Genomic DNA, 105,488 nt, shown 5'->3' with positions numbered 1-105,488 from the left:
TTCACTTTGTCTCTCAGTTTGTTTAGATTTGATCACATGAAATGATCTTTCCTGCCTATGTATGAATTATCTATAAACACAACATCTTGATTATCATAAATGTCACTTAAAAATGGGATACAGAGCTAAACAATAAATTCTCAACTGAGAAACATTGAATGGCCAAGAAGCACCTGAAGAAATATTCAACATCTTTAGTCATCAGGGAAATGCAAATCAAAACAATCCTGAGATTCCACCTTATGTCAGTCAGAATGGCTAAGATCAAACACTCAGGTGACAACCGATGCTGGTGAAAATGTGGAGAAAGAAATTGTGGTATATTAATACAATGGAATACTACTCAGCTTAAAAAATATGACTTCATGAAATTTTTAGAGAAATTGATGGAACTACAAAATATCACTCTGAGTGAGGTAACCCAATCACAAAAGAACACACATAGTATGTACTCCCTGATAAATTGATATTAGCCCAAAATTTTGGAATACCTAAGATTTAATTCACAGACCATCTGAAGCTAAAGAAGAAGGAAGACCAAAATGTGGATGCTTCAGTCCTTCTTAGAAGGGGGAGCAAAATATTCATAGGAGATAGAGAATGGGAGGGACTTGCGGGGAGAAAAGGGCAGACAGGATCAGGTATGGGAAGAGACAGAAATAATATACGCAGGGTCAGGAACTTGAAAAGAGATGTGTAGCAATCAGGAATGGGGAACTGGGAGTAGCCATCAGCAAGTCCCAGATGCCAGGAAAGCAAGAGGCTCCCAGGACCGAAGAGGGATGAGATTAGGTGAAATGCGCAATAAAGGGGAGAACCTGTAGAGATCATATCCAGAGGTTAGGCAAGCCCACGCCCCCCAGGTTTGGGGATGGGCCCTCCACTCATCTCCAAATTTTTAACCCAGAATTGCTCCTGTCTAAAGGAAATACAGAAACAAATTGTGGAGCAGATACTGAAGGAAAGACCATCCAGAGACTGCCCTACCTGGGGATCCATCTCATATATAGACACCAAACCCAGACACTATTGCAGATGCCTAGAAGTTGTTGCTGACAGGAGCCTGTTATATCTGTCTCCTGAGAGGCTCTACCAAAGCCTGACAAATAAGATGTGGATGCTCGCAGCCAACCATTGGATTGAGAATGGGGTCCCTAATGGAGGAGTTAGAGAAAGGACTGAAGGAGCTGAAGAGGTTTGCAACCCCATAGGAAGAACAATAATATCAAACAACCAGACCCTGCCCACCAGGGATCCCAGGGACTAAATCAAGAACCAAAGAGTACACCTGGAGGGACCCATGGCTCCAGCTGCATATGTAGCTGAGAATGGTCCTGTCTGGCATCAATTGGAGGAGAGGCCCTTGGTTCTGGGAATGCTCAATGCCCCAACGTAGGGAAAAGGCAGGGCAGGAAGGCAGCAATGGGTGGGTGGGTGGTGGGAGCACCCAAATAGAAGCAAGGGGAGGGGTTTCCTGAGGGGAAACCTGGAAAGAGGATAACATTTGAAATGTAAAATACACAATAAAAACATTGAAAAATGAATGTTACATTCTTATTATTAATATTAATTTTTCTGAAATATCAATAAAATCCTCACCTTTGATTAGTAGAATGAAGCACGTTTGGCATGAATATGTTTTTACTGAATTGTATGTGAATTACATAAGTCACTGTGATCATCTTTCCCCAGTACATATTGTATGACTTGCTCCTAGTAGACTACAGTTCTCTCCCAAGATAACTGGCTTATAGCTTCCCTTTTATTTATGCTACATTTCTATTCACCAACCTTAACTTTTAGTGCTATCTTTTCTGAGATTCTTCTTCTTATTGGTTCAAGACAGTTTAAGTGATTTTATTAAAATATTTGAGGAGTAAAATGACTTGCCACTGCCTAAGTGGTCAGATACTATTGTTTCCACGTCAGATCAGAAGAGTGTATATATCATTCTTTGAGAATTGTCTGGTCTTCCACAGGAGGAGCTTGACTTGTGACTATACCTTATAAAAAAACTCTCTTCTCCTAGCAGTTATCAATTACCAATACCTCCTTGCAAACTTTGCCCTCGTGTTAAAATTATGTCTAATTTGAACTTACACAAGTGTTGTGTGTATTGCTAAAAACTGTGTGCATCCATATGTGTAATTTCCTGGTTGTGGCCAGAAATTATTGTTTGGTTGTGGTAATCCACTGCTTCTGGCTCTCATTGTCTTTATGCCAGTCCTTTGACTATATTTCTGAAGCCTTTAGAGAAATAGTGTGAAGCAAATGTCCCATGCAGGAATAAAGATTCCATGGTCCAACTTGAGCAGTTGTGGAAATCTGTGTTAATCTATATTTACTGTAAAAAGAAGCTTCTTTAATGAGTTTTGAGAGATGCCCTAATTTAGAAGTATAGTGATGAGCTAAGATAAAAAGTGACACAAATGCTGATGTGGATTTGGTAAAAAAAAAAAAAAAAAAAGAGAACACTTATTCATAACAAGTAGGATTATAAACTCATGCAGCAACTGGAGAAATTGGTTTGACGATTCCTTAAAAAGTAGAAATGGATCTCTCACAGGATGCAGCTACATCACTCGTCAGCATATACCCGAAAGGCTCTGCATCCTGCTGCAGATGTGCTTGCTCGTCAGTATTCAAGTTTACTCTATTTCAAACAACTTAGACGCCCATGAATAAATGAGTAGATAATAAAAAATTTGGTGCATTTACAAAACAGAATATTATTCAGTCATTAAACAAAACAAAATCATTAATTTTACAGCTAAATATATGGAGCTAGACTCATTATGAGTTAGGTAACTTCAATTCAGAAGTACAGATATATGTTTTCTCTCATATATGGATGTTAGATTTGAATATGTAGACATATGTGTTTCATTTGGAAAATCCCCAGAGGTTAGGAAACTAGTAAAAAGCCATAATGGCAAGATTCAAGGGAAGAAAGATAGAACACTTTATTGTGATATAAAGTGGTAATGGTGGATAATGGAACAGGAAATGGAATTGGAGATGGGAGGGCAGAGTGCAGGAGAGAAAATGGAGAGGAATAAATATCACTGAGAGCTTTCTGAAATGGTCATATAAAAAACTTCCATGCAGAAATGTCCTAAACTATAAACCCTATACATATACAAAATGAGTCAAACTGGAATTACTCCAAAATAGGGCCACAATGTTACAACAGCTCACTGAAAGTAAGCCCAATGCTAGCAATTGGTAACCTCTCCTGGAGTTGTTGGCCAGTGGTCCCTATAGATCCCCAAATACTGTTGGCTATTGCAATTGCTCATGATGACTATCCAGAACTGATTGTAAGATCCTATTGTTGAAAATATCACAAACCTGCATCATAGATAATGCTTTCATTGCTGCTGGCTAGTTTTCACAGTGCGGGATTGTGCCATTCACACTTTCAGAGGAGAAAAGGAATCATCATTCAGATTCATCTGTAAATACCATGAGCATCAATAGTGACTGCCCTGGCAAGATACATCTACTGGTGCAATTGTGACATGGATGTTAAGAGAATTGAACATCTTTTGACTGGATGTGAGGCCCTCTCCTCAAGATGAAACCCATATCTTGCACCATCATAGAGGCCAAGATCCTGTTGTTAGATTGTTTATGTGCCTAGGATTAAATCAACTGCCTATATCATTTTTTGCTTTAATCAGAATGTGCCTAAATTCTGCACACTAAACAAACTGATGTTCATATTACAAAACTTTCCTTAAAACATTTGTTTTCAAAGATGAATATTCTAAGAGGGTATCATGAAACATTGGCTTAATACATTCTATTTTTATCTAAAAAGTGGTTTTAAATGTTTCAAAATGGCCAATGCCTTGGACCAGATATAGTACATGCTTGTAATCCCAGCATTTGGGAAGGAGAAGCAGGAAGATCTTTGGGAGCCTGATCCAGATTGGTTTACGTAGCCTGTTCCATAACAGCCAAAGCTACAGTAAGACTTTGTTTAACACTTTAGACCATGACTTAAAAATACATAAAAATACCCAAACAAATTAGAAACAAAACAAGCATTCCTAAAGGTAGTGGACTCTTTAACTGCTACAGCAAAACTCAGCTGGTTGTCAGGGGAATCCATTGTGTCTAAATCTACTTATGTTCTGCTTTCTTGCCTTATTTGTTACAAGTTGCAAAATGAGGTTAAATTTGACATTTTCTGTCTAACTTTCACTGATTCACATACATGGATATGTAGGCAACCAAAGTCAAAGTTCAGCTTTTGGCAATTTCCATTCTGTCCTATCACAATTCTCTCTGAGCCTAACTCATGTAATTTGGCAGCATTCACTCTGAGCCTAACTCATGTAACTTGCAGCATTCATTTCTATTCCTCTCACTCATCTGCCATTCTGTCCTATTTCATAGGATCAAGGTGGCATATGTTTGATTACATTACTTTAGCCTCAGTAGAAATCATATTACATCATTTAGTTTTCTTTGTTGAACTGCTAAAAAATCCCTAATGCCTTGAATCTCAGTATACCACAAGAAAAATTCTATTGCATTTTTGTCTCAATCTGTTTCATGTTTTAATTTTGTTTTCGTGTTTATTCTTGAATTTATGTGTTTACATAATTGAGAGAGTTTTATTTTAGACTCACACCACCTAACTAAACTTTGTTTTATTTTATCTATTATTTTTCTGTTTGTGGTGTTAGGAATAAAACCTAGTATCTTGTGTACATCAGCTAAGCACTCTCAACACTAAAATACATCTTCTGTCTTTTTAGAGTTTATGATTTGTTTCATTGATATTATTATCATTTTGGTGAACTGTGGGTTGAACTTAGGCTTGACTAGGTTAAACATAGATTTTATCACCATGCCAAATCTCACAAGACTTATTTATTTATCTACTTACTTACTTCTTTTCTTTCTTTCTTTCTTTCTTTCTTTCTTTCTTTCTTTCTTTCTTTCTTTCTTTCTTCCTTCCTTCCTTCCTTCCTTCCTTCCTTCCTTTCTTTCTTTCTTTCTTTCTTTCTTTCTTTCTTTCTTTCTTTCTTTCGACCTGTTAGCTATTAAAGCAAGGACTTGTACACACTATGCAGACACCCTACTTCTGAATTGCTAATTTATGTTTTGAACTTTTATAATTTTACATATGTTGTTTTAGAGCAAATATTTCTTATATTTCTGATTTCAAAATTCAAGTATTTCAGTTTGGCTTTAATTCAGAAGATATTTGAAAATATTTTGTTAGTATAGGTTTAGGAACATAATAAAGGAATTCTGCAGTTTTTAGATATATTTTTAAAAAACAGTAATCCTGAGAAGCTCTGCCAGTACCTGACTAATACAGATGCACCCAACCATCAGATTGAACCTGGGGACCCCAATGGGAGAGTTAGAGGAAGGAATGAAGGGCAGTGCAACCTGGTGGGAAGAAAACAATATCAATTTACTGGACCCTCTGGAACTCCCAGGGATTAAACTACTAAGCAAAGAATGTGTACTGGAGAGATCCATGGCTCCAACTACATTTGCAGCAGAGGATTACCTTATCTGGAATCAATGGAAGGGTTGGCCCTTGGGCCTATGGAGCCATAATACTCCAGAGTAGGAGGATGTTAAAGGGGTGAGGCTGGAGTGGGTGTGTGGGTAGAGGATCACCAGCACAGAGGCAAAAGGAAGGGGATATGGGATGGAGGGTTTGAGAAGGGGAAATCAGGAAGGGGACAACATTTGAAATGTAAATAAAATAAAATAAAATAAACAGTAATCCAAAGTAAAACTTTCTTTTTTTTAACGAGGTAACTAGACTGGTAGACTTGTATAATAGTAATAGTTACAGAAGGGGCTTGACCATCTGCAAAGAATTGGAAAATGATTCCCATAATATAATTATCAATGAATGAAGATGGATGAGGTGATTACAGTAACTGAAAGGAACATTGGGTGAATTATTCTATTCATTTCTGTAATAATGAGTGAAACCTGGAGGGACAAACTTCTGAGGCAAACAAATCTTTCATAACAGAACTTAGGAACTTAGTGAAGACAGACAGGCTTTAAAATTTGAGGACATCTCTCTATTCTCATTTTATGGCTTATTTTCTTGACTTACCTGAGTAAACTTACTAAGGTTTTGTTGTTGTTGTTGCTGTTATTGTTGTTGTTGTTTTCATTTTGCACAGACTCAGTACACACAAGCCTTTTGGACTTGACACAGTTTTAATGGTTGCATAAAATTTATCACTGGATTTATTCTTGAGAGTGAATGCTGTGGCAACCACAAAGCTACAAAAAGAGTCTAGATGAACTTCTGGGAACGCACACAAAAGACTTGAACATAGGATCTCACATAGATATTTACACAACCATGTTCATGGCAGATTTAGTCATGATAGCTAAAACATAGAAGGAATCCACATATCCTTCAATGGATGGGTGGGTAATGATGTATTGTATGTATGACCCCCTTCGCACACACACATAAGCATAAGACACAGAACAACATGATATGATTCCACTTTTAAGATGTATTTATAATGTTCAAAAAGCCCTTTTGCAGAAAGTATAAGAGTAACTGACTGGTCTTGAGGAAAGAAAGACATGTCTTACTGTTTGATGGGTATAAATTTCAACTGTGGAAGTAGAATTTTTCCAGAGACAGGTTGAAGCAATGACTACCCACACCAAAACTATCTGCAATAACAATGAAATATTAAATTATACACTTAAAATGGTTAAGATGGGGTATTACATGCATCAAATGTTTTTGTACACATTTTTATATGTCCATATTGGGAGGTAGAGGAAATGTTCAAGAGGATGTCCCACTGCCATGACCATTCACCTCTCAGATTCTAGAACTTTCATCACTGGGATTTATAGAGGCTAGCTATGAATTATTGTGACACTATTTATTGAGTACATCATGTTTGGTAGCTTCATTTAGAAAATAAGGTTATGATGATCTTGACAGTAAATTGTGAATTTATATTATTTTCTTTTTACATTCTACTAATTCACTGAGGTAAGTTCAGTATCATCAATGTTGCTGAAGTGGACATGTAGTCTTCTTATATGTGTTCTTTTGTTAATCTTTTGATTAATGTATCTAAAGCACTGCTTAATTTTATATGCTTTTCTTTGAAGGCTATGTGGTTTTATACATTGGTCTGGAGTCTGTTCTTTAGTGTTCTCAAACAAATTTGCACATATTTTGGATTTTCTACTAATAATATTGAGTTATCCTATACTGAAGAATCTCATAGTAGCAAATCAGGTATGGCAATATACAGGTATATAAAGTGATATATTTCAGCAAATGTATTTTTAAAGATATGATGTAAACATAAAGAACTGTTTTTTTTCTCTGAAAGCTATGTGAAGAGAGGAGTTACCATCAACAAATCAGTAAAAGACACAGTTGCAGAATTGTAGTATTTGAAAGATATCAGGGTTGTGTGGAAAATGAGACCAAGGTAAGTGGCGGCAATGGGTGACACCAAGGAGGAGGGCAAGCATGTAGGAGTAGGACTAAGCTAGAACCATGAGGAGGCATGCAGATGTGTGAAGACTTGTGGTTACAAGGATACCATGTAGTTCAGTTGACTGAAACATAAAATTTTGCAGCAAAGACTGAAAATTAAGTTGAAACCAGCCAAGACTAAATAGATTCAGCATGCCATGCCATTCCTAGAGTGGATACTGGCCTTTTGATAGGTACCTTGCTCTCTTACTGCACTGGGAACTCTTGTTGGCTTTTGGACCTACCATTCTGAGTTATAAAACTGAGTCAGCCTCTGGAAAGTGTGATGAGAATAAATGAGTAAATTGCACATAGGTAACAATGGGGGAAAAGGCAACAGCAAATTTAAGTGGCTGGCTTTGCCCAGTTTCTTTGAAGCTTAATTATAACTGTCAGAGGAAGCCTCTTAAATGCTTGCTAAGACACAGCAATGTGAGGAGACTTTTGCCAAAAGTTTTAATAGTCTGTGGGAAGCAGTACTTCCCATGTCAGGTGATTTAGTTCAAACAACTCATTGTGAGGTTTGCCTTTTTCTCAGAAATAATAATAATACTGTAGAACTTTTATATGCAAGATTTTTAAAATCCCATTATATTTTCACACAAATATTGTCTGAAGCCTATCAACATTGGTCCAGCCCAGCTACCCCAGGGCACAGTTGATGGGATGCCTCTTTACAGCTTAGCAGAGCACAGTGAAGCTAATGAATTTCAGCTTGAGAAGTTCAGAAGGCTTCTCTGACCCTGCACACTTTGGGCCCAGCCTCAACCGTTGTTTGCCTCCAAACACAGTGACTCAAATAAGGATTTTTCTTATTATCAATTCTTGCCCATTTATATTTTTGTTCATCTGAAGTACATTCTACAATCTTAGTGAGATTCTGACTCAGTTTCCTGAGTACTCTAAAGCAATGAGTATTCCAAAAGGAGCCCTACAATTAAACACTGGGAGGGAAAGGGAATCAACAACCTTTTTTGACTTAAACCAAGTTACATGTCAGAGAATGGAAGTTCTTAGATGAAGAGCTTCAGGCAATCCATGGCCCTAGAAGAGCGAGAATCAGGTCCCCCACCATCAGGAATGAACTCCCTAATAGGTTATTCAGCTCCAAGTAGTCAGTCCTAAACACGTGTACGTATGAACAACATTAAATGGACTCAGTAGATTTTACATATATGAATGGATGTTCAAGGGTGAACTCAGTAGGTTTTAATGTATATCCAAATAATAAATAAAATATAATATAAGTATATGAAAATTATAATTAAAGACAAGACCATGAATCTGTGAGGGAGCAGAAGACATGGGAGGAATTTGAACAGGAAGGAGATGGATTTGAAATGGTGTAATTTCGTACAATATTCCTGTGGGAAATTCTCAGAAACAAAAATATTAAATAACAATATAATAAAGTAATTTAGAGTTTTTAGCATGTAAGTCAGTATTAGCAAGTAGAACTAAACTGTGGGCAGAGTTAAGAAGGTTTTGAGAAAACCTTTAGTAGAATACCTAGCAATTTCAATATGATTATTTGTGAGAAATTAAATAAAAAGGTGACAATAGCTCAGGAATCTAGGGGGAAAGCTGCTCTTTTCAAATTAACAGGTGGGATAAACAGTTCTCTGCACCCAAATCCCGTGGGAGGGAGAGCTAAACCTTCAGAGAGGCAGATAAGTCAAATTAACAGGTGAAACATTTGACAGCACTGATATTCTTCCATAATTTAGAAAATAAGGACATTATAAACACTGGAATGGCAGATCTTGGTTATGACATATCTTTGTGAAATGTTGAAAGTATCACCTGATTGTCTCATAATCAGACTCTAGAGCAGTGATTCTCAACCTTCCTAATGCTGTGATCCTTTACTACAGTTCCTTATGTTGTAGTGACCCCCAGCCACACAATTATTTCATTGCTGCTTTATAACTGTAACTTTGTATTCTGAATCGTAATATAAATGTATGTTACGTAGTGTATCTGGTATATGATCTCCCAAAGGGAGTCTTGACCCACAGGTTGAAAATTCCCCATGCTCTAAGGGAAATATGGTGGACCTGTATTTCTGGGATTGAAAGCATAGTCATTTCACAACCTTGGTTTGACCCATACCAATTAGATTGCTTTCAGGAAAGTAAGGAAAATTTCATGTATAGACCTACAATCTTTGTTTAAACTTTAGACAGGTTTAATATGCTCCCTCAAAGACCTGTAGGACTAGACAGAAAATCATCTAAGCATTCTGAAGGAAAGTACCCTGTATACACTTTCTATCTTCAGTACTGGACATTCTATACCATGGTACCTATTGTGTTTTATTTTTTTAAAATGATAAAAATATTCATGTAAGCTACTCAAAGCCCAGAAGAAACCGTGGAATGGAGTCTGTATAAAAGTATAATTTCAATAACATTACTGTGATAAAATTGATCTGTGACAACATATCTATAATTCAAATATACAATTTGAAAATTCAAAACTTTATATACCTTTTAAAACAACAGCAACCAATTAATATATCCATTTTCTTAAAAGTTTCTTTTTATGCTCTGTAAGCTTCACACAACCATTAATTTATTTTACATGACTATAAGTTTGAGTTTTTAAGAATGTATGTAAGTAGAATTACAAGAATGTAATCTTGTCCAACTTCTTTCACATAGGAAAATAATTTTGAGAGTCAGTCATGTAAATTTCAGGAACCTGCCATGCATATATAATATCTAGGTGAAGCATCTATTCAAAACTGTTGTACATTTATAGTCAGTTAACAGTGTTTTCTTCTTAGCCTTTGAGAGACTATGTATAAGCCAAATCAAAGTTCTGTTTTATATTTGTACTAAAATGTTATAGTTTTAAAATTTAGTTGTTCATTTAAATTAACAACTCATTGTTTAAGTCTATATGAATATAATTTTTCCAACATTTATAGAAGATTGACTTTACTTCACTGAATTACTTTTGCAAAGAGATGTGCATAGGTCTGTTATTAGACTGTCTCTTTGATCCACTTATTTATCTTGATTCTAGATCCACATCTTCTCAATTACCATGAATTTGTAGTTATTAAAATTGACAAATAATTAAAAACTTTCTTCTTTTCTCAGTGTTTAGACTACTGTAGAACCTTTATATGCCCACATGAGTATTTCAACAGATTGTTAACTTCTAAAAACAACAGTCCTGAGGTATCACTTCAGAGAACACTAAATGCATACAGTAAATTGGAGAATTGATATATTAGTACACAAATAAAAAATTCTCATTTAATGATATTACTAACCTCACCAAAACTTTTCAATTGTCAGACATGTGCAGTGTTCAACAGATATGTCCCTGACAGTTTATATTTTTAATGTTTTTAAGAAATGTAAATGCTTTACATAAACTGCTGATCATTTGCTATTACTGAATAGATATTTAACTTTGAGAAGACAATAAATGGTATATCCAGTAGTCTGGGAAAGGAGGGGATATGTAATTAAAAAAAAAAGCTAAACTGCGCCAACCTGAATAGGTGTAGTTAAAATGGAGATATAGTATTCAGTGACAAATCTCAGCATGGTAAACATAATACATAATCAGATAATTTATATTTCAAATTTCCTGGAAAATTAGCTTACAAGTATTTCTCATTTCTTATAAATGAGAAAATACAACATCTATTCCTCAGGCTCAGGAAACATTGCAAAAGAGGGTTGGAAAGATGGTAAGAGCCAAGGAACCAAAGAGTCTGCCACAAGATATTGTCTTTTATATACAATAGAGAGCTGTGCCTGAACAACATGGCTGCCTAGTTAAGACATGAACAATGACAACAGCAGCTGACAAACCAGCCTGTATGATGAAACTCTCATGAGACCTCGTGTGTCAACAAAGAGTTGTAGGTTCCATAATGATGCAGAATCAGAATTCTCCAGGAATAAGGCCTTGACTGATAGTCTATGTCAGGTGGTCAAACTTAAACACATAGTACCCACACTTAGTAGATTCAGTAGGTTTTATTAGTACATACTTGTGTGTATGTGTGTGTGTGTGCACATGTATGTGTGTATGTGTATGTGTATGTGTGTGTGCATGTGTGTGTGTGGTATATATGTGTGTATGTGTGTATATGCATGTGTGTTGTGGGTGTCTGTGTGTGTACGTCTGTGTGTGTCTGTGGGTCTGTGTGTGTATGTGTGTGTCTGTGTGTGTGTGGGGTGTGTGTGTGTGTGTGTGTGTGTGTGTTAGAAGAAGATGTAAATAATTTTGGAAGTAGTCATTGGAAGCGTTAAAGAGGGAGAAACTGGGATGAGAATGATGTAAACACAGTACTCATGCACAGAATTCTCAAAAATAAAACAACCATTCAAAACAAACAAATCAACTAAGGAGCAAAACCTTGTCATCAAAAAGGAAAAGAAACTTCACATTTTAAAAATAGCATCAACCTAGTATCTTGGTCACCTCTCCTACTAAATTTCTTTGTCTTCAGTGTAAGCATGTTTTAGGTAAGATTAGGTTATGATTTTAAATACATGCCTTTTTAGTCCTCAAATTGAACACATAGCTCCTAATGACATAAAAGCTATCAGCTGGTTTTTTATTAAATATTTGATTTATTTATATTTCATATGCTATCCCCTTTCCCGATTTCCCCTCCACAAGCCCTATCCCCTTCTCCTGCTCTATGAGGTGATCCTCCACCCACAAACCCACTCACATCTCACAGCCCTGGCATTGTCAACTGATTTTTTTTAAAAAGAAAATACACAATGGAATACTACTTAGCTATTAAGAATGAGGACATCATCAGTTTTGCAGGCAAATGGATGGAACTAGAAAATATCATCTTGAGTGAGGTAAAAACTCAGACCCAAAAGGATATGCATGGTATGTATTCACTAATAAGTGGATATTAGCCAAGAAGATACAAAATACCCAGGATACAATCCACAGAACTAGAAAAGTTTATCAAACAAAAGGGCCCAAATGAGGATGCATCAATTGCACTGAGGAGGAAGACAAAATCAAAGGAAACAGAAGGTGAGAGGGACCTGGATGGGAGAGGACACAGTAAGGGAAAAGGGACATGATCAGGTACTGGGGGGATGAAACAGGATTGAAGCCCTGAGAGCCAGCAGAAAGAATGGTAACAGGCAACCTCAGGAGGTGGGAGGTAGGGAGACCCTCTAGAATGTACCAGAGACCTGGGAGGTGAGAGACTCTCAGGACTCAAAGGGAAGAACCTTAGATGAAATGCCTAACATTGGGGAGAGGGAACTTGCAGTTTCCACTTTCAGTAGAAAGGCAGAGCATCAAGTGGAGGAATGGGGTTGCCATCCCACAGTCAAAAAGTCTGAGCCAGAATTGTTCCTGTCTCAAAGAACTGCAGGGACAAAAATGGAGAAGGGACTGAGGGAAAGGAGGTTTAGCAACCAGCCTAAATTGGGATCCAGATCAAAAGGAGACCCCAAGGCCTGACACTATTACAGATGCTATGGTGTGCTTACAGATAGGAGCTAAAAACAGCTCACAGAGATAGAAGCCTGATCATTGGACTGAAGTCAGGAACCCCTGTGATTGAATTAGAGAAAAGCTGGAAGAAGCTGAGAGGAGGGACACCCTACAGAAAGACCAATAGTATCAAGTAACATGGCTCCTGAGATCTCTCAGACAATGAGCCACCAACCAGGCAACATACAAAAGCTTGTCCAAGGCCCCCAACACATACATAGCAGAGGATTACCTACCTAGTTTACCCTCAGTGGACTCTGGAGAGACTTGAGGTCCCAGGGGAGGTTTGGTGGGATGGGGGTTGGGTTGATACATCCTCTTGGAGATGGGGAGGAGGAATGAGATGAGGAACAGTTGGAGGGTGAACTGGCAGTGAGATAACAACTGGATTGTAAAAACATATTTAATGATGGTGATGATGACGATGATACCAGACTATACAAACATATTAAATAATAATAATTAATAATAATTGAAAGTAAATATGTGAGGATACAGATCAACTCATTAATGTAACAATTCTACATCTTTATAAGTAAATATGTATTGCTTTTCAAAAATCCATATCCATTATCTGGTAGCTAAAATTAAAAGTTTAATACAAATATACTTAAGTTGCATTTGTCATTGTATCTCTGAGCTGGCTAACTTCACTTGCCAACGTCCCCTTTAAAAATAGATTCCATCATGTTCCAAAATACTGTCTTCAGACACAATTCTTTATATCCTTTTTCTTATAAGACAATTTTTCTATTCTTTTCTCTTTTTTCTTATCATTACAGACAATTTTTAGCCTGGTAATGATTGAAAAGATGTACAAAATGCTTAATTTACTGCTTTAGTCATTCCTATTAGTATTTTACATCTTTGTCTTATTTCTGATTCTTTTCTTAATTTTATTAATACTAAGTAACTTGCTTTTACTTAATTTTGGACCACTTTTCCTACAGATTTATTGGGTTTTATTTTATTGTTTTTTCTTTGATATTTATTTTTTCCTTGTGCTTATTTTGACTCCATTTCCTCTTTCTTTTCCAGTTTCTTAAAATTGAATTTATGGTCAGTGGCTTGAGATGTTTCTTTCTTTACTGTTTACTGTATAGTTTATGTAGAATTTTTCAGGAAGAGTATTGTGTATTACAGGATGACCTCTAACTTTCTGAGGCTGGCCCTCAACTGCAGATTCTCCTGTCTCTGTCTTTAAGTGCTGACACAGTTGTGTTCCATAATGCCTAGTTGCACTTTATCTTATTGTTTTCTAGAGTCTCTTGCCTCTATGTAGTTTCAAGTTGGCCTGGGACCATGGAATTATGTAGCCTAGGCTAGGCTGATCTTAAATTTAAGACTGTTATCCCACCTTTGAATCCCAAATGCTTGGGTTGTAGGTTTAAATCTAACAAGCCCAGCAAAGGCATCTTCTTCCAATTAACAGAAAGAAAAAAAAATGTCTTTGAGAGAAAGAAAGAGGGATTTTTCTCTTAGTAATAGTATATAAGTAGATGTGGTAGAGGGAGTATACTACTGAACTTTTATGATTTATTCTCATTTCTCATTTAAATAAAAATAATAAATGTGTTTGGAAATGAGGGCTGTAAATTTTCTCTGACTCGAATCCATAACGGTAAGTAATGCTGAAGCTCTCCTCCTTAGCTCCCTTGTCCATTGGTGTGTATTGTTTTACATTCTGGTTGTCTTTTTTATTTAATATTTTTAAAAATTTATAATAAAACTTTTAAGTTACCTTTAGTAGTTCTCATTTTCTTGTACCAAGTGAGATTACATCATCGTTTTTTGTAATGATTATTTTTGAAGTAATAGTCCATTTCTTTGGGGATTTTTTTTTGAATAGCAAATTTATTCCTCAGTTTCACAGAATAAATCTTTGGATTTAATATGTCAAAGAGGAGTTTTATCTAAGTGTTATTTTAAGTATTAATTTGTTTAATTAAAAAAAGTCTTTCGTCAGAATTGAATTTAGATGAAACCATAGTCCTTGGACTCAAGACATTTAAAGTATGCATACATAAATAAGAAGACAAAATTCCTTCATATATGCCAAGTTTTCAGTCAGGAGGACATTTCTATGTTATAAATCTTGGCATATTGGGTTTTACTGCCTTTTTGACAACAGCTCAATGCTTTTTTTTAAATTTTTTTTTTAACTTGAGTATTTATTTACATTTCAAGTGTTATTCCCTTTCCCGGATTACGGGACAACATCCCCCAGTCCCTCCCCCTCCCCTTCTTTATGGGTGTTCCCCTCCCCCTCCTCCCCCCCCTTTCCCCCCTCCCCCCCACAATCACCTTCCCCGGGGGTTCAGGCTTAGCAGGACCCCGGGCCTCCCCTTACACTGATGATCTTACTAGGGTATTCAATGCTACCTATGAGGTCAGAGTCCAGGGTCAGTCCATGTATAGTCTTTAGGTAGTGGCTTAGTCCCTGGAAGCTCTGGTTGCTTTTGGCATTGTTGTACATATGGGGTCCTCAAGCCCTTCAAGCTTTCCAGTTCTTTCTCTGATTCCTTCAACGGGGGTCCTGTTCTCAGTTCAGTGGTTTGCTGCTCGCATTCACCTCTGTATTTGCTCTATTCTGGCTGTGTCTCTCAGGAGAGATCTACGGATGGCTCCTGTCTGCATGCACTTCTTTGCTTCATCCATCTTGTCTAATTGGGTGGCTGTATATGCATGGGCCACAGTGGGGCAGGCTCTGAGTGGGTGTTCCTTCTGTCTCTGTTTTAATCTTTGCCTCTCTATTCCCTGCTAAGGGTATTCTTGTTCCCCGTTTTAAAGAAGGAGTGAAGCATTCACATTTTGATCATCCGTCTTGAGTTTTATGTGTTCTAGGCATCTAGGGTAATTCAAGCATTTGGGCTAATAGCCACTTATCAATGAGTGCATACCATGTGTGTTTCTCTGTGATTGGGTTACCTCACTCAGGATGATGTTTTCTAGTTCCAACCATTTGCCTACGAATTTCATAAAATCATTGTATTTGATAGCTGAGTAATATTCCATTGTGTAGATGTACCACATTTTATGTATCCATTCTTCTGTTGAAGGGCATCTGGGTTCTTTCCAGCTTCTGGCTATTATAAATAAGGCTGCTATGAACATAATGGAGCACGTCTTTTTTATATGTTGGGGCATCTTTTCGTATATGCCCAAGAGAGGTATAGTGGATCCTCAGGCAGTTCAATGTCCAATTTTCTGAGGAACCTCCAGACTGATTTCCAGAATGGTTGTACCAGTCTGCAATCCCACCAACAATGGAGGAGTGTTCCTTTCTCCACGCCCTCACCAACATTTGCTGTCACCTGAGTTTTTGATCTTAGCCATTTTCACTGGTGTGAGGTGAAATCTCAGGGTTGTTTTGATTTCCATTTCCCTTATGACTAAAGATGTTGAACATTTCTTTAGGTGTTTCTCAGCCATTCGGCATTCCTCAGCTGTGAATTCTTTGTTTAGCTCTGAATCCCATTTTTAATAGGGTTATTTGTCTCCCTGCGGTCTAACTTCTTGAGTTCTTTGTATATTTTGGGTATAAGGCCTCTATCTGTTGTAGGATTGGTAGAGATCTTTTCCCAATCTGTTGGTTGCCGTTTTGTCCTAACCACAGTGTCCTTTGCCTTACAGAAGCTTTGCAGTTTTATGAGATCCCATTTGTCGATTCTTGATCTTAGAGCATAAGCCATTGGTGTTTTGTTCAGGAAATTTTTTCCAGTGCCCATGTGTTCGAGATGCTGCCCTAGTTTTTCTTCTATTAGTTTAAGTGTATCTGGTTTGATGTGGAGGTCCTTGATCCACTTGGACTTGAGCTTTTTACAGGGTGATAAGCATGGATCAATCTGCATTCTTCTACATGTTGACCTCCAGTTGAACCAGCACCATTTGCTGAAAATGCTATCTTTTTCCATTGGATGGTTTTGGCCCTTTGTCAAAAAAATCAAGTGCCCATAGGTGTGTGGGTTCATTTCTGGGTCTTCAATTCTGTTCCATTGGTCTATCTGTCTGTCTCTGTACCAATACCATGCAGTTTTTATCACTATTGCTCTGTAATACTGCTTGAGTTCAGGATAGTGATTCCCCCTGAAGTCCTTTTATTGTTGAGGGTAGTTTTAGCTATCCTGGGTTTTTTGTTATTCCAGTTGAATTTGCAAATTGTTCTGTCTAACTCTTTGAAGAAATGGATTGGTATTTTGATGGGGATTGCATTGAATCTGTAGATCGCTTTTGGTAAAATGGCCATTTTTACTATATTAATCCTGCCAATCCATGAGCATGGGAGATCTTTCCATCTTCTGAGGTCTTCTTCAATTTCTTTCTTCAGAGTCTTGAAGTTCCTTTTTTTTTTGAAAGATACAAAAAATGAAATTTTATTCATGCACAAAGAAGATGAAACATATGAAATTTGTATGGAAATAAATGAAACTAGAATATATATTATACAAAATGAGGTAACCCAGACTCATAAGGCCCATGAATTACAATCATACCTGGCACTAGAAACCTAGTTACCTATCTCAGGCTCATGAGATCATGATTCTTGGAATATAACCTACAATTGCCACTTTACTGCGTCAGCATAATCCACAAATACACTAAACATTTCACCCATACCCACAGATAAGAAGCTTAAAGCTGTTTTTGTGGTTTGTTAGGGCGAGTTGCTTGCATCACCAAGGTATTGTGTTTCTGGTGGTGAAGTGGAATGGTCAGCTAGGGACTAAGCAATTTGCTGTGGCTTGGGATTATTTTCCAGTACAACCTGATGCAATTCCTACATGTCCTGAGGCTATGGTACAACACATAGAAATTACTTTATACTCATTGATATATATGATGATAATATATATTATACAATTATATGCATATTGCACATATACACATACGAATGATGAATAATATATATGATGATAATATATATTATACAATTATATGCATATTGCACATATACACACACGAATGATGAATTTCAGGTGATCCTTATTTCAAATAAGCTGAGTAATATTCCATTTTATTTATTTATTTTTTATTAACTTGAGTACTTCTTATATACATTTCGAGTGTTATTCCCTTTCCCAGTTTCCGGGCAAACATCCCCTTCTTTACAAGTGTTCCCCTCCCCATCCTCCCCACCTTGCCGCCCTCCCCCCAACAATATAGTTCACTAGGGGTTCAGTCTTAGCAGGACCCAGGGTTTCCCCTTACACTGGTGCTCTTACTAGGATATTCATTGCTACCTATGAGGTCAGAGTCCAGGGTCAGTCCATGTATAGTCTTTAGGTAGTGGCTTAGTCCCTGGAAGCTCTGGTTGCTTGGCATTGTTGTACATATGGGGTCTTGAGCCCCTTCAAGCTCTTCCAGTTCTTTCTCTGATTCCTTCAACGGGGGTCCTATTCTCAATTCAGTGGTTTGCTGCTGGCATAAGCCTCTGTGTTTGCTCTATTCTGGCTGTGTCTCTCAGGAGAGATCTACATCCAGCTCCTGTCGGCCTGCACTTCTTTGCTTCATCCATCTTGTCTAATTGAATGGCTGTATATGCATGGGCCACATGTGGGGCAGGCTCTGAATGGGTGTTCCTTCTGTCTCTGTTTTAATCTTTGCCTCTCTATTCCCTGCTAAGGGTATTCTTGTTCCCCCTTTTTGGTTCTTTTTTTTTTTTTTTTTCGGAGCTGGGGACTGAACCCAGGGACTTGCGCTTCCTAGGCAAGCGCTCTACCACTGAGCTAAATCCCCAACCCCTTGTTCCCCCTTTTAAAGAAGGAGTGAAGCATTCACATTTTGATCATCCGTCTTGAGTTTTATGTGTTCTAGGCATCTAGGGTAATTCAAGCATTTGGGCTAATAGCCACTTATCAATGAGTGCATACCATGTGTGTTTCTCTGTGATTGGGTTACCTCACTCAGGATGATATTTTCTAGTTCCAACCAATTGACTATTTCCTGCAGATTTTCAAGTTTTGTTGAATATAGCCTTTTATAGTAAGATCTGATGATTTTTTGAATTTCCTCTGAATCTGTAGTTATGTCTCCCTTTTCATTTCTGATTTTGTTAATTTGGACACACTCTCTGTGTCCTCTTGTTAGTATGGCTACGGGTTTATCTATCTAGTTGATTTTCTCAAAGAACCAACTTTTGGTTCTGTTGATTCTTTCTATGGTCCTTTTTGTTTCTACTTGGTTGATTTCAGCTCTAAGTTTGATTATTACCTGCCTTCTACTCCTCCTGGGTGTATTTGCTTCTTTTTGTTCTAGAGCTTTTAGGTGTGCTGTCAAGCTGGTGACATATACTCTTTCCTGTTTCTTTCCGCAGGCATTCAGAGCTATGAGTTTTCCTTTTAGCACAGCTTTCATTGTGTCCCATAAGTTTGGGTATGTTGTACCTTCATTTTCATTAAATTCTAAGAAGTCTTTAATTTCTTTCTTTATTTCTTCCTTCACCAGGTTATCGTTGAGTAGAGCATTGTTCAACTTCCACGTATATGTGGGCGTTCTTCCCTTATTGTTATTGAAGACCAGCTTTAGGCCGTGGTGGTCTAATAGCACGCATGGGATTATTTCTATCTTTCTGTACCTGTTGAGGCCCGTTTTTTGACCAATTATATGGTCAATTTTGGAGAAAGTACCCTGAGGAGCTGAGAAGAAGGTATATCCTTTTGCTTTAGGATAGAATGTTCTATAAATATCTGTTAAGTCCATTTGGCTCATGACTTCTCTTAGTCTGTCTACGTCTCTGTTGAATTTCTGTTTCCATGATCTGTCCATTGATGAGAGTGGGGTGTTGAAATCTCTACTATTATTGTGTGAGGTGCAATGTGTTTTGAGCTTTAGTAAGGTTTCTTTTACGTATGTAGGTGCCCTTGTATTTGGGGGCATAGATATTTAGGATTGAGAGTTCATCTTGGTGGATTTTTCCTTTGATGAATATGAAGTCTCCTTCCTTATCTTTTTTGATGACTTTTAGTTGAAAATTGACTTTATTTGATATTGGAATGGCTACTCCAGCTTGCTTCTTCTGACCATTTGCTTGGAAAGTTGTTTTCCAGCCTTTCATCCTGAGGTAGTGTCTGTCTTTGTCTCTGAAGTGTGTTTCCTGTAGGCAGCAGAATGCAGGGTCCTCGTTGCGTATCCAGTTTGTTAATCTATGTCTTTTTATTGGGGAGTTGAGTCCATTGATGTTGAGAGATATTAAGGAATAGTGATTATTGCTTCCTGTTATATTCATATTTGGATGTGAGGTCATGTTTTTGCGCTTTTCTTCTCTTTGTTTTGTTGCCAAGATGATTAGTTTCTTGCTTCTTCTAGGGTACAGCTTGCCACCTTATGTTGGGCTTTACCATTTATAGTGCTGGATTTGTAGAAAGATATTGTGTAAATTTGGTTTTGTCATGGAATATCTTGTTTTCTCCATCTATGTTAACTGAGAGTTTTGCAGGATACAGTAACCTGGGCTGACAGTTGTGTTCTCTTAGGGTCTGTATGACATCTGTCCAGGATCTTCTTGCTTTCATAGTTTCCGGTGAAAAGTCTGGTGTAATTCTGCAAGGTCTGCCTTTATATGTTACTTGACCTTTTTCCCTTACTGCTTTTAATATTCTTTCTTTATTTTGTGCATTTGGTGTTTTGACTATTATGTGACGGGAGGTGTTTCTTTTCTGGTCCAATCTATTTGGAGTTTTGTAGGCTTCTTGTATGCTTATGGGTATCTCTTTCTTTAGGTTATGGAAGTTTTCTTCTATGATTTTGTTGAAGATATTTACTGGTCCTTTGAGCTGGGAGTATTCACTCTCTTCTATACCTATTATCCTTAGGTTTGATCTCCTCATTGCGTCCTGGATTTCCTGTATGTTTTGGACCAGTAACTTTTTCCACTTTACATTCTCTTTGACAGTTGAGTCGATGATTTCTATGGAATCTTCTGCTCCTGAGATTCTCTCTTCTATCTCTTGTATTCTGTTGGTGAAGCTTGTATCTATGGCTCCTTGTCTCTTCTTTTGGTTTTCTATATCCAGGGTTGTTTCCATGTGTTCTTTCTTGATTGCTTCTATTTCCATTTTTAATTCCTTCAACTGTTTGATTGTGTTTTCCTGGAATTCTTTCAGGGATTTTTTGTGATTCCTCTCTGTAGGCTTCTATTTTTTTATTTCTGTTTTCCTGTGTTTCTCTAAGGGAGTCCTTCACGTCTTTCTTGAAGTCCTCCAACATCATGATCAAATATGATTTTGAAACTAGATCTTGCTTTTCTGGTGTGTTTGGATATTCAGTGTTTGCTTTGGTGGGAGAATTGGGCTCCAATGATGCCATGTAGTCTTGGTTTCTGTTGCTTGGATTCCTGCGTTTGCCTCTCGCCATCAGATTATCTCTAGTGTTACTTTGTTCTTCTATTTCTGACAGTGGCTAGACTGTCCTATAAGCCTGTGTGTCAAGAGTGCTGTAGACCTGTTTTCCTGTTTTCTTTCAAACAGTTATGGGAACAGAGTGTTCTGCTTTCAGGCGTGTAGTTTTTCCTATCTACAGGTCTTTAGCTGTTCCTGTGGGCCTGCCCTGAGTTCACTAGGCAGGTCGCTTGGAGTAGGAAGGTTTGTCTTACCTGTGGTCCGGAGGCTCAAGTTTGCTGGAGGGATGTTGCTTAGGAGCTCTCCGTGGGCCAGCAACCAAGAAGATCTGCGCCGCCCTTTCCGGGAGCTTCCGTGAACCAGGGTTCCAGATGGCGTTTGGTGTTTTCCTCTGGAATCAGTAATGTGTGCAGAGTGCAGTCTCTTCTGGTTTCCCAGGCGTGTCTGCCTCCTGGTTTCCCAGGCGTGTCTTCCTCTCTGAAGGTTTAGCTCTCCCTCCCACAGGATTTGGGTGCAGAGAACTGTTTATCCGGTCTGTTCCTTCAGGTTCTGGCGGTGTCTCAGAGGCAGCGGACCTGCTGCTCCTGGGCCTTCCTCTATGGGAACCTCTCCAGCCCATCTTCCTTCACCATTTTGTGGAATGTCAGAACTTTTCTGCATATGTGAACATAATATTTTCAAGTATAGATAATTTTACTTCTTCCTCCATGATTCTTAATCCTGTTTTGTTTCTTTTGTCAGATTGCTATTGCTAGTGCTTCTGGTGCTATGATACTATGAAAATAAGAGTTTGCATCTTTGCCTTGTTCTGGAGTAAGACTTTTCGTATTTCTTTCTTGATTTAAAAGTCAAGTTTCCATTGATGGTCGTTTTGTGATAAAATGTTTTTCTACTAATATTTAACTCTTCCGACATTTTGTCCAGAAAGAAAGTTATTATTTGAAAGTTTTTTTTATTGCACCAATGGACACAGCCATTTTATTTTCAGTTTTAATTTTTTAATATATAAAGAATATTGACATAATGTTAAAGGCTTACATGCTATAGGAAAAGAAACAACAATTTAGTCACGATGTATAATTTGTGATGTTTTGTTGAATTCCCTTATAGTATTTTATTCAATATTTTTACAACAATGTCCCTCAGACTTATTAACCTGCCATTTCTGGATCTTATATTATGTCTCTGCCTGGCCTTTTTGTTACTTTACTGTACTAGTCTCGTACAATGTGTTTAGAAATAACTCATCTGGTTCTATTTGGGGAGCAGAATTTAAGTTGTGTTGATATTAACTCTTGCTTGAATATTTTGTAGACTTCAGTTTTAAAACAAACCCCTCTTGAGATTTTCTTATTGGGTAATCCTAATTCAACTCTTTTTTGATTGGCTGGATTTTTCTAGTTCTTCATAGGTCAATACTGACAGGTTGTAGTTTTCTATGAGTGTCACTGTATTTTAATTTTTTGTTGACTGGATAGAGTTTAGGTATTCTTGCCACAGTTTTAACAAATAATTCTGAGTTTGCTCCACCAGGTTTTTATTTGAATTGTGCTTTTTGACTTATGGACTGTTTCAAAGTATATGAAACCACTCACTGTTGAAGATACACACTCATATGTTTATTGTAAATTTAAAAAAGTAATCCAAGTTATGGGAACAATCTAAGAGTCTAACAGATGACAATTGGGTAAATAAACTAAGTTAAAAATAAAATGACATTCACCATAACATGGATGAGCTTGGAAGACATGTATCTCAATTGATATAAGCTAGAAATAGAAGGATAATATTGCACAGTCTGACATACAAGTGATCAAAAGAAAAAGATACAAAAGGAAGAACTTTCAAACACTAAAGCTAGAAAAACAATATACAAGGTACTATGGGCAGGAGTGAGTGAAGGAAGTAAGGAGATGTAGGTCAGAACAACAGATATGGTAAGGCCTGTTGTTGAACACAGCACACACTAGGGTTAGAGGAGATAGAGAAATCAAGCTGACATTTACCTACACATGTCATTTTATCTGGTTAGCATTCATACTATCAGAAGTTATATCCTTTGCTACTGATGACCAAAAAATCATCGAACATCTTACCCAGCTAAGAACACTACGATTCACAAGAACAAGCATTCTGGCAAGGTATGCCCATGGGTGCGATAGTGGCAAAGTCTTGGATGTGTTTGAAGGAGAAGGATTATAACCGTGATGTACTGTGGACACATATGGAAATCTCAAAAATGAAATAAAGAAGACAACATGTGGTACACATACACAATATCTTACTCAGCTATAAAGGGAAAATATGATCACTTAATATACCAATTGACCTCAAACACATTACAATAACTGAAATAATTCAGAAATAGAATGAGATACTGCACGATATCATGCATATGTAGAAATGTCACACAAAAAAAATGTTGGTTTCATGGAAGTTCAGAATAGAATAGTGGTTTATCCGAAAGCAGAGAGGCAGATCCAGTGTTAGATAAGAAGAAAACATTTTCTGGCCTTATGTAAAAATAACTTAAAGGGTTGCCCATGAGACCTGAACATGGAAGCAGAGAAGAGACACAGGAGAAAAGCTCTGTGCTATTGACCTGGGCCAAAGTAGTTTTGAATGGGAGCAAACATCACAGGTAACAAAGCCAAAGGAGAAGAGGAGACCCCAGGCTCCAGAGAGACTGGGATGATAGGGAAATAGAAACACGATTACTCTGAATGGAGTAGGGCATATGTGCCTGTGTGTGAAATATGTATTTTCTATGAATGAATAAGAGTGCTAAATGTTTAAGGAGATAGCAACAGTCTTGTTCCTGTAGCATTACTTACAAGGGATGAAGAGGAAATCGACATTAGAGATTGTTCACAGATAGATACGAAAGCCCTAAGCAATGATTTATTTGCTTGTCCTAAAAAGGAAATTCTGTCATTGGCAGTGGTGTGAATAAAGCTCTAAGAGTGAGTGAGATTGACTAGATAAAGACAAACTAAAGCTGTCAGTTCTTACTTCCATGTGGGTACAAGCAGGTGAAACATGTAGAAGATAGCAATCCACAGGCTTGATTTTAGAGCGAGCATGAGATAGTCAGGAGACAATAATTTTTAGTTCCATAGGAAAATAAGAAGTTTATGGGAGCAATACAGGAGCAGAATTCCATTTACTGTTCTTTGAAACATATGAGATGAAATTCTAAATATCTTACCACAAAATTCTCAGAACATCATATTGTACCCTATAAGTGTATATGTTTATAAGTTATCAAACACTATAGAAAGAAATGTCAAATTAAAGAAAATTAACCGTTGTGTATGTTTTTCTTGTTGCTTGGATGTTATATTTGCAACAGTGGATGGTTTTATCTCTCTAAAAAAAGCCACATCTTAGTTATTCCTTGATTGTCTTTGGGAAATGCATGAGAAATGCTTGGAATTGACTTTCTAAACTTGTTGCCAACAGAGACTCATGACCAAACATTACATAAAGCTTCGAGAGTCTTAGGGGACAGTTGGGAGAAGGATTGAGGGACCCAAAGAGGACAGGGACTCCACAGGAAGACCAACAGCGTCAACTAACATGGACCCTTTGAAATGTCCCGAGACTGAATCACCAACCCAAGAGCTATCATGGGCTGGACCTAGGCGTCTCCACACATATGTAGCAGATGAGCAGCTTGATTTTCAGGCTGGTCCCACATCAACTGGAGCAGGGGCTGTCCCTGAGCCTGCTGCCTGCTTGTGGATCCTGTGCCCCCAAGTAAACCACCTTGTCTGACCTCAGTGGAAGAGGATACACCTAGTCCTACAGCAACTTCATGTGCTTGGAGGGGAGGGGCATGTTAGTGTGTGTGTCTGTGGGTGACACAGATTTGGCATTCCTTTCTCAAAAGAGAAGGGGCAGGTGAGTAGGGGGATATTTGGTGGAGAGGAACTGCTGATATTAGGTTGTAAAGTGAATAAATAAATTAATTTAAAAGAACATAAACTAAAAGGAACCTCAGAGATCCAGAGGAGGAACAATTTTAGAATTACACGCCTGCTATAAACCTTTCCCCATTATCCCATCCTTACTGTTAAATCTTAATGAAACCTAGGCCTGATGTATAAAAGATATTTTCATCTTCCTGTAAAGAACTGCCCTGTGAAATTATGAGAAATGTGTGGCTTACAGAGTGTGTACAACCAGACCTGCTCCAAGCCACTTTTATTGCACCAAGTCAAATCAAATTTCCTCCAAGGTATTGGTCTAAACTACAGTACTTTACTGCCCCCTGATGGCAAGATGAAGGGTGGCCAGGTGAAGGTTGTTAAAAGTCTTTCAAGGGCTCATAACAGTTGATTATGCTTTTGTTGTTGTTATTACTGCATTTATGACTTTTAATTAATTAATTGATCTATTTATTCACTTTACATCCAAATATCAGCTTCCCATCTCCTCCACTCACTTCCCCCATTTCTCCCTCTCCTCCTTTTCTTTTAATTAATTAATTTATTTTTACACTCCAGATTTTATTTTCCTCCCGAGCCATCCCCCCAACAGTTTCGCATCACATACCTCCTCCCAGACCACCTATGACTCCACAAGGATGTCCCTACCTAACACAACCCACCATACCTCTAAACTTCCTGGGGCCTCCAGTCTCTTGAGATTTAGGTGTATCTCCTCTGACTGAACCCAGACCCGGGAATCCTCTACTATATATATATGTTGGAGGCCTCATTTCATCTGGTATATGCTGCCTGGTTGGTGATCCAGTGACTGAGAGATCTCGGGGGTCCAGGTTAATTGAGACTGCTGGTCCTCCTACAGGGTTGCCCTCCTCCTCCTCAGCTTCCTCCAGCTTTTCCCTAATTCAACCACAGAGGCCATCAGCTTCTGTTCATTTGTTGGGTGCAAATATCTGCATCTGACTCTTTAAGCTTCTTGTTGGGTCTTTTGGAGGGCAGTCATGATAGGTTCCTTTTTGTGAATGCTCCATAACCTCAGTAATGGTGTCAGGTCTTGGGGCCTTTCCTTAAGCTGGATCCCACTTTGGGCCTGTTGCTGGACTTTTTTCCCTCAGGCTCATCTCCATTTCTATCCCTGCATTTTTTTTTCAGACAGGAACAATTATGGGTCAGAGCTTTACTGTGGAATAGCAACCCCATCCCTCACTTGATGCCCTGTCTTTCTGCTGGAGGTGGATTCAATAAATTCCCTCTCCCCACTGTAGGGAATTTCATCTAGGGTCCCCCCTTTGAGTCCTGTGAGTCTTTCACTTCCTATGTCTCTAGTACATTCTAGAGGGTCCTCACAACCTCCTAGCCCCAAGGTCACCACCTGTTTCCATTCTTTCTGCTGGCCCTCAGGGCTTCAGTACTTTTCCCCCACCCAATACCAGATCATGTTCCCATCTTCCCCCACCCCCATCCCCTTTCCATCCTTTTTCCCTCCCTCCCCACTTATGTTTGCTTTCTTCTCCCTCCCAAGTATGATGGAGGCATCCTCACTGAGGGCATTCAGCTTGTTGGCAAAGAAGAAATAAAGCTATCACTACTTATCACTGCAGTACTTATCACTACAGTACTGTATACTGACATAGTATACATAAATGACCCCAAAAATTCTACCAGAGAACTTCTTCAGCTGATCAACAACTTCAGCAAAGTGGCCAGATATAAAATTAACTCAAATAAATCAGTAGCCTTCCTTTATACAAATGATAAACAGGCTGAGAAAGAAATTAAGGAAACAACTTCATCACAATAGCCACAGATAATATAAAATATCTTGGGGTAACTCTAAAGAAACAAGCAAAAGATCTTTATGATAAGAACCTCAAGTCTCTCAAGAAAGAAATTGAAGATCTCAGAAAATGGAGAGATCTCCTATGCTCATGAATTGGCAGAATTAACATATTAAAAATGGCCATCCTATCAAAGGCAATCTACAGATTCAATGTAATCCCCATCAAAATCCCAATACAATTCTTCAAAGACATGAAAAGAGCAATTATCAAATTCATCTGGAATGGCAAAAAACCCCAGAATAGCAGAAACAATTCTTTTTTTTTTCAGAAACAATTCTTAACAAGAAAAGAACGACTTGGGGAAATCACCATCCCTGACATCAAGCTCTACTACAGAGCAATAGTGATAAAAACTGCATGGTATTGGTGCAGAGACAGACAGGTTGATCAATTGAATAGAATTGAAGATCCATAAATAAAACCACACACTTATGCACAATTGACGTCTAACAAAGAAGCTAAAAATATACAATGGAAAAAAAGAAAGCATCTTCAATAAATGGTGCTGGTCTGACTGGCTCTCTGTATGTAGAAAAATGAAAATACCATGCACAAAGCTCAAGTCCAAGTGGATCAAAGATCCCAACATAAACCCAGACACACTAAATCTAATAGAAGGGAAAGTGGGAAAGAGCCTTGAACTCCTTAGCACAGGGGGAAATTTCCTTAAACAGAACTCCAATGGCTCACAAGAATTGATAAATGGGACTTTACGAAACTGGAAAACTTCTATAAGGCAAAGGACATAGTCAAGACAAATCAGCATCTACAGATTGGGGAAAAAAATCCTCATTAATCATACATCTGATAGAGGGCTAATATCCAAAATATATAAAGAGCTTAAGAAACTAGTCACCAAAATACTAAACAATCCAATCAAAAAATGGGGTATAGAACTAAACTGAAAATTCACAACAGAGGAATCTCAAATGGCTGAGAAAAGCCTAAAGAAATGTTCAAAGTCCTTAGTGATCAGAGAAATGCAAATCAAAATGACCCTGAGATTCCACTTATATCAGTCAGAATGTCTAAGATCAAAACCTTAGGCATCAACACATGTTGGTGAGAATGTGGAGAAAAAGGAACACTCCTCCACTGCTGGTGGGATTGCAAACTGGTACCACCACTCTAAAAATCAGTTTGGAGGTTCCTCAGAAAATTGGAAATAGACCTACCTAAAGGCCCAGAAATATCACTCTTGGGAATATACCCAAAAGATGCCCCACCATGCCACAGGAACACATGTTCCACTATGTTTATAGCCTTATTTGTGATAGCTAGAAGCTGCAAACAACCCAGATGTTCCATGACAGAAGAATGGATACAGAAAATGTGGTTCATTTACACAATGTGATACTACTCAGCTATTAAGAATGAGGACATCTTGAGTTTTGCAGGCAAATGGGTAGAACAAGAAAAATGTCATCTGGAGTGAGGTAATTCAGACCCAAAAAGACATGCATGGTATATTCTTACTAATAAGTGGATATTAGTAAAAAATGTACAGAATACCAAGACACAGTTCACAGAACTCCAAAAGGTTAAGAACCTCCCCTCCTTCCTTAAGAAGACAGAGCCCCCCTCTAGGTATTACCCTTTGGCATTACCCCTCTAGGTATTACCCCCCCCCCAACTCCAGGACATCAGGTTGCTGCACTATTACGCATATTCACTTTTGGTGAGGCCAGTCAAAGTCTATTTAGGGAAACAGGATCACGGACAAGCAGGCATCAGATTCAGGGAGAGCACTTGCTCCCATTGTTGGAGCCAAGCTGTTCATCTGCTACATATGAGCAGAGGGCTTAGGTCCAACCTGTGCTTGCTCTTTGGTTGGTGATTCAGTCTTCAGCAGCCCCCAAGAGTCCAGGTTAGTTGACTCTGTTAGTCTTCATGTGGAATCCTTGTTCTCTTCCGGTCTCTCAAACCTCCCAACGCTTCTGTAAGACTCCCTGAGTTTAGCTGTGGTTCTCTGCATCTCTTTCCATTGGCTACTTGGTGGAGCATCTCAGAGGACAGTTATGCTAGGTTCCTGTCTGCAAACATAGCAGCGTATCATTAATAGTGTCAGGGATTGGTTCTTGTCCATGGGATAGATCTCAATTTTGAGATGTCAATCATTGGCTACTCCCTCCATCTCTGTTCTTTGTCCCTGCACATTTCTAGACAGGGCACATTTTGGACCGAAGGCTTTGTGGATGGGTTGCTATCCTTTATGCCTTCACTGGGAGTACTGCCTGGTTACAGAGAGTGGGAACGTCAGGCACCGTAACTCCCACTGCTAAGAGTCTCAGCTAGAGTCACTCCACAGATTTCATGGGGCTTCCACCACCAACACCCCCTGCCAAACTCCAGGTCTCTAGCAAGTGAAGAGATGCCCCACCCACCTCTGATTCTCTCTCCTCTTCTATCCCTACACCTGATGCCCCATTCCCTTCTCCATTATCCTCTCTTCCACCCTGTTTCCTCCACCCATCCAACTCTGAAATCTATAAGCATCTTCCCTTGAATCCTCCTTGTTAATTGGTTTCTTTGTGTTTGTGGATTATAGAGTGATTATCCTATGCTTTATAGCTAACATCAACTTAGAGGTGATTACATACCATGTGTGTGCTTTTGGGTCTGGGTTTCCTCACTCAGAATGATATTGTATAGTTCCATCTACTTGTCTGCATACTTCAGGATGTCATTGTTTGTAATAACTGAGTAGTATTACATTGAGAAAACAAAACACATTTTGTCTATCCATTCTTCAGTTGACAGACATCTGGGTTATTTCTAATCTCTGGCTATTAAGAATATAGCTGCTATTAATATTGTTGAGCTAGTATTCTTTTAGGATGGTGGAGTATATTTTGGGCATATGCCCAGGAGTGGTATCGTTGAGGTAGAACTCTTACCAATTTTCTTAGAAACTGTCAAATTGATTTCCAGAGTGATTATACAAGTTTGCACTCCCATCAGCAATGAAGGAGTGTTCCCCCTTGCTCCAGAGCCTTGCCAGCATGTGCTGTTACTTGAGTTTTTGACCTTAGCCATCCTGACAGGTATAAGATGGAGGCACATTTCTCTAATGACTAAGGACTTTAAACATTTCTTTAAGTGTGTCACGGCCACCAAGGATTCCTGTGCTGAGAATTCTGTTTAGTTCTGTACCTCATTTTTAATTAGGTTCTTTTTCTGTTGGTGTCTAACTTCTTGAGTTCTTCATAAGTTTTGCATATGAGCCCCATTTGATTCACAATCTCTATTAGTTTCATCATGTCTCTGTTTAGTTTCTGTCCATTGGTGAGATGAGGCTTTTGACAATTGCTATAGCAGAGCAAGCAATGTGTCTTATAGATTAGATTGAATGTTATAATTCACAGTGGGCAGGGATTTTAACAGGTTGTGTTCAACTGCTTAAGTAATGTTAAAAAAATGATAGCTTGAAGAAGAAGATATAGAAAAGTTGTCATCTTAGCATCAGATGAGAGACAGGAGGGAACATGGAAGATGAAGGAGCACAAAGAGGAGGGAAGGAAGGAGAAGAAGAGGAGGACGGGTGGAGAAATGGAAGGAGTCACTGTGGGAAGGAGAAGAAGGCAGAAGTAGTTACTAGAGTTAATTCTGAAGGCAGACATCATATTCTGTGTTGCAGAGTTGAGAGATGAAGAGACATTTACTCTATGAGTTCCAGTAGGAGACAATATTGCATTTAGATGCATGCTGATCCCTCTTCAGAAATACATACAATCAAGTTACAGGAAAAAATATCATCAAAGTCATTACCAGTTATGTGTAGCATATTTTACATAAGTGTAATGTTCACTAGAATTATCTCTATTCTTTTTTTATCTTTATTAACTAGAGTATTTCTTATTTACATTTTGATTCTTATTCCCCTTCCCGGTTTCCGGGCCAACATCCCCCTAACTATCTCCTTCTATATGGGTGTTCCCCTTCCCATCCTCCCCCCATTACTGCCCTCCCCCCAACAATCATGTTCACTGGGGGTTCAGTCTTGGCAGTACCAAGGGCTTCCCCTTCCACTGGTGCTCTTACTAGGCTATTCCTTGCTACCTATGAGGTTGGAGCCCAGGATCAGTCCATGTATAGTCTTTGGGTAGTGGCCTAGTCCCTGGAAGCTCTGGTTGCTTGGCATTGTTGTTCATATGGGGTCTTGAGCCCCTTCAAGCTCTTCCAGTCCTTTCTCTGATTCCTGCAACAGGGGTCCCGTTCTCAGTTCAGTGGTTTGCTGCTGGCATTTGCCTATGTATTTGCTGTATTCTGGCTTTGTCTCTCAGGAGAGATCTACATCCGGTTCCTGTCGGCCTGCACTCCTTTGCTTCATCCATCTTATCTAATTGGGTGGCTGTATATGTATGGGCCACATGTGGGGCAGGCTCTGAATGGGTGTTCCTTCTGCCTCTATTATAAACTTTGCCTCCCTATTCTCTGCCAAGGGTATTCTTGTTCCCCTTTTAAAGAAGGAGTGAAGCATTCGCATTTTGGTCATCCTTCTTGAGTTTCATGTGTTCTGTGCATCTAAGGTAATTCAAGCATTTGGACTAATAGCCACTTATCAATGAGTGCATACCATGTGTGTTTTTCTGTGATTGGGTTACCTCACTCAGGATGATATTTTCCAGTTCCATCCATTTGCCTATGAATATCATAAAGTCATTGTTTTTGATAGCTGTATCTCTATTCTTAAAAACAGTTTTGTCATCTGGGATTCTCAAGAAAAAGTGTAACATTGTATTCTAATACAAACTGTATAAGATTCTAGAGGAAAAACAAATACAGTGGCATAATCAAGACAATTTCTCTTCCTTTCTGAGGACGTGTTCCCAGAGAACCTATGATATAGAACCTAAAAATTTACAAAACATTACACTAAATAACACAAGACATTGAAGGATATTGTTTTTCAGTTTCAAGTTATCTGCCTTAGCGTTCATATTATAGGCGATCATAGAAATAGGAAAGACACGGAAAAAAAAATTCTGAGCTAAGGATACAGAGCTGGGACTAAGGAGAGATGAAATGTCTGCTTAGTACAACCGTGCTATGGGAAAGGTTCAAGAGATTGCGGATTACTGCCCATAGAGGAACACAAATAAAAAAGATAACAGAGTCCAGATCTTACAAGGCTTCCAATAGTGCCTTATTAAGATAAAAAAGAAATTCACCACGTGACATTAATGTGGGATTAATAATCTTACAAAAACAGATCAATGAGTGTGATAATAAATCAGTAGCATTTGGAAACAACCCCGCCCCCAGAGTTCTTGATGTTCCTGTACCAAGTACGTGGAGTAATAAGAGTTGGCATGCTATGAAGGCCAAATACCTCCTTTCCCCCAAGGCTCTTTGCTTTTAAATTCTAAAGATGAAAGATCTAAGATGATTTCCTTTTCACTGTAGCTTTTTCTTTACACACTCTATAGTCATCAACCTGACCCAAGCTTACAGTGCACTGATAAGTAATAAAGTCATTTTTCTCCAAGGCCAGATGTGACCAAGTTATTGAAAGAAGACAGCACATGAATGTGTATTAGTCTTCTGAGTATTAGAAAACATGTGAGTGAATATGTGGCATGCACACAAATAAGGTATTATAACTGGGAGAAACATATATTCCTATATGTACCAGAGGATAAAAATGTATCTTTAGAATTTAAGAGAAATGACCCCTGAGACATTCATAGGTACAAATAATTTAATCTTTTTTTTATTGAACAAAATTGGGGCCAGTGAAGACACAGAGCTATTTTAGACTCATATAAATGCCTCTGTATCGAGGCTTAGATAAAGATTGAAGATGGACACAGTGGAACACTCTAGTTATTGCTATTGCTTGGGAGGCTAAGGTAGGAGGATTTCAAGTTTGAGACCAATCTGTACATAATGCCAAAAGGGGTAATAGTATAAGACTACATATCACAAAGACATAAATAGTAAAAGTGCAAATATTTAAGGAGAAATTTACAGAAACTATACAACAGGGTTTGATCAGGAAGACAGCAATGCCCTCTAATTGGATTAATTTTTTTTAATGACAAAAAAGATAGAAGAAATTGTTCTGAGAGGAGCCCTAGATGTTTTACCTAAAGGTCACTGTTGATAATGTTAGCTAGCTGACAAAACCTGCTTGGCTTTGGCCTATGATTTAAATGTTCCAATCTGTTCTACTACTAAGATATTAGACAGAGACCGAAGACACAAGATATTCAGGAAAGTTTGGTTTATTTGTACAGATTGGGATTGATCCCAGCATCCTCCAACCTGTGAGATGGTACTTTAAAAATGAGCTATATCTCCAGGTCAGAATAGTTATTAATGAAAACACAGAACGACCATCCAGCCATCAGTTTCCAAAAGGTCTTTGTCACCAGAAATCTGAGAATAAAAAAGGCAAAAGGAGAAATAAGGTATAATATAGAAGTGTCTGTGCTGGAGATAAATGGAAAAATACCCTCTTACCCATCCAAGTTCACTCACCTAGCACCTTCCATTGCGGTAATATCTAATCTGTCCCCCAGACTTCCTAAACAAAGGCATAATAAGCATTTCATTAAAACATTTTCCTTGGGGCAGTTAAGAAACAGACTATAAAGGTATCTAGTTAGCACAAGGGCCACACCTTTGCAACAGAACCTACAACCTCTTTAAAATAATCTCTCTGGGCCTGAGTTTGTGATGTGTGAGGTGGAGGAGCCATCAGTGATTCAGCCAACACTCTCAGCCTTTGGCTAAAACAGAAACTACTGTGAGGGATCAGGGTATATGCTGGTTTTTCTTTGCTCCTTGCACAAAATTACAAAGGATTATAGAGTAAGGGTTCCAATCTGACAGCACAAGGAACGATTTGCTTCTTGTGAAACATACTGCCTAACATAAACAAAAGCTAAAATCATGGTGACATTGCAATCTGGGTTTTTAATGACTAATTTCCTGTCAGGTAAATCCAGAGATCTGAGTAATCAGTCACAGGCAGTGGACCAATTGTGCTAGTGTGCTGTTGTACTAGTATAGTTCAAGGGTTTAGACATTGAGGCAACAGAAAATATCTAACGGAAGATAATGGTAAAATTTATTTTAAAATCAAAGTGGTGGGGATTGAAGAAGTTCTAGAATTTCTGTAGGTAATCCATTAATTATGGGAATATTGGGACTATGAGGAAGCACATAAGGGTCCCCATTCAGCCTAATGTGTCTACCTTATATGCCAGTAGAACCTTCTGTTATGATGACTCAACTAAGGAAGTACAGATTTCTGTTTCCCCAAATGGAAAAGACTTGCCTCATGGTTGTTGAACTTGGTTGGGGAAACATGGACAGAAATAGCCAATGAGCTTCTTCTCCTTTTTTTTTTTCCATTTCCAAAGAATACTCACAAGGTCTCAACACACAAGATGCAGGGATTATCATAGGTTACAAAATTGGTGCCACAGATGGGTTGTTTTAGGCCAGGGCAGGGATCCACTGTTTTATTGAACCAACTCAATTTTACTTTCTTATAAGGACATTTTATCTGAAATTGAGCGGGAACAAACAAGCAAAACAGGAGATAATTAGAACTGTGCTCAAATAACAGGAATCATGGATTGTATTAGGGAAATCCAGTCAAGTTAGAATCACATTCCATTATCACAGTATCTCACAGTATATCTATGTATAAAGCGAAGACACTAGATTCAATCTACACTCTGTCTGTTAAGCATCATTTCCTGTGGCCAGGAACTCTTAGAGGCCTGGTAAGCTATAATGAGAGAAAAGAAAACATTTACATTCATGAAGCAAAGATAAAGTCACAAACACTGCAACATTTTTTTGCTGCAAACATAATTTGAGCTTCTTCTCAGAGATTCCTCATTCCTTTACAGTTTCCTGCTTCCAGAATCCAAGAGATTGCTGCTTTCCATATTTTCAACCCAGAAGAATGTGATATAGTCAACTTGCTTTACAAAAGAAGAACTCCCTGAAACTTTGTGAATGCTCAAGTTCATGGCCCTCTAAGAACCAAAAATTCCTCACACCTGGCAAGTGGAAATTGTCATTATGCAGAAAGTTTCCAAACACCATTGGGTACTCTTGTGTGTGTGTTTGTGTTTGTGTGTGTTTGTGTGTGTGTGTGTGTGTGTGTGTGTGTGTGTGTTAGTTCCCAGCTTACATCACTTTATTTTAGATTCTAAACAACAGTAGGCCTGTAATTCTCATGTGTCAATGTACATATTATCAGCTGCAGATTGAGTTAGTGAGTTCTGACAAGAAAACTGAAAGAAGACAGGAAATTGTTGGGGGAGCACGGGGAGTCTAAGAAGTTAGAGAGTGGAGTAGGCAAAATGAAGACACATTTTTGGCCTGTATGAAATTCTCAAAGAACAGGTAAATAAAACTTTTAAAATTAAAATATTATGTTTAGAGCCTGGAGAGATAAGTCAGTGGTTGAGAGCATTCCTTGCTCTTGCAGAGGATCAGGATTTCATTCCTAGCAACTTCATGAAAGCTTATAACATTTGGGGACTCTAGTTCCAGAAGGTTCAGTGCCCTTTTCTGTCCCCTGTGATCACCAGACACATATGTAGTACACTTACACAGAAGCAGGCAAAACACTGTACAATTAAAAATAATTTTTTAAAAATTGGATTCAAATTGAGTCATAGAAAAATCTAGTAGGCGATTACCTTAATCAGTCCATGTGTAGGCCACCAAACTCGAGCACCTGGAGCTATAGAATGCATAAATATATTGCAATAAATACATTTTAATCCCTGAGAAACCATAATCTAACCTGAGAGAACAAAAAAGCTCAAATTCCTTACAAAGTGACCTTGAAGTAATTGAAAGCATTGTTCCATTTATATATTGATTCATCCCTGTGTAAAATGCAGACTGTCATTCCTGCTTCTGTAAGCAATCAGCAGAGGGAATCATCACCGGAGGGGGGGGGCGGGACTGTGAGCCCAGAGTAACAAAGGGAGGCAAACAACACCTTGTTAAGGTAACATTCAGGAGTTCTCAGAAGATGTGTGAAAAACTGAGAACTCTGCTCTGTTTGGGATTCCCAGCATGATCTCTTCCCTAGGGGTCACAGAGATCCCTTGGCACTAGGGAGATTACTGCAGGATATTTTCAAATATTTTTGAGATGTGCTCTGGATGAAGAAATACTGCTGGTCACTTTCCGTTACTACCTCCCCAACTGTTTCTCTTCCCTGTGCATTGGCTCCCACAACTTGCATAGACTATATAGGAAAATCAAAACTATGTCTCTGGCTCTGACTTCACTGTCTCTCTAAGCATGTATATGGGAAAGCATGAAGGTAATTGTCTGTACCTACACTCATAGACTTTTTCACTAAAATCATTTTTAATTCAAAGTATTTTCTTTACAGTACAATGTAAACATCCACGAAGCGTTATATTTTTAAAAGAAAAGCAAATTACTCACCAGCCAGGAGCATCGAATGGAGCATGATGGAGAACAAAAGTGACCACAGTACCTGGAAATATTTGACCATTTTTTCCTTCTGGTATAACTGTGGAGTGATGTCCTGAGATGCTGTCTCAAGATATCACCTGCTGATAAAATTACCCAGGGGAACATAATCAGAATGTTAAAACAACTTGTGAAAGTATAGCCCAATGCAAACTCCACTTTAAAACTTATTCCATCCTGCTTCAAGAATAAATAGCTATGAAAAGTTAGACCTTTACTAATCACCTAAAAGATTAAAATTAATGAACTCAGTGATAAACTGAATGTGAATACTCAGAAGATAGATAGGGATCAGACATTTCTATTCTGTGGGCATTATTATACCATTTTAGTATGGAGGTGTTTTACATCCCCTGAAAAGGATACTTCATACCCTAAATTCCATTCACATTTATGTTTTGAAAAAGTGCAAAACCAAAATGGGTTACCTAGAGGTTTCTAGAAATTACTGGATCAATAGGGAGAAGGAAATCTATATTTTCTTATAACATAGAGATGGAATCTTTAAATCAAGAAAAAGGCAGTGACACTACAGGCAAACTTGGCTGTGCTAAGAATCTTCTGACTGAATATTAAACTCTTTAGGGTATTCTGGGATCCTGGATAACAAAAGAAACCACCATATCACTGTCTCAGGGAAACTGTCTCTGGAGAATAACACTTTCCATGAAAATTGGATATTTTTGGCAGAATATCCAGGGCTCCTGTCTTTCCTCCTTCTGAGACAACCTTGTGCATCATGGTCTTGCTAAGAATATCACTATCTCATCTTGCCATCTTCCTCTAGATTCTTCAGGGATGGAGAAGCAGCAATAAAAGCCTTAAGTCTGCCCACATCAAATGAACGTTTTTATGTTCTACGACAGAGTTGACCCACCTTAGAAGAAGGAGATGAAGTTAATGGGCTCCTTTTCAGCTGCTACTTCTTTTTTAAAGCACAAGTGTTGGGACTTCCTGAGAGGACAGTAGTTGTGTAGGACAAGGCATTGGGACATTGTGTGCTGGGCTGAGCAGGCCCTGGTAGGTCCATCATGATTCTAGTTAGGCCAAGGTCAGAACTCAGCAGGGGATATTGAAAAGGACTTGTGGAGGGCAAGAACTATTCACTGGAAAGGGAAGCCAGGGCAGCATGTGAGCATATGCTGCAGTTGGAACACAGTAAGTGTCCCCTAGGGTGAAGACTTCTCAGGCAAAATGAAAAAAAAAAAAAAAAAAAAAAAAAAACCACAAAGAAACACCTAAGTTACTGGAGGCTGGAGCAGTGATTTGCAGTGGTACATGAGATCCACAGATATCATCTGTAGTGGTTATACCTTTGTCCCTTAGGCAACCTGAGCTTTTGCATTGTTAATGCAGGCAGTCTTAGCACGGTGGAGCTCTCTCTGTTGCAAGAGTTTTCTTTCTTTCTTTCTTTCTTTCTTTCTTTCTTTCTTTCTTTCTTTCTTTCTTCCTTTCTTTCTTTTTTTGTGGTTTTGTATAAAAATTCTTTTATTTACATCTATGAAGAAAATACATAAGATAGACTTAAAAAAACCGAAATGACATGGCGGTAGGTAAGTCAGAAAGAAGTGTTAAAAATGTTTACCTTTTTTTTTATTGGATATTTTGTTTATTTGCATTTCGAATATTATCCCCTTTCCTGGTTTCCCCTCTGGAAACCCTCTAGTTCATCCCCCATCCCCCTGCTTCTATGACGGTGTTCCCCCACCCAAATAATGACGTATAATACACAGATTTTTTTCAATATTCAATCATGTTTTGCGGTATACATTGTTTTTCCTTTGTTTGCAAATGAAAAATGAACTGCCACATTTTCTTAGTTTCAAGTTGTCATTTAAAGCTTATATTTATGTTCTTTAAACCACAGCCCATCATATATGTGAATGCTAATTTATTAGTACTTTTAATTGTTATGGTGATTCTGATTTTACTAAAATTCTCTAATAACAAGTTTGTATCTGCATCTAATGATTTATCCCTTACTCCAATTTAATATTTTAATATGCTTACCTATAAGTGTACTGCAAAGTCTGTAAAGACTCTGGGCAATCTAAAATATGAAAGAGAATTCCATACGCAGAAGCTAGGTTAAAGAAATAAACATAGGAAAGTAGAGGGGAGACTATTGGTGAGAAGGGGGCTAGCAGGAAGGCAACATGGGATGGCATTGGAGGGGAGGTAAGTGCTCCAAACATGCTATATGCCTAAGTAAAACTGTTGTAATGAAACCCATGGTTCTGTATAACCAGTGCATGCCAATGATCTTTTCCTCTAATTTGCATGTCATAGCAACAGTGCAGGCTATTTCGACAATAATATAATAATCTTAGATGAACGATGTATTTCTCAGTTCAGAAAGAAGAGGCATTCTACTGTTTAAGAAGGTTAACAGATATGGAAACAGATCTGGCAACAGTATTTTGTGAACATGAAAAATCATTAATTCCACCTGCATTAGGGAAATTTCCCAGTGCTTTTATTTTGATGGCTTTTAACTATGGCTATTGATGTCGGTGTTACAGGGTCACAGTTACAAAATAACTCATTGTTGAAAAATAACAGTGAATGTGAAATTACTTTCTACTTGAAAGTAAACAACTCACATTTTCTGCTTTGATTTGCTGCAAAATTCATTAACAGATCATCATTGCTCTGGTGAGTTACAGAGGCCTTATGGAGTCAAGGATTCCGATTAGTCAAAATCAGTAAGGAAGACTGGCAACACAAGATGAAAGGAAATGGCCAACATCTTTCTCTAATGTCATCAAAGCCACAGTCAGGCAAAGTCACTGAGAAATACTTATACAAGCTAAAGAATGTAACTGCTAGTACTCAAGTTTCCTGAATCTTGTGGCATTAGAGTATTAATAATGAGTACTTTATTTTCCACGTAAGCACTGGGAAATGAAAAATAAAACCCACAGATATGATGTGTCAATGGTGTAAAATTAAGTATCAACATTTTAAGATAAAGATGGTTTCATATTGCAACCTCACAATGTTAGTAAACAGTAGTCTGTAAACATTATTTAATCCTGAAGATCTTAGTAAAAAAAATAAATCCTATATAGAAAAAAATCAAAATAATTTTAGCATTTTTAGACCCTTCCAAATCCCAGGAGAACTAATATTGAGATAAGAGACTAGATACTAATTAATGATCAGACCTTTCTCAGAGCACCCAAGTCTTTGGTTCTTGTCACATTGCATTAATGGACTACCTTTAAAGTAACAATATAAAAATGTCTGGAGGTATCACCATCCTTGATTTCAAGCTGTAGTATAGAGTGATAGTAATAAAAACTGCACAATACTGGCAAAAAATAGGAAGGTTGATCAATGGACTCTAACTGAAGACCCAAAAGTAAATCCACAGGCCTATGGACCCTTCTTGATTTTTTACAAAGAAGCCAAAACTATAAAATGGAAAAAAGAAAGCATCAACAAATGATGCTGGTCTAACTAGATATCTGCATGCAGAAGAATGCAAATTGATCAATATCTACCATCATGCACAAAACTTAAGTTTAAGTGAATTGAAGACCTCAACATAAAACTGGATACTGAAAGTGATGGAAGAGAAAGTGAGGAATAGCCTTGAATGCATTTAGCACAGGAGACAGTTTCCTCAACAGAACACTAACAGCTCAGGAACTAAGATCAACAATTAATAAATGGGACCTCATGAAACTGAAAATCTGCAGTAAGGCAAAAAAACCATCAAAAGGACAAAATGGCAGCCTACAGAATGGAAAAATACCTTCATCAGGTCCACATTTGACAGAGGACTGTTGTACAAAATATGTAAAGAACACATGAAATCAAATGATTAAAATATAAGATAATCAACAAACTAAATAACCCAATTAAAAGTGGGTACAGATCTCAACAGAGGAATCTCTAATGACAATGAAGCGTTTCAATGTTCCATATCCTTAGTCATCAGGGAAATTCAAATCTTAAACCTTTCAGAATAGCTAAGATCAAGGACTCAAGTGTCAGCTTCTGCTGGTAAGAATGTAGAACAAGGGGAACATTCCTACATTGATGGCAGGAATGCAAATTAGTGCAACCATTTTGGAAATAAATATGATGGTTTCTTAGAATATTGGGAATAGATCTACCACCTGGGCATAGACCAAACAGATGCTTTACCACAATGACACTTGCTCAACTATGTTTATAGGGGTTTTATTTGTAATGATCAGAAACTGGAAACAACCTATATGTCCCTCAACTGAAGAATGGATAAAGAATATGTTGTATATTTATACAATGAATTATTACTCAAGCATTAAAAACAGTGCCACCATAAAATTTGCAGGTAGATGGCTAGAACTAGAACAGATCATCCTGAGTGAAGCAACCCAGACCCAGAAAAAAAATTGTATGCATTCATTTATAAGTGGTTATTACTCATAAAGTACAAGATAGCTATGCTAGATCCCAAAGACCAAAAGAAGCTAAGCAGCAAAGATGGCCTAGGAGGAGATGTGTAAATATGCTAAGAAGCTGAAATACAGTAAACATTGATGGCCCAGGGAAGATGTGTAAATATGCTAAGAAGCTGAAATACAGTAAACATTGATGGCCCAGGGGGAGTTGTGTAAATATGCTAAGAAGCTGAAATACAGTAAACACTGGAGAGGGTACATGGATGGAGAAAACTGGGTGGGGAAGGGGATGGGGTTGGAAAAGGGTAGGTGTATCTCTGGGGCATCTAGAAATGTAGTGTAATGGAATCTCCAGGGAATCTATGAGGGTGACACTAGCTAAGACTTCTACCAATGGGGAATAGGCAGTCTGAACCAGCCATCTCTTGTTACCAGGCAAGACTTCCAATGGAGGGATGGTGACACTAATCCAACCAGAAAACATTAGGTTCATGATTTGTCCTGCCTACAAGATGTGCAAGGGTAAGAGATGGAGCAGAATTTGAGAGATGGACCAACCAGTGATTGGCCCAGCTGGAGACACATGCAATGGGAAGGAGTCGAGCCCTGAAACTATTTTATTATTCTATTGTACTTGCAGACAGGAGCCTAGTTTAAGTGTCATCAAAAAGGTTTTACCCAGAAACTGATAGAAACAGATGCATAGCCAAACATTAAGCAGAGGTTGGGAAATCTTGTGAAAGTTAGGGAGAAAGGATTGAAAGATCCACCTCTGGGTTTTAGTGTGCCTTCCATTCCAAATTCAGCTCACTTTCTATGGCTGTAAATATAGGTCCTCTTTGTTTCTTTTCTTTTGTTATTGTATATCATTTTCTTATAAAAGGAGACATCTTGGTAGTTAAGATTTAAATTTAAAAGTTGTTGGTGTGACTACAAGCTTGTGATACTGCTCTGGAAGTTAATCTGGTGTTTTATCAGAAAATTAGAAATAGTGCTACCTGAAGACCCAGTTTTATCTCTCCTGGGCATATATATACCCAAAAGGTGCTCCATTGTATCTCAAGGATATGTGTTTCTCTATGTTCATTTCAGCTTTATTTGTAATAACTAGAAACATGAACCAACTTAAATGTCAGTCAACTGATGAGTGGATATGGAAAACATGGCTCATCTACACAATGGAATACCATTAAACTATTGAAAACAAAAAACAAAAACAAAACAAAAAAGTTAAACTCATCTGTGCCATATACATTGCTTATAGGCCAATATTCTTAATACATTTGAATATGAGACAAAGCTTCATGATGAATATAATGGGTCAGCTAAATCAAGGAATTTTATGCATATTGTATTTAATATGAAATATTAAATTCTTGATTAGACATCAATAAAATATTCAAAATGACATGACATACAGTTCCCAAAAGCTCACAAAAGAGAGTTTCCAGATATCCTACATATGAGCAAGAAAGAGATACATCAGATAATCCCTGTATCCATCCTGTTCATAGCATAATTCCCAGGAAAATACCCCACCATGCTTGACAAATGGATATAGTTCATCCATTCTTCGTTCTTGATGACACAGAAAAATAGAGCATAAAGAATGACCAATTTTCATTCAGTTACAAAAGACAACAATCATAAAAATCCTATATTTAGTTTAGTGGAGATTTATTTATAAAAACAAAAGAGCAGAGAAAAAATACAAAAATAACTTCCTAGATCCAGATAGGTCAGTCCCACTCTGAACATTTTTTTTCTGTAGCTGAGAGTGGCTGGAGGTATGTAAGATTCTCTGAACTTTCTGGTGTGCGTCTGGTACCTAAACCACCACAGAAAACCAGCAACTAAACTCTGAGAGTAGCAGAGTTCCATCAGAGATCCTGAAGCCACAAGTTTGGTTTAATGTCATCCCTATCCAATACATGTATTCCTTCTCAGATTTCCCATCTCTGTTATTCCATGGTATCATGGTATAGCTACATTATCCACTATAGCCACCTCCATCTCCATGTGGCCAATGAACACTTGAAATATGACTGGTCCACACTAGAGGTACTAATAGTGGAAAATACACATCAGTATCAAAGGTTTATTAAATAAAACAGTTGTATTAGTTGACTTAGTGAGTGATATATAGGGCTAGATAATATAATTATAATTATTTTTATCTAGTTGTTTTGTTAACAACTAAAATTTTAAATTATATATATCATACAACATTTATGTTAGAGATTGCCAATCTAGAGATTTACATATATTTGTAGATTCATTTCCTTTGTTTTTCCCACATTGTATGTAGAAAGCAATGGGATAATCTCAAAAATTAAAAAACCAATTATTAATAGGTAAATAATTAGATATGAGATTATGTCAATTATATAATTGAGGTATGATGTTTATGGAAATACAGACACTAGTTAAGGGATATGCTAACAGGTAGCTTCACACATATATTGGCTGCCTGAGAGCCCATATTGCCCCACCTCTTCAATGATGGCAACAACTTGCCTACCACTGTGTTTCGTAAGACAAAGGGCACCATATATTCAGCTACTATTAAAAAATATTCCCATTTTCTAGCAGCGATAAACAAATCCCCAGAAGGATGTTCTGCTGAGTGTCTACTTTTATTAAACAGGCAGCTGGATAGACAATATTGTGATCAGATTTCCAGAGCATAGACTGAGTGGAGATTTCTGAACATCCTCAGATCACTGAGTCTAGAAGGAAAGAGATGGAAAGACTGAAAACCAGTTGAGTCCAGTACCAACAGCTCTGTATTATTGTCTATAGTAAAAAGATGAGTTTGAAGAATTCTTTATATACACAGTTGGTAAAGACAGGCAGTTCAGAATCGAGGCTTAGCTTTTTCTCTGTGATTTCACCAATCATTGCATCATTTTTTCCTAAAAGAGAAGATGGATAGGTTAGGTACTAGAACTCATTGAAACTGCAAGGATATGGTCAAACCATAAAACAGTGCATTAATTTGTGCCATGACCTAATGATATCAAATCCTGCTCACATTCCATGTGCTGTGATTGCTATTACCTGAGCATCTACTATACACCAAATATTGAGGTGAACACAAAACAAACATGGCTTAATTCTGCTGTTGATGTTCCCTCATGATAATAAACACTGTTATTAGCAGTGTCCAACAGATAAGGATATGTGCGTCACAATTTAGTGACTTTCTAAATTGTCAAGTTAAATCATGCCTCTGGTGCAATCCTTCATTTAAAGAAATTTAGTTTTGTATAACCTGCAGATAAGTTTCACATAAAGTAGTTTTTGTCAAGTGATCCACGCAGGATGAGAATTACAGAGAAGCATAGTCCAAGGCTATTCTATTAAATTGAACTTTCAGAAAATTACTGGAATCTCACGGTTCTCAGAAATGTATTTAAGTGGGATTACGAGGAGGAAGAAGAGTATTATAGTTTGGATACAATAGGAATCAAGTCACTAAGAATTAATATGCAATAAAATGCCAAACAATCAAAGATTAAAATTGGTTTAATTATTTTTATTTATGGGTATGTAAAGACTTACCATAGCTAAGTTAGATGCAAGTTCACATGGAAGGGAGATAGAAGGTCCCAGTTCTCAGCCAATTACATTGTGTCTTCCCACTGTTGAACTGAGACCAGAAATCTCCCCACCTGTACTTTCCCACCTCAGGGAGCTGGCTTGGTTAAGGTTTGCAGATCAAGTGGATATTTACCAATTTTGTTATTTCTCAAGTTTTATGTGAAAGTATGACGGATTATAATAACTAATATTTCTGGTAAATATCAATATTAAATAGTATTTATTATATGTAAATAAATAATTTTTTTGAAATACAATTGGTTAAGCTAATTTATTTATTTATATTAAATAATATCTGTCCACTTTGTTTTTCTTCTAAGTTCATAGTTAAGACTTTTTCTTAAATTCCTTCTTCTTTGGGTTATTTATTCAGATAACAACAAAAACAACAACAACAATAATAATATAATGATAAATTACATTAATTTTAGGCACTGTGACAAATATTTTTAAGTCAATGTATATTTAGTATTTTCAATACTTCATTGAGATATTAAGAGTTAAATGTGATTCACTAAAACTATCCTATATGAAAAACATCAAAAATGCAAAATCAAACTCATGTTTATCTAATTATAACACATTATTTTTGTTTAGCTGTTTCTACTTTATCAAGTTTTATGTCATCTGGCTTGGGAAAAGGAGACTTTAGATAGAGTAATCAGAGATAATTCCAAAGTAAATAATGTATTTTCAAATATACTGTTAGGTATTGAAATAAGAGGACACCTTCTAGCACCGAGGAAAATTAAATTCTTTGCAATATGGAGATTTGAGAATTGCAAAGAAAAAGTTTTGATCCAGCTGTTAATATCTGCCTCTCTTTGTCTCAGTCTCATCTTATGTTTATTACCACATGCCTCAATTAATATTTAATCATTCTGTAGTAATGTGGCCAATTCTGGAGTCATATAACCTACTAGTGTGACTCCTCTAGTCAGACCAATTCTCATTTCCCAGTACAATGGAACCAAAAGAGGACGCACAGCAACTACCACCTTAACCCCAAATGCCAATGAACTCACAGAGGCAAGAGTGCCAGCAGACACTGCTTCCAGGTTACTGTTCTCCTCACATGTTCCTTGTTTATGTATGTGTGTATTAGTCTGACGCATCCTAAAAAAAGAAGAGATGTTTCAATGATAGGAAAATACACAGATATAATAAGAGACAAATGTAGGTAATATGGTAGGTAGTACCCTGCAAACTGAAATTAGGATAAAACCATTTCCCTGTTAGTACATCTACGTGTACTCTCTCTTTTCTGTTCCTAACTTACCCTTGTACCTCAAAGCCTATTTCATCACATTTCAACCATGATAGAATCAATAGGTTCTTAATAAAAGATCTTTCATAAATGTTAATATCTTTAGACTTTGTGTGTGTCCCTGTGTATATGTGAATGTGTGTGTGTGTGTGTGTGTGTTTGTGTGTGTGTGTTTTGAGCACTGGCACTCATGTAGCCTGGCATAGATGTAGATATTACAGGACAACTTTGGAGAACCAATTTGCGACTTTCACTGTAGGTTTTGGTGATTGAATTCAGGTAGGCAGGTGGAAACGACCAGCTGAACCATCTCACTTAGTCCATGTGACTGTATTCTTAGAAGAGAAGATTAGATCCCAGAGAGAAATTTGATTATATCATGTATCTATAATATCATTTTAGGGATAGACAATAGAACAAAATGATTATACAAGGTTATTTTTAGAACCTGGAATAATATTTGAGAGAATTTTACGATCCTTCAAAAGCCCTCACTTAAGAAATATTGTAAAGGAAGATTCCACATCTCATCTGTGACAATGGGGGAGGATCCATTGTCTATCGCAGAAGCAGAATTTGGTTTTGGACATTGCCTAATGTGAAGTTGCTCCACTATAGTTTCATCTAAACCCTTAGAAAAAAATTGGTCTCTCTTCTATGAGAAACATGTCTTCAAAACAAGCATCCCTAAGGTTCCTTAGCCACAGCATACACCTGAGGTGCACTAATTAACCTTATATTACATAAGTTTCTGTCCATGAAGCTTTCTTGATTAGAAGGTCACCCTGTGTTGGCATAGTTAATAAAAAGTTTGACTAAATAATATCAATGATAAAGGTCCTTAGGCTCATAATAAAAAGTCAATCAAAGATTTAGGGGTAGAATTCAGTATATATACTGAATTTCTGGAAAGGTCAATTCATTCATTAAACAAATATTTAATTTCTATTGATGTATTCAGGAAACCCATGAACTGATAGATGTTGAATCCATACATTATGTCCCATTTTGATATTATCAAAGGAGGTTCCAGTCTCACAAATGGGAGTGGAATTACTTCATTTGAGATGCCAATAATACACTAGGAAAATCACAATTATTTAGACTCAGAAAAGCAAGGGTATAATGAGTTTTGTGACATTTGATAAATCAGTTGAGCTCTCTATATCAGGCTCACCCATGTGCTAAGACAAACATGAATCCACATCAGGTTATAAAAACTTGATACAAGACATATCCCCATGGTGTATGTACAGGTACAATGGCATGTAAGCATAGAGTTCATATTCACACTTGATTATGAAGCATTGCCACCATACTTCCAAGGAAGACTGGTCACAGGAAAGCTGAGAGAATGTGAGTGATGTGTATAGGGACAATGAGAAGTTATTGTGTAATTAGCATTTGAGAATAAAATTGACAAAGCTACAACAATTGGTGAAAGAATGAAACACTTTTTGGACTTAAACTATGCTTTCATATGCAAGTTCTGCTCAGTAGCCAGTGAACTCAGCAGCTTAAGGAATTGATCAAATTTCTTCAACAAATAAATTGATTCTCCAAGAGATGGGATAATCACCCAAGATCTACAGATAGTAATAAAGCTTAGAACAGACATGCTTTCTATTTCATGGTACTAGGTCCATTATGAGAAAGGTTTAGAGGCAATGGGAAAGCAATGACTGTCTTACAGTCATTGGTTTGTACAGTCATTGGTTTGCAGTTATTGTAGATGCTGTAGGTGGTACAGAAACCATATGTGTGATGGCTCCCAAATGCTTTCTTCTTCACTGTGTTACACTCTCATGAATCTGCCTGAGTTTGAATGGGCTTATAGAGATGCTCTCCAACCATTATGATCTCATCACCATTCTGATCTCGTACTCTATAAAGGAATAGATATAAAACAATTGTTCTAAAAGAAATACTATTATATACTTTGTTTTAAACATGAGAAGGATAAGTCACAAATTTTGAATTCTGGGCTGGTGGTTAATAGATACCTTTAAATAGATGTAGTTAATATCAGTGCGTTATGTTGGCAGCATTGTAGATAGAAATCCCTACTCAGGAAGTAGAGATGGTGCAATATGGGTACTTACAAGTTTTCATGACAGAGCATACAAGGGTTGGCATATGTTTGGCCATCATCACCACAGACAGGGTTTAGATTCTTTGGGCAAAGATATCCCACCCTGGGTAATATTCGGTAGTTTTTGCACATGTGAGAGTCCTGCACAGGTAAAAAACAGAGCAGAGTATCTTTTTTATTGAATATTTTTTTATTTACATTTCAAATGTTATCCCCTTTCCCAGTTTTCCATCCATAAACTCCCTATTCCATCCCTCTCCCCCTGCTTCTATGAGGGTGTTCCCCCTCCCTCACCTCCACCCACTCCTTCCCACCACCGTTCCCTGACATTCCCCTACACTGGGACATTGAGCCTTGGCAGGACCAAGGGCTTCTCTTCCCATTGATACCCAACAAGGCCATCCTCTGCTACATAGGCAGCTGGAGCTATGGGTCTGTCGATGTGTACTCTTTAGATTGTGGTTTAGTCCCTGGGAGCTTTGGTTGGTTGGTATTGCTCTTATGGGGTTGCAAACCCCTTCATCTCCTTCAATCCTTTCTCTAAATCCTTGTCTGGGTTTGGTGGGTGTATGTGTATGGGCTGGATCCCCAGATGGGGCAGTCTCTGGATGGCCTTTCCTTCTGTCTCTGAGAGCAGTTTCTTAAGAACTTTCAAGGGGTTGTTGGGATTAGAGAAGATTTGGTTTTCCTAATTGCCTCTCAGTCAATGATTAAGAAGACAGCTGTGATATATATTATTCGAATGCACATATTATTTGACATAATATTAGATGGACATAACTTACAAGCTTTGGTTTCTTTTAGCAAGAGAATATTAGAAGAATGCAAGAAGAAACCAAGAATGAATCAGTAAAAAGGACACTTTAACAATATGAGCTGGGGTATGGTTCTGGGAAGGATTCTAGAACATTAATCATGCTAGAATAATATTCACGTTTAAAAAATTAGTTACCTTCACAATGAACGTTTGTATTCTGTCTGCCACTTCAAGATACTGATTTCTCTAAGGGATGAGATGCAATACTCAAGGAATTAGGCCCTACTAACTCTGGCCTCTCTACCTCCCCAGGATCTACTCTGGTCTTTATCTTCTGTGATGACAAAAGAGTCTATGCGTATGGCAAAGACTTGTAAACAAAGGCTCTTTTTATGCTGCTCCAGTCAAATAATTATAATGCTTTCCTTCCAGCTGCTGTTGAGATACTGCCAGGCTTAACGACCCCAGAGACAAAGGCAGCTGATGCGAGAAATCTAGGGAGAAGCTTCTTACCAGAGAGGAGCTGGAAAATTCTGGACCACCTTCTTTAGTAGATCTAATTTGTGATGACTTTTCTTGAAATCCTGACCTTTCTAAAGCTTTTTTTTCACTGGAGGAAGAAAGAAAAATATATTTAAAAAGAACACACAACTATTAGCTCTATATTCTCATGGAAAGATATACAGTCTTGAGAAAAGATGAGGGAACATTCCTTCAGTATTTAACCAGAAAGAGGTATTTTAAAAACAAATGAAGGTGACTAATACTGAGCAACATTGATAATCCATCCTTACCTCCAAAGCCATTCTCTGTGGAACCCTAAGGAGTATTGATATTGTTCTCACAAGTGCTTCTAACCACCACAGTATCCACTTATCTTGAAATGTGTTTGTCCATCAATCAAATAATGTATCCCATGAGATCCTTATTATTAATATATTCTAAGGTATACAATTTAGTATTTTTAAATGGGTTTTCTTTTGGATCAAGGATTTGGAATGAGTGCCCTGGCAAGTACACACAACTTCATTTCCCATCTCCAGACTCTTTCTGCTGCATCAAGTATTCTCAACTTGTGGCCTTTGGTCCTGTTTTTGATTTCCTTGAACTCATGAATACACACAGTAAAAGTGTGTGTTCCCTGCTGTCTGGCTCGGAGGATAATGATACTACTTACAGGACATCTCTGCACATGTTGCACTTGTTCTGATAAAAGCTTCCATCAGCACCATGCAATGAATCATCCATTTCTGGACAGATAAGCTTTCCATTACTTATGAGATTTTGAAAACTGCTGCACTCATCCTAGTAAATGAGAAAGGGAATGGTGAGTATGAACTTTTCATTTGTTAATGGTGGTTTTCTCACTTTGGGAGATATCTGTGGCTCTGGGTTGCTACTCACTTCACTGATCCCACGTATGGAGGGCAAAGAACTCCTGGCCTGCCTGGCTTTGACATCCTGTGCTGTGTTATGAACTTCTCCACAGTTGTCCTGAAAGGCAAGGAAATATAAGACAAGACTTGATAGACACCCCTCATCTCTGACTGATTTTGCCCACCCATCATCCCTCCTCTGATAGTTCCACACTATTAAGCCAAAGAAATTCTCACAGCAGTTTATATTAAAAATGTGATGGTCACTGTGAATGATTGAACAAAGATGTCTGTCTTCTTTTGAAATTTGAGATGCAAAGAGAGAAAGCATTATAATACACGTATACTGTTGATTCATAGATGCCTGGAAAGTCTTCTGGGGAAAACAGAGGAAGACATAAAAGAGAAGATGAACAGCAGGCTTAAGATGTCTGCTTGTTACATGAGTCATTAGAGTCAATATCAACAAGCTGTCTAGAGCCTCCTTACACATTTAAAGTGTCAAAGACAAGCATGCAGTTGTTGTGAAATAAATCTGTGTCCTTTGGTTTTCCAATCCACAATTCTGCTAAAACAGAAAGACAATAATTCACATACACTATAGAAGAATTCTGTAAGAATTTTTACAAGGATAATTCATATATATATGTATATGTATATACATATATATGCATGTATATATGTATACATACATATATGTGTGTGTATGTATCTTATATTAAGACAGAAAGTAAGAAATTCAAAACAAAAGTTTCAAGTAAAAAGTTAATATCTTTATTATTTAAAGACTATATGGAAAGGTAAAATTCTGAGGGTGAGTGATAAGGCCAACATTTTAGTATTGAAGGTTTAGTTAAAATACAACCTTTGCCTCATTTGTGGACTGGGAGCGTGAGTTTTCTTCATCTCTCATTTTTCTTTCACTGGCTTCATGCTCACTGCAGAATTAAAAAAGAAAATGAAGTAGTATTTCCAGGATTATATTGAATTATCTTTAAGCAAACATTTTTCTAATACTAAACATTAACCACTCTGTTATTGTCTCAGCCTTCAGAACATCTAGACATACATTATATATGTTGTTTCCGATGGCTGGAACATTCATATTCTTTTGTGGCAACAGGCTCAACATTTACTGATTCCATTACTTTACTATCGTCCCAAATCAAAGGGTTCTAAAGGACTTTGGCTTATTAAGAGAATATTGTGAGAGAGAGATGGCTCAGCGGTTAAAACTGACTGCTCTTCCAGAGGTCCTGAGTTCAATTTCCAGTAACCACATGGTGGCCCATAGCCATCTGTAATGGGATCTGATGCCATCTTCTGGTGTGTGTGAAGACACCGACAGCATATTCATATTAACAAAATAAATAAATCTTTAAAAGAGAGAATATTGTTTATTTTACCCTTTCATGTAGATACTTTTACAGTTGTATTCCACTCAAACCCCTAGTTTGGTTTGTTCTTCACATAGTTACAATGTTTCAAAGTTTAAGAATGTTTTAGAGAATATTGTCTTTTTACATCTTCACCCATTGTAGTTCTTTCAACATTCAAGGTGAGCTACAGTTCTATGAAATACATGGCTCTCATCAGTTGCTAAACTTTTTCTTTGAAGATCCTGATTTGGAAATGTATCACCATAGAAGCCTCAGGTATGATTATGTTTCTTGTTTAAAAGAATAGTTTCTCATTGAGTACATTGAAAACCTACTGAACTTTTCCTGAATGAGGATGTATTTATCTGTAATGTATGAAACCAAATGTTTTTAAATGAAACAGGTTGTTTCCTGGAAACAAGCTGTTTTATTAAACTCATTGATAAGCTTCTCCACTTACAACATCATCTGACACATGGCACACTTGTTTACATGTGTCTTGCCATCTGGACCTCGAATGGGATCATTTTCTCGGGTGCAGATCAGCCTTCCATTTAGCTGCATGCTCCGGAATTCATGACACTGATCCTGACAAGAGGACAGGGAAACATATTACCAGTGTAGCTTAACATTTATCAACCAAAAGCATCAGGATAGTTAGAGAGGAAGAAGCCTATCACTGACTCACTCTAAACATTAACCATCTAAAGAACCATGATGCTGGGGCACGGACTCATAATAACTGGAAGAAAATTCAGAAAATGACATTTCATGGATTGACTTTGATTTACAGGTACTTTGTTCAATTTGTCTTCTTCATTGGAATTCCCTTGCTGACTAATACAGCTCACCTCATTTGTACAAATTGTTTGTGAAGCTGTGTCCCAAATCTGCCTGTCTACAATTGTACTCACTGTTCTACATGTATAAAAGTCAAGTTCAAAGTACAGAATTAAACCAAGTGGTGGTAGTGTATACTTGGAGGCAGCGGCAGGTGGATTGCTGTAACTGCCATGCCAGTCTGCTCTACAGAGCAAGTTCTAGGACAGCTAGGGCTACACAGAGAAACACTGTCTCCAAAAACAAGCAAGCAAGCAAGCAAGCAAGCAAGCAAAAATATAGAATGAACTAAAAATATTGAGCTGGCTGGTTCTCTCATTTCACTATATGAATTCTGGGGATCCAAATCAGAGTTTCAATCATGGTGGCAAATACCATTACTTTATAATCTAGCTTGCCTACACAATCATATCTTAAACATATTTTCTATCATGTGCATTGCATGTTGATTCATGCGATGTGCATCCATTATTCTTGTTTTACATTTTATAAAAGGCCCAAAGATTAAACCACTAGAAAGACATGGACTGACCCAGGGCTCCAACTGCATAGATAGCAATGAATAAATAGCCTAGTAAGGGCACTAGTGGAAGGGGAAGCCCTTGGTCCTGCCAAGGTTGGACCCCCAGTGCAGGGGAATATGGAGGGGCAGTAAGGGGGACAGATAAGGGGAATACCCGTATAGGGGAGGGGGATGGGATGGGGGCTATGGACAGGAAACAGGGAAAGGGATTAACATTTGAAATGTAAGTAAAGAAATATATCTAATAAAAAATAAAAGGCCCAGAAATATTAAATAATCAAAATAAATAGTGGATTTGTGACCAGGAGCCCACTGCCAGAGAGTTTCCTAATTTTTACTTCTTTACTTTTACGTGACAGAGAACAAAGTCATTAGTTTATAAGAATATAAAGCTGTTTTCTTCTGTAAATAAAAAATAACCTTAAGACATTGTCAAGGAAACTGATCCCATGAGATTTTACCTTGAACTTCCCTTAACTGCAAAGAGACCTTTGGAGACACCATCTTTAAAATACTGACAGTGACTTAGAACTGCTTTTGTCTACCCACAGACAATCACATGCATTTTTAATACACTGAATTTTTAAAATTATCTCTGGAGTTGAACATCTATTCACTGTTTTTCGTGTCTCACAAACATTAGCTAGAATTATTTTCTTTTCCAGATGCTCACAGGATTGCATACATGAATATGAATATTAGCACCCACTTTTATTTTACTGCCAGCTTTCGGGAATTGATCTGATCTTGTTTGTGTCTAGTTTCTGTCTCTTGAGCTTTTCTTAGTTGTAATATTAAACAATGGACAAGATATGGTTGTGTGTGTGTGTGTGTGTGTGTGTGTGTGTGTGTGTGTGTGTGTGTATCGGTTAGACATAGTCTTATTTTGATTGGCATACATGAAGAAATCCATTATTCTCCTTTAGCAAAATTAAAAGCAATAATTTATATTTATGGAGAATTACAATTTCATCTTTCTGATTGGATTTCAGATTGGTGAGATAACGCTGTATAGTAATGAATATTCTGTGCTGTCCGTGTGAACAGGTGAGCACTAGTTATAAAGCCCCAAACAGCACTAGGTGGCAGTAAAGGGCCATATTACCATGCACGCTTCAAATTTACTTGTTTTCTTGACTGAAATTTTTGGTGCTTTGCTTTTCCTCCCAGAATCCCAAGCCCAGCTCCTTCCCCTGGCCCAATTGAGTTTTAAAGCTTCAAACGATAGTCACTGTGTGGCTAGTCTCAACACTTTGATAACTGTTGCTGGTCCAGTGGATTTAACGCAGTGTTGTTGTGTTAGTGTTGTTTTAGGACTTCAAGTGACATGCTATATTCTTTTTTTTTTTTTTTTTCAGAGCTGGGGACCGAACCCAGGGCCTTATGCTTGTTAGGTAAGCACTCTGCCACTGAGCTAAATCCCCAACCCCGACATGCTATATTCTTGACAGAGCTAGTCATATCTTTTGTTTGTTTGTTTGTTTACTATCTAATACTGAAAAAGAATGGGGATTTCAAATAGCAGTTAAATGAATTCCCTTTACAACAAACCTTTGGGTGGTCCTGTGGTTTAAGATGGTCATTACCCTAAGTCATAGAGTCTAGGAGATCAGAGATTAGGCCATACCTCCCTCACTGGCTCTGGTATTTACCTCACATGAGGTTACTCTGGCCTTTTAACTTTTGTACAGGCAAATTAAATGTGTAAAATATGTGCTTCTTTGTTTCTGCACCTTGTCTCCTATGCATATGGCAAAAACTTTCCCATAAATGTGTGCCACTCCAACCAGACAACTCTGATACCTCTCCTGATATTGGCTTTGAGAAGTGGCCAGGATTCCCAAACCTTAGAGCTGTCTCTACCTCTCTGGCTCCTATGGTCTCTTTCAGGTTCCTATCCTTAGTCAGCTAGCTCTCTCACTCTGTCTGATGTAGCAGGCTTCTTTGTAAGCTAATGGGTTGGTTTTAGAATGTCTGTAACTTTTTTCTACCTCACGGTCTGACATGAGGCATCCTCCCTCATAAGATTCACCTAGTTCATTGTGGCCTGACCGTGGCTCCCATAGGTGCATCTCTACTAATAAAGATCATTTTCTGACAGATAATATCATGCCAGCTTCAAAGGCATCACCCATCTCTCCAAAGCACGAGCCACCCCAAATTCACATTAATATGTCTGAAATATTACCTTCTTATCGCTCTTGTTTGCTCCTGTGTTTCTCTTGTCTTCATCCTCTTTCTTTTTCTTTTCAGCAGCTTCTCTTTCCCTGAGAGAAAGAATTGGAAGAAACATTTCTACTAAAGTGAATAAATATCTCATTAGTTACAGGACTCACTTCTACAACAGTTGCTATTCTGCTCAACCTGCAGCAAGGTGATTATTATACTATCTGGATGCCCGGCACCCCTCTGTTGGAGAAAAAACTTACAATCTCTCCTTGCACATGGCACACTTATTGCCATGGGTCTTGCCATCTGGACCCCGGGTAGGGTCGCTTTCCCGAGTGCACAGGAGTTTCCCATTTTTCATTTGGCTTCTAAACTGGTCGCATACATCCTGAAAATATATAAGGGACGATAATCAGACATACTGTGTTTATATAGTATTTTTACAAAGATTTCCATTCAAAGGTCTCACAGTCACTTAACCTTGCAGAGGTAGCCAGGACTATGTCAGGAGATCATTCATCTCCTGTAAATATGTTTGCTTTATCAGTTTGTAAATAGGTTGCTTTATCAGTTATGACTAACTGCAGAATTAAGAGTAAAAAATCAGTAGTATTTGAAGTGGGGACACTTGTCAGGATTAACAGGGAGGACATATTGTAATCACAAAAGTTTGCGTTCAAGCAGAGGGATTGGTATCAGAAGGAAAATCAGATTGAGTAAGGATAGTGGCTGAAAGTCAGCCACAAATCAATGAAGGCAGATAGTTCCTGGAAGTCAGAGAGGGAGAAGAAACATCCTACCTGGGAGCTTCCACAAAGGAACACCACCTAAACCTTGATTTTAGTGGGGTCATTTTAAACCTCTCATCTCCAGGAATGAAGGGCAGTAGCTTGCGTTATTGTGAACCGTTATCTGTAGTAACTTTATAGCATCAACATAACATCCTATGTTAGTTTGATATCCTAAATCGAAGATGTCCACTGACCATGTGGATAACTTCTTCCCATATTTTTGATGGCATAAACCACAAAGTCGCATCCAAACCTCAGCAATGACTGACCTTTCTTGTTTCAGTCCCATTTGACCTTGAGGCAGAATTTTTATTTTTTTCCTCCATTTCTCTCCGCCTATGAGAGAAAGGGTGGATAGTCATCTTGTTGGCACAAATGCAAGGATAAAGGGCCTGGGGCACCTTCTATAGCTATTCTTTGAGAGCTATAGCCTTTCCTATTACTATGATTCTAGGGTAAGACTCCCTTCAACAAAAATTCAGTATCATATTTGGCTACAGTCTTTACAGTTAGTATCTAAACTCATCTCTAGTCTTAGTTCACATTCTTAGAGCAATGTTCCATGATTTTGAGATAAAAAAAATCATCATGTTATTATTTCTTAGAGCATGGCACCAAATAGATTTTACAAAAAAAATAAAGAAATCAGAAATTCAAACAAATGTAGGCCATAACTTTTAAACAAAATTAATCATTGAAAATAGAGAATACCTACAATGCCACAGCATGGAGCAATCCTAATTATCATTATACCTCTGGTCTGAAACCTTTAGTAATTCCCTAGAGAGTTGGCAAATTGTTGTCTCACAGACACAAGACCAGAGTTCAAATCTCCAGCATTCATATCAAAAGGGAGGAGGCAGATGTTTATAATCCCAGCAATGGGAAGACAGAGACAGGAGGATCTATGAAGGCCACTGGCCAGACAGCTCCAGGTCTCCCATCAACAATATATGTCACACATGATAATAACACAGAGTATGCTCTAGGCTGGTATACAGAAAAACTGGATTCTATGTTGAGCCCTCAAGTCCATTCTGCATGAGACTTTTAAGAAGGTAAATTCCACTTTTCTCATTAGAAGCATGTCAGCATTTGAGTAAGACTTCCTCACATAGTCCTCAGGAAAGTGAAGAATGCGTGAGTTATCCCTTGAGGATGGCAGAAAGAAACTACGTATTTATTAATCGCGTGTCAACTAAGTGCCACAACTCAAAACACTCATAAAATGTTCATGGTTACCTAGGATTATTTCAGTTTATACATTGGGCTAACCCTAAGAAGATGAATCAAAGCAGCTGAACTATGTCATAAAATAAAACCATTCACCAAGGGAAAATAGATAGCAGTAACCAACCCCTGTTTCTGTATTTAAGTATGTTTCATACACCTGACAAGAAACCAGCTCTCTTAAACACTGGTCAGCTATTCCAAATGATGATCATTAAATTTCACTAGGTTAAGGAAGTAGATGACTTTCTATATTGATGGCATTTAGAGGTCACAGAATTATGATGGCAAACAGAGGACAATCAACAACTTAATAAACTGATCCCCTTGGGCTTATGCTTCTTAGGAAATATAAGAAACAAAAAGACCATCGAGGTTAATGCAAAGAATTTTCCTGTAGGGAACCATGGAAAAGAAGACATGTCTTTAATTCAGAAGAAATGTGTGGCTGTTTTTTAGACACACTTGCTCTGAAAAGCACTTACAGTAGTTCTTTACACATGACACATTTATTGTTGTATGGTTTCCCATCAGCACCACGTACAGGGTCACTCTCCCGAGTACAGCTAAGTTCTCCATTTTTCATGCTTTCCCAATATTGAGCACATTCATCCTGAAAAGGCAGAAGAAAACCGGCCATATAGTTATTCATTCTATTGTATTATTACTGAGTTCATAGGGTGACCAGCATCAGAAACACGCTTTCTCTCACTCTTGTAATTATTTCATCACCTAGTGTTGCTGTCCACAGAGAAAGGGGCAAAGCTGCACTCATTTATATTCTAACTGTAAGGGGCTGGTTTTCCTAGCTTTATTTACACAGGGAAAAGTGCTTAAGGTCTGATAGCACAGATCAAGGTTCAAAAAACTGTGTACCAAAGACCAAGTCTGCTTGTTCACATGTATGTTTCAATGAAACCGTCTTTCCTTTGTTTATTTAGGCATCATTTGTAACTCCTGCCCCAGAATAAGGCAACATGTTCATCAGACACATTCCACTGTCTGGGGAAGATACACAACCAGCCTGAACATGTCTACTTCCTAAGAGTGACAATTCATCATCCTAAAGCAGAAGAGTTAGAAAGAAACAGAAAAGACAGATTTTATTACAGGCAGTATATTTTATTACAGTAGTATACAGAGATGGCCTGGGTTTCTCCAAGGCCATAAAAAAGGCTAAATGGGCAGCAGAAATCTCATGAAATGGTGCTGTATCTCAGACAATGGTGTCATGCTGATGCTGTAAAATATCTCAAATGTGCTCATGGTACCTAAATTATTTTCTTCTATCTCTTTAAAAGAACATTGCTATAAGAGATATGTGGTAACTTCAAGTCTCACAAGTCCATATGGTAAAGGGGCCAATTGTACAAACTACAGTCTGCTCTGTTTTATCATACTGTCCTGCCTTGGAGAGTAGAAAAGTTAATTCGAAGACTTAGCTTCATCTACAACAATAAGAAATAGGTGAAAGAAAGTGAAGGTGTTGATGAACATGAATATTGTCACACGGATTAGAGTACTAACACAGGATCAGGAGACTGGGTAGGTTCATTGCCTTTAATTATTTCCAGATCTAAAGAAGTCAAGAGTCACACAGGAGCAGAAAGTGCTAATGCCTTGAGCCGGCAGGCGGAAGTGGAACACTGTTCTTCCAAGGACTTGTTTGGTCTCAGCACCCCTGCCTTTCCCTTGGCTTTGCGCTCTGGCACAGTCCCACTGTAATGAGTTTAGCCTACTCTGGCAGTGAAAGTCAGGACTAACTCTCACCTTAGCTTTCTGGTTCCCACCACCGGAACTCTGCCCTGCAGCAATTCTCTGGTTTTCCCCTTCTTTCCTCTTCCTTTCTTCATTTTCTTTCTCACTGAAAGTTAAAACGTTGAATGAACGAAAGTTTACTGAAGAAAGAACACATTTCTACCAACCTATCAAACACCTCAGTTGGGTCTAGGTGGGTTATCAGTGTTTATTTAACATCTGTTAAAGGCTCTCTTCTCTGAAAACACCCCAGATGGATTGTGTGGAGTCCTGTGCTTGGCAGAGTTTTCATTGTACTTAGAAAAACATATTCTCAACTACTAGCTCATTGGTGTTTCCTAAATGTTTGCTCAGAACATTGAGCTTTATTTCTTAAAACCTTTTCTATGTATAAAAGGACTCAAATATAGTCAGGTTTTAACAAGCAAGATCTTCCTATATTGTTAGCTTTTCAAAAACAAAACACCAAAGTCACCTGCAACTATATTCTTTCTTCCAGCTTGCATCGCTGTTGCCCATTAATATCGCCTTATCATCACCTGCCTTCACCTTGACCACTTGTGCCTTTTAGAAATCACTCTATGAGTTGCTGACTTGTATTTCATAAAATAATATTCAAATAAATTTTATCTTCAGATTAAAATATAATTTCCACCAATTCCAGAAATGACTACAAGTATACTTCTGCAATTTAATATTCAATATGCAAAACTACATTCTCAACATTTATGATTATAAAATCAAAATATTACCAACTTTGAAAGAAGTTTAAAATGTTTTGTGTCCTGCAATATGAACTCCTTATCCAAGATTTAATACTGAATTAACAGTCTAACAATATCGTCCATTTATTTGATTTTCTCTACTAAAAATGGTAACTAATTGTTCTATTTAAAGTTCTTTATGATAATTATAAGTGTTTGATTTACATATTTGTTTTCCATATCCAGAGACAAAATAAAATTTTCTCAGTGAAAAGAGGTTGTGAGTGGCAAAGGTTTAAGAAACCCAATTGTATGATCGCTGAAAAGAACAGATCTCATTCAGTTTTGTTTAATCATATGCACTGATTACTATAGGTTTTCAGTAAATGTCTCAAATGACTTACATATTTTAGATGGACTTCTAAACTTGGAGTGAAGAATCACTTATGTTTTCCTGACATATGATATTTCTAAGAATATAGAGTGATCAATAAAACCTATGTATCTCTTTCCTAAATGGAATTGTAAGATAAATCATAGAAGAAATCTATTTGACAATAGATAAATGTTTTATCTGTAAAGATTGAATTATCTACTGAGAGAACTAATAAAAATGCAATAATCTAGTAGTATGCTATCTCTTTCTAGAATTATAAACATTGGAGATGAAGAAAAGAGATCCACCTGAATATACTTTATGAAAAGTCATTTCTTTCTCAAGTAATATCAGGTACAGTATTACATATGTGTATGTTTACCTCAATTATTCCCTTTCCCACTTTTCTCACTCACAGTAGGAACTGCATTTGTGTGTTTCACATTATTACATATGTGTAAGTCCGAATACTTGTTGCCTTTCCCACTCTCTCAACTCATTGTAAGAACTGAATTAATTACATAACTCGCACAATTATGTCTGAATGTTCTTTGTCTCTACTACTCTTCCAACTCACAGTAGGGGCTGTCTTGTATATAATATTGTATATACATATATACATACATATATACATATACATATATATATATATATGTAAGTCTGCAGGCTTGTTGCCTTTCCCACTCTCCTGACTCACAGTAGAAATCGCCTTAAGTACCTCTCATATATAAAATTATATATGCGTATTCTGCATGCCAGTTTCTCTCACTCTCTCAATGCACAATAGAAACAGCATTGTGTGTCTCTCGTATACAATATAATATATGTGTAAGTCTGCAGGCATGTTGCCTCTCCCCATCTCTAGACTGCAGGAACTTCAATGTGTGTCTTGTGTGTAGTCTGCATGTTCGTTGCTCTCCCATTCTCCCAGCTCACAGTAGAGCTGCCTTGTGGGCCTATCGTATACAATATTCTATATGTGTAAGTCTATAGGTTTGTTGTCTCTCCCAATCTCCCAAATCACAGTTGGAACTGCACTGTGTGTCTCTCACACACAGTATTATATATGCATAAGTCTGCATTCAGGCCAGTTGCCTCTTCGCCTCTCCTAATTCATAGTAGGAACTGCATTGTGTATTGTACTCACAAGACAGCCTTGCACATGGCACACTTGTTGCCATGGGTCTTGCCATCTGGGCCACGCACAGGGTCATTTTCTCGTGTGCAAAAGAGTTCTCCACCTCTTAAAAGAGTCAGAAATTCACTGCAATCAACCTAAAAGTAGACGAGAATTATAAGGGTCTACATATTTTCTTTGATAACATTTTGTTGGTTTCTTATTTGGCACTTCCTGGGAGAGGAAATAAAAATGACCAAAGGATTTTTTCCCTCTGTTGATTTTATTGTTTAATTCCTACCAAGCACAAAGGACATATAAAAGGCTTTGTTGGTTCATCCACTTTAAAATTGAGCCCTGGATCCACATGCATGTATGATTCTCTTAATAAACTGGATTTTTCTTTATATATTATTTACATTTACTTCTTTAATGTGTATGCACATGTGTGTACATGGGAGATTTCAGAGGATAACTTAAAGGAGTCAGTTCTCCCCTTCCACCATACAGATTCTGAGAATTGGACTCCTTACAAGGCTAGGTGTCAACCACTTCTATTTGCTGAGTCATCTCATTATCCTTAAGCTACATTTTCTGATCATTTGGGCATAATCCTTGCTCAGGGATCTATTGGTCATCTATATTCTCTCATAATGCAATTAAAGAGCATACATTATCATAAAGTCAAACACTTCATATTTCTAAAGAAAACCTCAAAGTTCCTCTGTCATTCCTATTTTCATGATTCTTTTGAAATAATATATGATAAAGATATTTTGAGATTTCTAGTGTTTTAAGGCCTGCAGTCATTACATTACAATCCAGATGGTTCACCCGCAAAGGACATTTCTACCAGATAGTTGCAACAAGTCAGCTACAGAACTACTTTGAGATGTATTGGAAAAGAACCCTAACAAATCTTATAAGATTCCTATATTTTAGGTTTATTTTCCTAAATTGATAAAATAAGATGAGTAGGTTCCTTGAGACCAGCTTATGAAGATGAAATATTTTATTTCATTCAGAAAAATCAGGAGTATTTTTCTTCTTCCAAATTAGATTTTTCTCAATATTTGGGGAAAAAAAAGCTTTTTCCCATTCAACAACTGTTTAAGTCAATTTATTAAAATAAATGACTTTGGAAACCTCTATACCTAGCTTAGGACTGAGGATATAATCTGCTTAACCATCTCAGAAGTACTCTGTAAGAGAAAGAGTCGCTCGTAGATTCTCATCTGGAAACAACTCCATATCTTAGACCTTGACACATTCCTAGCGGAGTTGGGGGAGTAGACAGGAATGCAACACCAAAGCATGTGCAACTGTATCTTAGAAAAGCAGGGTCTCCTATGACCCCCAATATTCTTTCTTAAGAGCCATGAATGCTCAGACACTGCAGTTTTTCTATTTATGGCATGAGTTTGATATGATCTGTGGTGCTGATTGTCTGTCTTTCCTGAGGAGTGTAGAAGACTATCCCAAGTATATTCTGACAAGTACTACTCTTGGCTACGCCATATTGTTAGAATTCCAGTTTCCAGGCAAGGAAGCTTAAATGAGGGTTCTTGCCACTTTTTGGTTGAAATGCCTCATTTATAGAATGGAAATAAGATTATCCTTCATGATTTAAATAATGGTCAGTATGAGGCAATATTTGTTTATAAATGCAGTTATGAGTGACTTTATTTTTCTTCTAAATCCTCATCTCAACTTGAAATGCAACAAGGATAAGATAATATATTTTCCACCTAGCTTTTTTCTTCTTCTGTGTTCACTGAATGTTCATTTAGTTGTTCATAATTAGAAACACAATAAGCAATACATCTTGTCTGCTGAAGTTAATGTGAAGGTGAGACCCACATTATACTGAAGGACTTTCTCTTGAAGACACTAGAAGCTTAAATCACTCACATTTTTCCAGTTTGGATTCACAGTTACTTGCAATTCAACTGTAAGCAAGTAATCCTATAGGTTGAAAACTCAGTGGCTCTCAAGAGATTTGATTTTAGTTCTCATGACCTTTGATGTAGGCAGAGAAATTAGCACTGACTGTAGTAAGTTAACTTGAGGTAGACATTCTGACCCAACAAAATATTTCTAAGGGATGCTGCATTTTAACCATTTCTCTACCAATCCTGACAAAAAGAGAAAAAAGTAAAGCAAAACTGTTTTAGGAAGAATGCTAGGTTTAGGATCAGGATCTCTACATTTAAATTCTCTTCCTTCTTTGTAAGAACTTTGAAATACAGGGGCTAATACCAATAAAACACCAATCTTGCAATCAAGATGGTCTTTCTCTCTACACTAAAACTTTTGTTGCAAATCTGAGAATGAAGTAAATATGAGGCTGTGTACTGTGATCAAAGTTTGGCCACCCATCTTCCATGTCCCTGATATTTGTGAATAAAGATTCAAGAGAATCTAGACATACTAATGTGTTTGCAAACCTATGACTGTTTATATAGCTACAACTGAGTAGATGGTAGTAGTGGCAGAGGTTACATGACCATGAAATGAACAGGATTTGGTGGCTAGATAGTTAGATAAAACTAAGGATGCGGGCTGGAGAGATGGCTCAGCGGTTAAGAGCACCCGACTACTCTTCCAGAGGTCCTGCGTTCAATTCCCAGCAACCACATGGTGTCTCACAACCATCTCTAAAGAGATTTGATGCCCTCTTCTGGTGTGTCTGAAGACAGCTACAGTGTACTTATATATAATAAATGAATAAATCTTTAAAAAAAAAACTAAGGATGCATGGCTGCTTCGTAAGCTAGTTTGAATATACAATTAGGTAAAAAGTCTTGTCAAGCTCTGAAATACATAGCCTACATTTCCTTTAAGCCATAGCCTTTAATAAGTCTGTGTGTGACGTTACAGCAAAATGGCAAAACTTGACCTTTCTCATGCATTTTGAGCATCCCAGGATAACTACCTTAACTTCTCTTTTAGCCTTTGCTCCGAAGCCAGCTTCATTTTTCTTTGCTTCTTGGTGGCTACAACAGAAGTGTGAATGAGAATTCATTCTAACATCAATGCATAATATCTTAAACAGAAAAAAATCTCATGTAGAATATCCTATTACTTCTGTGTCTCTACAGGCTTAGCTTGGTAATTGAAAGGTTAGTAAATACTCTATGTTGCTGTTCTTCCTCTTAACGTGACTTAAAATTTAAAACATTAATGCCATCACAAATCAGCAAATGCATCTGCCACTATGTTCTGTTGAATAAAGATTTTTCTTTTTTCCCAGAAAGAAATTAGAAAAATGATTAGTATTAACAAATTTCAACTCGTTAACATCTAATGACTCTGCTTTTGTGTTAATCATGGAAGTGACCTATAAACATGATGAAATCAAGACCCAGAACTTTTCTGTCATAAACTCTAGGGATATCTGGTATTAGCACATGACACAACCATGATGATAATTAAGTATCTTTCAGAATACTGAAGCAGTAGAATGAAAGTACTGTTAGTGTGTGGCTTGATGATAATATATCCCAAACCCAGCACAAAGAAAAACAGGCTGTGTTTTCAATATCCTGGAGCAAGCCATCTACATTTGACACTGAAGAGTAGTGGCTGCAGTTATACTCACAAGAAGGCCTCACACATGGAGCAGGTACTTGCATAGATCTTCCCATCCAGGCCCTCAACGGGGTCATTCTTTCTGGTGCAGGGGAGCCGCCCATTTTTTAGCAAGGTACGATATTTACTACATAGATTCTGTCAAATGAAGAAGGATTTGAGGAGCAAATCACTAAACACTCCAAATTTTCCCCCACCTCAGTCCTTTTGAAAACTATGATGTTATGCAAGAAAATAGCAAGAAAGTGATATCAGATATCAGCGTTAGCTGATGCTCTGTGCCAGGCTTAAGTACCATGTTATTTGGAACATAAGATTGATGCTATTACAATGATTCAATTTAAACATGATTTTGACATAGTAACTATAAGAGACAAAGGAATGATAACAGTGTCTTATATGGTATAAGAGCTTGGGGTAGGCAGAATAATAGCACATTTTGACTTCTAGCTCTTGCATATAATGATAAGCATGTCTGTGTGTCTATAACTATAGTATTGGAAGAAGGGGTTAGGCTAATTCCCAGGATTTTCTGCCCAGCAAGCCTCCCTAACTGAAAGGGAAAGCATCAGGACAGCAAAAGGCATTGTCAAAGAGCAATGGGCACAGAGGAAGTGGTAACTGTCCTACTCAGCCTCCACTTCCCTGTACAGGAGATGCACAACCACACATTCATATGAGGGCCAACATACACACACACACACACACACACACACACACACACACAGAGAGAGAGAGAGAGAGAGAGAGAGAGAGAGAGACAGACAGACAGACAGACAGAGCACTATCACCACCACCACCACCACCACCACCACCACCACCACCACCACCACCACCACAACTACCACATTCACAAAAGAATGCTTCCAAATAAGGAAATGAGTATAGGAAAACCTGATGTCCAGCTTGCAGAACATCAGAAACTGAAATAAGAACAAATAAGTGCAACAAGAAAGACAGACAATTTGTTAGACCTGAGGATTCAAATATATGTTTTCGCTTGGCAAAATCATTAAGGGTGTTGAGACTGGGGATCTAGCCCAGAAGACTGAAGACTGTGCATGTGTGAATCCTGGTGACCTGAAGCAGTTACCTGCACTGCTTCTCTCTTCGTCTTTCCAGCCTCAGCCTTCTCCCTTTCCCCTTTGTCATCATTTTTCTTCTCTTCTTCTTCTAGTAGACTGCAATAGAAGACAAACTAAGTTCAACTCTCCAATTTCTCTGATATGTATCCAGAAGAAAGAGAATGTCCTGCAAAAAAATTTGAGAAGTCTCCTGGACACTGGGTGAGGAAGATGGTTCAGCAGGTAAAGTGTTTTGTACAATGATGATGGCATGAGTTCAATCCCTAGAACTCATTATGGAAGAAGAGAAATAACTCCTGAACATTGTCCTTTTAGTCTATATGTGCACCATGGCACACATACGCATGCATGCATATGCACACACACACACACACACACACACACACACACATACACGCACACACACAGACATACACACACACATGATGATGATGACAACGATTCATGATAAAAATAAATATATAAAAGTTTTCAGAAATTTCCTGAACAAAACACCAATGGCTTATGCTCTAAGATCAAGCCATCTATGGCAAATGGGATCTCATAAAACTGGAAAGCTTCTGTAAGCCAAAGGACAGAATTGCTAGGACAAAATAGCAACTAACAGATTGGGAAAAGATCTCTACCAATCCTACAACTGATAGAGGGCTTATATCCAATATATATAAAGAACTCAAGAAGTTAGACCGCAGGGAGACAAATAACCCTATTAAAACATGGAGTTCAGAGCTAAACAAAGAATTCACAGCTGAGGAATGCCGAATGGCTGAGAAACACCTAAAGAAATGTTCAACATCTTTAGTTATAAGGGAAATGCAAATCAAAGCAACCCTAAGATTTCATCTCACACCAGTCAGAATGACTAAGATCAAAAACTCAGGTGACAGCAAATGCTGGCAAGGATGTGGAGAAAAAGGAACACTTCTCCATTGTTGGTGGGATTGCAGACTGGTACAACCATTCTGGAAATCAGTCTGGAGGTTCCTCAGAAAATTGGACATTGAACTACATGAGGACCCAGCTATACCTCTCTTGAGCATATACCCAAAAGATGCCCCAACATATAAAAAAGACACATGCTCCACTATGTTCATAGCAGCCTTATTTTAATAGCCAGAAGCTGGAAAGAACCCAGATGCCTTCAACAGAGGAATGGATACAGAAAATGTGGTACATCTACACGATGGACTATTACTCAGCTATCAAAAACAATGACTTTATGAAATTCATAGGCAAATGGACGGAACAGGAAAATATCATCCTGAGTGAGGTAAACCCAATCACAGAAAAACACACATGGTATGTACTCATTGATACGTGGCTATTAGCCCAAATGCTTGAATTACCCTAGATGCACAGAACACATGAAACTCAAGAAGGATGACCAAAATGCAAATGCTTCACTCCTTCTTTAAAAGGGGAACAAGAATACCCTTAGCAGGAAATAGGGAGGCAAACTTTATAATAGAGGCAGAAGGAACACCCATTCAGAGCCTGCCCCACATGTGGCCCATACATCTACAGCCACCCAATTAGATAAGATTGATGAAGGAAAAAAGTGCAGGCTGACAGGAACCGGATGTTTCAGATCTCTCCTGAGAGACACATCCAGAATACAGCAAATACAGAGGCGAATGCCAGCAGCAAATCACTGAACTGAGAATGGGACCCCCGTTGAAGGAATCAGACAAAGGAATGAAAGAGCTTGAAGAGGCTCGAGACCCCATATGAACAACAATGCCAAGCAACCAGAGCTTCCAGGGACTAAGCCACTACCCAAGGACTATACATGGATTGACCCTGGGCTCCAACCTCATAGGTAGCAACGAATAGCCTAGTAAGAGCACCAGTGGAAGGGGAAGCCCTTGGTCCTGCCAAGACTGAACCCCCAGTGAATGTGATTGTTGGGGGGAGGGCAGTAATGGGGGGAGGATAGGGAGGGGAACACTCATATAGAAGAGGAAGGGTAGGGGTTAGGGGGATGTTGGCCCGGAAACTGGGAAGGGAAATAACAATTGAAATGTAAATAAGAAATACTCAAGTTAATAAAGATGGAAAAAGAAGTTTTCAGGAAAAAGAATTTGTCTTAAGAGGTGTGATTATTTTGGACAATATTGCTAAGAAAGCAGTCTATATTAAACTTCTCAAAAGTAATAATGATGGCAAAAGCACATATTTTCATCACTGTATAACCCTTCTGCTGATGATATTTTTGTAGGTCACTGGCTTCAATCTATAAAACGCCATGATTATTTCAACATTTTTTCTAAATTATCGGATGTTTGTTTCCCTCCCAGAGAAACTATTATATCATTAATGATAACAAGGTGGATATGGAGACATAATAACAAACAATCCTTCACTATAAAACAATGACTCAAATATTTTAAGAGTTCATTATATTACAATTTAAATTTTAGTTGCAGCCAAGATAGATGCCCAATAAGATTCAACAGTGAACATTATGACATCTGTCACAAGCTGAATATTCTAGGTTTTGCTTTGGTTTGTGTTTGGTTTTGCTGTTGTTTTGAGATAATATTTTGCCGTGTAGCCTAGGCTGGCATCAAACTCATAATTTCCCTTCTATATCTGCCAACATGTTGAGATTCAAAGGGGCACCAGTAATCCCACGCCCTTTCTTGCCCTTTTCTACTGACATATAACATGTCAAAACTCATTGCTAGCCTCTACCATATCTGATGATCACCAGCAATGAGAACAAATAATACAAACCTGTTATTTCATGAACCTTAGGCTATTCCTTATTCTATGGATCTACTTACTCTTAGTCTCTCTTGTTAAGTAATTATAGGCATATTCTTAAGGACACTCCAATCTGTGAAGACTTAAATAATCAATAACTTTGTGTCTTACATAAATATACTTTGAAGATAAAGGGAGCAGAATGACACAGTGCAAAAATCTAGGCCCATTACTCGAAGATAATCTTTAACCATTTATTTTGAAGTAATTCATGGGAGGATATTAGTTTTATGATCAATTCAAAAGGTAGCTCCTGAATCTTTGTGGGTTGTAATTATGCCTGTAATATAAAAGTGCAATAGGACACCTTTTATATTATCCCATGTAAGAGAACTCTGACAACAGGTTGATCCACAGCACTCGGCAAAAGAAAGTCCTATAAGGCCTAGAGTAGCTTGACTGACAGAAGTGTTTGTGCATAACTTCAGGAGCTTGTTTGTCTCTTAGGGGCTTTACTCTCCACCAAGTCATTTAACAAAGCATGCCTTTCACTGGTAGAGAGTAAAGATAGTCAAAAAAGGTTATTCGATTTACTGGTCAGGTATTGTAACAATTATGATATGATAGCCTCACAAAGTCTAACCACATGACATAATTAGAAGGCAGAAGGATAAGTGAATAGAAAATTATGTCATCTTATTATTATTTTATAGCTTAGTATTATGTCCATCTGTTATGTTCATCTGCTTTTAAGATTTTTCTAGCATATAATCCATGGTGTACTTTGGAATCTCAAACCCAGGAAGGAATAATAGTGCATGATTAGGTGGAGATATAAGGGTGTATACTCACAACACACTTGCACACATTGCACACTTGTTTGCATGTGTTTTTCCATCTGGGCCAACAACAGGGTCATTTTCTCTGGTGCAAATGAGCATTCCATTCTTTGCTTGGTCCTGGAACTCACTGCACATTTCCTGGAAGATAAAGAAAAATTGTAAAGTAGTCAAATGAATAGAACTAAAGAATAGTATCCCAAATAAGGTAACCCTAACCCAAAAGGACATGCATGGTATGTACTCATTGATATGTGGATATTAACCAAAATGTATAGAAAAACCCATGATACAACCCATAGACTGTAAGAAGTTTAAGAAAAAGGAAGGCCCAAGTGATGATGCTTAAATCCCACTTAGAAGGGGGACAAAATAATCACTGGAGGCAGAGTGAGGGAGTGACCTTGGTGGAAGAAAAGAGGGAGAGGGAGGGAACAGGTATAGGGGGCAGGAGAGAAGCCTAGAGGGCCAGGAGAATGAATGGAAATATGCAGCTATTGGGGGTGAGGTATGAGAGACCTTCTAGAAGGTCCCAGAGATCTGAGATGGGAGAGGCTCTCAGGATTCAATGGAGATAACTGTAGTGGAAATGCCCAAGAGTGAGGAGATGGAACCTGAAAAGACTATTTTCAGTAGTTAGAGAGGGCCCCCAGTGGAGAGATGGTATCATCAACCCACGTTCAAAAATTTTGTCCCAGAATTGTTCCTGTCTAAAAGAAATTCAGAGACAACAATGGAGCAGAGAGTGAAGGAAAGGCCATCCAGTGACCAACCCAACTTGGTATCTATCCCATGGGCAGTCACCAAACTCTGACACTATTACTGTTGCTATGTTGTGTTTGCAGACAGGAACCTAGCATGGCTGTCCTCTAAGAGGCTATACCAGCAGCTGACTGAGACAGATGCAGATACTTACAGCTAACCATTGGACTGAGGTTGGGGAACCCTATGGAAGAGTTAGGGGAAGGAATGAAGAAGCTGAAGGGGATTGCAACGCCATAGGAAGGTCAATAGTGTCAACTGATCTGGACCCCTGGGAGCTCCCAGAGACTAAGCCACAAACCAAAGAGCATACATGGGATGGTTTGTGGCCACCATCACCTATGTAGCAGAGGACTGTTTTTCTGGCCTCAGTGGGAAAGGATGAGCCTAATCTTGCAGAGACTTGATACCCCAGGAAAGGGGAATGCCTGGGGTGGGTTGGGACGGTGTAGGTGGATTGTAGAGCACCCTCTCAGAAACAAAAAGAAGGAGAATTGGATAAAGAATTCTGGTAGGGTGGCAACATTTGGAATGTAAATAAATAAAATAATTAATCAAAAAGCAGTTACTTCTTTTCTGGTATCCTTTATTACTATGAGTAATAAATAATGTTCAATGATTCAGAAAATCTTAGAGAGAAATAATATTGCAATAAATCATTAAGAACAAAGTGCTTTCAAGAGCACATACTCATGGTTTACACTACTGTAAAGAAAGCTGAAACCAGCTGGGTAAATGATGGAAGAAGAAAAATTATATTGAATGAGGTAACTTGGGGCCTGAAAGACAAGTGCTGTATATTCTCTTTCATATGTGGATTACAGCATCAAGTCCATCATTCATACACAGACACAGACACAGACACAGACACACACACACACACACAAACACACACACACACACACACACGCACGCACACGCACACGCACATGTACACATGCATGCACACATATATGTTATATATATATATATATATATATATATGTTATATATAACTTAATCATGTATCAAAAAAGAAACAAGGTAAACAGAAAGGGGTCTTTGGCAGGATTATACATTCAGGGAGGGAGGCAATATATTGTAGGTAAAGCAAAAGTAGAGTGGGTAAATACTGAGTGTTAAAGTACTTTACCAGAAGGTCACAGGTGTATATGGGAAACTAAGAAATTGGGGAGTGCTAAATCCAAGGGAAGCTATGTGAAAAGTATATATAAGCCCACTACCTCACAACCCAATTGAACATACAATTTGAGCAATAATAGAATATATACAACAAGACAGAGAGGATGGTTTACTTAGTGTTAATTAAGCATGCACAGAGGGCTGAGGCTGAAGTTGGTGAGAAGGTGGAGTAGATAGGTTAAGCACAGATAAATGTAAGACAGCATCACGGAAACCCAATTGTGAGTAAGCTAATTCAAAATACAACATTTTATAAAAGTAACTGGAATAGCATTACCCTGTATAACTAGACAATGTTGTTTCCATTATTATGTAAAAAATTTCAATTCAAAGCATGGGATACCTCTCTTTGAGTTATTGATTGGGGAGGCCTCACCTCAGACATCTCCAAATCAATACAGGCTATTGCCATTGTTCTTAGCTAAGTTTAACAACTTCATGGAAAGACTATTGCTAAAGATACCACTAAAAGAAATAGAAAATTAGTTTCAAGCTGACTTGGAAACTTCCTTCCTGTTGCCTGCTTTCAGAGTACCAGAGGATGCTAAATGGTCTTTTGAAGAAAAATTTCAAGGGTCTTACCCAGTGCTCAACTCACATGCTAGAACACACACCTGCCAGGCAAAATGGACCCATTGGTGCAAACAACAATGGCAAAACTATTATAGAATAACTAACTCCTTTCTGATTGGATTTGAAGCTTGCTCAACAGGAGGGAACTTTATGTTATTATCCTGGTCAAAAACCAGTGACTAAGGAAGTAACAGGATCTAGGTTAGAACTTGATTTGATACTTCATTAAGTGTCCATGCTGTTAAACTGGCCTGTAAACAGTTATGTTTATACTATAGTTCAAGCTAACTTCCATATTGGTAATAGAAGCTTCTTTTTGCAGCACACATACATAAATGTTCGAAGTGCCTACAGTAAAAGACTGAATGTTTGGCCCTAAATGAAACATCATCATTTAACTTTCTCCCTGCCACTGCTTGGGACACTCTACCAAAGAGGAAGTGGAAAAAATTGTAAGAGCTCTCGAATGGGAAGGTCTACTGTGAAATGTTGTCTGCTGAATATACCAATGGTCCTCACATCCATGAATTCATAGCAGCTGTGGTTGCCTGCACAAGATCCAGTCAGTCAAAATTTCAGTATAGCTGTGCAAGGTTTTCTTTAGGCTCCACACTGAGTAGGGAGCAGTTACTGGCAGTGGATAGTTCCTGAGGTAGAGATAATCATTCTTTGATGATCCAGCCACTGGTACATCTGTTCCTATGCACAGTCCCATACTCATGAATATATGGGCAACCTCAACTGGATTTAGTGGATTATCAGAAAATGGAAAGGCATGAAGTTGCTAGAAGAATGTGCTATACAGCATACAAGGGGTGGTAGAGAGAGAAATAGAGGATGGGCAATATCATATTTCACTTTAAACTATATGAAATTCTCAAGAATAAAGGTAAATTATATTTTTAAAGAAGAAAAAGAGTTTGGGGTGGTCTTGGCCTTTGTAACAGTGTACCATCAGTGAGGATGCTTATAATTGGGCTTTAGAATAAAGGAGAACATTTAGATAGATACCAATAGATACTCCTGTACTTTTGTTGTACTGTGTGTTACCACATATTAACCTGTAAGATCACAGGGGAAGAAATTCAGTGAGCCTCAGGATCAAGCTTTCCTACAGGCACTGAGGTCATTTGCTGAGCTAGCTTTTGTGTTCAGAATTATGAGAAAAAAATAACAAGTCTGACAACTGGAGATTCTGACACATCTTCAGGAGGAGCTCTTTATGTGGGCACGGAGCAAGTGGATGTGAACCAGAGCAACACATTCAGAGAAGAGAGAAGGAGTGTATTCAGAGTAACAAGGATTGACCTAATCAAATACAATGTAGAGCCAAATTTTCAGACCTAAATTACTAATAAAATATAGTTTCAACTAGCATAACAGTTATTTTTAAAATGGATTAGTATAAAGGTAAACATTTAAACTATGCAACTTTCCCCAAATAATGATTTAGTTCATACATTCAGAGATGTTAGAAGCATACTAGGTCAATCTTGTAAGTGGCTATTGAGTGAAACTAGTCATAGAAAATATTTTCTATTATATATTATGTAATTATGACTATATAATATTGTTTTATATATACATTGGTACAATATTAATAAATATAAAATAAAATATATTACATTACATATTATGCATATAATTATATTATATTAACAAATACATAATAAAAGATATAATCATAATATAGATTATATATTATATTATACAATATTATATAATTATATAATATCTAAGGAAAGTACTATTTTCTTTTATATTGGAAAATTGGAAAATCAAGGAAGTAGATTAAGAGTGATTATGATGTCAAAATAAACAATAGTGAAAATAGGGGTCAGGATTGCTAGGACTTCTCCATGACAAATATGATAACACACATATATAATATTGCAAATTGTGATGATTGGAATCTCGTCCTATCTATTTGATATGCTCTAAAGGTATAACTGATGTAAATTAATCCTTGTAGACATCACATTCTAAGTATCAACAATCTGTGGCTAACAAACTAAATCTAATAAAATACAAATGCATGAAAAAATCCTTACAGAGAGTGGCCCCTCCAATTTTTCACTAAATGACCCTCAAATTTTGAACAGTCATGAAGTAAAATTGATACTTTGGAAGAATTTAATCAGGATCATTTTTGCATTAAGAGCTCTCTCTCATACACATGCACTCTCTCCCACTTCCATCCACTAGCCACTAGTCTTACTTGTTTCTCAGACTAGTCTTTAACTTCTGTGCTAAAATTAGCCTTCTGAGAAGTGAAGCAAGGATATGTATTAATGTTTACAGCTGTGTTTGTTTCCATCAGGCATGAAGTTTAGAAAACAAACACACATGGTAGTGAGACAACTAGAATGTTATGCCATTTAACAGCCCAAAGATATGTCATGGGAGTGCAGAGAAAATTACCTTTGCAGCTTCTCTTTTAACCTTTGCTCTTGCTTTGTCTTCTTGAATACTATTAGAAAAAGGGGGATAGATGATGAAGAAACAAATATTGTCTTAGCAAAGATCCTTTACAGTTATGGGCTCATTGTTTAAAGCTTTGACTCTTTTCCAGTGACCACAAAGTCCTACAATATCAAACTTGTCATTTGTTTTCTTTTTAGATAATGAATTAGAAAGGCTCCAATCTCTCCAGAACATGTTAGGAAAAAGGAGCTTTTATACCTTTCAATTATACCCTCTACTCAGCATCTCCTCATTCACACTGTACACCTTCTAACACTCCAGGTATGAGCAACCACTTTTCTGTTGTGTACTGTAATTTGGATTATTTTGAAATTCTACATGCAAATGACCTCACGTATTACTTCTTTCTGTGTTTCCTGATTAGTCCACACTGTTTCTATAATAATAATAACAATCCAAAACTCTCCATTTGTTTTTGTTTGTCTTTAACAAGTTAAATGTGACCTTCAAGGCTGAGAGATTCCTAAAAGAATATACATTGTTATCTTCACTCCCCTTGCATCTTCCAATGGTGATTTCCAAGCCTCATACCCTTCACAAGTCCAAAGGGTCCCACTATACTCACAAGAAAGACTGACACATGGAGCATATGTTCCCATGGATTTTCCCATCAGGACCCCTGACTGGGTCATTCTCTCTGGTGCAATATAGTTGTCCATTCTTCCTGACCTTCCGAAATTCATCACATAGCTTCTGTTTGACCAAAGAGAAAGTTGGAGCCAATGACCACATGATTGGCAAGATCATATAAGTCAAGGAAATACAAATATTTCTTTCTTAATATTCTCTTTAGTTTTAGGATATGTACTGGCTTACCATGGAGTAACTCTAAACTTTGAAATATGTATAAACATTAAATGATAAAATTGGAAAAACTGGAAGGAAGATAAGAATATATAAATAGGGAGGTGAGGATATTTAAATACATCCTATAACCAATGAGGTGGTGTGTGTGTGTGTGACAGTCAAGCCACACATCATAGAAGTTAGAGGAAACTCTCAAGAGTTGATTCTTGCCTTTCTTCCACCTTGTCCAGGCAAGGTCTGTCTTAGATTCTGTTGTGGCATCAAGGAGTACTCCAGGCCATCTGATCAACAAGCCTCCAGGCATTTCTCCTGTCTCTCCATCCCATCTTGTATAGGAGTGTTGTGATAACAAAGGACCACATCTACCTTTAGATTTTATAAATGTAGTTTCCAGAGACAGAACTCAAGGTGTTAATTTTGACATCCAGTACTTGTTGCTGTGAATTATCTTCTCAGCCCGAAAGTGTGGGCTTTAAGAAAGACAGCTTTACACAGGTAGTTTCTATATTATCCTAATGGCAGTATAAGGGAAAGGACAGTCTAGAGGGAAAAATAGGAGACTTTCATCACCAAAAGAATAATAGGTGATGATAAGACATGCAAGTCTTTGGGAAAACCTTTGCAATATTTTAGACTTAAAAATTATGCTTTCTGACTTGAGTAAGTCTAAGTAGGTAAAAGCAGTTGCCATTGAGCCTGATGACCTGAGTTCAGTCCCCATAACCCACATGATAGAAGGAGAGAACCAACTCTTCCATGTTGTCCCCCTCAGATGTAAACCTAGATACCTATGCACCTATACATACACAGGTACGTGCATGGGTACACAACACACACACACACACTCGAGTGCAGCAGAGAGCAAATGCTAAGCTTTCTTTAAAATCGTGCTTTTATACATCATGTTTTTATATAAATCAACTCAAATACTAAGTTTCAAGAATCCATAACAAACATGGACAGATTCCCCTGGAAAGTGATTTGCAAAGACTAAAATCTTTTTGTTGAAAGTAGTAGTAAAACTCAAATTCTTCCATTCTAGTAATTTTTTCCACTTTCCATTGTTGTCTCTTAAGAAGAATGAATCAGTTTCATATAATGTTCATTTCAATGTCATGCCAGACTGAAGGATTATGATTTGTTGCTAGGCTCTTGCAGATGTGTCCAGTTATAGTGACAGAGTTAAGGGTGAATCCCACTCACTGCATATGTTTCTGATTTTTCAGACCCTCTTCTGTTTCTGGTTCCAGCTTCAGCCTTCTTTTCTTCAGCTTCTGTTTTGCTGAAGAAATTAAAATGAAATGAAATTAAAGGAATCCACTGATTTCTACACATTGCTCATTTATGTCTTCTTCATTGTGTAATAACTAAAGGAAACTGCTTCCAATATGCTATCATCCTATACTATCTTCAGACTTTTCACATCAAAAGTTTAGAGTAGGTCTGTGAACTTGCTTTCTATTAATTATCTTTCTGCCCGTGGTGAGAAAATGATGGCCAAAGAACTGTCAAACTGGAATCACAGTGACCTCATACCTAAATAATGATAAAACCTTAAGAAAACACACTGACACATCTTGAGTGTCAGGGAAGATGAGAGGCAGAAGTGCTTCAGCCAAGATCAGAGTTCACCAATGCCTCTGTCCACACTTCTGGTCTATCTCCTACATCATGTACCCCTTGCTTAAATTTACACTTAAACATAGTACTCATACATACCTGTTTTATCTAAATGACAAAAGTGAGTCAGATGGGTAAAACCCAATGATTCCATACACTGATTAAACTAACAGAATCCAAATGTGCTTTGTAAACAAATTATATTGTATCTACAGTTAATCGATGGTATTTCAAACATAAAGGCTGTGAGTGAAAACAAAATGTTAAATATTTTAATATTATAAGCACAGCCAAATACTTATTTTGAGTTCAGTAAAAGTAATATTACTCCCATTAGTCTAAATAGTAAAAGAGAAATAGTAATTCTAACTTTCTAAAACAAATTTATGGCATGTAAAGTAACATTTAAGGTAATTCCATAGGTGTTTGTGGTTCTGTATGGTATTTTTGTTTGTGGGCAACTTAACTCAGTTCAAGCCTAGTTACTGGGCCCTAATCATATTAGAGATGCCTATAAGGCATAGCATTTCAAATATTTATACAGGTTCACTTCATAACAAGATTCCAGATTGAAGAAATAGAAACTCATAGAAAATAAGGCATCTTAAAGCAGGTGCCTTGAAGCACCCACCCTTAGCTCTGGACTACCTCCAAACTCTATACTCACAAGAAAGCTTGGCACATGGAACACAAGTTGCCATGTGTTTTTCCATCTAGACCACGAATAGGATCATTTTCTCTGGTACAGAACAGTGTTCCATTCTTTGCACGATCCTGGAATTCACTGCATCGTTTCTGGACGAGGAAAATGAGGTATTTTAAGTGTAAGATTATTTGTACATTTGTGAGTGTCAGCATTGCATATCCAAAAAGCTGGGCCAGAGGAATCAAAGGTGAAAAGCAATACTTTAAGGATTTTGCACTATTGGAAACATTATAATTCTGTCCTAGCAATGTTCATATGCGATAAGTGTATTCATAGGCATACATATTCAACAAGCATATTCATAGTTATCTAGATGATTACATTTCCTTTGCTAGACAAGGGGGAAGAGTAAGTAACTGTCTTATAAATGTTTAATGGGTGTAGCTAGGTCTGAATTAAGTACGTGCTAATACAAAGAAAAAAGTGATACAGAAAAGTTCCAAGAACTTTTGATTAAGCTCTGCTTTGAGGATATACTCAGGAAAATTGTATGGTTAAAAAAAATCATCCAGAAGACATTAACATTGTCATGGTCATGGAGGCAGTGACTAGCATAAAATCATGAGAAACCTAATATTTCAACGGATATGGCCATGTAAGAATTAGTTGTGTAAAGATAGGAAGGTTCTGAAAGTGGTTAAAAATGAGGTGAACTCTAAAACCACCTATGGTATACAGACACTGAGAGGAATTTAGGCTTTATTCTTAAATAAACGAGAGCACAACAGATCTTTATAATAATGGATAACAGAATCAAATCTTTGTCATTGACAACCAGGTCTGTGGTGGATTTCAGTGACTAGAGATTAAATTTAAAGAAATTAATTAGGTTATTAAAAGGCAATGAAGGGGTAAGGAAAGGAGAAAGGAAGGTAGGGAGAGATCATGAAGAGTTCAAGCATATGTAAATTAGAATGTTAGAAGAATATGATGATCTAGAATTAAGAGCAAAATAGAAGATGAAAATTAAGCCAAGCAGATGGTTACACAGAGATGGGAGGCATCTTAATGTAGTGGGTTGCCTTCTAGAACTGTGATCTCTGCAGCATAAAAGATCAAAAATTGCAGGAATCAGATTAAGAGGGATTACCACCAATCAATAATCATTCTTATTGGTGTGATAATACACCATGACCAAAAACATCTTGGGGAACAAAGGATTTATTTCAGCTTGCAACTCTCAGGTCACAAGTCACCACAGAAGGAAGTTAGGGCAGGGATTTGCAGCAGGAACCTGGAGGCAGGCACTGAAACAAAGCCCTGGAGGAGCACTGCTTACAGGTAATATCTCATAGCTTCTGGAGACTACTTTCTCATGTAACCAGGACCAGGAGCCCAAGGGTAGTACCATCTACAGAGAGCTGGGCCTTTTCACATCAGCTTAGAACAGACCCCATAGGCTTGCCGACAGCCAGTTTCATTATTGGGGATAATGTTAACCAGTATTGAAAATGCGTTCAGAAATGCTATGCTTACACACATCTCAGTCCATGAAGGCCACAGCTATATTGATTAGCTAATCCTTACCTTAATTTCCATTTTAGCTTTAGCCCTTTCTTCAGCATCTCTCTGTTTTTTCTCTGCTTTATCTTTTCCTTCTGTAAAACGCTTCATGCTAGAGAAAAAAAATAATAAAAAGATTATTTTGAATCTTCATCTTGCACAGTATTAATTAGGCACAGACAGAGAACATGTTTTCCTGGTGCTTTTAAAGTACCTCATATTTCTAAGAAGGCCCTTTCATTTTGCATGCACATACATGCATATATGCACACAAGTACATGCTTATGTGTATAAATATCTTTCTTTTAAATGTCCTCTTTTTAAATCATTCCTTTAAAAGGAGACATTCCAGACTCTAAATAGAAATGATGTTTTTTATCAGTCAACTATTTTAGTTTATTTTTTCTTATTGAACAGTTTTCATTTTGTTTTGAAGTATGTAAGTAAGTGTACATAGGCCCATGTGTTGCTTCACTGTTAGTTTTAAGCTCAAGAAAAGTAGCAGCATCTTCATCATGTACCCTTCTATGCACTCACTCATCATTCAGTTAGTACCTACTTTTCGGGTCAACATTGAACTCAATCTGGAAGTACATTATAAAACAAAACAAGCCTATCCATTATTCTCTTAGTATTTATAGCCTGGGAGCGAACAGAAATATTCAACTGGTGATCATAGAAATAATTATATAATTACCAATTGTGACGATGGTTAATGAAGACCATAACTAAGGATTATGAAGATTGATTTTCAACTAGGACATAGGAGGATTTTTCCTAAGGAGGGTATTCTTAGTGTGCAATCTACAAGAAGAGGGGATATCATCTATCCAAAATCCAGAAATGCATTTATTTGGACAATGGGTAGTAAAGAGTTTGTGGAGTTCTGTTCAATGTGATTGTTTACACTGGTAAGCTCAGAAGTTTGGAGGATAAGGCTGGAGGTTTGCTACAAGTTTGAAAGCAATCTGAGCTAGATAATAAGTTCCAGTCTAACCTCATCTCAAAAGAGCAAACAGCAAAACACAAGTTCATAACTCAAAGCATCTGAGAATGTAATGAAACCTGTCTGATTTTTGTTGTGGAGTCAGTCTTTTCCTGTGGCTTATATTGCCAGATGATAACGTAAATGTAGAGAACCTTTGAAAGTGTCCTATCAACACTGCTACAAGAGTTAATTACTGAAAAAGCCATTCCACATATCATTCTGTTCTGTGACTACTTCATTAAAAGGTCACAAAAGCATAGGACTCCCAAGTCCTACTGAGGATGTTTAAGCCTGCCTTCCAACTTGAAAATAAATTTAGTTTATACTCAGACACAGACACAAAACATTGACTAGGTGGGCTTATGGTTTTAGGAGGACATAAAACTGCTCAAATGCATCATAGTGGCCAAAGCCTCCCTGACTACTCTATCATTCATCCACCGGTCTGCATCCCTGCCTTCTCAGTGGGCTGAGGGATAGCTCACAATATCTCAGCACAGAGGGCACACTTGTTCCCATGCATCTTGCCATCAGGGCCACGGATTGGGTCACTTTCTCGGGTACAAAAGAGTCTTCCACTCCTCACTTGGTTTTCAAATTCCTTGCAAAGTTCCTTTGGGAAAACAAAAACAAATACAACCATTTGTCTTTGACATTTTCTGGTCTTTAATTTTGGCACTTTGCATAATAGACTTATAATCACAGAATGACACATCAGGGAATGATGGTAAACATAAATACTATCTAATTGAGAATTATCTAAACACCAATTATTTTACCATGTTCTTTGGCATTCTGAACATTTGTATACTATAATTGTTGAAGGAAGAGAGCTGAGGAAACAGTAAGGCTTAGCAAGCATTTCCTAAAACTAGAAGTAATTCTTTATTTTTCAAATACTCAGGGGTGAGAGGAGGTATGTCATGACATCCCCCACATAAACCCAACAGAATGAAAATATTGAACTTGCGGAAATAAGTATTTTAATGCTACACAATATGGATCAATTTAATGTCATTTATAAAGAGACAGGAGCAAGATAGTACTCAGCCACCATGTGTACTCTGCTTTTGTTGACTCTGTTCATTTCTGACTCTATAGATGAAAACTTCGGAGTGAAGGTAGCTCCCTTTACCTTGACCTGCCTTGTGAACCCTACTTATCTAGAAATTATAAAAAAAATGATATTCAGAAGTGGAAAGGAGATTTGGTGCCAAGCTTCTTGATAATTTTGTTCTAGTCTTTCAGAATGCTAGTATTTGATATAGAATAAACTTTACATATATATATATATACATATATATATATTTGAGGACTTCATATGAACAAACATACAATGTTTTATTGCAGCTTAGTCTATAAAAACAACCACTAACTGTGTGACCTTAATCTTTGCACTTCTGCCAAGATGGTGGCAAAGAGACCTTGGTGACTGCACTGTGGCTCTACTCAGTGGGTGACTCACACAAAGTCACAGGATCTTGATGTTATCACCTATGCAGTGAGACTTTTCTAGATAAGTGTGTATTGTGATTTGTATTTGAAGTTCAAATTTCATTCCAAGATGCTTTTTAAAAAGAACCATTTCTGCACTGCAATAAAAGATATCAGTTTTGAGAGGGGGAATGGGCATGTCCTACACTTTCTGGGTAACAAATTAGAATAAGATGTAGAAAGCAGACACTTTATAACAACCTGGCCATAAAAAGCAATGCTCCATGATTTCCAGAACACCAACAACGATAATTTCAGTTTATAGCTCATGATTCATCCAAGAAGATTCTGAAGAAGCACTTTTGTGAGCAACCCACTGACAGGTTAATTACAGGGCACACATTGAGCCATCACTGAAAAGTAGTCCTTCTTAGCCCAGTTGTGCCTAATGACCCTGGCCACAAAGAGGAAGAAGTTAGCATGCTTGACACTTGCTGGAAAACAGCCCTGTTTACGCAAAATATATGAGAAATGTGACAGGCTAGCCCAGAGTGTCAGGCTGAAACATCCAAACTCCACAAAATGTGTTGTTTTCCATTTTTGTTTGCTGTTAAACAGACCCTGGGTAAACTATGGCTAAACTCAAACTACTCAATTTAGTTTGGGAGTTTTGCTTCATTTTTATAGAATTGTTAAGAGAAAAGTCAACTCTTGATTACCAAAAAGTCATCTTTCACTCCTATGGGAAAGCGTCACCAAACAATTCACAAACTGTGTGCCTGTATTATTCAAAAAGAACATTGGAGGTGAAAACACAACACGGAAGGAAGATAAGATTGAGTTCTTGTGTCTAATGTCCTTATGACATGAAAATTGGGGCCCACTCACAATACCCAGAGCATGACCAGATAAAAACCAAAATCCACGTGTCTTTGCTTCCTCACAAAAGACCAACCATGTCCGCTAAGTCACTGTTATTCTTCTCTGTGTGATAAAGGTTTAATAACCTTAGTGTTTTAATACATCAAGGCTGCATTACTTACTTCAACACAAGAAAGAAATTTTTGTAATAAATTGAAATTTCATAAGATCAACAAGATACGACAAAACTTAATTTTAGGAGTATTTTTAAAGCTACCACCTCAATATTTGTAATCTTCATTAGGAAGAAGCAAGAATTTTAAAAAGAAGAGTCTTATTAAAGAAATAAACACATAGAAAAGTGAATCACTCCAATTGTATCAGCAGAATTTTAGAGTAAGGCACCACTAGCTATACTGCTTAAGAGACTATAGAATTTGGAATTTTTCCTATCTAATTTATACTATGCCAAAACGTTTTTAAAATGTATTCAAAGCAAACTGATTACACCATGTGAGAAAGAGGGCTAATAGAAATGGGCTGAGTGACCAAAACCAAAACATAATGATATATATATATATATATATATATATATACACATGTCATCATCATCATCGATCATGCAACCCATTTCTTTGTATGCTAACCTGAAAAATTAATAAAAGGATAAAAGATCAACAGAATTTTGTGTGCATAATTTTTTCTTTCTCTTGTGAGGGAAGAAAATCAAGGGTAGAAATGGTATATTTGAATGAAACCTTGGCTATGAGTGATTGTTTCAAAAGACTGTACTGATAGTTATACTAAGAATAATATATTTCAGGAACTTTAAGTAATATAAAGTAAATATAGTAGTATGGGACAATCACATTGTGTTTCCTCAAAGGTGCAAGTATAATTTTTATTCATGACTATAGGCCCAACTGCTATACTGTGGCAGTGATCCATTTACCTCCTCGGCATCTCTTCGAATTCTGCTTTCTCTGTCACGTGTGGCATTTGCTTGAGCTTCTTTTAAACTGTCAAGGAAACAGAATCCACATGGTCAAGTCATGTTTTCAGTGTCCACCCTGTTCTGAGCACTAAACGCTTTCCTATCCTTTGCAACAACCTGTTGAAACTGATCCACTCACAGGAGACAAGCACTTCCTTGTCTTGAATTCTCAAGACCAAGACATTACCAAAGATAAGGAAGGGTGTGAACCTGACTCAACTGCCACTCAATTAGAAGCTTTGTTCTACAGAGCCAGATGGGCGTGCCACCTAGAGTGACAAACAGAAGATTGTCAGGAAAATTCTCTCTAATAGGCAGAACCAAGAGCCTTGAAACAATGCTATGACAAGGGTGAAACCAAACTGAGCCTTTCAGGTATTGCCATACACACCCTTCTCTGCAACCTTTTAAACCATGCAAGATACTGGTTTGCCTTCATGTCAAAACAGGGTTATTCCTAAATGATAAATGATTTGCACCTAGGTTCTGAACCCCATCAATGACTCAATTATAGCCTTATCCTGGTGTCTCAGGCTCATCCTGCAGGAAATCACTTTGGAAAACTCAGATTCTTTTTTTCTTTCAGGGCATAAAATAATGAGTAAATAAAGCAGAAAAGCTGCAGAAGTTGGGGCAGTTTGAACATTGAAGACTCATGCCTCTTAGATAAGAGAGCTCCTTGCCGGGCACTCAGAGAAAAATGAAGCCAATAGTTCATCCTTTAAATGACACTCATCTTCCATACTGAATCCAGACATTATATTATCTTTATTAATCCTCATTATTATTGGTATCTCTTTATACCACTATTTAAAATTAGATGGCATTACTCAGGGAGAGTCACTATAAGTCCCCAGAGAAAGCATTGCATGTCAAATGACCAGTTTGGATTATTCAGTGTTTAAGTGTTTTCCTAGTTTGTCTTTATTCTTTCAATTAGCATTTAAGTTATTAGATACAATACATTAAACAGAGTTTTAGTCAATTCTTCCTCCCCTTCAGCTGCTCAAACCCATATCCCCAAGTCTTAAACTATTATATAATAAAACATTGAGCAATTTTTGAGGCATTATACATTTTTAAATAAAGTTTCAAATTTTTCTCTTATAAATATTATAGTAAAGTGAAGAAAAAAAAAAAACAAGAAGCCCAGTTTGTAGCTAGATTGTCTCACATTATAAAGGCAAAAGGTCACATGCCTCATAAGGAAGACATTGTAACTCTAGGGCTCTGAGGGCAGGAAATAGGGGCCTCCTCATAAATGCATCCAGAGACACTACTTACAAGAGCTCAGCACACATGGCACACCTATTGCCATGTGTCCTCCCATCAGGACCACGGATTGGATCATTTTCCCGTGTACATCCAAGTCTTCCATCTTGCACATAGGCCCGAAAATCACTGCACATATCCTAAAGAAGAGAGAAACGAATACAGCAAACAGTGGTAGGAATGGATGATTGAACAACACTTTGAGGAAGTATTGGTCACAAAGCAGAAACAGCTTTGTGAGTCTGGGTAATTCACCTTTAGGTACAGAACTGTTTACTTTCTCATGCATGTATTCAAGAAACAGTGACAATTATATTAGTGGATCACTGTCCTCATTGCTCTCAACCTGCTCCCAATGTCATATCTGATGAAAAGAGGTCCTTAAAACACTATGCTAAACCATGATAGAGGCTAGCAACTTCAGGGATGAAAGTATCAAATCACTGAAATTAGGATCAGTTCTCCACTAGATAATTACGTGTGACATTCATGGTGTTTCTTGTCTTTCCCTAACATCAAAAACTCACAGAATCTTAGGTAGAAAGTAACAACTTCATCTAAATCTTATTTCCTTAATCTATTGGTTCAGGGTTTCCTAACAGTGAGTGCCCAAGCTGAGGTTTCAACTTTAAGGTAATGGTTGACCTTAGTTCCCATTTACTTCTGAAATGATTGGTTTATTTTTCTGTTTCTCTTCTTCATTATTAATTAATTATATTAATTTTATCAATAATGAATATTATTAAGAGAGCCTACTGGTCTTACGACCAAAGTAAACAAATCTGGTTTCAAGATCTTAACTGCTTTTTCCATGTGAACAAAAAGGATGCAGAATTTTAGTCAAGTAAAAATTATTCCTTTAGAGCATCCCAACCTATGGTGGAAAAACATGGCTACTTTTGCCTTTACTCAGTGGTTCTCAACCCCTCCAGGGACTGACATTTCAGATATTCACAATAGGATTCATAATAGTAGCAAAGTTACAGCTATGAAGCAGCAAGGAAATACTTTTATGGTTCGGTTGCCACAACTTGAGGAACTGTATTAAAGTGTCTAGCATTAGGAAGGTTGAGAGCCACTGCTTTACACTGTGACCAGTGTCCCCACATTGGCACTTGTCCTTACCGTCTCTAGGTGGCTGCTGCCACATTCACCTTCACTTTTTACTTCAACATGGCTCTGGCTTTTCCTGGAATCAAAAAGTTCATTGACACAGAGATTAGCATGGTACAATTGCCAGTATGGCAACCTTCTGCCATTATTCTAACTGCTTATACACCTAAAAACAGTGTTACATTTTAGTCTTTACTTAGCTGGTATAATGAAAGCCCCTGTTTACAACTTTAAAGAATAGCAAAGAAATGTAGTCACATTGGGGGCTAAATTTCAGGTTTACAGTAGATGTTGCTGCCTTTCCAAGTCCTTAGTTGTTTGTGGTGCTATTGTTAGTTTTTATATAAAATTCATTTTTAATGTCTATACTTTACATTATGAGATCCTTCTAGGCTAACTTATATTTCATTGTTCATAAAAGTACATAAAGCCTTATTATTAACTTTGTTCAATCTAATAGAACTTTAGAGAATATTTAGAACCATAAATGTAAATAAATTTTATTTACAGAAGCAGCTTATAATTCAGCATGTACATAACAATAGAAACAAATCTAAGAATGGAGGAGTAAGAGGACAAACAGATTTTCAGGATATATAGGCTGACAGAAAGTCATTTGGAATATTGTACGTTTTCTAGAAGTCAGAGCAATGAGTCACAATAGCACGATGAGTCATATGATATTCTGGGAGAAAATATCACATGGATCAGAGACTTAAAATTTAAACTATTAGCCTTCACTTATGATGTAGTATAGTTCAATATATTTAAAGTAGCTTCTTAAAAATGCATGCCTTAGAGAACAGAATGTTCCTTATTCGTCTATTTAGCTTTTCTATTTTAAATCATATCGCATTATTTTATTTATTATTTATTTATTTAGTGTGAGGGGTAGGAAGGGGGGGTTCTTGTCAAATCTTGTAATTGGAAGCCAAAGTATAATCTACTAGAGTTAGTTCTCTCTTTCCGTAATGTGGGTCTCAGGAATGGAACTCAGGTTGTCATGCCTCATGGCCACCACACTGGCCCTGGGTTTTCTATTTTTTAATTCTCACTCTCAGTGGCTGCTCTCTGAAATTACAGTCATGAATAGATCAGAAAGGTGAACTGGAATTCTGTTTATTGAGACCTCTATTATAAGAAAGGACAAAAGAAGGTCCAGTGAAGATCCCTGTACAACCCTATGTGATGCTCTCTGAAAACTGACAGTGAAGCCCCACCCATACAATTGGAGAACCAGCAGTCTCAGTTTAAACTGGACTCCTTTTATCTTTCAGACACTGGATCACCAACCAGGTAGCATACCCCAGCTGATTAGAAGCCCCCAAAACATATACAGCAGAGGACTACCTAGTCTGGGTTCAGTCAGAGAAGCTGACCTAATCCTCAAGAGACTGGAGGCCCCAGGGAGTTTAGAAGTCTGGTGGGGTGAGAGTGTGGAGTGGGGCCATCCTCATGGAGACAGGGATTGGTATGGGATGTGGAACAGTTGGAGGGTAAACCAAGAGGGGGATAAAATTTGGAGAGTTAAAAAAAAAAGGTGTGCTGGAACTTGTGAGAGTGACCAACCAATGTCTGATTTAACTTGAGGTTCACTCCACAAGAGGAAGTCCATCATGTCCTACACTGCTTGGATGTTCAGGGTAGAACCAAACAAAACTGGTCTAAAAAATTTTTAATGAAATGGTTTCTAATAATATTCTGCTATCCTCAGAGATCAGTGCCAGACATCATCAGGGAGAGTAGATGAGAGCAGGCACAGAGACCCACAGCCAGAGTTTAAAAAGCCTAAACTCAGTGTCTTCATCTGGTCTCACCCCTTGGAGATTGGTGAACCTCACAGATGGAGAGAAAAGACTGAAGGAGTCAGAGGGGATATAGGACACCAGGAGAACAAGCCCCACCAAATCAATTAAGCAGGGTTCACATGGGCTAACAGAGGTAGAAATGGAAAAACACAGAGCAGAGCCGGCATGGGTCTGTTGTGGCTGTGAGCTTGAGGTTTTTATGGGACACCTAACAGAGGGAGTGGATAGTCTCTGACTCGTTTGCCTGCTCTTGAGACTGTTTTCCTCCTATTGGGTTGCCTTGTCCAGCCTTGACATGAGGGATTTTGCCTTGTCTCACTGTATCTTGTTTTGTCCTGCTTGGCTGTCATGCTCTTTTCTGAAGAGAAAATGGAGGGGGAGTGGATCTGGGGAAGAGAGGAGGTGGAGAGGGCTTCAAGAAGAGGAGAGAGAGAGAGTGGAAACTGTGGTTGGGATACATTGTGTGAGAGAAGAATCTCAAAAAGAAAATGTTCAGAATTTCAAACACTAACTATTGCCCTATTACCTTCTGAAACATTGGCTATTGTGTTTCCAGAAACAAAAGACCAGTTCATTCAAGTTTGTGGTCATAAACAGGCTGCAGAGCAGGTGTGCATCTTGTTGGTTAAAGAAAATTAACAACCAGAACAAGCTCTGAGGGTGGAGGAAGAACACAAGGAACAATGTAGGCCAGTGAGATGTGATATCTACTTGGCAAAGAAGTTCAAAATTCATACTTCCATTTACATACTACATAATATTATAATTTCTTGAGCATTTAAATATTATTTGATATGATAACATTCTATGCATGAAAGAATATAATCAGAAACTACATTGATAGATGAGAGAAGATAGTCATGCTTGTGTGTGTCTATGTAGCATCTGTTTATGTGTCTGCATTTGTATCTGCATGTCCTGTTTACTTAACAGAGATTGTGATAACTACCCAAAACAATCGCACTCAGTAGAATTTCGTAATATATAAAATGTTTTACTGTGTACATTTTCCCCAAAAAATGGTAAAAGAAACAGTGTATAAAGTTTGTTGGAGATTAGCTCGTAGCAAATGAATTATAAATACTGTGGGGAAGAAAACATATCATTTAGTTGCATAGACACTATGTCTGCTTTGTAGAGTACTCACGCATTCTCAGCACACAGGTGACATCTGCTGGGGTACGTTTTCCCATCTGTGCCACAAACTGCAGAAGCATCAGATGGACAGATGAAATCCCCATCTTTTCTTCTTTGCTTGAAGTTCTCACAATTCAGCTGCAAGAGATATAATTTAAGAATATCAAAATGTCAGACTCCTTATTAGAAAAATAAGTAGGTTAGTATTTCAAGCACTGAACAGAACACTGCAGGAAAAACGAATGTAGATATGGATGAGCTAACAAAGTAACAGACAATGAAATGTGGTCTGGAGGCAGAGACAGGGTTAGAGTTGAAAAAAAAAAAAACCAAAAAGATTTTGGTATGGTTTCAGCAACTTTCAGTCTGGGTGAGATAGGCCAAGCCCTCCTCAGTGAAACTGAGCACACTGTATATCAGCCAAATTCTGCCTGTAATCTCAACAGAATGATCAGTAGCCCTTGCAGATAATAAACATAGAAACCCTCTGTAAACTATGAACCATAAGAAATGTTTCATTATGTTATATTAGGATTAGGACAGATTTCCAGCTTCTTAATTTTACTGGTTTTGACCAGATAATTTAACCTATCTATGCTAAACTGTCCTCATTTGAAAAATGGGTATAATTTTACCGATTACTGATGCCATGGGGATCTTAAGTTTTTAATGTAGGTGCAGTAACTAGAAAAGTCTGATCACAAAATGGTTTGTGATATTGTGGTTACTTAAAATGCTTTCCTGGTCTGAAGAGATGGCTTGGCTGTTAGGAGCACTGGGTATTCTCTCAGGGGACCCAGTTCTGTTCCAGCACACCACTGTTGTTTAAGTCTGTTGGAGTTCTGACACCTTCACACAGATACACAGGTAGGTGAAAAACATCAGGGCACATACAAAAATGCTTTCTCTAATGACAGTCAGGACAAGAAAACTAAATATCTTTCAAAGATGATGGCAGAAATCTCCAGGTCACTGCTGTCATCAAATGAGATATGTTTAAGGACAAACCAGAATGTTGACAAAACAAGTCTGTCTGTCAGTAACTGAAGACAAGTGTTCTGACGTTGGATCTGCTATCTACTCACTTACCTCTTTGAACCCCACTTTTTTCGTGTGAAAAATTGGAAGTCAAAGCCAGCCCACATTCTACATTCATGGTAAGGATCAAAGAAATAATTATGAAACATGATTTGGCAATAACTATCATGGTGTAAGTTAACAAAGAATATGTAGTGTAATTTGAGTTTAATGTCCAACTAAAAGCAAGCACTTCTAACTAGAGTCCCCCACTTTCTATAGCACATGGAAAGTCAAATTTTGGTGCCTTTTAAATGTTTCAGTAGTGTATATGGAACATATGCTATGTGCCAGTAATGATTAATATGTCACCACAACTTAAAAAGCATATTATAAGTATACAGTAAATTTATCAAAGAATTACATCAGAGAATTGTCTTAGAGGGAAAATGATTGAAGTGGTAAGAAAAACTATATCATGGTCCCACGAGCAGAATGAAAATAAATAAAGTAACATCTTACTTCACTCACTTTCTCATTTATTACAGAATATTCATTACTTATTTCTAAGACTTTTAGTAGCCTACCAATTTGTGAACTGCATTGTAAACAGAGCTAGAATTCTGTATATTCTAACAAGGTCAAACATAAACAACAGTTTTAGATCATGATTCCGCAACAGAAATTAACCAAAGACATCAACACAGCTGTAATGGACTTCAGTGTTTATCAATATGCCAGAAATATCCTTTGGCAAAGAGTATCTTTGTGGGGAGATGACATTAGTGAGAAGGAGCCAACCATTCCAGAGCTGACAGAAAAGCTAGAATAGTAAGATTGTGGTTGCTGGACAATGCTTTTCAAAAAGCAGAAGAAAGAAAGTGTGGTTGTAGCATAAAGAAACAAGCAGGTGAGTTGCTATTTTTCTTTAAGATGTCATTTATAGAGGGTGTGGAAACATCCATAGGAAATTATGAATCAAAGTGAACAGCCAAGGTCATTGCCCTTCACCTGAAATACCAAGGGCAGCATACTAGGTCACAGGTGTTGGCTGGGTGATGGCAGGGTGAATCAAAAGGCCAGCTGGGAGGTGACAGGACAGGTGCAGGCATTTTCTATCCCACCACCTTGTCCTCCAGACTCCAAGGTTGGTGAATCACATCCTACAGGAAAATACCTCTTCCCAAGGCTGACACCTAAGAGCTCACAGATGGACCATGACCTGGAAGGAAGGCAGCCAACTGGGCTAGGTTCCAGAACTTTCAGCTCTTGCCCTCATTTCTTGTCCTGGCAATCCATTCACCAGAAACTTGATCATGAACATTAGTTCATTAGGAAGAAAATAAGTCAGGGCTGCTATGGAATTTAATGTTTAAAATGTGTGCATATCTCAGTATTAAGACAACATTAAAAAATGCTATCTACTGAAAACCATAAATCAAGTTAATTGAAACTGTCAGAATGAAGAGAAGAATTATTTATCAAAAGTGCAATATTCTTCAGAAAAATAAAGATACTTTCAATATGAAACAGGGTAAAATTCATATGGAAACAAACAATAGATAATAGAATGTTCTCACTAAATAGTAACAAAAAATATAAAGAATAAAAGTGAGATATGTACAAATAAGGATTTTGAACTGAAGTTCAGGCAAAGGAACCTCCTCAAAGGTAATATCAATGGAAACTTTTTAAACACAAAAGCGAAAGGAAAACAAAGAAGAAATTTCACAAAATGGGAGGAAGAAGTGGAAGTACAAATGTCTGAATAATAAAGGCAAATTCATAGAGTTTATGAAATAATGGAAGATAGGAACAGCTGTAAAACAGAAATTTGAATCTAGTTAATCTCAAAAGTGTGGGGCATAGCATACTTTCAGAATATAAACAGAAAAAAGGTTTACAATCTGAAAGAAGACAGAGAGATGCAGATATTATCTATAATTATAAATATTTGAATATACAGATTTTAAGTTCAGGACAATCATGACAACATCAATGGTGAGTATATTACACTTAAATGATCACTATTGGGAAATTAAAAACAATGAACTAATTTGAAAATAATTTTTAAAACTGAAGATAATAGTTAAGAAAAATGGTAAAATCGAGTTGTATTGTAGGAGAAGTACAGAGAGTAGTGAATAAACCCACAAGGGAAGACACAGGGATTGAGTCATTTAAAAATAATACTGAACCACATAATGATCTCAGGGAAAGATTAAAATTAAAACTTTACTATGGTTAAACTCAGTGTGTCACAAATCAGCAGAAGAATAGGTGTGAGGAGAAATGGAGGTAAACATGGATGAGAGAGATCTGAGTGCATTATATAAACACACAGATTGAGCTCATTTAAAAAAATAAAATTATAGGAAGCATTTTGCTATTAGGCTACTTCATTAAAAGATCTAGTATCAATTCAATTACATAAGTCAATTTCATGTTTCTTTTGCAAAATTTGGTAAATAGGAAAGAGATATAAAGATGTAAAAAATGAATAAGGTATACAAATATTTAAAATTAAATAAGAAAGCACTCAAGAAAATAGGAATAGGCAGAGAGTAGATGTAATAATATTAATACTTACAAAGTAGGCTACAGTCTGGACATATTATTAGTGACAAATTAGTTCATTATATAAAGAAGAATTAGGAGGAGAAGAATGTGTGTTCACTCACCTAACATAGGCCCACGGGCTCCCAAATAATTCACAATGTGTAATAACTTTAGATAAACCAACTAGAATGACAGACTTTAGAAAAGACTAAGGAACTGCTTATTAAGAAAAAATAAAATGATTAGTGTTGTAGATATTTTGAAAAATATCACACAAACAAAATACAAACATTACTATTTTATGTAGCATATGAGACAAATATCAAGATAAATTCTACATAATTACTAATAATTACTAAATAACTGATATCAGATGTTCTATATTTCTAACAAAATATTATTAAACATTAAGCCTAATATAACAGCACTCATTCTAGTAGATAAATAATGAAATATGATATTATGGTGAAGTAGATTGTATAATGGACCATTTAGTTAATAATGGCAAAATAAAATGCCTGAGGTAAGAAGCCAAAGACTGCCCATCACTAATGTTTTATATATACTTGCCTGCCAACAAATGTTAGCACAGTTAGAGGAACATTTTTTACATTCTTAGTAGAATGTAAATTAATACAACTATTATGGAAGTCATGATGTAGGTTTCTCAACAATCTAAAACTAGAGTACCATATAGACCCAGCTGTAATGACTCTGTTCATATACCTGAAGAACTTCAGCTCAATGGACAATGGGAATATTTGTACAGCCATATTTGTTGTTGCACTATTCACAGTGATTAAGAGACAGGATCACCCTAAGATGTACATCAACAGATGAACGTGTAAAGAAAATGTATATATGCACAATGAGATTTTATTAAGCTATAACAATGAAATTATCACTTTTTCCAAAAATAAGAATGCAACTGGGCACCATTATGTTAAACGCTGTATGTATGAGTATATTATGTGTGTGTGTGTCTGGTGTTTATGTGCATGAGTCTGGTGTGTATGTACATGTGGTGTCTGTATGCATGTGTATGTCTATATCTATGCCTGTATATATACATGTGTAAGTGTGTACCTGTGTGTGTTTCTGAATGTGTATATATGTGTATCTGTGTCTGTAGATGTCTGTGTATATGTCTGTGTGTGTCTGTTGGCATGTCTGTGTCTGTTTGTATACGTGTCTCTGTATATTTGTGTCTGTGTGTGTGTGTATTGGTGTGTGCCTGTGCATACGTGTGTCTCTGTATGCTGTATCTCTGTGTCTGTACAAAATTAAGGAATAAATATAATCAAGGTATAACAAATCTATATGTTAATATATGCGAAAACTAAAATGGATGTATTAGTAAAAATATCAAATGCTAATAATGATGCAATAAATATGTGAGTTGATAAATAAACATAATTCTAATTGATATATTAATCTGTGAGAGAGACAGGCACACAGGTGAAGGTCAGAGCACTTTAACTGCCTTAGATCTATTTTTGACTATGTATCTACTCATATCTATTTCTTTTTTTTTTTTGTTTTTTTTTGTGTGTGTGTGTGTGTGTGTGTGTGTGTGTGTGTGTGTGTGTGTGTGTGTGTGTGAATGCAGGTATACATGTGAGGGTCAAATCACATTTCATGAGCTATTTTAGGTCACAGTCCATCCAAGAATATTTCTTTTGTTGTTGTTTTTGTCTGCCATTCCTATTACACATTTCTTGTCCCAGAAAACTTGCAAGTCTCAAAGCAGCTTCTCCCTGTTTCCATTAATTTTATTCCTTTATAATTCAATAATAAATTTGCTTTTTGTTATATTCTATTTGCATTTTTAGGTGAGTCCTCAAATATCAAGTTTTCTACTTTAAAAAATAATTTATTTTTAGTGAAACTGGGCTTGTTTCTTTTTATTCTTTCCTTTAAAGTTTTAATATAGTTATTTCAATATTTTGTGTACATTTTAAAGAACTATTTTAACTACAGTTGCCAAATTGAACAACTGAATACATTCAGAGACATTCTCATTCATGAATTTTTATATATCTTAAACTCATACTTTGATTTTCCTCATTTAAATTTTAAAACTGTACATAGTATACGATATATTACACAGACAAATGATTGTCATACTCCCCTAAAGTTTATATTTGTTCTACTTTTTCTTACTTTAAATGCATTAAAGTTTTGAGATCTTGATTTATATGGTGGGAGGCTAAGACGTCTGCTTTGAAAACACAGGTAGATGTTATTTGCAAGCCTGATGATCAAGCTAAAAGAATTAATATAGCAGGCACAATTACATAATTTTATATCTTAAGATATCTACTTAACATTTAACAAATTTCACTTTACAGATGTGAACACAAATTCATAAATAAATTTGTGAAGATTGGTGTGTGTGTGTGTGTGTGTGTGTGCGTGTGTACACACTTTGCTCATTTTTTCTCATTTACTTGAGTCTTATATTTTTGAACACTGTTGGTGATGTCAGAGTTTTAGTCAAGGAGACAAAAGGAACAGAAGAAAGGATATTTCAGAGTGGCCCTGTCTCAGAAGAGAAACTTGGATTTCAATGTAATGACCAGAACTTTTCAGTCCTCCTAGGTCAAAAAGTAGGTCCTTTAATTATAGACAAAAGATGCACAGGTATTGGCTAGCTGTGTGGCTGATCTGGCATTGTTTTAAAAGTGAGACTGACTGAGCCCAGGAAAAGAATTTAGTCAACTATGTTTATGGCGGAGGCTGAGTTTCTCATTCTTGAGTTGCACTGCCAAGAAAGATGGTAGCTGGACTAGACCATGTATGATACAAGTAATTAGGGTGTGCCTACCTTGACTGATCATTTTAATTATATGTCAGGGCCAAAGGAGAAGGAAGAGAAGGAAGAAATTAAAGAAAAAGCAACACAGGAGACTTGGAGGTGATGTGCTTGTCAGCTTAGCTGCTAACAGACCAAGTCCTGCCAACTAAAATTATGTGATTTGGTTAAGACAGACATTTCCATCAATATGGAATCTTTTATTTCATTTTTATAATATTTTAAATTTTATTTTTGGATATTTTTCTATAATAAAATGCACTGGTCGAGTGAAATAGTTGTGTGATGCTTCTTATCTATTCAGTCATTTTTTACCACCTTTTATTTTATGATTTGCTTTTCCTTTAACCATTAGATACTTAGCTCAGGCAAAATATTAAGTTGAATCTCAACCCACAAAATAGACATAAATGAGCCCAGTTGAATTATGAGAACACTCCAGGTGTCATACAAGAAAAATTGGAAGAAAAAAGAAACCCAGGAAAATAAAAGGTAAAGAGAATAGATTCGAGACCTGTTGACACATGTTAAACAGTGTGGCTAGCTTTTAAAATTTTAGTTGATAAAATAAAGACTCCCAGAGACACACAGATTGCCCAGATTACACAGACAATAAGAGTTCTGAAGTGTGTTATTATCTCTATTGTCCAAGCAAGGTTCTTACAGGAACTAGACAGACAGGAGGTAAGAGAAGTAGTCCGGGAAAGCTCACACCACGTGGCTTGCTCCACCTCTCAACACCTCACATGTTTTCGGAGTAGGGTCATGGGCTGGGCTTATGGACAAGCTGTACTAGATACTTAGCCCACCCTTGGACTAAGCCACATTCCCTCCCTTCTAAGTGGTTGGCTTCATAACAGGTAATTAGGAAACAAACAGATAATTCTAGAGTCTAGCGTCATCTTAGCAGCAAACATGATTGGTTAACTCCAGATAGTCTCACCTTTGCTGGGGCAGTGGCCCTGGTGGCTCTTGACAAAAACCTCACCCTCATCATGTCCTTGGTATTTGTTTCTTGTTCTCTGAGCAAGAGAAAGGAATAGTATAGTATAAATTAAAATTAAAATTGCTTGCCAACCTTTAGGAATAAAATCCTCATCTTGAAGGTTTTTTTTTTTTTTTTTTGCCTATTCTGACATACCAAAGTGAAAATAGGCCCTTTATAGCATGGGAAATTCTGTGATCTCCACAATACTGGGGAAAGAGTCTCAAATATAAACTAGAAGAGGGAAGACACTTGGTGTTTAGCCACATACCTGACTTTTAATACTTCCTGTAGCAAGATAACTATCTTGCTACTCTAAACACTCTCTGTGTCATTATTTGCAACATTTGAAGGACTACACTGAATTACACAGCCCATTCTCAATGGGAATGTAAGCAGACTATAGACCGTTCTTCCCAGCTAAGCCAATTACTTTATCAATAGGTAAAAAACAAAAATAACAATTTAGCAAGTGGCCCTATTAATAAACTATCTTGTAAGTCTTAGATCATTTCATTCTTGTTTAAAATTATCAGTAATATTATTCTATTCATAGATTTGGCTTCACATATATAAAAAAGGATTAAAATAGTTGATGGTTCTCATGTAGCTTTCGAATGAATGAGAAAATGTAATTGCCCATGTATGTTCTTCCCTCATCCACAGTGCTTTCCTGTCATTTTTCTTTATCCCTCAGTCTCTTCAGTAGAAATAAAACATACTTTCAGTGTTTTTTCTATCAATATTATTGAATATGTCACATTAAAACCTTGACATATACCATCATGACTTTTGAAAAAAGTTATAGGATAATTACCTTAAGTGAATAAGTTTAGCATTGTCTTGGTACCTGTGATAATATTCAGAAATTGAAGATGGGATACCTGTTAAAATCACATGAGAGGCCTGACAATGTATGTCAGTCATGCCTAGCATTCAGGAAGCCCTAGGTTCAATCCCTAATAGCAGGAAAAATATCCAAAAAGAATCCCAAAAAGAATTGTAATACGCTGGTTTGTGAATTTAGAATCGACAACTCAAACCTTCTACTGCCTTCTGCTTGCCACTGAAGAGAAAGAAATCAAGTTAGGGAACATTGGGTAAATGCCAAAGCATTGAGTAACATCCTGGTAAATTTCCAGTATACTTACTCTTTCTGAGCATGGCAGTGAAAGCTACAGGCAGATCTTTAGTCCACCGCACCCTTGTGTAATCCTAGCGGATTCTCTCCTGGCACCCCAAGTAGTCTAAAAGCACCCTGCATAAATCTCTCTGCTAGCTGGCAACCACTAGGCACGCATGTCAGTTTCTTGGTAGGGAATCTTCTTAGGCTCTCCGAAAGAGCAGAATCAAGTCTTAACAGGCCCAAAGGAATCTGACTTTCTTAAGTTCTTTTTATCTTAGAAGCAGGAAGCTCAAAGTGGAATCATATTCTGAGAAGACTACAGAGAGTGCTGGTTAAGATATTAACAGAGAGCTCCCTGAAAGGCCTTTGAAATCCCATTGAGTGATCATTTAAATCATTCTATGTGGGTGGCAATTATCAAATTTTATGTTATGGTATGTGGCACAACGGCCTGCTGAACATGTATATTTACTCTTTCAGGTTTGGAAAAATATTGAGTTAAAAGAGAAATTAAAAAACAGGCTCTCAGAGACTAGTTAGCTGGTAATTTGAACATGTGCAAGGAAATGGATTTTACTCACAGTGTTTTTTTGCACAAGATACATTCACTTTGGAAAATGATGTCATTGAGACTTTGAGAAGAATTGTTGCCTTGTGGACATGACAGTGTCCCATTTTTCATCAGTGCTCGAAATTTCGTGCATGGGTCCTGGAAGAAATACAGTTATATCATCGAAGCACTACAAACAACTTTGTTTAATAAAAGAAGAAGGTATACAACCAGTTCAAACAACACAAAAATAATGACTTTGGCTTGTCTGTTAAAAGCAGGAAGCTCACCTAATAAGTGTTTATCTGATACAAAAGGCATGGAAACAAAGGATACTTGATGATTTCCCATGGTGATACCAGTGACCTCAAAGAACCTTTGACATTTCATTTACTACCCTTGTTATGGTGACAGCATTTATAACAACAACAACAGTAAGCTAAACTGATACATTAAATTGTAGCACATAGTAAAACAATAGTAATAGCTAACTAGACTGGGAGAAGAGAGCTAAAACAGAGTAGATGTATTAGCTCCGGACACTGCGGGGGAGCCTACTATATGTTCTGGAATGTGAGCTCCTTTTCTTTTTTCTTTTTTTTTTTTTTTTCTTTTTTTTTCAGGGCTGGGGACCGAACCCAGGACCTTGCGCTTCCTAGGCAAGCGCTCTACCACTGGTGAGCTCCTTTTCATAGAGCAATATTGACAGTTATTAAATATTTACAAGAGCTCCTAAATACTAAGAAAACAAGTTTTTTATAATGATTCATTCTCTGGGCAAGTTACAGCTCCTTTGGCACACCATTAGCCTTATATCAGGCACTTCGGATCTAAAAAAGCTGAAGATTCAGGGCTCTTTCCCAAAGGCTTAGAACAGGCCAAGGCATGATGACTTCCAGTTTAACCTTTGGTCTACTACTATAATCTGTGCAACATCCTCAAAGACATATTATGATCCTCGTGATTTGGACTTCTTTTTTAGTAAATGCCAATGGTTGGTCCTTCCTCAAGTTTACAAAGGAGTGCAGAGATCATTTTTAATATTACAGTCAACAGGAACAGCCTCTGAAGTGCGAAGAATCTGTGTATTCATTCCTATGCTGAGCATGACAACCTGTTCTCTCTGTCACTGTGTGTTTCCGAGGACTGAAGTTCATCTTAAAGTGAACAGTGCATCGGTGCAGTAGAAGCAGGTAGTGATTCAAAATGCTATCTTCACTACCAACCGAGAAAGTTTTCTAGGCCCTAGATCAACCCTGCCAAATTTATGGTTAATACTTTCTTTTGATTTTTTCACTAAACAACAACAATACCCTATTTCTTACATGCTTCAACCAGAATATAAGTAATAAAGCTTTTGTTCCAACTATCAAATGCACCTCTTCCAAGGAATTGACCATAGGAATCTACAGACTCTTAAAAAAGCTGTATAATAACTCAGGCTGTCAACAATCATTCATTGTGAGGTTATTGTTAAATTCAATACCATAATGAGTTAGTAAAGTAGCAGAAGAAGGACAGCTTGAGTAGCTCCTAGAGACTAATGAGTTTCACTGTGTCTAACCCACCTTCTTAAATAAGTTTGGAAGTTGAAACTACCAACAGAATGAATAGTATCAGGGACCAGACGATCCCTTGGAAATTTTGCTAACATGAATATCTTTGATTGTTATCACTGCTCAGTGATCTTCTCTCAGAGAGAAGTAGCAATTTTACAGATTATCAGCTGGTCTCTAGATCTGGTATCTGGTTCTGTGTTTCTTTTTCTTTTCTTTTCTTTTCTTTTCTTTTCTTTTCTTTTCTTTTCTTATGCCAGTTTAGAAACTTACTTCCTAGGTTGACAAATGTAAATGATTCCTCAGGACTTTCAAAGCCTTCTAAGAGAAAGGCTACATAATCTAGGGTTTTTTGCAGTAAAATCATAACCCTTGTGAGGTAGATATTAGACAACATGTTTAGGAAAAAGAATCATGACAATACTAGAATAAACCTAAATACTTTTGATCGTTAAATCATAAAAGAACAACATCAATCCAGAGCAGTTTTGACTAGACTCCATAATGTCACAGTTCAACTCCACAATGCCACAATTAGATGTGATTCATTAAAAGATCCAGTCTTTTTTAAAGAATGCACTTGTAGTTTAGAGAGTGAGTTAAGAAACTTGCTCACAGTACTCAGTATGCTCGGATATGGGTCACTCACTGGTGTTTTTCTGTGGTTTAAATAGCAAAGCAAGTTTCCTGAGATGCAGTGAAAAACAACAGAGAGCACTAGATGTGTTTCTCTTTGGGGAACACCTAGCACCCCTGATTATTGACCTATAGGAGGCAGACTCAGGGAGCACAGCTAGACTTAGTTGTCATCCATTAGAGACATGGGCGGTTACTCCAAGCCCTCAGCTTGCTTTTGATTCTCCAAGGTTGCTCTTCTTGCTTTGTGCTCATCTCATATCAGAGAACACTAGATCCACCTCAGGTCAAGTGTTCCTTAGCCTCCTCAAGGACGTCCTGTTGTTATCTTTTGTCCATCCACATCACTTGCCATTCAATGCCCTGGGAGATAGCATTGCTCTTTTTTCTTTTCTTTCTTTCTTTCTTTTTTGTATTAGAATGCTAACAAATTTGTTTGGGCTTTATAATAACCCTTCTCTAATGACAAATTTCAGCCTGTACAGAAGATCCTTTCTGGTAGCAGCAGTGTCAGTCCATGGTGTTCAGGCTCATGTTTAAAATATTCAGCAAGATACTATGGTGCTAGGAAGACATGAAGCTTTGTGGGACAATATTCAAAGAGTGTTCTTGGAAACCTTTTCAGAATGATGACTGCTTCCTTGTGGGCCTTTGCCTTTCATGACAATGTAAGAAAGTAGCTAAACCTGTGCTTTTCAAGAAAACTTTCAATGCGATCAAAATTACTGATATGAAAGAAATTCAGTGCAATGCTCTGAGATTTCAACACGTGTCCAGTGCTCTAAAAGTCAGACTCTACCTTATTTTCTTGAATTCTCATTTAGTAGTCAGAATTGGGTGAAATAATAGAGACTATACTTAAATACATCCTGTTGACATATTTAAGAATATATATATTATATATATAAGAATATATAACAATGTTTCTTTTAAAGAACTTGTTACACTAAGATACAATAAAATATTTTAATCATTTTAAAAGAAGTTTGGTAGAAAGAAAAAGCTGTTTCATTTCTTTCTTTATTGAATGTTCATGACCTTTGAGAGATAGAGCAAACTTTTCTACACACGCAGTATTGCTTTACATGATAACCAATAATATGCATAGCAGCCTGAGACCAAAAAATAAAATAAGTACTTTACAAAGACACAGCTTTTTAATTATCTTTCAAATGCATATAACATATATTTCTATACAAAATGGTTCTTTGATTTCTCAATACCAGGCTTATCACAACTGGCTGGATACCTTCTGGAATCCAGGGCTCTGCCCTCATAGTTGCTTCTACATGGGCTGCTGTAAGATGCAAATATCTCTCTTGGTTTTTTTTTTTTATTCATCTTTCCATGTTTTCTCACCATATTTATATGTTTTAACTTTAATTATAAGTTTTAACTTTGTGTATTTAATTAGTTTAGAAATAAAGACAAACTTTAGTTCCTGGAATATTCTGTATCTTACTCTTTTTCTTCCTAATACTATTATTTAATGTACCACATATTAATTTCTTTGTTTACTGCTGCAAAAATTAATGTTTCAGAGAGGCATGAGTTTGATGTCTTTTGTTTACTTTAGAATACTCTGGTACTTTAAAATAAAATTAGAGGGGGTTGGGGATTTAGCTCAGCAGTAGAGCGCTTGCCTAGCAAGTGCAAGGCCCTGGGATCGGTCCCCAGCTCCGGAAAAAAAATTAGAAATATATTAGCAATTAAACATTTATTTAATTTTGTGTATGCATGCACATACATGTGCACATGTGTGTGCTATGTGCTGTCTACAGACACATCTTTCTTTGCATAATAATTGCCAGAAAATATGTGTTATATCTTTTTTAACTACTGAGAGGAACAAGAGTAATTATTTTAGTTAATTTTCCTGTGCTTGTCTATGGTGTTTTAAAGCATCATTTTAGCATGATAGATTGCCTCTTGAGAACACCTTATATCAATAATATAGAGAGAGGAAGGGGGGGACAGAATTACAAAGAAGGAGACAAAAAGACAGAGAAACATAGAGAGAAATACTCATGTTTGATCCATAAAGACTTGTTTCTTTGTTTTTAACAGAAGCTATTAGTGCCTGTCAGTATGCTGTCTGTGTAATTAATATGAAGGTGTTGGCCACAAATCAGTTTTCTTTAGGAAACTTGGAATGAATTCAATGAGAAGAAGCAGGACTGACCTGATTTCCTTTCCAACTGGAGGCATCTGGAACAAAAATGCAGAAACCAAAGTTAAAAGAACATAAAATATATAATAAGTTAGACATATGATTCACATAATGGAAGGATCTTATTGCTTTACTGACAGTATACTCTAAAACCACAAATTATCTTGAATTTATTAAGATTCATGGTGGCCTATTAAGTGAATGCAGTGAGCAAGGAGTCCTAGAGGCTCAATCACTTAGGAACGTTCATCTACTTTGGAAAATAATACTATAGTATAATCCCACTCCTACCAGATTATCTACTTCCTCTAAAACCTTATTGTATAATAAAACATGTCATTCTCCTTTGAAAGGTGATAGCATGGTATGAAATACTTTATACTAAGTTGAATATAATTTAAAACACTCAGACAATATGAAGGTAAAAATATTTGTGTATAAGTATAGTCTTGTACCAAGGTTCTGTGTTTTAAAATGCACTTGTCAGAGAAAGGTAAATCTGTGTAGCCCATGTCATCCAAACAACCAAACAAAGTTAGAAAACTCATTTTCTAGCTCTCACAAAATTACTTCATCCTCAGCTACAATATTTCTGATTCACTTTTAAGATATTTTAGCAAGCTGCATATTTAAGATTTTTAAAATAAAAATATAAGAAAATATATCTTATAGATCTTAAAAATGAAGTCAATATAATTTATTATTATATTTTATTAATTAATTTTTAATATTCTTTTATACATGTATTATCAAAGTACATGTATTATTTAATACATGTCAGTTTTAAATATCTCATATCTAAAAGTAGTAAAAACTGGATGCTTAGTGAAGGGAAAGTACAAAATAAACTACTGGCTTTTCAGAACTAACGTAAAGTTGTTAGGAGGGACTCTCAGAGATAAAAGTCCTAACACCTTTCTGTTTTTAAAGATGATTTAAGACTTTAAAACACACACACGCGCGCACACACACACACACACACACATTTTCTAAGTGGAATTGAGGAATCAAAGTCCCTTCCCCAGGCTCTGAGCTGTGTGATAAGAAACTTCAGTTTATTCAAATTGCTCACCTTGTGTGAGATAAAATGCCAGGGTCAGAAGCATTGGCACCGTGGCTGTCTTCATGCTGAAGATGATGTAAGTTGGTTACAGGACTGCTCTGTGCATTGCTCAGCTGGTGCTCTAAGACTGACCTCATGAGATGCAGCTCACTTTTATACATCTGGTGACACACAGAACCAGTTGTTCAGGATCATGCTAGATAGACTCCTTAGAGGACACCAGTTTAGTTTCCATTTTGTGAGATCCTGCCAAGGTATCAGATTTAAGTAGATAATGTCTATTTCTAGAAGAGTAATGGATTTTTATAAAACATTCTCAAAAGCCAATAGAAGGAACCCTACCTAAAGTTGATCATTTCTAATTCTATGTGATTAGAAATCCTATGTGATACCAAGTATGCTACCTCCTAGTCAAATATGCCTCTCTCTAATTGACCTCCCTTCATAAGTGAGAGGGGGAAGGGGAAAGCAGACAGATTGATTGTCCTACACAGTAGGGAAAAAAAGTAAAGATTTCTACATCTGGGAAAAGTTGTGTGTAATGAGAACCTAGGCTTCCCACTGATGTTATCTACAGTACTTCTGAAGTGTGTGGTTTAATTGAGACTACAAAGTTGGCATCCTTTTCAGTGGACACACAGGTAAGGGCAGAAACTTTGTGAAAATATGTCTTGTACATATCTACTTTTAAACCTTCTCTTAGGGTTGCTGAAGTCGTCGAGCAATGAAACACTTGCCTAACATGTGAGATACTGATCTTCTTCCCTACCTAGAACTACAGAAATAAATCTCAATCAAAACAATATGCTATCCTAACCAAATACCACACAAGCATTAGAGACTCAAGATTGAACTTTCTATAATCCGTAATATAAAAATCACACTCTATGCCAAATAAATTTATTCTTTTATTACTTGGCCTTCCTTCAATAAAAAATATAATTAAAAGTTACAAATACATGAGTATAACCTTTTTCTAGTATTGTTGTTTCTTTGTTTCATTCTACAAGTAGCACATTATGGATGTCAGCACACCTTCCAGTGTTGGCTTAGGTCTCTCAGCTAAAGAACATTTTAAAAAGTAACTAAAGCCAGAAAGAACCAAGTAGTTTGATTTCAGTAATTCTCGGAGTCCCTCCACAGTCCTGAAACGAAAGGTCTTTTTATAATATCTGCACTATCAAAATCCAAATAATCAGATTTTTCTCCCATTTCTCTCATGAAATAACTTATCAGTTACAAAACAACCGTTGACTACTAATTTTGTAATAGTTTTATTAAAATTCCATTCTTTAGTAAAATAGTGACCTTGGAGAGCAAAGTCTTATGTATTACTGTCATAGGTTAGAAAACCAAGGTCTTTCATAACTTAGTTGAAGGAATACGGGCAGGGAGGCTGGCAGTCTGTTTCTATTCCTGTCCATGTGACGACAGCATAATGGAAATGAACCAGCTTTGGAACAAGATCTCACTGGGTCCAACATTTGACTCACCAATTGCTCTGCTGCCTTGGGCAAATCACTTCTTTCCTCTGAGACTGTTTCCTAACATGTAAAGCAGAGTAAATAATGCAATCATTTTACACTTGTTGTAAGGCTCAAATGTTACCTGCATATTGTGATTATGTGTTTGCATAACTTTACTACTTTTATCAATATCAAGAATAAATGGTGAGTTTTATAGCTAGTGATAGCTAGTCTCCCAGTAGGTTCTCAAGAACCTACATTTTAAAGTCAACCTACTTGAACCTGGACCTCGACAACAGTTGCAAGTTTCCTGAGCATCCACATTCCAAAGCTTAATTGAAATCAAAAGTGTCCTTTTCATTTCATGATTGTGTTCATAAGGGTACCCTTGTTTCTGTAAAAGCTTTCTTTAATTGAATTATTTTATTTATTTACATTCCAAATAATGCACCCTCCCAGTTCCCCCCCTCCTTTTACCTCTTCGCCTCCCCTTTGCCTCTGAGAGGATGTTCCCCCACACTCCCAAACCCTCATCTCCCCGCCCCCCCCAACCTCATCCTCCCCCCAGGATCCTCCTTTTCTGCAACATCAAGTCTTTACAGGATTAGACACACATGCTCTCCACTGAGACCAGGGCTGCCTTGCCTGTAAAGTATTTTAAATATTGGTGTAAAAATATTAATATTTTATTTTGTATATGCCAACTCAGACCACATGAAACCTGTGTGTGTTGGTAAGCAAATTAATACTGCACAATAGAAGCAGTGACTGTGTAAAAGCTCTGATGATCCCAACACTAGATCAGATGAATACTATTCCCAGGGTTGGATTTAGAACCAGGTAGGAAAAAACAAAAGAGCCAACAGGTGAGTCTCTCTTTGAAGAATCTCTGCTATGAGGAAACATGAAGGAGGTGGAATCCTCCCTCCTGGCAACATGCTCATCACTGACAACCAGAGCCTCCACTCCCAGGAGGAGAACACCCAGTTCCCCAAATACTGAAAGATCCCAATAGCTGCCCCTGCCATCAAGGCTTTCTCTCCAGTTCACTTCAGGAACCTTGCAAATCTGGAGGTGATTAA

General features: G+C 37.2%; 2 protein-coding genes across 2 annotated transcripts; both read right to left on the bottom strand.

Moving 5' to 3' along the window:
• Positions 1-33,622: 33,622 nt before the first annotated feature.
• Positions 33,623-36,644, bottom strand: Spink14 (serine peptidase inhibitor Kazal type 14 (putative)). The gene is made up of 4 exons (XM_032896570.1): positions 36,575-36,644; positions 35,809-35,852; positions 34,519-34,655; positions 33,623-33,668 (listed from the first exon to the last, which is right to left on the bottom strand). The coding sequence occupies exons 1-4, from the start codon at positions 36,642-36,644 to the stop codon at positions 33,623-33,625; spliced, it is 297 nt and encodes a 98-aa protein (XP_032752461.1).
• A 6,032-nt stretch (positions 36,645-42,676) lies between these two features.
• On the bottom strand, positions 42,677-103,069 carry Spink5 (serine peptidase inhibitor Kazal type 5). Its single transcript, XM_032896569.1, has 32 exons — positions 102,950-103,069; positions 101,890-101,915; positions 97,547-97,674; positions 95,798-95,876; positions 88,474-88,601; positions 85,531-85,594; positions 84,418-84,545; positions 83,092-83,158; positions 80,330-80,457; positions 78,881-78,968; positions 77,315-77,442; positions 76,231-76,309; positions 74,786-74,913; positions 74,158-74,206; positions 69,233-69,360; positions 65,683-65,770; positions 64,600-64,727; positions 63,934-63,994; positions 61,029-61,156; positions 58,814-58,907; positions 57,529-57,656; positions 56,083-56,149; positions 55,283-55,410; positions 55,042-55,120; positions 51,951-52,078; positions 50,977-51,049; positions 50,140-50,229; positions 49,913-50,040; positions 49,249-49,345; positions 47,989-48,119; positions 45,645-45,735; positions 42,677-43,931 (listed from the first exon to the last, which is right to left on the bottom strand). Exons 1-32 carry the CDS (start codon positions 103,002-103,004, stop codon positions 43,914-43,916), a joined length of 3,060 nt encoding a protein of 1,019 aa, XP_032752460.1. The 5' UTR covers positions 103,005-103,069; the 3' UTR covers positions 42,677-43,913.
• Positions 103,070-105,488: the final 2,419 nt, after the last annotated feature.

Source organism: Rattus rattus, chromosome 3 (assembly GCF_011064425.1).
Source record: "Rattus rattus isolate New Zealand chromosome 3, Rrattus_CSIRO_v1, whole genome shotgun sequence".
NCBI classification, from domain to species: domain Eukaryota; kingdom Metazoa; phylum Chordata; class Mammalia; order Rodentia; family Muridae; genus Rattus; species Rattus rattus.
The sequence above is the reverse complement of the archived record's forward strand: the minus strand, read 5'-3'. Positions and strand labels throughout refer to the sequence as shown.

Bases quoted from the DNA above. Each gene is read 5' to 3' on its own strand.
- Spink14 (XM_032896570.1), bottom strand. From the start codon at position 36,644: ATGGTCAAATATTTCCAGGTACTGTGGTCACTTTTGTTCTCCATCATG. The intron at 34,656-35,808 runs GTAATCGCCTAC...GCTCAATTTCAG, and splicing joins CTACACATGGACTGATTAAG to ATAAAATGTCCTTATAAGAA. The intron at 33,669-34,518 runs GTGAGTATTCTT...GCCTTTGTTTAG, and splicing joins ATCTTGTGTGTTGAGACCTT to GAAGTCTGGGGGACAGATTA.
- Spink5 (XM_032896569.1), bottom strand. From the start codon at position 103,004: ATGAAGACAGCCACGGTGCCAATGCTTCTGACCCTGGCATTTTATCTC. The intron at 58,908-61,028 runs GTGAGTACAATA...TTTAACTTTCAG, and splicing joins GCCATGTGCAAGGCTGTCTT to TGAGAAAGAAAATGAAGAAA. The intron at 57,657-58,813 runs GTGAGAGTTAGT...CTGCCTTTTCAG, and splicing joins GTGGGAACCAGAAAGCTAAG to GATGAATGTGCTCAATATTG.